General features: G+C 44.0%; 3 protein-coding genes across 5 annotated transcripts in view; 1 reads left to right on the top strand and 2 right to left on the bottom strand.

Moving 5' to 3' along the window:
• Nucleotides 1-21,605, bottom strand: part of zdhhc9 (zDHHC palmitoyltransferase 9) — a 74,172-nt gene extending 52,567 nt beyond the window's left edge. For both annotated transcript variants that reach the window (XM_084332472.1, XM_084332473.1), the window contains exons 1-2: nt 20,671-21,605; nt 4,439-4,599 (exon numbers count right to left, since the gene is read on the bottom strand). In XM_084332472.1, the coding sequence (XP_084188598.1) occupies nt 4,439-4,599; nt 20,671-20,837 (328 nt within the window). In that variant the 5' untranslated portion in view covers nt 20,838-21,605. The remainder of the gene's footprint in view (nt 1-4,438; nt 4,600-20,670) is intronic.
• Nucleotides 21,606-57,561: 35,956 nt separating this feature from the next.
• Nucleotides 57,562-93,030, top strand: sytl4 (synaptotagmin-like 4). Its single transcript, XM_084332465.1, has 17 exons — nt 57,562-57,869; nt 78,119-78,312; nt 79,208-79,267; nt 80,076-80,185; nt 81,359-81,473; nt 82,150-82,431; nt 82,550-82,664; nt 82,775-82,874; nt 83,575-83,672; nt 83,856-83,951; nt 85,984-86,162; nt 87,743-87,845; nt 89,895-90,056; nt 90,131-90,236; nt 90,355-90,463; nt 92,222-92,430; nt 92,756-93,030. The coding sequence occupies exons 2-17, from the start codon at nt 78,194-78,196 to the stop codon at nt 92,902-92,904; spliced, it is 2,112 nt and encodes a 703-aa protein (XP_084188591.1). The 5' UTR covers nt 57,562-57,869; nt 78,119-78,193; the 3' UTR covers nt 92,905-93,030.
• Nucleotides 93,031-93,575: 545 nt separating this feature from the next.
• Nucleotides 93,576-122,628, bottom strand: srpx2 (sushi-repeat containing protein X-linked 2). 2 transcript variants are annotated; one of them, XM_084332476.1, is made up of 10 exons: nt 122,339-122,628; nt 101,831-101,911; nt 100,663-100,854; nt 99,666-99,842; nt 98,837-98,960; nt 98,248-98,369; nt 97,496-97,675; nt 96,116-96,249; nt 95,901-96,022; nt 93,576-95,371 (listed from the first exon to the last, which is right to left on the bottom strand). In XM_084332476.1, exons 1-10 carry the CDS (start codon nt 122,382-122,384, stop codon nt 95,191-95,193), a joined length of 1,359 nt encoding a protein of 452 aa, XP_084188602.1. In that variant the 5' UTR covers nt 122,385-122,628; the 3' UTR covers nt 93,576-95,190. The 2 variants fall into 2 exon arrangements, with proteins under 2 accessions (XP_084188602.1, XP_084188601.1); XM_084332475.1 differs by having other exon boundaries at nt 122,312-122,627.
• Nucleotides 122,629-144,179: the final 21,551 nt, after the last annotated feature.

Below are 144,179 nucleotides of genomic sequence, written 5' to 3'. Positions count from 1 at the left end.
ATTAGGAAACCAAAAAAGGTACAAGTGCCACGCTCTGCCCCTCCTGCCCCTTCTCCCTGGCCATGAACTTTTCCCCCTCTCCCTGGTGTTTCTCCCTCTTGTGTCTCAACCTACTGTAGGTTCAGTTCTATGTATTATGTTTCACTGTCTAGGCTTTGTAGTTCTATGTTAGCTTGTTTCTCACCAGCTGTCTCTTGTTTGTAATCACCCAGGTGATTTTAGTTCATCATTTTCCCACACGTGTATTTATGTGTATCTATGTCCCTATGTGATTCTCCTGTGTGTATTGCTAGTTACTGTTTGTCTGCATTTGTCTAGGATTGTCAACTCGGCTGTCATCTACCTGCCTACATTAAATGCACCCAGTTTGGGTTTAACTATTCATCATCTGCGTCCTGCCTGTTTGTCCTGCATTTGGGTCCGACTACCTCACTGTTGCCTTACAACAAGAGTGGTTTTCAGTGCCGGGTCTCTCACCATATGGCTCAAGGTCATGGTACACAGGCACACCATGCAGTAGCTGTACAGTAGTAGCAACGAATAAGGCTCTGCGGAATTGTGTGCGATGATTTGTGGCTCAGAATATAGACAACGCTGAGACTAATGATTCAATTCCAATAAATGTCCTCGCGGGGGGCAATACATCCTCCTCCCGCCTCATCACAGCCTGAGCCTCGGGGGGCCGGTTTAGCCGCGAACCGTAAAAATGTTCCGAGGATATGAGTCACGGTGAGGGCGAGAGGAGCACTCGTGGCTTCCTGGCAGGCGGTCACTCTCGAAGAGGACCACCTGCATCAGCCTGACTTTAACAACCCGTCCCTCTGTCACACGGAGAGGACCTCTGACCAGCCCGCGGCCATGCCTCTCATGTGTAATGAGAGAGGATGGGGAATGGCTGCAGGGCCCTGTGAATCTTCAGCACAGACGAGGACTGAACGGTGAGCGGCCAGGCACAGGGAGAGGGAGGGTGGGGGGTGGGGGGGGGGGGGTGGAGGAGGAGGCAGGCAGGCAGAGTGGTAGGGATACTGCAGACAAGCTTATCCCCCCAGAGAGCAGAGGAGAGTCTAGGCAGCCTATGTGGGGAAGTGGCTGTAAAAGCAGTAAGCCGTTACAGATGAGGACAACAAAGCATGTTCTATTTCTATGGAATCTCACAGTTTTGTTGTTATTACTAATACATAGTATGTTGTTTATGTAATGAAACAACTGGATTATTTGCTAGTGGGCTAGCTTAATGTCGCCTGGCTGGATTGTATGTGTGTGTGTGGCGCTAGACTAAAGATGAGCTCAGCGTCCAGGGATGAGCAGAGCCCATGCATCTTTAGCAACATACAGCATAACAAACATGAATAAACCAACAGGACTGGTGCTCTCTCCTCGCTGCATAGTGGCTCCTTATACTGAAGTATTCATGCTTCCCAAACGCTTTCACATCACTGTATTCCGTCTTAATTTGATGGTGGGAGGCGAACATCCTCACGCCCTTGCATGACATTTAATCAAGGAAGGAAAAAGAGGTGCACCTGGCTGAAACAAGGGTGAAGCATGAGTATTTGTTCTTGTGACATAATGTGCGAGAAGATTAAGCTAAGGGATGACTAGGACAAATAGTGGTTGGTGGCTTTATCATCAATGAACCAAAAAGCCTTGGGTATACATATATTAGGGCTGACCTCGACTAGTCGAATAGTTGACTAATCGATCGAAAGGAGCCGTAGTCGACTGCCAATAAATTCTTTATTAAATTAAGCACCCCCCACAGTCCAAATGGAATGATCCTATCGTTGACTATCGGCACATTTTGGCCAATCAAAGTCGACTATACAAATCCTTAGTCGGGGACAGGCCTAATATATATTATATATCAGACTTTAAAAGGGGGTTGAAAGGATGGATCCTATAGTTTAAATGAGAATGTATCTACTTTATTCATGTTTGCTTCCATGTTTTCCATATTTTGTTCAATTCTGTTTCAGATGCACATTGTTACCCGATTTACCCGGGTAAACTCTATTGTTGATTTAAAGATTTGAATAATTTCTGGGCCGAGATTTATTTCACATCATAAATAGATCAATACAGTCCGTATTAAGTAATGTTGCTTTTCTTTTTCAAATGTAGCCAAGAGTAAAGACCCTGACTCTATCAAAACAGCAGTCAATGTGTATATTTTCAGCACTACGTTTGTTTACCAATGATTTTAAGTGTTATTAGCTAAATATGAGCTTATAAAAATGATGCCATCATGAAATTGTTGTAGTCCTAAGAAAGAGGAGACCCAGGGCTTTCGATGGATGTTGAAATTTCATGAAAGTACACTACCCAGCTCACACCAGCCGCTGTCAAAGCGATTTTCATGATTATATCTCATGGGTCGAACAAACCTGAATGTTATTGCCATAAAATACAACGTATATTGTTTCTTTATCTTTCTGTGAACGCCTAGAAAAAAACGCGTCGCAATCCGGTAAAAAGTGGCGGAGCTATGGACATTATACAAAAGTAACTGTACTTACAGTAGATTTCATTTGCGGTCTTTGCTGCCCTGTAACGGGCGCAGGTGGTACTAAATCCAGATTTAACTCTGCCATTGGAAAGAGGAGATTCATAGATGTATGACTTGGTCATAATAAGGTAGGGCTGGACGGTATGGTCTAAAATGTATATCACGGTATCATTTGAAGCATAGACGGTAACGGTATATATCACGGTATATTCATTTATCTTAAAATGTCTATATAAATGCTTCTGAAGGGGTAAAACACTGGCAGCTATTACTGTACTCTTGTATTACTAGGACATATGTCACATAGTACAGAGGTATTTAAGAACATTTATTGTGCAAAACTGCAATAGAAAAATGCAAAACCTTTTCTCAAGTTACTTCCATCTCTGAAAAACACTTTTCATGAAATACAATAAAATAAAGCGGCACAAAGTAAAAACTACTGCAGGACAGGAGGTTTCTTTCCCTCAAACAACTCAAACACAATAAAACTCCAACATAACTTCAATTTAGTGTACATGTTTGACAATGTAGAGAGAGAGCGAGAGAGCGTGATGTAATAGGTTTGAGGTTTGAGCGTCCAAAGTTGCCGTAGTTGATGATGTCACACCAGGATGTCATTGTCAACACAGAGTTGGAAACGAGAGCAGCCCGATGGATAAAGCGATATGAAGAAACGAATAGCCGATAAACGTGAAGTTATCTTTGAACCTCTGTTGTCAAGCCTCGTCAATATACTAATGAAACTGGTGCCGCGGAGTCACGTTAGCTTAGCGGCTAACATTAGCCCGTTGCTGCGCTAAAGCAAGTCTCCTCTCAGCCTCCTTAGCCAAATTGAAATGCCCAAACTATATGGCAAGGTCCGTGAGCAAGTGGAGACAAACTCAGTACAATTAAACACTATGCAACGGCCACTGCAAACGTAGAGTGAATTGCTACTGATGTGACTAGCTGCTCTTGTCTACCGGTCACAAGGTATGAAGGTATAGTCAAGCGTAGCGCAAATTCATACCGTTTATACCGTATACCGTTTATACCGTCCACCCCTATAATAAGTAAGGGATAATGTATGGCTACGAGGTCATTGTCGCAAAATAATTGACCGACACAGAGTTTAAAATACCGAGGCGCCGCGCGAGGTGTTTTAAACGTAGTGAAGGTCAATTATTTTGCGACAATGACCGAGTAGGCTATACATTATCCCGCTTATTACATGGCTAACTTACTAACAATATACCTAATTCATTTTACATCGACTCGCAACACTGGTTAACTTCTGGCTGCGTTCTGGCTCCGCTCGTCGCTCCGCCCCCTGTCATCGCCGGCAGCAGAACACAGAGTGTCTAATTGCACTGAAACAGTGTGTGTCAGTGGGCTTGATTGCGAACAGCTGCGCACTGCGGTCATTATTGAAAAAACAGCGGTCATTATTGAAAAATAATGACCGCTGTCGGGGGGCTATTGACCAATCACAAGCAAGCATTTCGGCGAATGTGAAAACGCCATGTAATAAGGTCATTTATTGGCCTGATATTCTATATTCTATATTCATATTTCAAATAGCATGTGTCCGGATGGCAAGATTCAATACTGTATCTACAAAAAAACCTGTAAATCATCTGCCCTTTGTTCATTTGCTTAGATTTTGTGTACACTTGATCTCACTTTTGGTCAATGTTAGCATGGATTCACCATCAAAGATGGAAAGAATTATTAATTAATTAAATAATCATTTATATTCTCCTTTGGTTCATTACAATTTACTCAAGCACAGTAACAGACACTGGGTATACATTCCCAGAGGTCCATAGATCTCCCTAGATACCAAGAACATGCAAACGGACCTTGTAGAAGTGGAGCAATCGTCCATTTACATGTACTTTTATTCAAATCTTCTGAAAATATGGCTAGGGCTTAAGAGGTTAAACTCACCGATCTCCATCTCAATGAAGGTGGCCTCCTCCGTCAGGGCACGTGGCAGCACGCCCGGGTCACTGAAGCTGGTCCTCAGCAGCATGGCGATGACGAAGAGGAAGAGCACAGCCGCGAAGACGGGGATGGTGGGGGACAGGTGGATAGCCAGGTACGGACATCTGTAGGGAAGACAAAAGGACCGCGAGTGAGACTGATGTTACCGTATTAAGAGGGTGGGGGGTTGTATCAGGGACGGGTGATGGATTCATTCACAGAATCCAAGAGGCGAGAAGAGGAGGAAATTGGTTTTTCGTTTATTGAGCTATAAACATCATCGCAATCGTTCATTAAACGCAGCAACGCCGCTTGACCTCGTCACATCCTGAAAATCACTGGCCTCATTTAGCGTCCCAAACTAATCCTCTCTATCTGATATAAAATACATTTTCACAAGGATTTTGCATAGAAAACGTGGCAAAGATTTATGAAGATTATATACTTTCACATTTGAAGCCTGTCAATTTCAAGAGGACATGATCAGAGCAGCATAACTGGACCACACACCACTTTAACATAACCTTTAACCTTTAGAGGTTAATGGATCTAGGAGTGAATGCTCCCAAGCACTGGAATACACAAACGTAATGTAGAATGCACACTTTTACTTTAGATACTTAAAGTACATTCACTAGCAAATACTGGTCTACTTTTCCTTAAGTCGAATTTGAAGGAGGACTTTTACCTCAGTAGGCTACTCATTTATCTGGGTATTTCTACTTTTACTTAAGTAAAGGAACTTTGTACTTCTTCCACCACTGGGTGTAAGGTCACAAGCTGGGTTTCTGTAAGCAGTGTTGTAGTACTCTAGTCCGAGTCATGGACTGATTTTCAGGACTCATGACTTGACTTGGACTTGAGCAATGATGACTCAGACTTGGACTTGGACTTGCATTCAGGCTCGGAAGGTGCAGAGGAGGACTCGGACTTGTTAATTGATTTTTTTTGGAATAGGCCCTAATCATTTGGCATAAGATATTGATGGCTAGTGCATTTGTTTGGCTATTGTGTCACAAAGGAAATAAACTCCCTTTGAAATGGCAACCGCTGTGTCATTTATGTTTAATGTAGACCTTTTTTTATTTGTATGTCAGCTCAGACTCAACCTTGATGACTTGGACTTGGACTCGGACTAGGGTAACGGGGACTCGACTCGGGCTCTTCTTTGGTGACTCAGACTTGGACTCGGACTCGAACACTGGGGACTCGAGACTCGACTACAACACTGTCTGTAAGGCCTAACAAAATTAATAGTTGGTTTCAGGTTGGTTGTCAGTTTGGCCATGGGTAGGTAGGGAATTTATTTTATTTTATTTTTTTATTTTATTCTTTCCCACGGCGACTATGGATAGGGAATTTCTTTATTTAATTAAAATGTTCACAACAACATGGATGCATGTACTCTGCCAGCATGTTTAATATCCATAATACTAAATGTTTGACTAAGATTTATATGAAACTTTATAAAAAAAAAAAAAAAAAAAAATGATTTTTTTTTTTTTATAATTTTTTCTAAAAACTCATAAAATATATTGGGTCGCACCTAAATCGGCAGGGTCGGTCGGCAACCTGAAACCAACTATTAATTTTGTTAGGCCTAAGACAGCTCGGCCCTCTGAGCGGTGCTTTCCCTGGGCCACGCTGGAGCCACGGTGGTAAGCACCGGCAGGAGCACACTCTCACCCTCTGGCAGAGAACAGCCATATTAGCATAAATCCAACCGCCAGGCCAACGAGGCTGCAGCCTCGAACGGCCGAGTCCAAAAAGGCCACGTCTTTGCAGTGTGTTGCAGAAGCGCTGCAGCACCAGGCTACAAGCTCCTGTGTGCAGTTATTAATAGATGAACCGCACGGCTTCAACCCCATCCCCTGCGTGGAGGGATGATACATTTCATAATGCGACGCTAATGTATTTACTACAGGATCTGATTGTGCCGCGCGATATCCCGTACAACACTAACCGCCGGGTGTTGCATATCAGATGTAACCCCGCCCCCACACACAGTGGACATCAGGGGCTGAATATGCTACTAAGCTGCATAAAATGGGATATGGAGATTTTGACCGCGATGGCGTTATGTGGAATGGAAGACATTACCATAGAGATAAACGCAATATCATATGCAAAAGCTAAAATCACCAGGCATCGTTGTGTTGTGCTCAAACAGTGTGATTAAGTGGTTATTAAGCCGATTCTTGTGGAAACAGAATGGGGGGAAAGGAGGAGCACTTATTCCACATTTGCATGGAATGTGTATGGAGCATCATGCAGCCACACACAACCACTTCACTGGATCATGGAACAGCAAAGATATTTCACTGACAGCCATGACAGCTTTATTACATAAACTAATAAAGCTGAGTGATCTGAACCATCAAGGCCTGCACAGAGGGGTACATAGTACTAATGCTTTGTCGTGACCAGTGATCTCATAGTAAACATGCCTTGTTGTGAAATAATCCCCAGAAAAAAATCAGAACTTTTAATATTCGTCAGTCATGTAAGGTTTTTGTGTAATTTAGGTCAATATAAAATACATCCCGTAGTGTCTTTTATTTTTTTGTTTACTGTCAGATGCTCTGTTTTTGTAAAAAAAAAAAAAAATCTTTGATATTATCTTAACCCTTTCACTACCACACTACAAAGGGTTAACGATCACCAAAGATTAGCTACTATTGGTTTGGATAGAAATGCATGTGGTTCCAAGTAGGGATGCACCAAATGGGAAATTCTTGGCCGAAACCGATACCGAAAATAGAAAACAGTTGGCCGAAAACCGAATGCCGAAAGGCCGAAAATTATTCATAGAATAGAATTTTTTGTACCAATGTTGTGGAACATTATGATTATGGAAAAATATATGATTATGGCAAAACTTAACTTAAATAATAAATAATCACTATTATGGGTCCATAAAACATTTATTCAGCACTTCTGAATGCATACAGCACATTAATTCCATCTTTTCTCTGGCTGCCGCGGCGGACATCTGTGCTCTACTGAGCGCACCTTTTATAGTCCCCAGTTGAATGTGCTCTCTTGACTCGGCACAGTAGACGCGTATGCTCGAGAAAGATTATATTATCAACGACAGACAGCGTCAATGTGAGAAACACTATCCCCCCCCCTCTCGCTCTGAATAATATGCATATTAGATCACTGAGTGATTAACCGCAACGGGCATATAGTAAATAAGGATGTTAAAGACGCATTTATTGGACGCGTTGCGCGCAGAGTTTACATAGAAACAGCGCGACTCCCGACAGCGCGACATCATCACAACAACACGCGTTAGGTTACAGATTGTTTCTGTTTCGGTATTATATTTTCGGTGAAAAAACTCTTTCGGCCAAAAGCCGAAAGGCCATTTTTTGCCATTTTCGGCCGAAAACTTTCGGTAGCCGAAATTTCGGTGCATCCCTAGTTCCAAGATTATATGTCAGGGAGGCATCAGTGTGTAAAGTCAGGCTATGCCAATCAAATTTTTTTATCAATAACTAAAGGTGTGCCACAAGGTTCAATTCTAGGTACTGTCCTCTTCACTATTTATATTAATGATATTGTGTCTTCGCTGAATGGTTGTGAAGCCCATCTGTATGCAGATGATACTGTTGTGTATTGTATTGGTGACTCTGTACAATTGGCCATTGAGAACATACAACTTTCCTTTATTACCCTCCAGGAAGCTCTTATTAAACTTAAATTGGTTCTTAATGCTAGTAAAACTAAATTGATGCGGTTTTCTAGAGCCAGAAACATTGAATATGATGGTTTACACATATCTACCGTAAGTGGTTCTAGCTGAATTCACTGAATATGAATATCTTGGTGTGTGGCTCGATGAGACATTTTTATTCCATGTGGACAACCTTGCCTCCAAGTTGCGACAGAAAATTGGCTTCCTATAAAGAAACAGAACCAGCTTTCCTTTGATTAGTAGAAAGAGAGTTGTCGAAGCCGTTTTCTTATCAGTCCTGGACTATGGTGATGTAATTTATAGGCATGCTGCGTCACTGTGTCACTCATCACTGCGTCCTTTATGAGAAGGTTGGTTGGTCCTCGCTGATGGAGAGACGCAGCAAACACTGGTTTGTAAACTTTTAAGGACCTTATTGGTAAGCTACCTCCTACCTATGGAACCCGTTCTAGTGACTTGTTGGTCCTTAACCCATTCTCTGCCACGCTTATATCCATCGCTGTTTGATCTCTGCCAGCACTGTAAGTCTATGGAGATGTTCACCTTCTTTGCAGGGCTATAACTTTTTTAATTGTATTGCTAAATTGACATTACTATGGCCCATTCAACATCGATTATCTATCGTTCAGGATGTAGGAACGTTTTACCTTTTCATTCACACATTCATATGAAAATACCGTCTAGAGTATAAATATGTTTTTATCGTTTTCTGCAGTATTTCCCAGAACGTGAGATATAGGCACAAATGCATATATTAGATCATCAAATGCAGTTTGATACCGATCAACGTTATATTAAAAATGTCAACTGTACATGGTCCTAAACGATATGACTGATCATGCGCGGGTGAACGGAGGGGGGGGGGGGGGGGTCGTTTATAATTCCGTGATAGTCGTTAGATGCTTCATGTAGTATGGGTGATATATTGATCAGAGCAGTTTGTATCGAAAATGATAAACAAAAACGCTGAAACTCACGTCAGTCTCCTCGTACCGTTGGGCGATGAGAGTGGAGCAAACAGATCCCAGTTATGTGGTGGGGATCAAGGCGATCCATTTCCGGTTTGTATATTACTAATACACGCCAAAATCATGTAGATTATTGAGTTATGGCAAAGATCCATATCCACGGTGTGTGTATTGAGTCCCGCGACGATAAACGCGTGGCCGGACGGAATAGGGAGACGCACCGGGATCACAAGAGATCCACTTCCGGTTGCAACTCGCCGATCAGCCACCAGGTGGCAGTATTGAAGCGTTGCAGAGTTGTGCTGGCTCACACAGCATCCGACAAGGCTCCGTGAGTGAAATATGAATACCAATGGCGAAAATATGAAATTATGATCAGAATCACGTCGTACGCCGTTATTGGCAGAATTCGCATGAACTTGAAACCCGTTGTATGACGTTATTGGCGGGGAAAGGGTTAAGGTTCCTTGAGTTTGCTCAGAACAGGGTAAATCCACATTTTGCTATAATGCCCCTAGCTCATGGAATGAACTCCAACAGTCCTTAAAGCTTGAGATTCTCCCCTGTCTGAGTTTAAAAATCTCCAACCATTGTCAGTCAACTTGTACATGTTTTAATTGATTGTTATCCTTACTTGTCTTATTGTTATGATTTTATATGTTGTGTGATTTTATATGCCTTTTTTTGCATAACTCATATGTACACTTGACGTGACTGTAAATGAGGGAAACCTCAGTTGCTTTGCGAGTTTAAATAAAGGTTTGACATAATGAAATGCTTTCACTACCACACTACAGAAGTTTTTTTTTTTTTTTTATCCACTTTTTCTCCCATTTTCTATATTTTCTCCCATCCCAATTTCGTATCATCCAATTCAACCCTCCCCTGTCACGGACGCTGTTTCTTGCCTCCCACAAGCCGGCTGCAATGTGGACTAAGTCATACATAGCACAAGTCCCCTCCGGTACTTGAGGTAACAGCAGTCGCATCTTTTCACCTGCGCAGCTCGATCTCTCAGTGGCGAGGAGTAATGCGTGGGAGGCTCACGCTGCCCCCGACACTTCCTGATTCTACTGCGCAGGCGCACCAACCGACCTGTAGGAGTCGCTGTCCACAACGCCCGATCCCCACCCATCAGTTTCCCACCCACTAATACGGCCAATGTGTATTAGTACGGACGACCAGCTAAACTGAAAGCAAATGTGGAGCGCTGGGCTCGAACTGACGAGCCCAGCGTCTCCAGCATTTCGTGGCGAGCGCCTTGCCCACTACGCCACGTAGCCGCCCTCACACTACAGAAGGTTAAACATTTCACTACCACACTACAGAAGGTTACCCCTTTCACTACCACACTACAAAGGGTTAACTCTTTCACTACCACACTACAGAAGGTTAACCCTTTCACTACCACACTACAGAAGATGAACCCTTTCACTACGACACTACAAAGGGTTAACTTTCACTACCACACTACAGAAGGTTAACCCTCTCACTACCACACTACAAAGGGTTAACCCTCTCACTACCACACTACAGGTTAACTCTTTCACTACCACACTACAAAGGGTTAATGCTTTCACTACCACACTTTTAAGATTTATTTTTTGGCGTTTTATCGCTTTATTCCTACTGGGCAGTCCAGTAGAGAGAGACAGAGGATGAATGGGAGACAGAGTGGGGGGAAGACATTCGGCAAATAACGACGGGTTCGGGAGTCGAACCCGGGTCGGCCGTGTCGCGGCTGAGCACGCTATGTGGTTCGCCACTGGGGCGCCCCTTTCACTACCACACTACAGAAGGTTAACCATTTCACTACCACACTACAGAAGATGAACCCTTTCACTACCACACTACAGAAGGTTAACTCTTTCACTACCACACTACAGAAGGTTAACCCTTTCACTACCACACTACAGAAGATGAACCCTTTCACTACGACACTACAAAGGGTTAACACTTTCACTACCACACTACAGAAGGTTAACCCTTTCACTACCACACTACAGAAGGTTAACCCTTTCACTACTAGACTACAAAGGGTTAACACTTTCACTACCACACTACAGAAGGTTAACCCTTTCACTATCACACTAAAAAGGGTTAACCCTTTCATACCACACAAGGGTCTGTAGTATGGTAGTAGTGAATGGGTTAACCTTCTGTAGTGTGGTAATGAAAGGGTCAATGTGTCAAACTGTATTTTTGAATGTTTCTCAATAAAAGAAAGACGGAAAAGAATAATAATAATCCCCAGACACTTGTTTGACTTGTTCAAAGAACAAACATGCTGTTCACGTGGTTGGGATGACGTGGCACTTGGATAACATCTAAATGTGACGCTGAGAATGAAATGTAAAAGGAAGGTAGTATAGGAGTATAGGAGGCGACACACCACAGGAGGGAACAAAGTCCACACGTCATGTACCAATATGTAGACGAGCCAGAAATACCTGAGCTCTGGCAAGACAATGGCACGACGACATGCCTGCCCGACAGGTCTGGTTACCCCCCCCCATGTGACTCGTGAAAAAATAGAGCAGAGATCCAATCAATAGCAATCTTCACTGAGTCCAAGCCAGAGAAGAATGTCTCTTCCATTTGTTACTGCGGAGACAGCAAAGGACAGCCGGCCGATTCCGGGGGAGAGCGGGCAGGAGGAGCGCCCACAGGCCAGCGGTCCGTCAGTGATGTGTAATTCCAATACTGATGACTGGTCGGCATTCAAGACACACTCCATCATCGCTTCCCATCAAGGCAGCGCATCCTTCCTGGACGTTAGCGTTTTCCCCGGCTGTACGACGGCAGGGCGGTGCGGACGTCGTGTGTTTATCAATCACTGCACGGGCGACAAAAACATCCCAAGTGCAAGGAGGCCCTTTCTCAGTCCGTTTCCAGCGGCAATGTTGTCAATCATATCCAGACGTCAGAGAAACATTCTTCTCTCGTTCTCTTTCCCCTGAATATTAATTCAGTATCACCCTGCCTCACAGAACATGTTGAGCACAGTCTTTCCGTGACCATAGTGAAGCATTACCATGACAATGCCATGAAAAATGTAATTTCCTTCAGATTTGCTGTTTTAATTCACAGACCCCTACTGGACTATATAATTGTATAATACAATCAAAACGATTCGTACTTGCTCATACTTCACTGTTCATACTTTTTGCACATTACCGCTCATTTGCACAGCCCTGCTAAATATTCCATCCCACTCAACTGTATTGATATTTTTATATTTGTATTCTAATTAGTGTATATACTTGACCACATTGTGCACAATTATACAGCCCTGCCCTCATTCATCAACGTGACGTAGAAAATGTTCTATTTCCATACTTAAGCACAGAATTTAGAATGTGTGCACGCACAAAAAAAACGGGATTCATCACACGTGCGTACACAGGTCCTACGCACACCTGTCATGATAAATATCACCTTGGTCCTACGCCGAGGCTCGTGCACACGTTCACGTATTTGCATACCAGAACCGCCCCGATTAACCATATACGGTAATGGAACACCCCCATGAAATGTGGAAAAGTGGACTAACCCAAGCGAACTCTGAGAGACTTCACTGAGAGCGAGATTGATCACAGAGGTCCGACCAACAACTTGAACGTATAATCTTCGGTGCGCCGGGAGCCAAGGATGTTGACTGACCCAGTCCGACATTAAGCACTGTAATGACTGAAATTAAATCAATTTCAGCACGCCAACTCTGCGCTCTACAATGCCTATTGTGTGCGCTGGTCATGAGCCCGTGGTTCTGATCAGAGTCATTATGGCTTCAGTGGATAACCCTGATCTGCATTGTGATGTTTTAGATACCCCAGTAATAACATTACAATTGAATTAAATACAATTAGGCCTGAATGAGACTCCGGCCACCGGCACATTATCAGCCAAAATGCGCGTTTATTGATGGAGCAAACTCTGAGAGATTGTTCACAGAGGCGCTGCCGAACCAAGATATAATATGATGTGTATAATATAATGTGTGTAGAGGCATATGATACAATCTATTTCGTTGTTGGTATTAGGTAGCCTATGAATTACATATAATAGCAGCCAGCCTGTTGCGTGTTTAAGTGTCCTGTTTAAGTGTCCTTGAGCAAGACACTTAACCCCTAACTGCTCCTGATGAGCAGGTTGGCACCTTGCATGGTTGCCTCCACCATTGGTGTGCGATTGTGTGAGTAAGAGGGTGAATGTGAGGATCAAATTGTAATGTACTTTGGATAAAAGCGTTATATAAATGCACCATTTACAATTTATGGGCGAAATGTGCTTACAAATACTATAATAATATAATATACAAAATATAGCAAACAATCAGGACCCAAGTCGATCAATGTGCATGAAATAAGATGTGAAAAATAAATACAAATAAATAAATACATTCCTGTCTGTATTCTGTAAAGGTAGCAATTCCCAGGCCTGGAATAATGCCTCTCAGAATCCCATGGTATTCCTGAAATTCCATGACAAGTGGGCGGCACCCTTTTCCCTCTAGCTTTGACTTTGTCATGCAAATCGTGTATTTAGCTAGTGGGCTATATTTAGCCCACAGTTAATGGGCTGCCACAGCAACCATCATAAAATCATTAGACAGTGGACTTCCATCACACCCCAATCACCAAACCCTCTCCTGAAAACATGCTTCAAGTACAGAGCAGATAACGTTAACCACCACTACTGTTGCTATAATGCAAAGCCATCACCATTAATCCAGAGTTAACTTCCGTCCAGCTATAAGTAGGTTACTGACGCAGGGTGTAAAGTTCACTGTAAACTTTCTAGCCTCCGAGGGAGATGAGAATTTGCATCAGGAATCTATAATCTCTACTTTGATCCGTGGGATTTTCCTCTCAGAGATGATGAGAGCTCGGAGATGAGAAAACGTCTAAACTATAGGATCATGCCGTATTATATCTCATCTCAACCAACCGCCGAGCAAAGACTGCATGCTGTTGAAGTTGCTCCTGACATTTTGCCTGAGCATTCCATACCCAGCCTGTATTAATACTTAACCCTTTCACTGCCGCACTACCAAAATGGTTAACCCTTTCACTGCGACAACACACAGAAGGTTAACCCTTTCACTGCCACACGACCGTCGGTTGTGTGCTAGTAAAGGGTTAACCTTCTGTCGTGTGGCAGTGAAAGGGGGAGAGCTTCGTGAATCACAACCTAAATGAATAATGAACTTGCTGTTCACTCTGCAGGCAGATCCACAGAGGGTCTATGTAACTTCCCTCTGTCGTAGGAACATCTGTGGACTCTGTCTCTCTCTTTCTAGGGCACTGCTAAGAGAACTGATAAGAGAAACCCAATGGAAAAACATGCACAACAGATCGCTGACGCTGTCGCGTCCTTGACGAAGATGGGCAGGAGCACTTGGATTGGTCCCCAAGCGCGGTACCTCGCCGACACCCTGTCTGCTCCCGGCTGCCCTTGGGGGGAAGGACGACGGGATGGGTTAAGCGCAGAGCTCAATCGCAAAAAGACAATGCATGTGTGTGTGTGTGTATTCCAGTGTGTGTGTGCCGCTCCCATTGCATGCCCCAGGTCGTTGCATGCCGAATAAGGACCTCTAAAGAGGTCCTGCATTAAATGCCGATGGCAGTGGCGTGGCCGATAATTATCAAAAACATTTAAAAAATAAAAAATGTATATCCTCAAACTAAATCCATTGGGAATGGGTCTGAGCTCGCAACGGGCAAATACCGCCGCCTACGCCTTCCTGCCGGTATTGCACATAATTGAAATCCCGCCCCCTTGGACTGTACCCTGATCTGAGAAGTCCGGGCGGGGTATTCCTACTCCGGCATGACTAACGTTATTACACAGAGTTTGGAGAGACTCGGAGCAGCATGGATTATGCCTTTTGGACATATAATGTTCGATCAAATCATCAATATTTGGAATGGCGATCAGGAATTGGATTCATCTTTTTGCCAAGGTAAGGACACTATATATCCAATCTTGCGTTGATCTGATATTTTTTTCTCCCGCGATCGAAGCTGTCTGTGTGTATGTGTATGTGCTGTTTACCGTTGGTGGCGGTGGTGGTGGGGGGGGGGGGGCGCCGGTCCGAGCCCCATTTCATTCTTGCATGAGAAAGGATAATAACGATAATCTAGCGTTGATTTCAAGAAGATTCGATAATTAGGCGAAAAATTACAACGTGATAACTGGATTTCACTAAAGGGCTATTAACGCGTCTTTTCCTGGGATTACTAAGAATCACCCAAACTATACTCATATTCAAAACGGTATAAAACGGAAATGTACAGTTGAAAAAACTCAGTTTTTTGCATTTTGACCAGAAGCAACTCACTGACAATCGACGGTGTTATTAGATCCATAGCTATAATATTTCATATATTTTAAGCACTCGCAAGTTTCGCATTGACTTACAGCGATGGCGTTCTACCCAGAAGGTAAACAGCGACCCCTGGTGCTGAATGAGTTAATGAATATAACTCATCAGTTTCGTCAACATAAATAATCCAATAAGGGCACGGTTGGTATGAAAGTGATGGTGACGTCTTGGCCGAGTGCCAAGCAGATGCAGATAGGCTACATCATTTATGATAAATGTTTTATTAAAATTTGTATGAGTCATATACTATAATATTAGTGTAGCCTAATCTTTATCTGCAACTGTGAAGAAAACCCCCATTGGTTTAAACAGAATGAATAGACACATACAAAAATATATATATAAAAAAATATATATATTTTAATGGATTTTTCTTTTGTGAATCACTACCCACCTTCAAAACATACGGGAGGCTGCAATTCTAAACTGGCCCCTGTAAACCTACGGCTACGAAGACGAGACTCCAAAGCTCCGGCCAGACACACCCTTTTAAACCCCTGGAAACCTTAATCCGCCATGTGGGCGCATTTGGGAGCGGGATGCATTAGAGAACTTCAAGGGTACAATCTGTTAGCTTCAAATCCCACATCTGTATTACGCAACGGTTAAATACCGTACGACTGAGGGACGAGCCACGAGATACGCGATACATTATAAACAAACAGCTGGGATTGAAAATGTTACATCAGAAGTGCTACATTAAAAACCCACAGCAATATTCCAAATGGAACGAAGAGTAACGATAAACCCGGGGATGGTGATTTGATTTCAGGCACGCGTAATACAATACTAGTGACCTCTGACAGCGAGAGGGGAGAGGCACATACACTTATGGAAAAATCAATACACGCCTAACAACCCGCCACTATAGCATAATGATTTGCAAATTGAGTAGGGGTTGAAACATTAGGCCCCAAATACACAGGAACAGTAGCTAGCTATGTGCACCTGAGGGCAGGAGGTTCGGGAATGTTGACATCATCTAAACAAGCTTCTCCTGGGAGACTGATGACATGTAAGCATCCATTACAGAGTAGATGGATGTTGTAGAGACAAAACATATTAAGTGTCTCTCCCTGTGTGACACGTGATACGAGTGTGCAGAATATAATTTCATCATCTGCAGGAAATAAAACAACAAACAAACAAAGGACGAACGGTACGCTACATCCTCTATTGGGGAGGCTTTCAGGGAGTAAACCTCTCAAGGTTTTTCGCAGCCTTCCGTGGGTTCTGAGTGCTTCATAACTTTAGGGCAAATTAAACCCATTTTAAACCCGTTGTAGAATTTTCAAATGGCACAAGCAAGCGTGGCGTAAAATGTTGTGGATGACTGTATTCCAGAATTAACAATACACAAGAAATACAAATAACAAAATAAAACAGGCTAATATACAATGGAACTGAATCAAAACGGACAGAAAAAATCAAGTAACTTCAAACTAAAGTGTATTATGACTAACAGGGAAGTACAGTATTGAGCCGTACTGTATTGTACCCATTCTGCAATCTGTTAAATAAAGTTTTCATTAATTCATTCATTCGGGGTTTAAACTGCGCGAGTCAATATTTGTATTGTTATTACCTGCATTGCTTTTATTCTGTCTATTTTATGCTCATTATATGTCAATGTGTACTGCTGTGAAGCACTTTGGGATGTGCTTCTTGTATGAAAGGTGCTATACAAATCAAGTATTATTATTATGAATGTGAAAATCTGCTTTGTTTTCCTACTGTAGATTCCTGAAAAGACGTCTTACTGAAGGCAGTCGATCATGGTTATTGTAAACGGAGCATGTTTCTTCAGGTGGGTATAAATCAGGGTATTGGCTACTGGTTAGCTGAGGCCAGGAGAGTCACTGTTTGATTGGCTGGCCAGGAGGAAAGGGTGGAGACAGATGCCTAGGGAGACCTTAGGGTGTGTTACTAGATGTGTTCTGGCTGCTCTGCAGGGTCAGCAGCATCGCCCCCCCCCCCCCCCCTCCCTCCCCTCATTACACACAGCCAATATTTGAGGGAGCTGACAGCAAGAGGGAGTGTTCCATCAGCCACACACACACACACACACACACACACACACACACACACACACACACACACACACACACACACACACACACACACACACACACACACACACACACACACACACACACACACACACACACACACACACACACACACACACACACACACACACACACACACACACACACACACACACACACACACACACACACACACACACACACACACACACACACACACACACACACACACACACACACACACACACACACACACACACACACACACACACACACACACACACACACACACACACACACACACACACACACACACACACACACACACACACACACACACACACACACACACACACACACACACACACACACACACACACACACACACACACACACACACACACACACACACACACACACACACACACACACACACACACACACACACACACACACACACACACACACACACACACACACACACACACACACACACACAGCATCTTTCCCAGTAGATGCATGCCCACATGCCTCCCCCAGCTCAGCCTCACTCTCCTGGGGGCTAAAATACAGATGACACACTGCCCTTGTGTGCCAGGCTCCTGCTCCTTCCCCCAAGCAAGCGCCACGGGTGGCTAGTGGCTACGTACACATAGAACACGATAGAGAACAACACAGACTGTGAGCAGGACCGAGGGGACATGTACTATATACAGTAGTATAAAACACAAGCCTGTTTATCATTTACTTGGATCCCCATTAGCTTCTGCCTGCGTGGTTGCTAGTCTTCCTAGGGTCCATGTCAAAAACCTAAGCTCCCATACAAAGCATATAATACTCACTCCAATAACCCCATTAAAAATGGGAAAGAGACACTGGATACGAGAGAGAGAGAGAGAGAGAGAGAGAGAGAGAGAGAGAGAGAGAGAGAGAGAGAGAGAGAGAGAGAGAGACAGGCTATGAACATGCAATCCTTGAATCCAATCTGCTGAGCAAGGGAAGAAGAAAAGATAGGCCGGCCCTCCCAATCACACAACGATTTGTTTAGTTATTTTTAATTGGCCTCGCTGATTGTATATTTGCTGCTCCTTTCCGCAATTTAGCACTAATTCTAGATGGGGGGGGCCTCCCTGCAAGGTCTACCGATGGCTAATGATAAGAATGAGATGTGCGCTCGGCTATTCTTGGCCACGCTCCAGCCTACACCCTCTCAATTGTACCAGCCATGCTCCGATGCTCAGAGCTCACTGTGAAAACGTAAACCCTTCGATTCAAACAATGGAACCATATGTGCGGTGGAGCTTCAGTGATGAAACCAGATTTCATGAGAGGGTGAGGCCAACAGTCACGGAAGATTGCTTCTTCGTCATCGTCTTCGCTTGTCTGAGGCAAATGGATCCGTGTGGCTCAAGTTGAAAGCTAGTAGCCAAACAGATGAGGGCTTCATGCCCCCCGTCAGTGATAAAGGATGTGATAATCACAATAATGGCACTTGTTATTAATGTCCACCATACCAGCATAGTCTGCCATCATTTCATCATGGGGTTCAATTTCCACTGGGGCCACGAAGAGATACATGCTGCACCCATTTAAGGTGCTTTGAACAAACCAAATGGCATAATGCTGTAATAAAACACCAACACATCTGCCCGGCTTTGGGATCAGACTGAATCATTTGGGCTGTGTTCTCTAAACTATATTCTACTGTATATTCAGCCATATATAATGCTTACTGGCTTAGTGCCACACTGCCATTGGACATAACGGTAAAATGCCAGTCCTTAAATGCATCAAAACCTCAGAGCCTCTCTGCAGCCTCTCTATTACTCTGTCAAGGCGTGCATCAGATGTGTCTCAGATTACCCCTCCCGCGTGCTCCGGCTCAATCTCCGTGTTAATATCCATCCCCTCAGAGAGATGATTATGGGCAACTGTAATATGAACGTAGCGCAATAACAGCCCTCCGGCCATTAGTCAATGCAGGGCCTCCTCCAGGCTCCAGCACTCAGGGCGAGCGGTATCAGTCTGTGTGTCTCTCTCTGTCCCCGAGACGGACAACAGACCCTTCTGTCCGGGCTCAGAAGGAGAGAGCAGGCTGCCATTACATTGGGAGGGAAGGGCTCGGCGCGGTAGAGCAGCGGATGCTAACCTCCTCTCTTCTGGTGGTTAGTTAGCTGTGTGTGCTATAGCCACTGGTCAGTGGGGATAGTTAAAGACATTGGTGCTATCCCATCAGAGAGAGAGAGAGAGAGAGAGAGAGAGAGAGAGAGAGAGAGAGAGAGAGAGAGAGAGAGAGAGAGAGAGAGAGAGAGAGAGAGAGAGAGAGAGAGAGAGAGAGAGAGAGAGAGAGAGAGAGAGAGAGAGAGAGAGAGAGAGAGAGAGAGAGAGAGAGAGAGAGAGAGAGAGGAGAGGAGAGAGAGAGATTGGGTCCGGCGGTGTGGGGGGGCTGTCACCGTGGTAAGAAATAGGAAATATAGCCTAAGGCAATTGATCATATTGATCTGTAATGTATCTATTCAGGACCATTCATGGACATGTCCTTTTATTAAAAGCATTTCAAAAGAGGGGGGGGGGGCACAGCAAGTCCTAATAGCCAGGTGTTAATAGTATAGGCCTACTATACCTACTGCATCTGATGAGCTTGTGGAGTGTGTTGTATCCAGGGGTCCATTGGGATGTGCTAGTGGGCTGGTACAGGAGAGATGCTGAGACAACAAAAGGAAGGTTTGCCTCCTGAGCAAGGGCCCTTTCACTGACCAGCTATTTACAATTAAATATTTAACACGTGTGTGTGGTCAATGGTAGGACAAAATCACAGCCCCTATAGGAGTTGATTTTTGAGATGAGAGACAGGGTGTTTATATATTTAAGGGCATATCCTATCTAAAGGAAATTTGTACTTAAGTGTTTATTAGGGATCAAGTGGGCTTTTTGGGGTAAACGTGAAATTTTTTAGCAATCTTCCAAGGGAGCTGTCAGGGGGGGGGGGCTCAGGGATCCTGTTGAGCCCAGTTATTTTGACAGAACTGCTTTACTGACCATAATCAACAATGAACAACAATGTAGATATCACGGTAGGCCTAAATACTTACTCAAATGCAAAGAATAGAGCGCAGGTGCCCACGATGAGGAACAGGGTTAGATAGAAGACGCCTTTCTGCCGAGCCATCATCACTCTTCCATCGCAGCAGAAAGTGTTTTTGCCAGGGAGTTTTTCCCATTTTCGCACCTTTCGTGTTATCATCATTACCGCAGACATGGTGACACTTTACAGTTCAGTTCCGTTGTATAGTTGATGGGCCTTCTTTGGTCAATTGCCGCACGCACGCTTTAGTGTGAAAATGATACGATGAAGTCCATTTTCGTAAGTAGTCTATTTGGAGTTCTGCTATACTGCAAGAGGATCGAACCCCAAAATGATTGAGCCTAATTTACGCAATACATTGAGGACGATCCTACAACCTTGAGTAGCCGAAAGGTAATTGCTGTATGAAGGTGCCACAAAATCCAACGATAGCACAGGAATAACTGATTCAACAATAATAATGGTTGCTCTGTAATGCGAGGACTGTCAAGTGTATTTTTCATTTCAGATGTCGCAGTCATATCTTCTTCTGTATCGTTAAATCCATATTTTCTCCTCCGAGCGCACCGCCTCATTCCAATACCAGGGCTCCCATTATACCCGAATTGGAAAAACAATCAGAATCCCTTTACAGTTCCCTCGAATATTATAACTTGTTTAAATGTTATCCAAATGCTTGCGATCATGGATCCTTTCGGCAAGGAGCAAAAAAAAATCCAGCGTTGGTTCTTGGACCTTGACCGGGTGACATTCATATCATCTCGATTAAATCATAAATGACCATGATACAGTACACGCGCACTGCTCACTGATCCTTTCAATTATGATATTATTATGTCAGTCCGCTTAAAATTATAAATAGACATCATTCCTAAAAACAAAAATCCTTCGACCGGAATAGGCAACAACAACAAATAATCGTAGCTCGTATGATCAGGTATATTTGCTGTAGTTCCCGCAGGATGCGAGTTTGCCTGGTTAGTCAATGGGCGCAGGAAACACGCCTAGATTGAAATGTCTCATCTTAAAGCGGCAGGACGAGTAAAACTATGATGGAACAAAGGAGCAGGAGATAAGGTACCATTTATACCGTATTCAGATGGAAAACAGCTGGTCTGTAAGCATCACCAAAAGACCTGTATAAAATAATTGTAAATGTAAAGGGATTGATTGAAACATTTATTAGCAGATTGCAGAATGGGTACAGTACAGTTCAATACATACAATTGTTAAGGGGATGCAGACCAGAGAAAGACTTTAGTCTTGTTTACATCAGGGTCCCCCATATTCAATTCATCATAACATATATGACACACACGACATACAGATAGACATCACTGCTACATCTATACATTTATTATGACATACCAGATTTGCAAATGATACAAAAAGAGTCCAGAAAAGAGAGTATATACATGACGTAGAAACTGTACATTGGAGGAGGTTGGGTAGGTGGGGTGGGGTTGGGTGGGTGGGGGGGGGGGGGGAACTGTACATTGGAGGTGGTTGGGTGGGTGGGGTGAGGGGGGGGGGTGTTGGGTAGGGGGTGGGTGGGGGACACTGTACATTGGAATATTGACAAAGCCATACATGGTCATTTACTGTACATTGGAGGGGGTTGGGTTAGGACATTTGCAGGGGCCAGTTTCGAATTGCAGTCTCCCGCATCGGCGTATTTAGACCACTTTCACTGGGGCGCGTGCCCCAGTGTTGATCAGCTGTGCCCCAGTGAGTGATAATTTTTTTTTTTTACTTCGCTTTGAAATATTAGTGAAATATTTTGCACTGTTGTTGCATTTATCTTGTTGAAATCCTCCAACAGGCTCTTTTTTGTAAGTTGACTGGTTTGCACACCCCTATGACAGCTAATACATGGTACATCCCATGGTGCTCAGCGTCAGCTGTCAGCTGGCCTCGAGCAGTTCACAGGTAATCATCACACAGTGCTGCGGTTGCATTCTGTCATGATGGCAACCCCGCTAAGAAAGTTAAAGCAAAGGAAATTCAGGCATTCCAGCCCTCGTGGACAGACTACTACGGGTTTGTGTGTCAGAAGGACCGTGCTGTGTGTACTTATGTTTAGAAAATATAGTTTGCCGAACGTCAGGTGTGAAACGCCATTTTGAGACAAAGCATCAAAAAAGTTTCAAAGATCAGGCGGATCAGACAGAATCTATTAAACGTGCCGTGGCCAGGTATGGGAAGCAAGCCAGCACCCTCAAAGTGTTCACGACTGCTAAAAACCATGCAACTGAAGCAAGCTATCGCATTGCTCATTGCATTGCGAAATGTGGAAAGCCATTCACTGAGTATATCAAGGAGGCTTTTCTCTGTAGCTCAGATGTTTTGTTTGAAGGCTTGCCAAACAAAGAGACAATCAAATCAAGGATAAAAGATATCCCCATGTCAGCTCGAAGTGTTGAGTGACGCATCAACGAAATGTCCGAAAATATCAGAGAACAGCAAACAGCTGGATTAAAAGTAAAGCAAAACAGGGCCAGGGATCTCACTGGCAGCGACAGGTAGGTAGGCAGCTGTTTATTTTCCTGCATGTTAACTTGAACGTCTTTCTCTCTCTCTCCCCCTCTCTCTCCCTCTCTCCCTCTCTCCCTCTCCTCTCCCCCTCTCCTCTCTCTCCTCTCTTTCTCTCTGGCCTTTCTCCGGTGGAGGGATTGGAGGAGGGTGTGCCATCATGTTAACGTTAGCCTCAGTTAAACCTTGCGACGACTGAGCTGTGTTCTGGGCATGTGACACTACACATTTAATTGAGACCCTTTATTATTTCAATTTAGCTGGAAATACATTGATACATCATTCAGTAAAACTTTCAGAGCCTTATAACAAAAACATTATTACGGTCACCATTGTGACAAGTGGGATTCTTTTTACTCAAAATGTGAGTATTACCAAGTCACCTTGTGTTCTTAAAACAATGACAATAAACATAGTTTTATTAGGTTGAAATAATGTGGTGGTTTACTTATTTTTTCTGTTAACTTATTATGGATTGAAAACTGAAAACCAAACAAAATGTGCTATATATAGCGTCTGCGTCGAATATGAAATAAAGGCATCTAAATGAGCTTGTTTTTTTTAAAGAAAAAATGTATCAATCAAAAGATTCTACATGATTCCAAAATAGTGAAGAAAATGACTTTAGGAAGAACAAAGGCAGAGGCTCGTCAAAGACATCCTTGCTCCAAAGGCAGTGGGTGATGTTCTCAAGGCCTTATCAGACAAACCCCTCCCATTCTCCATACAGATGAATGCATCCAACCTAACCCTAAAACCAAAATAAAGTTAAAAATTAAATAGTTACAAAATCTGCCCATTTTCGCCCAAAAAACGGGCAAAAAAAATTCACATCCCTAGGTGCCCCCCTGTGCCCCAGTACAGTGCTTGGTCTAGATACGCCCATCCCGTAGGTGTTCTTTGAGAGTGTTTTTGAAAGTGGGTAGTGAGTCACATTCCTTTACAGCTTAATTTACAGTCAAATTAGTAATTGTAAAATATGAATAATTGCTAAAGCTAGAATCAAATCCATAAATTCTGGGATTCTAGAGATATTCATGCTGAATAAAACGGCAGAAGATGGTCTGCTACAGGTGACTGTGTGAGCAGAGCAGTGGTGGCTGGCCACTAGGGGCGCTCGGGCGCCGACCCCCCTGCTTAAAAGAGAGAAGAACAAAAAATATTTTTGTTTTGTTTTATAGCCCTATAAATAATATAAACATGTTTAAAATGAATAATATTTACTCATTTTAAGTATGTTTGTGTTTCCAATGCACAATAGAAAGTTAATATATCAAAATATAAATAATCGTTTTCCTGAACAGGAAGTGACTCACTGTCTGTAGCCGCATTTCTCTCGTCTCGGGCTAGACGCAATAGCGCTCCGAGTGTGCGTGCACTGTTTCATCGCTGTATCCGTCACAGCCAATCAGTGCGTAACGCGCTGTGCGTTGAAATATGATGTTTATGATGGAAGCCGGGCGCGATTTGAAGCGGTCTAAGCCAGCAGCCTCTATAATTTCCGTAGCCGCATTTCGCGGAGACGCTCTCTGATTGGCCGACGACAGTTTCTGTTGTGTAACTTGTGTTGTTGTGAGATGCAGCTATTTGTCTTAGAGCGTGACGGCAAGTTCTTTCGACGGTTAAGCTTAGGCACTCTTTCAAAGTTGGTTAAGGTTAGAGTTTGTCTTAGAGCAGGGCGATAGAACGTCAGGTAGTTTGCGGGCTGTTTGACAAGGAAATGGGCAAAGACACAGCTCGTCACTCACACAGTACTTGTTGGCTAACTTGGCTAACAAGAAGCTATGGATTGCAGTGTGGACATGCATGGACATCAACACAGTCTAGACAGTGGAGTGGATATACTTTATCAAGCCCTTCTGCCTGCTGGACCACTGTGCGTTTCAACTTAACAACAACAAGGTAGAGTTGCGATATCTCTCTCTCGCTCGCTCTCTGATTGTGTAGGGCATATTGGCTGCATTTGACTGACTGTGATCATAATTGATTGATGGCAATGGTGACAGTTGTACCCAATTAAATATTCGCCAACGCGTGGTACATGTTTGCAAAATGTTTGGTATAGCGCCCCCCATGGAGAAGAATGTACGGGCCGCTACTGGAGCAGAGCACCATATAAACGCTTTTTCTTTTGTGAAATAGAATTTACACACCTTTATAAACTGTTATAATTATTTATGATTTAAATGAATAGGTTACAGGCTAGTAGTAAGTAGGGTAGTAGGCTATGTAACACACAAATCTGGTATTTTTAAGGGGGGGGGGGGGGTTTGAAAAAAATAAGGTAGTCATTGGCGCTGTTGTGACCATAGACTGGTTCACCCACCTTTTGTTTTTTTTACCACTGCATCACTGGTCTGGCAGCACCTAGGCGGTTAATCTAGGGACAGGGGTACATTTTCTCAGAATCTCATTTTGGTTTAAAAGCTGAAACATCATTCCCATTCGTTCTCCATGAAATAGCTCTTGAGTTGCTATATGACACCTGAATTTCCCCACGGATTAATAAAGGAACATTTCATTTGTATCATCTTATCGAATTCCTAAACTGAAAAACCAAAAGGTGTTACGATTAGACATGACGGTGGTGGACAGAATAAAACCCAAGCGCAGACCAACAGAGGATAGACAGGAGGCAGGTGTTGAATCTTGAAATATGAGCACTGCTCCTTTAATGTAGGTACGAGTGGCTCAAAAACAAAGAGAGAGGGCAAGTCTCCAAACATGCTAAATGCCCTACAAATCATAAACACAATAAATAATAATATCCTCTGTGACAAGGAGCGATAAAGACTTCCACAAAACAAGTTATACTACTTACAAAAGTGTTCAGCGAACAACACGAGCAAAACACAACTGGAACCAGGGAACACAGAGTAATGACGCGACAGGGAAGACAGGAAGTAACAGGCATATATACAGACACTGATTGACACAGGAGGGTAATTAGGTGATTAGACTCAGCTGGGGAAACAGAGTGACACATAACATTACCAAGTAGAAATATAAATACACACAAACACAACACTGACCAGATCACAAAACCAACACAGATAGGGAAGACATTTAGACCAGGGAGTGTAACATCACAGATAAGACAGACATCAAATGTACAGACAACAGATTGATAAGGACCACATGAAACACATTAATAAATAAACACAAGAGCTGCGCCACCTGAATTAGTCCACCGGCTGGCGCAGAAACCTGGGGGGCGTTACAAAAAGGATCTTTCCCACCTTGCTGACTGAGGTATTATAGCTTAGTCATGACCACTCTCCTGAGGGTGATTGAATTCATTGAAGAATTCAGATGACTGCATCTGAACACAAGTTAACGGTTTCCTAGCAAGCACATGCCTATACAAGACTTTCCAACTCTCCAAGCTTTAAAGTAACAATCTTGAACATTTTAAAATAAATAAACGTCTATTTTACCTCTCTCTATTGCCAATTAATATAACACAATATTGATTTTGACCTAAATCCCAGTTCATAAATGCTTTTACATTAGCTGTTCTTTGCATTCCCACCCTGGCTGACAGAAAATTATACCAGCAATAACAGTAGTTTGTTTGTAATGAATAGAAGATGAACTCAGTAGTTAGCATGCATTTCCAAGATGGAAAAAAAATTTACAGCAATGATTGCTTATCACCAATAGATGTTGCCAAAACAAACAAAAACGAGGATCACCACTTTAATACCAACTGGACTCCAAAACTGCTCAAACACTCGCCCTTAAACCAAGTCCAGCCTTCACCTAAAAATCATTCTCTAGACCCTCAATAATCAAAATGAGAAATTCATCCATTTAGACATTTCTATCCAAAATATTCAAGGCCTAAACAATTAGGCCTAAATGAATTCAGTGGCAGAAATGATTTATTTGAACATTTCTATCTGGTTTCCACTTATAACAAAGAATAGAGGGTGACACTGAAAATACATTGGTTTTCTTCCATCTGCACAAGCCTTCTGCAGTGTATCAATGGTCCTAATAATTAACCTTTTTTTCATTTGTTTTTTTCTCTCTCCAAGATGTTTAAAATCAGGCCAAAGTAGAACCCTGAGACTTGAACAAGGTTAAAGGAACACGCCAACTTTTTGGGAAATTAGCTTATTTGCCATCTATGATGCAGATACTGTACATACCATTTCTTCTATGTGCATGCATTAGGCTAGCACCATTAGCCTAGCTTAGCTGTTGTTTTTTGAAAAACTGGGCTTTTGAGGTGATGAAATCACTGCGCCCATGTGGTTCGGCAAAAAATAGTTCAGAGTATATATCTGCTTAGAAAACGAAAATATCTAATTATTTTTTCTTGTTTCTCCACGTGGTAAATACACAGGTTACAACATGTTTACAGGAAAGTTTTGGAGTTGTATTTGGAGTGTATTTTGTGACTGTTGGGAACTAGGGTACACTGGCACACCTGCTTCCACTGAATGACGCTAAGCTAGGCTAACGGTGCGGCTGTTCCCTAAGCCTAATGCATGCATAGAGAAGAAAAGGGTATGTATCTGCTTGTCTAACTCCAGGGTAGATGGCAAATAAGCAAATTTCCCAAAAAGTTGGCATGTTCCTTTAAAAAATGACATATGCTCAATAGGCTGTGCTGATTGCTCCTTTCATTGCAAATATGTTGCACATCCAGATATGTATACACAAGTTCAAAATACACAGTCATTTATACATTTGTGGTCTCCATAAATCAGACTGACTTATGGGAGTCCTCATTCTCCTATGCAGATAGTTGGATGACATTCCTTTCAATCTGACTTGCACCAGTATTTTGTCTGCATCTTCAAAATGCAGGAGCCAGGCTTTTAAACTGAATTAAAAAGCTTGTTTCACAATTCTTCCAAAACCCAAGTTAAAGCCAAAGGTCTTGCCCCCAAAAAAGAATGGCAGGATTCAATCAGACATGATGAGTAATAGTGACAATAGTATACATGGTCCAAACTCCCAGACCAGAGTCTGTGCAGTATTTATAATTAAGAGTCAGATAGTCATAACAGTTCTCAAGTTCACCAGCCGTGCCCACGGTTGTGGAGCCTCATGGCTACTGGCACGAAAGACTGGCCGAGGCAATTTGTGGTGATGTGTCTATGGCTGAACGTGCTCCTCATCTTGGCTAGCTCGCCATAGAAGGGGTGGGAGGGCTTACAGTACTTACAAGATGCAAGACAAGCTAATATTTTTTTTTTATTATCTTTTTCCTCCTTCTTTTTTTCCGTTTTTCTCCCATCCCAATGTTAGTCGTTATGCCAATTCCCAATCCCCTTCCTGGTCGTTGGGCACTTTACCCCATACCGTCGGTCCGGGAGGGCGGAGGCTATCACATGCTTCCTCCGACACATGTGTAGCCAGCCCACCGCTTCTTTTCACCTGGCAGCGCGGACTCTCACTGGGAGAGTGTAATGTGTGGAAGGTCACACTACCTCTCTTAGATCCTTCCCTTGCTGTGCAGGCGCCCCGACCGAACTGTAGGAGTCGCTGTTTACAATGACCAGGACCCACCCTCGCCGGGTTTCCCACCCTCTAACACTGCCAATTGTGTTAGTATGGACGGTCGGCCAACCCGGAAGCACCACAGCTGGATTCGATCCCACTGTCTCTGTGGTGGTGGGCAGACACTTAGTCCGCTGCGCCACCCGGCCGCCTAGACAAGCTAATTCTGTATCTTCTTTTGAGTCACAGTTGAAAACGATTTAATAAACTTGCAATTAACTGCATCAATTCTTATTGGTTTTTTTTTCGTGTCCAATTTTTTACTATGGTAGTCACTGGAGAAATCGGACGGAAAAAAGTCACAGACATTTTGCACCCATCTGTACTTTCTCCTATACTGACAGGAGGGTGATGATTCTGATGAATGATGTATATTTTCTTGGACCACTCATGGGACTAGACAACATAACACTTTAGTCAACTACATATCCAATACTGTCTTTGAGTATTCTGATGGAGAGTCCGTTGTACAGCTAAAATCTCATTAAGTCTCATTCAAATGTATTGAGGGTCATCTGTCTTGGCTTTGTTAGCAGGAAATACAAAGGAAATTCATGATTAAGGGTCAGACTTCAGGCATTCATTGATTGCAAATGATTTGTAACCTACTTTATTTGTTTATTTAACATTTGTGGTCATTCATCCAATTACTTCTGGTCCCCTAAAATGGGGGGACTATGTATAAAAAAGGGTGACAATTCCTATACGTAATGGCTGGGTAGTATCTAGTGTAGAGGTCTAAGCACTCGCCTACCACCACATAAACCCAGGTTATATTCCCGGCAGTGGTATCTCCGACTTGGTCAATCGTCCCTACGAACACAATTGGCAGAGTTCATGGGTGGGAGGCCGGGGGGTATCGGTCCTGGTCGTTGCATCAGCGACTCCTACTGTTCAGCAGGGAGAGTGAAGAGATTCGCTCTCCCAGTGAAACTCCTAGCTGTCAGGTTAAAAGAAGTGGCTGGCGACTCCACGTGTATCGGAGGAGGTATGTGGTAGTCTACACCCTTCCCAGACCCTCCCCAGACAGTAGGGTAGTGCGACGACCGGGAAGAGAATTGGGGAAAATGACTAAATTGGGAGATGGAAGCTAATGAGAAAGGCAAAAAAAAACATTTACCTCCAAATCACCCTTCATTTAGCCACAATATATCCTAGAAAACTAAGGTTGATCATTTCTTTGGCTTCTGCCATGAGACCCTCAAATGATAAAGTTTTGATATCACATGGTTCGTTCTACATCATTATCACATAAACATAGTATTTTTGTACAAGTAGGCTACAGTTTTGAGATACCAGTATATGGGTATTTAATTAAGATAATTGTTGCAGGTACTTTTTATTCCCCTACATTAACAAGTAACTACTAGTTACTTTGGATGAAATATATTTAGCACACAATGTGACCAATTAACAAAAAATATGACATATTCAAGTTGAAACCAGCCCCCAAGAGCAAGCAATCAGAGCAATGGCATGGTTAAGCAATGGGTTGGTACTTCAGAGCTGTTTCTAAGCATTGAATCAAACACAGGTGCATTGATAGAAAATTATGTACTTTTACATTTTAAATTTAGTTATATACTTTTATAGATATATAGATATAAAAGCCTACTTACTTTGTATGTTACTGTTACTTGACTTAATTATTTTACGTTTTATTTACGTAAAAATACAGACTTGAACCATACAAAATGTCCTATTTTGTGTTATTATCTAATAACGTATAATGATCATTATACAAGGACGACTACACTGTTACTGTTATTGTAAGGAGGCTATGTAAAAAGATCTGCCTGGATTATTTAGTGAGCTGAGTCTGTCTCCCCCTAGCGGCAGAATGTGGAAACTTTCAGAAAGGCTGATTCTGTGTTTACAATAAAGATTTGTGTTTCAAATGGGCCGTCATTCATAATAGTCCGACTGGGAAACTGTAGTAGGCGAGCCACCAGTGCCATTGTAAACAGTTAGTTCTATTACATTCCTCTTATTTAGCCATATATATATAGCTGTCTATCTGTATGTCATGTACGTCATATATGATTGATTGATTGATTGATTGAAAACTTTATTAACAGATTGCAGAATGGGTACAATACAGTACAGCTCAATACACACAATTGTTAAGGGGATGCAGACCAGAGAAAGACTTTCGTCTTGTTTACATCAGGGTCCCCCATTTTCAATTCATCAGGACATATATGACATACATGACATACAGATAGTCAGTAGGCTACTGCTACATCTATACATTTATGACATACCAGATTTGCAAATACAGTACTGTTTGTGATACAGAATGAGTCAAGAAAAGGGAGTATATACATTTGACGTAGAAACTGTACATTGGAGGAGGTTGGGTGGGGTTGTGTGGGGGGGGGGGGGTTGGGTACATTGGGATATTGACAACCATACTGGGTAATTTACATTGGAGGTGGTTGGGGGGGGGGGGGGAGAAACACTGTATAAACAAGCAAAACTGTACATTGAGGGGGGGGGGGGGGGACACTGTACAAACAAGCAAAATTGTACATTGGACTATGGACTATGTGTATATGTTATGATGAATTGAAAATGGGGGACCCTGATGTAAACAAGACGAAAGTCTTTCTCTGGTCTGCATCCCCTTAACAATTGTATGTATTGAGCTGTACTGTACCCATTCTGCAATCTGTTAATAAAGTTTTCAATCAATCAATCAATCAATCAATCAATCAATCAATCGTCACAATGTCAATGATTTATGAAATCAATTGATTGATTGATTGATTGATTGAAAACTCCCTCTGGTGTTGTGATTGTGGTATTCACTGACCTTTGGGAAGTATTTTGACATGTACATGGGTACCTTGGTCGTGTAGTGTATCTTGTAGACCAGGCCCATTGCAAGTTGCTGTACTCTGTCGTCTACTCTAAGCCATCCTAGGTTGTCAAAGTGGGCAGGGGTGAGGTGGGTTCTAGGAGTAAGGTCAAGCAGTAGTCTGACCAGTTTGTTTTGAGATGTTTGTAATTTTGTTTTTAGCGCCTTTGAGGTGCTTTGGTACCATGAGGTGCAAGCATAGTCGTAGTACCCTTGAATGAGTGCTCCTGCCAGAGTCTTCAGGGTATTCTTGTTTACCAGAGAGGAGATCCGGTACAAGAATCGAGTTTGTTGGTTGACTTTCTTTATTACATTGGATGCCATTTTGTCACAGGAAGGATTAGCCTCTAGGATGGAACCCAGGTAGGTAATTTCATCTTTCCTTGTGACAATATTGTCACCCACTGTAACTGAGAAGCCGTCGGTCTTGCTGAGTTTGTTATTTGAACCGAAGAGAATGGACTCTGTTTTGCCCATGTGTATAAAATGTAAATAACTATGTACAAATACCGATATGCCCTACTATGTTACTTGTTTATTGCACAATGTTGTTTTATTGGATTCTATTATATGTTGTTACTACTGTATTGCACATCGTTGCAGGCAAGACCACCCGCATTTCATTGTATACTTGTATGCCGTGACAAATAAAACTCTTGACTCTTGACTTTTGTAATGATAGTTTGTTATCAGCGAGCCATATGCAGATCCTGCCTAGTACCGAGCTGAGGGGTTTTTCAACCTGTAACTTGTTCTTGTCAGAGACCAGCAGGGCTGAGTCTTCCGCAACAGGAACAAGTTGCAGTCACAAGCTGACGACATGTAATTTGCATAAATTAGGAACAGTAGCGGTCCTAGTATGCTTCCTTGTGGAACACCACAGCTCACTGGGAGGGGGGGGGGGATAGGGTACCGTTTACCTCCACCATCTGTTCTCTCCCCTCCAGGTAGGATTGCATCCCGCTCACTGATAGACTATCAAAACCAATTGCTTTTAGCTTGTCAATCAGAATGGTGTGATTGACAGTGTCGAAGGCCTTTTGTAGGTCCAACATGACCATGCCGCAGTATTTGCCCGCGTCCACCTCTTGTTTGATGTGGTCGTTCAAATAGAGAACGCATGTGTCAGTGGAGTGGGATGTTCTGAAGCCAGATTGGAATTCGTAGATTAGATTTTTTTTCGCTAGGTACTTTTCGACCTGTTTGTATAAAAATGTTTCCATGACTTTCGGGATGGAGGTAAGGATAGAAACAGGGCGGTAGTTGCCTGGGTCTAATTTGCTGCCCTTTTTGTGCAGGGGTGTTACTCTCGCAATTTTGAAGTCCTTGGGGATGTGTCCCTGTTTTATGGAGAGGTTTATTATGTGTGTGATGACTGGGGTGCGTCAACACTTTAGGCAACCAACTTGCATTCAGCGTTTCTCTGATTGGCCACGACGCCCATGTGACTGCGGCAGCGCGAGAGAGCGGCAGTGCGGAAATAGGCTGCATTCTATTGCCATGCTCTGCGACAAACTCTAACCTTAACCAACTCCGAAATAATGCCTAAACTTAACCCTAACCTTAACCAACTCCGAAAGAATGCCTAAACTTAACCCTAACCTTAACCAACTCCGAAAGAATGCCTAAACTTAACCCTAACCTTAACCAACTCCGAAAGAATGCCTAAACTTAACCGGCGAAAGAAATATTGCCATGCTCTAAGACAAACTCTAACCTTAACCAACTCAGAAAGAATGCCTAAACTTAACCGGCGAAAGAATGCACGTTTATATAGAGGCGATAAATGAATTAAACGTAAAAAAAAATAAAAAAAATTGAAGTGATTCGAACTTGTCACCAACGCACCACAGGCTCCACAGCAAGGCAGCGAACAAGTTGAGCTAACCGTCGATGTGAAAACAGGGGGGATTACGGCTGCATAATGCCGCGGGGGCGTGGCTAGGCGCAAGTTGGTTGCCTAAAGTGTTGACGCGACTGGCGTGATGGCGGCTGCTGAGTCTCTGAGGAATTTGGAGGGGATGATGTTGTGGTAATATTGCCTTGGAATTTCATAATTAATATGTGTGAATAAATTAGAGAACCATAAATGTAAAGCCAGATGTACCTTTCAATAGCAGAGTGGACTCAGTGGCTACAGTCTCAACTGTCAGTTGAGACAGCTGCATCAGATAACAGCTGCAACAGTTACTTCAACCCCCACTCAAGCAATGACTAAATTAGAGAACTAACGACACCTTCTCGAACTGACTGTATGTAAATGCTGATCAGAGAAAGCTGGGTTGACCACAAGGCAGACCAGTTTAGACTTGTTGAGGCATGGACACTAACTCACAGACAAAGTAATCTATTAATCAACTGTTTAGTATCAAAAAAGTATCATATGATGTCTGGTATCAGTCTTAGAAAGCACTGACTGTACTTGGATGATATTAGACATCTATAGCCATATAGAAGGAATGTTAAAGTTATATATTATTCATTTAAGAGGAGATTTCTGTAGGGACAGACCCAATCAGGAAGACACTGACGGGGGCCACTAGCGTCCCCCTCTGGGTATTGAGTCAAGATCCACACGGGAGATCAAAGGGGGGGGGCAGCTAGCCTCCCCCCAGAGAAACCCAGAGGGAGGGGCTGCCAGCGCCCACCGGACACCCCCCACAAGAAGACGCTAGGATTGGACCAGCCATATGTATTATTGGCTAGAAATGATAGTATATAGGGCCCTACATAGGGTTATTCAGGAGCTCTCGGACCCAACCAGGGGTCTGGGGGCTCCCCCACCGCTGAACCACCCAGAAACCACCGTGAGCTGATGCATTCTACGTGAGTAAAATCATGGGAAACACCAAATGGTTGTTTATAGATTGGAGTAATGTTGTACAGATCCCTGATCTGTAAACCAGATTTACCCATGTATAATGTGTACAGTAAACCATGTATGTTCAAATTATGTTAACCAAGTGACTGTTTGATGTGCAGTATTTAGGTTTGGGATGCAAACCTGATTGTGATATTTCTGTACAACAGACAGCTGTTAAGGTTATCTGATCATCTTTTGTATGTAGAAGTCAACCTTCTATTCACCTTGGACTCCTGGCTCTGATCAAATAAATCAGCTGAGTTGAACTACAATTCTGGTTTGTCTGGCGTACACGTTTTATTCTTCATCTGCATTAAGCCAGATGTGGAGACCAACCATTCTATCAAGTATGAATCTTTCCTCCTCCTTCCAGATAATCAATCTCATTGTAATTGTGCTACAATAACCTCAAATTATTGTAGGAAGTCTGTGGGATTTTACTACAGAAATGGTGCCGTGTTGCCCTACCCTTCGTGTCTCCCCCTGAAAAGGTGCGGTAGGGTCTTGTTATATGTATCATATCTGGATCTTGCTGTGTGTTGGGGACACGGGGCGAAGAGCTGGGGTGTTGCTGCGTTTGAAGTGATTAACGATGGGCTTGTTGTCTGAATGGATGAGGGAGAGGAGAAGGATGGAGGTTGGTTGTGTACGCCACTGTTTGGGGCCCGCGGTGAATATGGCGTCTGCATGCAGGGTTGGGGGATGCGGTGGGAACAACTGGAGCGGTAAATGCAATATTATTAACAATAGAGCTTTGTTTTGTCAGCCAGGACAACAAAGACCAGCTTTATACTGAAAACAGACTATAACAACAACAACAATATCTTAGCTTGTGTGTCCGGAGGTATGACGATCGCGCTTGTTGTGCAGTGAACATGCAAACGTAGGCTTTTTGTGTTTGTGTGTTCATTCAGACACAGGAGGCCGGTCTCGGCCCAGCGGGCCACGGGGGTTAGTTAACTCGTATGGAATGTACGTTATGAACTATACGGGGGAGTTGCACCAGGAAGGGTGGTGGCGCACAGACTATCTGGTCATGTTGTGGGAGCTAGCGTCGCATGACGGCAGGTAAAAGGCTTTTCTTGCTAGGAAGCACGGTTATTCTGTTGTATACGACAGGGGCGCGTTCTGAGTATATAATTGCCCTAAAATTATTCTCAGGAAGAGGGCGCAGGTAAGACGAGGAGATTTGACTGTTCTGAAATGGAAGGGGAGCTGGGTCCAAGGTGCATTGTGTCCCTGCTTGTAGTCACAGATAGCGGGACGGGGACCGTGAGTGACGGGTCAGTATGGGCATAATTGCGTCGGGCTAAGGGTTCTGTTACTATTTCAGAACATACGAGTCAAGTATGGTGAAAGGTTGTTGACCCTGGCATGATCAGCGCAGGGGTCTGTGCGATTGCAGGATTAAAACGTAGTAGTTAATGGAGATGTAGGGTGCCGGCGTGTTCAGGGTGCGTAGTACGTTCTCTTGAGCGAAACCGGCCTGTTGATTAATTACGTTCGCTGTGATACAAAAACGATTCGGTCGAACTGACTGATAAGTACTTAATGGTTTTGTTATGATATTTTGATGACCAACGGACATATTATGTTTGAGGCGAGTCCTACTGTTGGCTGGGGCTAGCTAGCTTAGTTCTGTGGAAAAGTCCGCGGTGAAACTGGGGACGTTACAATGGCGTTATGAGAGGATTGATTAAACACTGTGGCGGCGATTACAAGTAAGAGGCGGATTGAGACGCAGGGTGGCGAAATTGTGGCCGTTTTGAGGGTTATTATTAATGCGGTAACGATTGTGTACGATATTAAGAAGTCGCTGCTTGATGACGTCATGGTGTTGCGTGGAGAGTGTGAAAGCGCCCATGGAGCCGGAAGAAGAGAAGGGTAGGAGAAAGGATTCGTGTTGACTATATGTGCGGCGTTGGTTGGTGAGAATGTTTTAAAAATTATTCTTCTTTTATAGGGGTTGGTTATTTTAGGCTTGTGTGAGTTGTTTATGCTTTGATTGGTACTGAGCGAATTGCGTGGATGAATGGATCTTGGAAAGCACGGCTTCCGTGAGGGCCTTGAACGTCGCATCAGAGCTGGCTAAGCTAGTTAGCTTGCGGGCTGTTGTTGTGTGGCGTTTGCGGGCGACATATGTTACGTTTCGAGTTTTGAGAATGATGTTTGGGGAGGGGTAGAGAACGTGGCAGGTTATGAATGTCGGGGCATGTTATGAATGTGTGGCAGAATTTGGTTGTCGTAGCAACGTTATGGGGACAGTCGCAACGTTGGCCACTGCGCATGCGCGGTACAGCGTGGATCCATGCATTCGTAATTCATAATTCGCTCGGAGCCAGGGATTGTGGGTAATTGTATATTGTACATTATAATGGACTCTGCATTATGTAAAATGGTTGTATTAAGTATATTGTACATTCTGTGGGTTGTAAACAATGTTCTGGGAGTGGGTTTGGTGGTGTTACTACAAATTATATAGGTGTAAGCATGTGGTGGGATGATTTAAAATACATGCCCTTAACTTACTTGTAATAAATGGGCAGTAAATATGTTACACAGGGGGAGTCTTATCCAAGGCATATCGCTTGCGTCATATTTTGATTAAAGCGTCTACATTATAGTCACATGTCATCTGTATACAGTGGTAGGCGTTCCCGGAATATCCTGTTTACAGTTATCAGACATAGCATGGTGGGAACTTAACTGATAAATAATGTGCTTTTTAGGATGTACAAGTGTGTTTTGATTATTTTAAGAGGTTTGTATGAGGGAAATCTTTAGTACACTGTTATTATGTGGACACAGGTCTCAGTTTTGGGGAGATTATAATTTGTTGGTGGGGCCTTGTTGTCTGTGTAAGAAAGCAGTTTTGTTAGTACATTGGCGATTTAATACAAGTGCACGGGCTAAGACACATAACATTGTTAGTGGTTGGTTTACGTACGCACATTTTGACACAGGAATATTTTTATCCAAGGGGGGAGGAGTAGTTGATTGATTAAAAATAGTCACGTTTGTATATAGGAACATTCCTAAACCTGTTTACAACAATTGAGGCTTGGTGCACATTTAGGACTAACCACTATAAATGTTATGCTGGGATGAAACATGCTTACATGTAAAATGTTCTATAGTTGAAAGCGTATTTCCAGTTTTTTAATTTGTGTAACGTGTACAATGGTAAGCTTGAGGATAATAATGTTGTGTTTTATGTAGCTTGATGTAAGATACTTGTTATAGCTTTAATAACGCTGGAGATTTAAATAGGAGAATGTTTATATTAGTTGCTAAATGTTTTATAGTGAAATTTGATGCAAGCCCGGTTGTGGAGCAGGATAATTTACTGATGCTTGTTTTAGATTGTTAAATCTTTAATACACTGTTGATATGGTTAGGACATGTGTTTATGCTTGTTTTAGATTGTTGAAGTCTTTGATATAGTGTTAAAGTGTTGACACAAGCCTTCGACTAGTAGGATAATTTATTGATGGAGGCTTGCTGAAGATGACAAATTTTGACATGAGTGTTTTATGAATCCTTAATAATTTTATATTAATTCAAAAACCTGGGGGCGCTTGCCTTTGGGAAGATGAGAAGTGTGATTAACCGTTTAATGATTTACAGATGAAGGGTTGTATTACCCAGGGGGGTAGGAATCCTTTTGAGGCGGGCCAATAGGCCCAAGGGGGGTCAGGATGTACAGCTGTTGTTTACAAATGGCTGTTTGTTCTTTTATGACAGGATGACGTGAGATTAGATGCAACAGGAGAGAGAGGTGAAGATGCAGGAGACAGTTGTAGAGTGAGAGAACAGTTGGCAGTTATTTTTATGACAGGGGAAATGTTGAGACAGGAAGCGTGCTAATACAGGACACAGCTGATGGAGGAGTGAGCACAGTAATTGAATTAGGATAGCCAGCTCAGATGAGGTTAATTACATTGGGGGGCTACCTGTTTGATTAGAAGGAATAGCGGTAGACTCTCAGGGTACTAGGACTGTTTTGAGGTTCTGTCGTTGAGGGAGAGTTCCTAGACTCTCTCTGGCAGTAGGTAGGAGTGTAGAAATTAAGTGTGAATTGTATTAGCCAGGGATTAGGGAGGGGATTAGGCACCCCGAACCTCTAGTCCTTAACAGGCGGCAGTGGGCTCGCAAGAGTCTGGGCGCACGTTAAACACATACTATAGTGCTGGGGAGTTACTGAAGGCCCTCGTGCGTAACGAGGTATGAAATAACATACCACTGTGGTACCGTCTAGTCGGCCCTGATGTCGCATGTAAGGTAAATGTTGGCACTGGGTGGTACGTGGGCGACAGTCCACACCTAGGAGCAGGGCGGTGCACCGGAGGGGGCACAGCTCCTGCCGTGAACAGGCTAGGCTGGCGAAAACGGTCAATATTTCCATGCCCAGAGCAAGCGGGGTGGGGACAAGACCGTCGGTTTCTAAACTGAGTGGCTGATAGGTACTACGGACAGTCAGCCGCTTGGGGTCCTGACTTGATGACGGACTATGAGGTCGCTATCGACTGGGTCGTCAGCCGGTTGGGAGAGCGTTATGGCAGAGACCATAAATGCACCTGGCTCAATGTACAGTCAGGCCACAGTAACCTTACTAGCCGATACAGGGTTAGTAGGCGAGTTGTGCTTCTGTGATCAGTGTTTTTGAAAAGAAAACGCTGGGAAGCAGAGGGATGAGGGGTGTCAATTCAGAGGAATCTGGATTGTCTCTCCTAAGATTGGAAAGGGGCCCAGCCTTAAACTGCACCTGAAGGTAAAATAAGGGGACTTCTTCCGTTCATGTGAGGAGACCTTACCGCCGGAAGTGGAGACCTGCATCTCTGTTGGGGGAGAGGGGCCGGCGTCGGACAAGCAGTCCTAAGAAAGGAGCTGGTTGTACCGTCGTAGCGGACTGCCTAAACCTTACGGGGAGAGGTGCATCTAAGTAGGGGAAGGAGTGCATCCGAACGGGAGGAGGGTACTCTTAACTGGAAGGAGGTTAAAAGGGTCAAAGCGGAGTGTAGCCGGATGAGAGAGTAGAAGAGATGGGCGCAGGGGAACTAACCCATTGTCGGTCTGTGGTTGATTAACGAGTGTATGAGAGAGATATATGTTTATAATATGAGTGATTACTGGAGCTCGTAATTTTGGTTGAGCTGGTACAGATGGTATTTTTTATTTAAATTTAATTTTTGTATGTATGTGTGAGATTGAGATGTCCTTTAGTGAATGATTGAGCGGGGGATGGGGGCAAAGAGGCTGTGTCTACCCATTCACACACAGGCACACACACACACACCCATTCACATTCACACACACACACACACACACACACAGACACGCACACACACACACACACACACAGACACACACACACACACACAGACACACACAGACACACATTCACACAATTTGGTCACACATGCATGCACACACGCCACTTAGCTTTCACTTAAGGTGAGACTAGTCTTAAAAATAACAAAATGTGTTTAGGTAAGGAGTGTATCGAACCACTTGGGTTATACCATTATCATTTGTTTCATATCATTTGTTTTACTGCATTTGATTTGATTTCTGTTGAATGTTTTGTAGGGATGAGCGATTGAATTTAAATTTTTGGATTTCTTTTCTATTTTTATCTGTGATTGTGTGGCCTGAATGGGTGTGAATGGAGCCTGTAGAGGGTGACTGTGCTGGCTTGAAAGGTTTTAAATTTCTTTTCTTTTCTTTTTTAATAACCATTGAGGTGGTCTACATGTGACATCTGTTGGAATGTTTTTTTTGATTGTTTGCGTTTTGTTTGTTGTTTCTCTATGATCTGGTGAGAGGACGGTTGAAGCGTGAGGATACATTGGATCAGATCGATGACAGTTAAGTGGTCCCATTACGTTTTGCATAATGATTAACCATTTGGCGTCTCTTGAAAAATATTTGACATATTGTATAAGGAAAATTTGTTCTGTGTTTTTGTTCCCTTGCAGTTCAGTCGGAGAGGGAGGATGGACCATCACAAGGGGGGGATCATGGGGAAAATGTGTAGGAATACATTTCATTAGATTATGACACGATGGTGTGACCCGTTCAGTCAGTTCCTGTGGGAGATTGTTGGATTATGAAGAGAGGTCGCTTGGGACTCTACCCCTCCTTCAATATAAGCCCCGAATACAAAGGCCGGAGGTTGAGACATACCTCCAGACTGACGGAGTCGTTCGTCTGTAGATCCATGGAAATACAGTCATGGGACAGAATGACGAGGTCCAGGCCTGAAAACAGTGGCTTCAGCTGAGGCTGGCCGGCATGGGGTGGGGGGGGGGGGGGCGAAAACGGTCGGAGACTGTGCAACCAAAGCGTTGAACAAGGGCCTCTGTGTGATTGATTGGTGTGTTGGACGGGAAGTGACTGAACGGTAACGACTGATATAGATTATGACACAACGCGAGAGTACTAAACTAAACACATACACATAGATAGAGTAAAAAGTAAGGTGTAGGTTATGGCCGATATGGTGAAATTTTTTTTCCCTTGCGTGATGCTCCTCCCTCCCTGTCCGTCTGTGCGCGGGGTTGGTAAGGTTTATGTCCATAGGGATGTTCATAAAAGGGGGGAGAGGTGAGAAGACCAACTGGGTTGATTATGCAAGATGTGATTGGGCTGACTTGGAAAAGGAATTAACAGGAGAGGAGAAGCAAAATGTATGAAAGAATGAAGAATAATCTCTGTGTCTCCACAGATCATGTCAACGGATACCATAATTTTAAAAAATTGTGTTTTACTTTAATGTGTAAATGTTTAGATTACATTGTTTTAATTGTTTTCAACAAATAAGCCTCTGGCTGTGAGCCCAGAGGAACAGAGCCTGATGATAGTAGGTGGTAAACACTGTTTCATCAAAGGCAGAATATGTTAATTGGGGAGCTGGATGAATGGGTCACCAGGATTCCCCGGGAGGGGGCCATAGTCAGGGGAATGTGGGGGAGAAAAGAAGAAGACAAGAAGAAACTAATTGATGATATGTACCAAAGAATAATGAAAAAGAAAAATATGAGAAAAAAGAAAAATTGAGAAATTCGAAGAAAAAATGATTTTTATTATTATATTGTATGGTTAGTATGTATAGAAAATCAAGTCAATATACAGTATATGACAATTGAATTGTCAAAGTGGGGAAATGTGGTAATATTGCCTTGGAATTTCATAATTAATATGTGTGAATAAATTAGAGAACCATAAATGTAAAGCCAGATGTACCTTTCAATAGCAGAGTGGACTCAGTGGCTACAGTCTCAACTGTCAGTTGAGACAGCTGCATCAGATAACAGCTGCAACAGTTACTTCAACCCCCACTCAAGCAATGACTAAATTAGAGAACTAACGACACCTTCTCGAACTGACTGTATGTAAATGCTGATCAGAGAAAGCTGGGTTGACCACAAGGCAGACCAGTTTAGACTTGTTGAGGCATGGACACTAACTCACAGACAAAGTAATCTATTAATCAACTGTTTAGTATCAAAAAAGTATCATATGATGTCTGGTATCAGTCTTAGAAAGCACTGACTGTACTTGGATGATATTAGACATCTATAGCCATATAGAAGGAATGTTAAAGTTATATATTATTCATTTAAGAGGAGATTTCTGTAGGGACAGACCCAATCAGGAAGACACTGACGGGGGCCACTAGCGTCCCCCTCTGGGTATTGAGTCAAGATCCACACGGGAGATCAAAGGGGGGGGGCAGCTAGCCTCCCCCCAGAGAAACCCAGAGGGAGGGGCTGCCAGCGCCCACCGGACACCCCCCACAAGAAGACGCTAGGATTGGACCAGCCATATGTATTATTGGCTAGAAATGATAGTATATAGGGCCCTACATAGGGTTATTCAGGAGCTCTCGGACCCAACCAGGGGTCTGGGGGCTCCCCCACCGCTGAACCACCCAGAAACCACCGTGAGCTGATGCATTCTACGTGAGTAAAATCATGGGAAACACCAAATGGTTGTTTATAGATTGGAGTAATGTTGTACAGATCCCTGATCTGTAAACCAGATTTACTCATGTATAATGTGTACAGTAAACCATGTATGTTCAAATTATGTTAACCAAGTGACTGTTTGATGTGCAGTATTTAGGTTTGGGATGCAAACCTGATTGTGATATTTCTGTACAACAGACAGCTGTTAAGGTTATCTGATCATCTTTTGTATGTAGAAGTCAACCTTCTATTCACCTTGGACTCCTGGCTCTGATCAAATAAATCAGCTGAGTTGAACTACAATTCTGGTTTGTCTGGCGTACACGTTTTATTCTTCATCTGCATTAAGCCAGATGAGGAGACCAACCATTCTATCAAGTATGAATCTTTCCTCCTCCGTCCAGATAATCAATCTCATTGTATTGTGCTACAATAACCTCAAATTATTGTAGAGTCTGTGGGATTTTACTACAATGTCATGGCCAGTGGCCTTGTTCGGTTGGAGAGCGCTAAATTTTTTTAGTACCTCATCTGTTGTTACTGTACCATTTCCAGTTTGAAGTTGTCTTTGTGGACCCCTAGGTTCTTGTAGTATGCTACTATGTGTTCTACCCCATAATGCCCTGAGTGGGAGGGTAGTTTGTTTACCAGTGTTGTGGCTATGTTTGTGAAGAAAGTGTTTAAGTAATTGGCTACATCCAGCTTGTCTGTGATGAGCGTGTTGTCCGTCTTTATGTTTATGTTTGAGAATCTGGTTTTAAGTTTTTTACTGTAGCCTAGTTGATTATTGAGTAATTTCCAAAGTTCACGTGGTTTGTTTTTGTTTTCCTCAGTTTTGTCATATATACTGTCCCGTGCATTCGGGTATCGCAGCGTCATGCACAGAAATTAAAGTAATCATCTTGAGGTAATAGTGCTAGCATGGGAACTACAAACATGTTGAAGATAGCTCATTCTGCAGGGAGGAATAAAACAAACAAAAAAAAAACAATTTCTAACATTACTATTTATTCATGTACTATTTATTATTTGAATTGCACAGGAAGTATTTGCAGTCCCAAGGTCTTCTGGACCCGAGGTTCTGCTTAGAGAAGGACTCTGCCGGGGTAGTTGCTCTGCCAGTCTTACAATCCTGCCTACCACAACTTGATCTACAAAGCCTACAAAACAAAGTGGCTACTAATGATGGAATCTGTGAAATGGTTTGGAGTCAGGTAAATATGGGAGCTGTTTTTTTGTCGTGTCTACTGTATAACAGGCTCCTCTGCAGTCAAAGAGGGAGAGGGGAAACTAGTGAAAACACTACAGGACCTACTGGAGTCTTATGGAGAGAGATGGTCTGAGTGAGCTGGATGCAATTCTACCTGGAGGGGAGAGAACAGATGGTGGAGGTAAACGGTACCCTATCCCCCCCCCCCCCCCCTCCCAGTGAGCTGTGGTGTTCCACAGGGAAGCATACTAGGTCAGCTACTGTTCCTAATTTATGCAAATGACATGTCCTCAGCTTGTGACTGCAACTTGTTCTTGTTCGCGGACGACTCAGCCCTGCTGGTCTCTGACAAGAACAAGTTACAGGTTGAAAAAAAACCTCAGCTCGGAACTAGGCAAAATCTGCACCTGGCTCGCTGATAACAAACTATCATTACGGAGAATCAGCATTGCCTTGGCTCGGGCTGATCGCTATACTAACTCGTTTGGCTGAGTTAGGGGGAGGGGAGCCGTGGGTGGGTCCTGGGCGTTGTGGACAGCGACCCCTACAGTTCGGTCGGGGCGCCTGCTCAGCGAAGGTAGGATCTAATGAGAGGTAGTGCGGCCTCCCACACGTTACACTCTCCAAGTGAGAATCTGCGCGGCCAGGCTGGCTGCTGGCTGCACATGCGTCGGAGGAAAGCATGCGACAGTCTCCGGCCTCTCGGACCAACAGTAGGGGAAAGTGCGCAACAACCAGGAAGGGGGTTGGGAATTGGCATAACAACTAACAGTGGGATGGGAGAAAAATCGGAAAAAGAAGGAGGGGGAAAAACATAATCAAATTTTTTTTTTTTAAACTATCATTACACCTGGGTAAAACAGAGTCCATTCTCTTCGGTTCAAATAACAAACTCGGCAAGACCGACCGCTTCTCAGTTACAGTGGGTGACAATATTGTCACAAGGAAAGATTAAATTACATACCTAGATTCCATCCTAGAGGCAAATCTTTCCTGTGACAAAATGGCATCCAATGTAATAAAAAAAGTCAACCAACGAACTAGATTCTTGGTAAACAAGAATACCCTGAAGACTCTGGCAGGAGCACTCATTCAAGGGTACTATGACTATGCTTGCACCTCATGGTACCAAAGCACCTCAAAGGCGCTAAAAACTAAATTACAAACATCACAAAACAAACTGGTCAGACTACTGCTTGACCTTACTCCTAGAACCCACCTCACCCCTGCCCACTTTGACAACCTAGGATGGCTTAGAGTAGACGACAGAGTACAGCAACATGCAATGGACCTGGTCTACAAGATACACTACACGACTAAGGTACCCATGTACATGTCAAATTACTTCCCAAAGGTCAGTGAATACCACGACCACAACACCAGAGGGAGCTCCACAAATCATGTGAAACCCAGATTCGGCTCAAACAAGGGACAAAACACGTTTCGCAATTATGCCACATCAATGTGGAACGCCCTACCCACAGCTGTAAAGGAATGTGAATATCACTACCCACTTTCAAAACCACTCTCAGAGAACACCTACGGGAGACTGCAATTCGAAACTGGCCCCTGTAAATGTCCTAACCCAACCCCCTCCAATGTACAGTAAATGTCCTAACCCAATAATACACAAGACCCTCTTCGCCTACCCCCCCCCCAACCACCTCCAATGTACAGTCCCCCCCCCACCCCACCTACCCAACCTCCTCAAATGTACAGTTTCTTCGTCAAATGTATATACTCTCTTTTTTAGACTTTTTGTATCACAAACAGTACTGTATTTGTAAATCTGGAATGTTTTAAATGTATAGATGTAGCAGTACTATCTATCTGTATGTCATGTATGTCATATATGTTATGATGAATTGAAAAAGGGGGACCCTGATGTAAACAAGACGAAAGTCTTTCTCTGGTCAAATGACCTTAGCAAATGATCTCAATACCTTCTATGCGAGGTTTGAGGCTGTGAATAACAACACCAGCCTACAAACCACTGCAATGGAGGGGGGGGGGTCTGCTGATGGAGACTCAGTGTTCAGAATAACAGAACATAAGGTGAGGAGGACCTTTAAGAAAGTGAATATCAGGAAGGCAGCAGGACCGGACGGCATCCCCGGCCGCGTCCTAAAAGTCTGTGCCGACCAACTGGCCCCGGTATTCACTGACATATTTAACCTGTCCTTAGAACAGGCTGTCATCCCCACCTGTCTGAAGAAGTCCACCATCATCCCTGTACCCAAAAAATCTACGCCCGCTTGCCTCAACGACTACCGCCCTGTAGCTCTCACCTCCATAGCCATGAAGTGCTTTGAGAAGCTAGTGAAGGGCTATATCTGTTCCTCCCTCCCCATCAACCTGGACCCCCTGCAATTTGCATATCGCCCCAACAGGTCCACGGAGGACGCCATAGCCCATGTGCTGCACACAGCAGCATCACACCTGGACAAGAGGCAGGGGAACTATGTGAGAATGCTGTTCATCGACTACAGCTCAGCATTCAATACCATAGTCCCCTCCAAACTCATAGCCAAGCTCAGGGACCTGGGCTTGAACTATGACCTCTGCCAGTGGGTCTTGGACTTCCTGACGGGTAGATCCCAGGTGGTAAGAGCAGGCAACTGCACCTCCTCATCCATCACGCTCAACATAGGGGCCCCCCAGGGCTGTGTTCTGAGTCCCCTCCTCTACTCCATGTACACACATGACTGTGAGGCACAGCGGAACAACAACACAATCATAAAATTTGCTGATGACACAGTAGTGGTGGGCCTGATCTCTGCCAAAGATGAGAGGGCCTACCTGGAAGAGGTAGAGAATCTGTTGCAGTGGTGTCAGGAGAACTGCCTCTCCCTGAACATCAGCAAAACAAAAGAGATGATTGTGGACTTCAGGAGGTCGGGTGTCAGGGACTACAGCCCCCTCAGCATCGACGGGGCACCGGTTGAGAGAGTGAACAGTTTCAAGTACCTCGGAGTCCACATATCCGAGGACTTGACATGGACCACACACATTGACAGTGTTGTGAAGAAGGCACGGCAACGCCTCTACTTCCTCAGGCACCTAAGGAAGTTCCAAGTCAGTCAGAAGATCCTTAAGAACTTCTACTCATGCACAATAGAGAGCATCCTGACTGGCAATATCACCTCCTGGTTTGGGAATAGCACCGCACAAGACCGTAGCAGACTACAGAGAGTGGCACGTTCAGCCGAACGCACAATTGGAGGGGGGCTTCCCACTCTCCAGAACATTTACAACAAGCGGTGCATGGGTAAGGCTAAGAGAATTATCAAAGACTCCAGCCACCCAAACAACTGCCTCTTTGAACTGCTGCGGTCAGGCAAGCGATACCGGAGTCTCATGGCAAGCACAGAAAGACTCAGAAGAAGCTTCTATCCCCAGGCCATCAGGATGCTCAACGAACAATAACACTATGTAACAACCATCAAATGCACTCACAGCACACACATCCACACGCACACACTCACTTTAAACAAACAACTCACTGCAGCACCCACTTTTTTTACACACTTTAGAGCACCTAAACACAATTTATATTTATTGGTAAAGAATTTGCACTACAACCCATACCTCATTACACCTTACTGTAAATTGTACCTCATCCCATTTCTGCTTTGCACTATATAGTATATTGTATATTAGTATATTGTATGGTAACTCAGTTACTTCTAACGTTTCGCTTCTCATGGGGACAGGGGCTGACACCCAGTTGCTAGCTAGGCCTGGGTCTGTCTGTGAGAATGCTGTGCTGTCAAGCGGCTCCCACGCCACACGTTCTGCGTCTGTGTTTGGTGAGCCTGGTGTTGTGTCTGTTGACGGAAAAGGCTGTCAGCGGGGGAACTCGAGGCCCAGGAGGTCGCAGCATGAGTTCCCCCAGCCACGCCCTCGCCAGGCCGGGTATCACGTTAGTGCCTCCCCCGACCGGAAGACCGGCGGTGGTCAGTCAGGCACGTGTGGTTTGGGTGGTAGTAATATCACTGCAGGGCTATGGTGTGTAGGAACCCACCCTATCGGGCAGTGTGGGGACCACACGCCTTGCATGTCCAGCTGCAGAGCAGGCTATCCCCAGCAGTCCATGCCGGGGAGATGTTCAGTGGGGGAGCTTATGTCACCAAGTGTGATGGCCGCTCTCCCCATATCAGACCGGCCCTTTCTGTCGGGGTCCCCCCTTGGGTGCGATTGCCTCATTGGTAGTGTCAGTGCGATATCTCGGCTCCGCGAGACACCCTGCTCGCGCGGTTGGAGAGTCCAGGGTTGGCAACGCACAGCGGGTGGGACCGGACCTCCTATCTACAGTTCCTGGCGGACCAGCGCCAGTTGGCGGCGGGTGCGCTTTGGGATTATCATCACGTATGGCTACAGCAGTGCTGTATGTCGAGGTGGATGGGGAGAACGCTGAGGCGGGGGCTTGTGTTGCACAACCCCACCCTCCGTTTTTTTGGGTTTGGTACAGACCCTTTTTGTCAGGGTCCGCAGCAGTGACAGCTCTGGCCGACGAGATCCAATCTCTGTTGGCGAAGCAGGCCGTCGTCGTGGTCCCATGAGAGGACGCGGTGAGCGGCGTTTCCTCCCGGTATTCTCTGGTGCCCAAGAAATCGGGGGGGGGGGGGTGTCAGACCCATACTGGACCTGTCCCATGGAAGATTCAGAATGTTGACCGTCTCCCACCTGTTAGGCGCTGTCAGGTGGGGGACTGGTTCACCTCCATAGACGTGTAGGATGCGTATTCGCATCCCGATCTTCCATCCTAGGGCATACCTACGGTTCCTTTGCAGGGCTTAGCGTACGGGTACCAGAGGCTGCCGTTCGGCTACTCTCTGGCTCCCCGCATCTTCACCAAGTGCGTGGAGACCGCGCTAGGGCCTCTGCGTCGTCGGGGGTTACGAATTTTATTCTACCCTGCACGACGTTCTAGCCCTCGGCAGGTCAGGGAAGGTCGCCAGGTCTCATACCAGGCAGGTGGTGGAATTCCTCACCAGCCTGGGTTTAGCTGTAGACTGGAAGTGGAGTACTCCTCTTCCCAGTCAACGGGTGGAGTACTTGGCTTATTTCTAAGCTCAAGGTCTATATGGGCATCCCTCTCGGAGCGGCGGCGAGTGGGTGGTTCTCGGCACGCTCGGGAGGTTCCGTCCTAGGACGGTTACGGCGCTGTCCGTGATGCGCCTGCTCGGTATGATGGCATCTGCTCACTCTGTGGTCCCTCTTGGCCTCCTCTTCATGAGGAGGATACAGAGGTGGTTATTTTCCAGTATGGAAATGGACCCGGTGTGAGACAAGTGGAAGCGGCTGAAGGTTCCCATGTCAGTACTGGGGGACCTCGTCCTCTGGGGAGGGCCTGGTGGCCTCACCAGCGGGGTCCCCGTGGGCAGCAGGCTGTCACACGTCACAGTCTTCACAGACGCCTCCCTCTTGGGATGGGGAGGGGGGTGTCTGGCCAACGCAGTAGGGGGCAGCTGGCAAGATCATGCTGCCCGGTCTGCGCTACATTCAATGTGTTGGAATTGAAGGCAGTCCTTTTGGTGCTCAAACGGCTCGGCCACCTTGTGGTGGGCAAGCATGTTTTGATCAGGATGGACAACACAACGTCAGCGTCGTATATTTGACAGACAGGGAGGAGTGTGCTCCCCCCGTCTGCACCGGGCGCGGGTCGGGCTCTGGCTATGGGCGTTCTCCATCTGCGCAGCCTTGAGGGCTCTCCACATCCCCGGCAGGGAGAATGTGGGTGCAGATGTGATGTCGCGAGGCGGTCCTCACCCTGACGAGTGGGGACTACATCCAGACATAGTCGGACAGGTCAGGGACCGTTGGGGAGGGTACGTCGGGAGCGTTGTTCAGCCACCCTCTCGTGAAACATTCCTGCTTGGCGCTCTGCGTTTCAAGCCTGTGGAACGTTCTCTGTCTCTGAGTGGGACCTCCAACTGGTCCTGGGCCGGTTGTTGGAGGCCCCGGTTGATAGCGGTGCGACTCTGAGGCCTAATCCAGTCTTTGTGCCAAAGACTATCCGGAGCTCTTTTCGCTCCAGGGATATTGTGGTTCAGGCGTTTTCATCCGCCTCCTCACGCTTTGCTACACGTTGGCTGGACAGGTCCCCCCTCGGGCTGCTGCCCTGTTGGGGGGAGCCTCTGTGGAGGACATCTGTGCTGCGGCCTCCTGGTCCTCCCCGGGTCATTTCGTTAAGTTTTACCTCATTCAAGTTTCTCAAGTTTCTTTAATAGTTGTCATACAGAAGTACAGAATACTTTTATACAAAATGCTTCTTACTGTTACGCTCCAGAGACTGTGCTAGACAAGATAAGTATGAAATAACATAGTATAGCATGTAAATTAGAAGTAAAAAATGAGGTCACAGTGTTCAGTATAGACATATGTACAATGTTCGATGGAATAGACGTTCGATGGAATAGACGTAACTGAGTTACCATATAATATACAATATACTATGCAGTGTACTAATATACAATACTATATAGTGCAAAGCAGAAATGGGATAAGGTACAATTTAGGTACAATTTACAGTAAGGTGTACGAGTTGTAGTGCAAATCCTTTATCAATCAATATAAAGTGTGTTTAGGTGATCTAAAGTGTGGAGAGTGGGTGCTGCATTGTGTTGTTTGTTTAAAGTGAGTGTGTGCATGTGGATGTGTGTGCTGTGTGCATTTGGTGGTTGTTGTATAGTGTTTATTGTTCGTTGAGCAGCCTGATGGCCTGGGGATAGAAGCTTCTTCTGAGTCTTTCTGTGCTCGCCTTGAGACTCCGGTATCGCTTGCCTGACCGCAGCAGTTCAAAGAGGCAGTTGTTCGGGTGGCTGGAGTCCTTAATGATTCTCTTAGCCTTACCCCTGCACCGCTTGTTGTAAATGTTCTGGAGGGTGGGGAGCCCCCCTCCAAGTGTGCGTTCGGCTGAACGTGTCACTCTTTGTAGTCTGCTTCGGTCTTGTGCAGTGCTATTCCCAAACCAGGAGGTGATGTTGCCAGTCAGGATGCTCTCTATTGTACATGAGTAGAAGTTCTTTTTTTTTTTAAACTTAAATTTTTATTGAACATTTAGAGCAGGGGTAGGCAACCCTAGGCACGTGTGCCTGCATAGGCACGCAGGGGCATTTTCATAGGCACAGGGGGCAGCATTAAAAAAATAAAAAAAGTATAATCTTTTTTATTATTATTCTTTTTTTTGCTTTGAAATATTATAGTGAAATATTTTGCACTGTTGTCGCATTTATCTTGTTGAAATCCCCCCATAGGTTCTTTTTACTACCACATATTTAATTGAGACCCTTTATTTGTTTATTGTTTCAATTTAGCTGGAAATACATTGCTACATCATTCAGTAACATTTGCAAAGCCTTATAACAAAAACATTATTACGGTCACCATTGTGACCAGTGGGATTAATCAACACATTTTATTATTTATTTTTCTATTTCATTGAACATTGCACATGTTAAAAGCCATTTTTTCTCAAAATGTGAGTATTACCAAGTCAACTTGTGTCCTTAAAACAATGACAATAAACATAGTTTTATTAGGTTGAAATAATGTGGTTGTGTACTTATTTTTCTGTTAACTTATTATGGATTGAAAACTGAAAACCTTAATGCACAGTAACTGAACTCAATATTTTTAAGTTCTGGTAACTTATTATTATTTATTTTTTTACGGTGTAGTCTTGCGATCAAAACTTATTTACACGATATACCTCACATTCACCCTCCATTCACATCCTGGTGTTCTCCATTAGGCCTGTAGGTGGAGCTATGACAGCACACGTACAGTACACACCGATGGTGTGTGATGTGTCCAAAAATGAATGGGCAAATGTGAGTGAAATGGTCGCACTGTATGCAGCTGTTTGTCTGCATTGCATCCCCCCCCCCCCAACTCAGATTTAGGGTTGATACAACCATCATAATAATATTGTTAATAATAACAATAACAATAATGATGTAATAATGTAAAAATTATCATTAAAAAGACCTGAATATGAGAATTTCTTTTTACGATGCATGGAATATTGTTGAGGCACACTAGTTACAACTATATTTCAAACAGGCACTCCATGTCAAAAAAGGTTGCTGACCCCTGATTTAGAGACATACAACACAACATATACAATAACATCAATAACACAACAGTACAATGATGTGGGCCCCTTGAACTCGGCTGCGCTCATCCTCCCAGACCCCCGCAAGAAGAACCCCCCCCCCCTCCCACCCTCCCCCCCTAGAAACCGGGCTCCCCCGCATCCCAGGTCTGTCCCACGCGGGGTCCAGCACTCAGCGACACGGGCATCTTGAATCTGATTGGGCCCGACCCAGTAGAGGGGTGAGGGGCAATACTCCCCCCCACGAGCCAAGCCCGCTACCTCCCATGCCACCAAGCCCCCCACCCCACGCACAACCAACCCACAACCCACGGGATCCCACTCTCCCGGGTCAAACCGCATAAACGCTGACCCCCCACCCCCGACTCCCCCCCCCCCCCCCCCCTGAGTTGAGCCCATTGGCGCCCCCAATATCTTAGGCTGCTGTGCCCGTAGCCGGGCCCCCATCGACACGGGTCCCTTGAATCAATTGGGCCAGGCCCAGTAGAGGAAAGGAAAGGGGACTCCCCCCCACTGAGCCAAGCCCGCTATTCCCCATGCCCCCGAGAGCCCCACCCCACGCCCATCGGCCCCCCAACACACAGGGCCCCGCCGGGCAAAGCCCAGCCTCTCTGATCCCCCTGTGAGAGACCCCTCCCTCCCGCCCTCCTCCCTGAGAGATAGAACACCCCCATATCCTGGTCCACCATGCACAGAGCCGAGCCCCCAGAGCCCCCACCCACCCCCGCCCGACCGCCAGGCCCCCGGCCCACTAGAGCCCCAAGCCCAGGTCCGCAGAAGGTCTAAGCACCACGCCTCAATGGCCCCCCGACCCCCCGCGACGCCAAGCCCGGTGCCCCCCCGGCCCCGACACCTGACCGCCCAGGCACGACGGCCGAGGACCCCAGGAAACCCACTGTACCTCCCATGTCACCGACATCACCGCACACGTTTATGAAAATAAAACTAACAATACAATAAGCGCACTCTTTCCCCAGTTGGCGGTTTGGAGGGGGATCAGCCCTCCTACTGGAGAAGCCCCCCCCCCCCCCCCCAGAGACAAAGATACCCCCCGCAGGAGGCTCTTCAAGCCTCTCTTCATGTCCAACATTTTGAATTTTTGTCCTTCATATTTGTCCATGTGCACATTTAAAACATATATACTTTACATAAATCGCTCCCAAGGTGTACGGGGGATCCATATGTCACCCCCTCTCCCCTGCTGGTAGGTGCAGAGTATTGGCTCTCTTGTTGGCGAGGGGTGCCTGATGTCTTGGCCCCCCTTCATCTCACTATAATTGTCCAACATTCGTGTTGTCTATTGTGCTAGAGCTCCTGGTCAAAGTTCTCTGTCTGCTTTTCCTCCTGTTCCGAGACCCCCACCTTCCAGTCCTCCCGTGATTCGAGTCCCATGTTCCATTGTCTCTCCTTCATCCCAGTCCAATGTGTGTAAATCTCTGTGTGTTTATAGTTCTCCATTATTCTATGTGTTGTATATTTACCCTCCTAATTATTTCCATCTGCAGTGATTATAGTGCGCGTTCGTGTATGTGTTTCATTGGGCATTATTGTCTATAGCTGGGGTGGTTAATCCGTTCTTTATGTACTCCTCTCGTTCGCCTCCCCGTGTCTCACCTCGTCTCTTCCTTCACGTCTCCTTATCATTTCCTTCACCTCGAATCTCAAAAAGTTAATAGTAATCGCTCTCGGGGGGCCTGCCAGCGGGCTGCTTCGACGCAGGCGCCCCGTGGGCTCTCTGAATCTCCATCACCACATACAGGGCCATAGACTCCCTTTCCACTCAGTCCTCCAATCCCCATAACCGGGTATTATTTCTCCGCGTCTCCCTTTCATGTCCGACAGCTTTTCCTTCATTTTTTCTCGTTGTAGAATTGCAATTGTCAGTACTTCGTGTATCTTCGTTTCCCATTCCTCCGCCTCTGCCGTTCTCCCTTCCAACGCCGCCACGCTCTCACCCTGTTCCACCATCTTTTCATTGACCGCTTCGAGTCCCGCATCCATTTCTCCCCCGATATCCTCCTGCTCCGTCTTCAATTCCTCCCCCAGCCTCCCGACATCGGTCCTTATCGTGTCCGTAATTGTCTGCATATCCGCCAATATTGCGTCCGTCATTGTTTTCATATATGCCAATATCTCGGCCTGCATGCAGACCGCCCATCCTGGCATTTCCCTGTCGAGCGCGGCCGGCCCACCTCCTCCTTCCACCTGGTCCCTCTCTCCCTCGCGACGGGGATTTTGTATCTTCAAATTCTCCCTTCTCAGAGATCCCTCATTTTCTCTCTTCTTCTCATTCCTTGTTTCCTCCTTGTTCCTTGATTGCATCTCCATTTTTTATTTCTTTTCGGGTCTTTATTCATCAGTTTTTTTACGTATTCGACCAGGAGCTCCAGCACACGCGTGCTACCCGTTTCCTCTCGTACCCCCGTGGCCTTGAGTAGAAGTTCTTAAGGATCTTCTGACTGACTTGGAACTTCCTTAGGCGCCTGAGGAAGTAGAGGCGTTGTCGTGCCTTCTTCACAACACTGTCAATGTGTGTGGTCCATGTCAAGACCTCGGATATGTGGGCTCCGAGGTACTTAAAGCTGTTCACTCTCTCAACCGGTGCCCCGTCGATGCTGAGGGGGCTGTAGTCCCTGACCCCCGACCTCCTGAAGTCCACAATCATCTCCTTTTTTTTGCTGACGTTCAGGGAGAGGCTGTTTTCCTGGCACCATCCCGCCAGGACCTTGACCTCTTCCAGGTAGGCCCTCTCGTCATTTGCAGAGATCAGGCCCACCACTACTGTGTCGTCAGCAAATTTGATGATTGTGTTGTTACTCCGCTGAGCCACACAGTCGTGTGTGTACAGGGAGTAGAGGAGGGGACTCAGAATACAGCCCTAGGGGCCCCTATGTTGAGGGTGATGGATGAGGAGGTGCAGTTGCCTGCTCTCACCACCTGGGGTCTGCCCGTCAGGAAGTCCAAGACCCACTGGCAGAGGTCATAGTTTAAGCCCAGGTCCCTGAGCTTGGCTATGAGTTTGGAGGCTTATGTTGGAGGATAATGTGGACATGACTGGGGGTTCTGTCTCCCAGGCGGTTCTGAGGTCTGGGACCTCTCCTGCGTCCCACCATTGGTGGGCTAGCAGGGGTGTGTGGGTGTGTGCCACGGGGTGCTGTGTCACACGTGGTCCCGCCTGTGCTGTGCGTTTTCAGGGGTGTCTGGTTCCCCCTTTTTTGCACTTTGGTCGAGTTGACTGCCTCCCCCCCTTCGTTAGGACAGGCGGGTGGACGGGACTCCCCTCCTCCCTGGCTGGGGCTTACGGGCCCTCAGGGGGTACACTTGTCGGGCCACACGTCCGCTCTGCCTCTTATCTCAGTAGGGCAGAGCGAGACGCGATTGCCAGTATGATAATATAACGAAAGGTTATCCTATAACCTAGTTATATGAATACTGGCTGAGAGTCTCGCTCTTAGCGCCCTGAGGTCCCTTCGATGGTTTTTCCGTGTTGGAAATCTTTCTGAGGAAGGTGGAGTGTGACCATGTCCGGCGTCATATAGGGGGACACAGGGGCGTGGCCTGGTCACGTGCATGTGAGTGCATTTGTTTGTTTCATGAGCACATAAAGTGCTAGGAGATAAGAGTTATCTCAATAGGGCAGAGTGTCATTTTACAAACATTTTGGAAGTGCTGTCAGTTGCTTTTGCAGACACCAATATCTTAATTTGACCTAATAATCACATTAATTATATGGTGACTAAAACTGCCCTTGCAATGATTAAACGAAAATGTTAATAAATAAATCAATACAAATAATATTTTTTACAATTTATTTAAAAGATTCAAAGTTCAACGAATTGTCTTGTCACTTTGATCATACATGGAATTGGAGCATATATTTTTTCATAAATTCAATCATTCACATTAACATTATTCATTAAATAGAACATTGACATTTTATTAATATCAAATATTAGTCACCCAAAATTACATCATTGGTGTTAATGCTACACAAAACACTTATTTTGAAATAATGCACCCACTCTCTGATCATCCTGGATCAAGAGGTCATTGAAGGAAGTGCAGTGAACAAAGGCATCGCAAATCATGTCCTATTCCCAAGCAAGTTTAGCTCAAAACAAAGACTTATTGTTGATAGTATTCTACAGTTGGAAATAAGTGAATAATAGTAGAATGTTTGTTAAAATAACTAGCTACGTCATTCTCATACATTTTCGCCAATATAGATTTATGTTAGGACCACTAGCTTTAGTAGAAGTTCAGCAATCTTACCTCTATAAAGTAATCTACAATTACTGTTGTCCACCATTCCTCCTATAGGTGTCAGGCTTATTCACTTCCATTCATCTTGAGGACCTAGTCTAAATATACTTCTGAAGTATAAACAAACTACTGCTGTGCAGATTTCAATAAACAATTCTCAAGTCAAAGGTGTGTCTTTTGTTTTGGTATTTCATGTGTCTTACTCTTTACAGATTTATTACATTTGAAAAGTAAAAGCAGAGTTGTAGGTTTGAGTGTGCTGTGTATCTTTACCCTGCATGGAATGTTTGGGGGAAATGGTTACCATGGTTACCTGCTGCCTTGCTGGAAGAAAGACTAAACATTCTGTGATAAGTAGACAGTTGGTGAAACTACACCTCAAGTGAGAGCAACATTAGTTCCAAAAACAGGTACCTAGTATAGTAGTAGTAGTAGTAGTAGTAGTAGTATTCAGTCATCATCACACACAATATGCACAATTATTCCAGACTGTCACCAAAACAAAAACAAAAAAGACAAAATAAATATTCACATTTTGTAACCCTCAAAAAAAAACTGCCATACAAACGTTTCTATAGAATAGAATAGTATCGGCAATGAACAATGTGTACGTATTACAAATAAGTATGCTAGGCCTATCAGCCTATACTCAGACATGAGTTTTAGAGACAATCTGGCACAGCTCTTTGACCCCGGATAGTCTCCTTAATTGGTGCACTGCACAACAACCTAAAACCAAATAGGCTGATTCATACTACAAAATATACGTATCGCTACAGAAGCAAGCCATTTACATTATTAGACGTAGTAGTGTCATTAGTCATTAGGCTACTTACCCATGCATTGTACTTTTTCTGATGAGAACGTGTTCTTTTGGGGCACCTACTACCAGAGTTGGCCATTATCGGTCTGTGAAACAATTACGCACCCCATAATTGAGTTCACTGTCATTAATACTGATACAATTATATTCTCCCCCCCCCCCCCCCCCCCCCACCTCCAATGTACAGCCCTCACCCACCCACCCAACCCCACCCCACCCACCCAACCTCCTCCAATGTACAGTTTCTACGCCAAATGTATATACACTCTTTTTCTGGACACTTTTGTATCACAAACAGTACTGTATTTGCAAATCTGATATGTCATAAATGTATAGATGTAGCAGTAGGCCTACTGTCTATCTGTATGTCAATGTCATATATGTTATGATGAATTGAAAATGGGGGACCCTGATGTAAACAAGACGAAAGTCTTTCTCTGGTCTGCATTCCCTTAACAATTGTATGTATTGAGCTGTACTGTACTGTACCCATTCTGCAATCTGTTAATAAACTTTTCAATCAATCAATCAAACTCAACATCAAATTATCATAATTGAGGCTACACAGCTTACACTGTGTTTGCAAAGCTTGCCCGTATTGGGAGGGGGGGGGTTAGGTTATCATATTTCACATTTTGCCTAGCTTTCCCTATCAGGCTAAATCAACTCCAACAGCTGTTCCGTGGTGAACAAAACACCGCAGCCCCCCAGGCGACTCCCTCCTTCCCAAACATCTCAAACAAAGACTTTGGGGACTGAAAGTGAAGTGTCTGTCTGTCTGTCTATCTAGCTGTTGCCGCATTTGAATAATGGGTCAGATTTTCCACTGACTGTGGTCAAGAGAGCAAAGGAAATGCACCTGTCACGGTGCATGTTAAGTAGCAGCGGTCCTCCCTCGCCTGTCGGACTGTCGCTGCTACAAACTTTCCTGATCTTCCGGGACGCGACTTGGAGGCTGAAAGTCAACCGCTCTCAGACCGAGGGACGTTAGACACAGAGCGGGGACAGAAAGGCACCTGTGCGCCAGAGCCGCGACAGTAGTCGAGGTGGTGGTAAGTTATTATTACTAATATATTTAGAATTAAGGCTACTTCATTATAAATCATGTTTCGCTGTACTTTTCCAGAAATCGTTTCTCTTCGTTAATCCGTCACCAGAAAAAGCCACATATTAGTCATTGCGGTTGCGGCGAAGTCAACTTTTAAAACGAGTGTCTTTTTAATGTTCTGCAAATTAGTTCTTTGGCCGCTTTGTTAAATTGTACTACTTTGCAAGTTATCTTGTCTGGGGATATTTCTGTTGACATGACACGACACACACTTGGATTGAATAATTAGTGGTGTTTTGTACGAAAATAGTTCAGTTCACAGATTAGATTAATTATAATTTGCATACCGATTACTATTTCTTGTCCACGTACATTTTAATGCATAGCCTCCTATACAATGCAAATGTACCCTGAATATGAAGAGAAGAGGGCAAAGTTGATAATACCCATGTACTAGCCTATTGCTTATGGAATGTTTAGGCATATGGGGTCATTTGCATTTCAGATAATAGCATTTTGATTGACACCATACACTTAAACAATACTTTTAGATTACTTTGACAACCCCCCCCCCCCCCCTAATCTCCTTCTCCACCCTCTGTCTGTTTTTTGTATTTTTTGCTAGTGGAGTAATTTCCTGTTGCTGACGCATGCGCGATTTCCTTGAAGAAGGTTATCTACTTAAACAAGTTGTTCTACAGGTATTGTTGAACTCAAGCGTGAGTCAGTTAGCCTAAACCCTAAAGTGTTCAAACAATGAGGAAACGTTTTTTTTAGTTCCTTTCTTATTCTTTTTTTAAAGAGAAAAGGACATCAAATCTCCCTCGCTCTGTTGAATAACATCTTCCACTGCTTCTTAACATTGCATATTTTTTTTTCTTCCGAGGCTCTGAACTCAAATGGAGCATGAAGTGTCAAATGGGAACATGGCTGACGATGACAAGCTTGATGTCAGGATTAAACAAATTAACTCCACCCGGTTCTGTGTCCTTAGAGGGTGGGAACCCTATGATACGCTGAGCTGCGTGTTGTTTTTGCTGTTCCTTTTCCCTCTCAAAACAACCTTTGACCCTGGGAGAGGCCCTAAGGGAGGCCCTAAGGGATTTTAAATTAGTCAAGCCCTACAGCAGTTAAACATCCTACAGTAGTTCCTATTGGTGATACATTTATAATTTTTTAAATGGCAGCTTTGGCCAAAATGAGTCCCAAGCTTCCCACGTTCTAATTCCATCGACCATATGGCATAGCATGTATTTCCATTAAGGAAATGTACCTCTTCAAATTATAAAAAAAAAGAAATCTACCATGGGAATCAAGTTGGCTGACCTTTCAGCATAGTTGTATCACACTATTGGTTACATTATTGTGCAGAGTTGCCTTAGAAGAATTTCCAAAATCTCTCCAGTGCAAAGTATTGTAGGCAGGTGTCTGCTATGGGATTTATGGTAATCTTGGTTAATGGGTGTTATCCTAGTTAGTGTGCCCCATCTCTGCTTGCTTGCTCATCTCCTTAATTGGCTGTCCCCGCCAGGCTGACGGAACAAGTCTCTCTGCCTGGAGACACTCAGAGGAGGGGAGAAAAGTCACTTCATCATCTACCAGTCCGTCTATGAGGACATAACCCATGTCTCCTTCCATAACTATATCCTCCTCAATGCAGGACCCCTTGTGACTAAGCACTCTTTACTTGTGTAGCAGGGTGGATTATCCCTGCTTCGTGGGAACGGGTGTGCACATGTAACGGGGAAGCCCGTGGGTATGTCCACAGTCACGGAAACAGGTGTGTTGACGAGTGACTGGCAGTGCGGGCTGGTAAATTAAACTCACTTCCCCATAACAGGGTTAACAGACTCATAGGTACGGTAGTTAGGAGTGAATTCACTTCTTAGTGCAGCGGCCTGTGTCGTCGCCCGCGGACACGGGAGCCCCCTGTTCGACCCCCCCTCGGGACATTAACATTTAACATCAAACACAACGCAGACCCAGTATGATCCGTCACAGTGGTGCCCAGTGACCCGGATGTCCTGAGGGGCGTGAGTTTAGGGAGGTGAGTGTAACGGGGAAGCCCGTGGGTATGTCCACAGTCACGGAAACAGGTGTGTTGACGAGTGACTGTGGCAGTGCGGGCTGGTAAATTAAACTCACTTCCCCATATCAGGGTTAACAGACGCATAGGTACGGTAGTTAGGAGTGAATTCACTTCTTAGTGCAGCGGCCTGTGTCGGCAGACGCGGGAGCCCCCTGTTCGACTCCCCCTCGGGACATTAACATTTAACATCAAACACAACGCAGACCCAGTATGATCCGTCACACACAGCCACTGGGTAGCGAGACACAGTAGAGCTCCGTCTGACTGCACCTTCGTCTTTGGGTCTGGAGCGTCAACTGGAGGCCGGCAGTGGGAGTGGATGGGGCCCGGGATTTACCAACCTGGTCTGGTACTCTGGTCTTCCTCTCCCCTCCAGGGCGGTCAGCAGTACTCCCCAACTCGCTCTCACTTCCCCCAATTACTCCTTTAACCCTCCCACACCTAGTGACTGAATTGTAAATAAATAACTTAGTTCCCCCCGCAAGCAGTACCCTCCCTCAGTGACATTAGAAACCTTACAGTAAAAAGGGAAGAGTTGAATAGGAAGGGGTTAATGGTATTAACGTTACCCACACCAAAACAGTTGTTTATAGGCTCAGGAAGGGACACGCACACAGAACCCCATCTAATTCTTTATATTAATTGTACTGTTCAGTTACAAAGATTTAATGGCAATGTTTAAATAGGATGGAATCTTACCATTACCCAAGTTGTAACTCAATACCTTCTAGACACATATATTATACACCAATGTGCTTGACTCATCACCCACGTCTGGGTTAGTACCAGGGATAATACCTCTCTCAGGCTTTAATTATATGGTAAGGATAGTACCTCTCTAAGGCTTTACTTATGGTACCACTGGTCAGTAACCTTCCCGCAGGGGAAGGGTTAATTAGATGGGAAATTATTATTAAAGAACAAACACGTTATCACACTCAAAGGAAATGAAAAAGGTGGGCCCACTTTACCAAAACAAAAGTCCTATACTAATGCCGGCATGTAATGTTTATGGGGTACCTGTAACTGAGGGGTACAATTCCCTGACTGTATTAATAAGTATGGTATCATTAAACCACTACTGTCTTATGTACATTACTACTGGCCATACAGTACACAGGTATATGATATGAACACCTCCACAATAACACGGTTCCACACAAATCTGGGTTATAATAATATTTATTAGCAGCAATGATAGTATAGTACAATACTTTACGTAGAGTCGCGCTTATAAGGCGAAAGAATGTGCGTGAGTAAATCAATAACGTAAGTCCATTATCATATTACGCAGGAGATAATGAATACCACCTGTATCTTAGGAATTATATCTATGGTACACTAGTAAGGCAGCGGGAGATACTGGTAGGGTCCCTCCGGTTGTAGGCCAGCAAGGGGGGAGGATTTGTCGGTAGCAAAGTCTGGATCAACGGGGACTCAATAAGCTCCTGCTACGGGAGACGGTACATTACTCCCTTGATCGGCAGACGAAAGCAGCAGCTATTCTCCGGTATGCAGCTCCGCATTGAAGAAAGCTAGCCAGCCTCGGGCGTCCTAGAGGCGGGCTCGACGATGCTCCTCACAGGGTAAATCCCACACAATTGTGGGTGTAGACGATTCTCCGCTCCATCAGTTACAGGACCAAAGCAAATATAATCCAGCCGAAAAGGGCTATGCAGTCGTCGGGTAGGTTATCCAGTGTACATGTCCACACGGTCCTCGTCTAGGGCTCCTCGGGTGAAGGCGCCAGGGTAAGCTGCCCAGCCTGGATAAGCACACTAGCTGGTACGAGGAAACGTTGGTGATGCTGGTCACTGTAGAACGGTAGCCGCACGATACACTATACATAAATAGACTATTACTGAATTAATAGAATAGGTCGAACTCGACGGTACAGCGTTAAACTCTGATACTTCAGTTATTAATTCGCACGCGGTCTCAATGCTCTATTTGGGGCCAAACAGGCCATACTTCACCGCACGTTGTATCGTGGGTGAGGCTTCACTTGGGTAACTCGAACTACTTCTGTATTCACCTGCGCCATATTTATACGTTAGGCGAACAAACTAGTACCAGCCTTATTCCTGTCTCGTATTCTTGCGCAGAGCCGTTCATGTGCAGGCATGTCTTTGGCGGTGACTTTGAACTAGGCCTTGGGGGTATGGCAGTGGCGCCTAGGGGACCGCTGTCCAATAGGAGAACGAAATATTATGGTCTGTACTAGGTTAAAGGGATATTCCGTGTATATGTACAAAGAATACACAAGGGATATCAGACGATATACAAATATTATGCAATATATATCAATCAATAAATATATATATTCGGTTTAATCTGATCCTTCGTAACAGTACCCCTATGAACCGTAGTTAACAACCTTAGCTTCACCCGTAGGCCGCATCACACTGTGTACTGTGCAATAAGATCCTGAGCACCGAAGCTCTAATGTACTCAACCAAGATGGCGGCCTCGCCGCATCACCACTGTCCGGGTGATAAGATGGCGTCGAACGCTCTCGTCACGGGCGCTAGCAAGCAGGGCTGGAGCAGAGGGAGCAGTAGCGGGCTGAGAGCGCGTGCTGGGTGATGGCGACCTCTGCTGTACGGGACGAACTCCCGTGCTGGGCTGAAGACAGCCGGTGCAGAGCAGATGCAAAACGCCGGTGAAGACCGGTTGTTGACGGCCGGTGCTGGGTCGACGGGCGACAATAATCTGGCCCTACCTTAACTGAAGCTACTCTGTGGGTCCCAAACAGCCCTCCTGCTAGCCGCAACATACAATGACGCAGGGTGCCTCTAAACACCGGTCCTCTTCAAGCCACGCTGGCTGGGCACCTCACTGGAGGGAATATCGTTAACATAAGCCAACACTTGGCTATACCGCGTTTCTTCTAGGATAACTCGTTGTATCACTAGGGTTATTCAGTGGGAACATGCAACACGCTACTACGCTTACATTTCTAGTATAACCCGTAATATACTCAAGTTCAATACGTTCACCCGCGTGATCCACAACGGGGGCTCTGTCTAGACACGACCGACCAGGTCCAAGTCCAATGTCGAAGAGGCTGGCGCGCCTCACTTCCGTTTCCATTGACTTGCTTCTCCTGCTGTGTCTCTCTCGTGCGCTCCGCCTGCCACCGCCGCCCCCTGCTGGTACCGCCAACTAGCCCCACAGGAAGCACTGGGTGGATAGAATATGATTCAGTTCACTGTTTATAATCCATATTCCAGCCGGTGAGAGAAGGAGAAACCTGCGTCATTGTTCGAGGGAATATCAATGGAAACTAGTTAATATGTCTTTGTGCACAAAGGGGAGATAAAAGGCAAGTCAGCACTTCTGAATAATAGCCACATATTCAGGGTGCTACACTTGTATAACACAACTCCTGTTCAGCTTACCACACATGAGGTCAGTGGTTGTCACAGTAGGCTTGCTAAGGGGTGCAGTCAGATGTGTCCTAGTCTCCATAGGCTTATTCTTGCTCTGTGAAATCGTTTGGAAATCTGTCACATTTCTCAAGTTCATTTTTTTAACAATCTAAAGGTGGATTAGTTACAGTATGTAGTTAATCATATGATCAGCCTATACCATCAAACAATTCTTGATAAAGACGAGGCAAGGCTGGACAATACACAGAACATGTAGAGTTATGATGAATCTCGTACAAAACCTAATTATGCCAATATCTGTATGTTAGGTAAATACATTCCTCCAGGACATAGGCTGCCTCTTTTAATGCAACTGCATGTACAACAACCAATCGCATGTAGAGAGTCAACATGATGGAGGGTGTGGTAATCGTCCAGAATTACTATTGAATTTGTTACTAGGGCTGCAACGATTAGTCGACATAATCGACGACGTCGATCATAAAAACTCGTCGACGCCGAATGTTTGCGTCGATGCGTCGTATTAAAAAAAAAAATGAATTTTTTTTTGCACTACCTATCTTTGTGAAAGTGGCTTCTCAGCTCTGGTCCAGCTGAAGACAAAGCAGAGGAACAGATTGGACATTGAGCATGACCTCAGAGTTGCTTTGTCTACCATCACCCCAGACTGAGACTCTTGTCAGGAGCAAACAACATCCCCAGTTATCCCATTAGTTCCCTGGGATGTTAAGCTAAGAAGTCTGCTAAGAAGGATATATTATTTATTATTATTATTATTATTATTATTATTATTATTATTATTATTATTATTATTATTATTATTATTATTATTATTATTATTATTATTATTATTATTTTATTTCATTGTGTTTTTAGTAGGGGTGCACCGATATGAAAATTGGCCACCGATACCGATACCGATTGTTCAACTAACACAATCGGCCGATACCGATACCGATACCGATAATTGTGGCAAAAAATAAGTATTTTTAATTTTTTAATATTTTTTTTAATATTTTTTTTAATTTTTTTAATGAAACTACTGTATATTTGTATGTGTAGGCCTCTTTACTTACTTAAAAAAGGAAACATCAAGAAATATGTTTATGGTATCACTGATCCCTCTCCCAGTATCGTCTGGCGGCCTGCAGAGGGATACTATTTTCTCAACCAGAGCTTTCAACCAATGCAATGGAACCATTCTGGCGGCCTGCAGCGGGATACTATTCTCTCAACCAGAGCTTTCAACCAATGCAATGGAACCATTTTGATTGACAGTCGATTCGGCCAATTACGCCACACCGCTAGCACCCACCTCCTGCTTACCACCAAGCGTTTATTCATTTTTCTACTTCGGGGCATGCCGCCATTGATCTGCTTGTGAGAATGCGAGTCAAACTCAGAACCACAACAAGCTAATAAGTTAGCTGCCCGGCAGTGCCCGCCGACCAGCGCGCTCCACAGGATGGCCAAACGAGACACAATGATTTTACTGCAACAAATGTTATAATAAAACAAAGCCTTTCTATACATTTGTCTGGTTGAAAACTTTATTAACAGATTGCAGAATGTGTAGTTGGGTACGGAATGAGCAACGGAATGTAACCGAGCTATGCACGGCTTGCTTGCTATCTTCGGGTAAATACTATGCTGATGTAATTGAACGTGTAACTAACTATAATAACGTTAATGCCACAAAACGAATGTTTGTGTCATTTTAACAGCAGATACTTTCTTAAATGCCATCCTCCCGACAGAGCGGTGTTGATGGGGAGCTCTGATGGATTCGCTTGGTTGTGTTATTACATTAGCATTGAACAGCTAACCGAAAGCTAGGGTTAACTAATGTTAAAGGTTTAGCCATAACGTTACGTTGGCTAAAGTTGGGGCTATTCTTAATCCAGTAATAATGGCTGCAGACCTGCAAGCAAAGTACAGCAAGTTGGCAAAGGAGTATTCCAACGTAAATCACATTTTCACCAGTAACGTTAGTAATAATCCCCACCACCAAAATTAATATCTACCCAAACCAAAAGCCCTGGGTAGACAAATCCGTCCGTGAGGCTCTGAAAGTGCGCACATCAGCATACAACACCGGGCTGGTGACAGGCAACATGGAAGAACACAAGATGGCAAGATACAACGTCAGGAGAGCAGTAATAGAGGCAAAACGGCGTTACAAGGATAAAGTTGAACTTCAGTTTGAACAGGCTGACTCTAGAGGCATGTGGCAGGGCCGCGTGTACCGGTTCCGCAACAGTAAGTGACTTCCGGGTAGGCCTGATTGGCCCCGACAGGCACGTGACGCGGCAAACTCAGGACGCGCAACGAGGCTGCTGAGAGCTGTCGCGCGGAAATAGGCTGTCTATTGCCATTCTCTAACACAAACTCTAACCTTAACCAGCTCCTTAACAGCGCCTAAACTTAACCGTTCTAACCTTAACCAACTCCGAAACAATGCCTAACCTTAACCTTAACCATGCCTAACCTTAACCATAGAAAGAATATTGCCATTCTCTAACACAAACTCTAACCTTAACCAGCTCCTTAACAGCGCCTAAACTTAACCGTTCTAACCTTAACCAACTCCGAAACAATGCCTAACCTTAACCATAACCATGCCTAACCTTAACCGGCGAAAGAATACACGTTAAAAAAAAAATCACGTTAAAAAAAAAAGATTTGATGGGATTCGAACTCACCAACAACGGACCGCAGGATCGCAGGACCGGTGCTCTGCGAGGTGAGCTATAGCGCCGAATGAGAGACATGGCGTATTTGGACGGTTACGTAATTCCGTAAGGGCTCCGCGGAGCGTGCCGCGCGGCAGAGAAAGTTGCGCGTCACGTGCCTGTCGGGGCCAATCAGGCCTACCCCGGAAGTCACTTACTGTTGCGAAACAGCTACACGCGGCAGGGCCTCAGAACAATGACAGACTACAAAGGAACCCCCCTCAAACTGAACAGTGACATCTCCTTAGCAAATGATCTCAACTCCTTCTATGCGAGGTTTGAGGCTGTGAATAACAACACCAGCCTACAAACCACGGCAATGGGGGGGGGGGGGTCTGCTGATGGAGACTCAGTGTTCAGGGTAACAGAGCATGAGGTGAGACGGATCTTTAAAAAAGTGGATATCAGGAAGGCAGCAGGACCGGACGGCATCCCCGGCCGCGTCCTAAAAGTCTGTGCCGACCAACTGGCCCCGGTATTCACTGACATCTTCAACCTGTCCTTGGAACAGGCCGTCATCCCCACCTGTCTGAAGAAGTCCACCATCATCCCTGTACCCAAAAAATCTACGCCCGCTTGCCTCAACGACTACCGCCCTGTAGCCCTCACCTCCATAGCCATGAAGTGCTTTGAGAAGCTAGTGAAGGGCTACATCTGTTCCTCCCTCCCAATCAACCTGGACCCTCTGCAATTTGCATATCGCCCCAACAGGTCCACGGAGGACGCCATAGCCCATGTGCTGCACACAGCAGCATCACATCTGGACAAGAGGAAGGGGAACTATGTGAGAATGCTGTTCATCGACTACAGCTCAGCATTCAATACCATAGTCCCCTCCAAACTCATAGCCAAGCTCAGGGACCTGGGCTTGAACTATGACCTGTGCCAGTGGGTCCTGGACTTCCTGACGGGCAGACCCCAGGTGGTAAGAGCCGGCAACTGCACCTCCTCATCCATCACGCTCAACATAGGGGCCCCCCAGGGCTGTGTTCTGAGCCCCCTCCTCTACTCCCTGTACACACATGACTGCGTAGCACAGCGGAACAACAACACCATCATCAAATTTGCTGATGACACAGTAGTGGTGGGCCTGATCTCTGCCAACGACGAAAGGGCCTACCTGGAAGAGGTAGAGAACCTGTCACAGTGGTGTCAGGAGAACTGCCTCTCCCTGAACGTCAGCAAAACAAAAGAGATGATTGTGGACTTCAGGAGGTCGGGGGTCAAGGACTACAGCCCCCTCAGCATCGACGGGGCACCAGTTGAGAGAGTGAACAGTTTCAAGTACCTCGGAGCCCACATATCCGAGGACTTGACATGGACCACACACATTGACAGTGTTGTGAAGAAGGCACGACAACGCCTCTACTTCCTCAGGCGCCTAAGGAAGTTCCAAGTCAGTCAGAAGATCCTTAGGAACTTCTACTCATGTACAATAGAGAGCATCCTGACCGGCAACATCACCTCCTGGTTTGGGAATAGCACTGCACAAGACCGTAGCAGACTACAAAGAGTGACACGTTCAGCCGAACGCACAATTAGAGGGGGGCTTCCCACCCTCCAGAACATTTACAACAAGCGGTGCAAGGGGAAGGCTAAGAGAATTATTAAGGACTCGAGCCACCCGAACAACTGCCTCTTTGAACTGCTGCCGTCAGGCAAGCGATACCGGAGTCTTATGGCGAGCACAGAAAGACTCAGAAGGAGCTTCTATCCCCAGGCCATCAGGCTGCTAAACGAACAATAATCGCTAAACGAACAATAATCACTATGCAACAACCATCAAATGCACACAGCACACACACCCACACGCACACACACACTCACTCAAACAAACAACACACTGCAGCACCCACTCTCCACACTTTAGATCACACAAACACACTTACACTTTATATTTATTGATAAAGGATTTGCACTACAACTCGTACACCTACTGTGAATTGTACCTAAACTGCACCTCGTCCATTTATGCCTTGCACTATATAGTATTGTATATTAGTACACTGCACAGTATTGTATATTGTATGGTAACTACGTCTACGAACATTGTACATATGTCTAAACTGAACACTGTGACCTCTTTTTTTTCTTCTAATTTTTACTATGTTTTTATTTCATACTTATCTTGTCATGCACAGTCTCTGGAGCGCAACAGTAAGAAGCATTTTGTACAAAAGTATTCTGTACTTCTGTATGACAACTATTAAAGAAACTTGAAACTTGAAACTTGTCTGCCTCCCGGCTATGAACGGACTCGGAGTAATGCCTTGCTGCTATGGGTAATAATAATATGCTGATGTTATTGTCCGTGTAACACTAACTATATAACGTTAATGCCACAAAACGAATGCCTTGTTAATCATAAATAGTAACTTTGATGCAGTAGCTTGTGTGTGTGTGGGGCGGACGGCGGGCGTTGTGCAGGTAGGTCGCGAGTGAACTTTTTTTTTTTTTGCCTTTTGACGCTACACAAATGGATGGTTAGTTATCGGCGACTGCTATCGGCACATTTGAGCTTATCGGCCGATAGGCCGATAGCAGTCAACAAGGCACTTATCGGCCGATACCGATACCCGACCGATATATCGGTGCACCCCTAGTTTTTAGCCCTAGTTGCACTTTTGTTGCAACCCCAGTTATCCCATTTGTTACAAAGGGTCAGATTAAACCGAATATATATATTTATTGCCTGAGATCCCATGTATAATATTTGTATATCGTTTGATATCCCTTGTATATTCTTTGTACATATACACGGAATATTCCTTTACCTGGTACAGGACAGACCATAATATTCGTTCTCCTATTGGAAGCGACCCCCTAGGCGCCAGTGACTTACCCCCTAGAGCTGACTTGAAAGCTACCGACATGACTTGTCTTAACATGCCCGCTTCTGCCCATGAATACGGCTACCGAAAGCAGAGCGGCACTACTTGTCCACCGTACGTATAAATATGACCAGCGAATACAGAACTTCCCTTTCAGTTCCCTTTCAGTTCGAGTTGGAGTTCAGTCTCGTTCAGTTCAGCTACCAAGTAAAGCCTCACCCACTACGCAACGTGTGGTGCAGAGTAGGGCTCGTATTGCCCCAAGATAGAGTCTCGTGTTATCCTACTACGTTTGTTTAACGTATCGTTCGCTATTTAATAGTAAGCCTTCATTACGAGTCAAAGACCACGTGAAGTGGGTAATTGTGTGTCTACATAGAGCACTTATTGCCGCGTGCTAATAAGGATAGTAACGTCAAGTTCAACTGTGAACCACGGACCAACCGGAGGATTTACCCCGGTGATTGCAGAGCCACTTTCCGGCAAGGATTATTATTCTTCATTGCTTTGACCAAGCTGCTGGAGCAGAGAACCGTCTACACCCCCTGCTGTGGGATCTACATATGCCGTGATGACATCACTCGAGCCCGTCTCTGTCGGAGCAGAGACTCCACGGCTTCATCTGCGGCGCGCACCCTAGGATTACAGCTGCTGCTTTCCCCGCTGACACAGGGGTGATATCGCCTCCGTGGACCCTTGACTTTCATAGAGCATTGCCTCCCCCTGCTGGCTTACAACCGGTAGTACACCCCTTCCCAGAGTACAATAGAGAATTCCTAATATTCAGTATTGACTTGCCTACGCACATTCTTTGCCTTACAAGTGCATTCAAATGATAAATGTAATAATACCTTTTGATGTAATAAATATTCTAAACGAGTATTTGTGTGGAAACCGTGTTATTGTGGAGAAGTTCTCATCATATACCTGTGTACGGTATTGGCCAGTAATGTACATAAGACGGTAGTAGTTTAATGATACTAATACTTGATTAATACAGTCAGGGAATTGTACCCCTCAGTTACACCATTAGTTCCCCCAAACTTACTGTCGGTCTGTTATGTTAAGCTAAGAAGTCTGCTAAGAGCCCGGAAAAGGAGCCGCGCCCACAGGAAGCAGAGATGGAGGGTGTGACAGAAATAATCGTTAGATTAGTCGACTAATCGAAAAAATAATCGACAGATTAGTTGACTACCAAAATAATCGTTAGTTGCAGCCCTAGTTGTTACCAAGTTAAATGTGATAATATACCGTGATAAGGATTTCAGGTCAGCCCTAATATAGATGGTCACCTACCTCCATCCCAACCTCTACCTGGCCTATTGACTTTAGTCTAGTTGTAGGGCCCACATCACTCCCATATTGCATTGGCTACCGGTCAGGTTTAGGATTTATTTGAAAGTTGTTTTGATTATTACTGGCAAGGCATTGGGTTTAGGGTTGATTCATTTTTATTTTTTTTAAGTTGTTTTGATTATTACTTGCATTGATTACCATGTTTAGTACTGAGCTGCTGAGCCCTGTAGTCCTGCAAGGTCTCTCTGTCATAGGCCGTTAGTTGATCTTAACCTGTTGTAACGGCCAAAATGGACTTAATGTGCAGTGGATTTTTGTGACCAGGGGGTGGCGCTTCTTTTATTTAAGCGTCAGGTACACCTGTAGGAGGGGGAGTTTTGACCCGGAAAAGGGCAATGGTTTTTGACCGCACGCACGACGCAGGTCTCAGGTCGAAATGTTTGTATCTAATTAGTTATTGTGTTCATTATTATTTATCAGTTTATGAAGACATCCTGTTTGACGGTGAGGGAAAATAAACGCCATTTTCCCAGTAAAGCTGCCTGCACGTATCATTGGGACAAAGGACTGTTTTGGTATGAGACCAGGAGTATAACGGCGCGTCAGCCAGTCTAACTACGGGATCAAAATTGCTCAGTAGCTCCGTATAAGACGGGAGCTCCTTTAATATTAGTCAAAAACCACGCAACAGTTGGACTCTCGTTTTGAGACTGGGGAAGATTCGCTGTGTTTGGGACGTGGGAGAATCGCCACCACCAGAGAAAGACGAGGAGCTGCTGTTGTTGTCGTTTGTGGAGGAAAAGGATTCTAATGTTTACTGCTGCATCGGGGGTTCCGCCTGCAGCCGTTCGTGGACGAGGAAGACACCGGTGCTGACCCGAAGTTTGGCTGAGGAACAGTACTGGACCGCGAGTACTGATCCGTGAGCGACAGCATGGTACCCAACGCAAGGAGGTAGGATTATAGCGCTATATAAATACATGGCCATGTAAAAATTGTGTGCACACATAACTTGGGGTTGAGCATAAATCCATGGTTGCTGGAAGTGGAATAACACTTGACTACGCGGACTTTTTTGTATTGACTTTGTTGCGCGACTGGACGTCACCAGCCATCTCGTTTTAATTCAGACTATCTAATAACATGGAGACGCGCAAACCGGCGTCAAACGTTTCCATGGAGACCCCAGGGCCCTCCGCTGCTAGCGGTGACGTCACTGGGAAACGCATCGTTAAAATGACTGCCAAGGCTGTTGCAGAACATTGTGGCAAATTGGAAGCCAGCAGAAAACGTAAATTTAACATGGCAGCCAAGATAAAAGATGCAATTCTTTGTTTCATGTTAAATAATGAGAGGGAAAAAGTAGAGAATGCTCTAACAGATTTGAGTCAGGTGTGTTATGAGGCGAAATGCATACATGACAATCTGTTGGGTTATACGTTACATGATGAAAAAGAAGAACAAGACACCTGGTTTAAAGCAAAAATGTTGTCAAACAATGAGTGTATTTCAAATGCAAAACTGTGGGTTTCAAATATTGAAGGTATAACGAATGTACATGATGAAAATGATGGTAAAACAACTGAAGGTGATTTGCATTTAATATTTAATTTAATTTTATTTTATTGCTCCAAATGACAGTCTGTCAAACATTGTGAGCAAATATTCAAAAACAAGTAGCAGGTAATCTGCCAGGATTTTAGCTGAAGCTGATAGAGCTGCACTTCTCGCTCGTGCTGAATCTCTAAAAGAAAAACATGCTTTGGAGGAGCAGGAACTACAGTTGAAGAGAAAAAAGGAACAACTGGAGGTGGACACTGAATTGGCTGCAACCACTGCAAGGTTGGCCGTGTTGCACTCCTCTGAAAGTAAACATTCATCTCGTGCACCTTCAAATGCAATGAATTCCTATTTTGAAAAGGAACACCACAAGGTCTTAAATCCTGTTGCAAGAGAATACCAACCTGGGACATTAACACAATGAAGTAAATTGACACAATTGTCAATACCACCAAACAAGCCTGTGGATGTGAGACCAAAGGAACGTGGTCAATGGCATAGCACTGCTACTAACCGCCAATATAACCACAACCACAAGGAACAGGAAAGCAGAATGGGAACAACTGATAATGTTCAAATCAATTCAAACCAACCTGCAAACATGATTACCATCATGGAGAGGCTAAATGAGAACTGCTGCTCTGGTGCAGCAACAGCATTCCAGGTCTCTGCCACCACGAGATATCCCAACCTTTGAAGGTGACCCTCTCCAATATAGGGCATTTATCAAAGCATTTGAACAAGGAGTGGAGGAAAAGGCAACAGAAGCTGATGCTTTGTATTATCTGGAGCAGTTCACAAGAGGACAGCCACAAGAATTGGTGCGTAGCTGCCAGCATATGGCTCCTGAGCGTGGTTACACAGTGGCAAAGGGTCTTCTTAAAGAACACTTTGGAAACCAGTACAAAATAGGAAATGCCTACATGCAAAAGGCCTTGGCATGGCAAACAATCAAATCTGAGGATGTCAAGGCACTTCAAGCCTACTCCTTATTCTTGCGTGGCTGATGCAATGCAATGGAGGAGCTTCAGTACATGCAGGAGTTGGACATGCCTGTCAACATGAGGGCCATAATATCAAAATTGCCATTCAAGATGAGGGAGCAATGGAGGAGTACGGCTCATGGCATAATGGGAAATACACAGGAAAGAGCTCACTTCGATGATATGATCAAGTTTGTGGAGCGACGCGCCAGTATTCTTTCTGACCCTCTGTTTGGTGACATACAGGATCCAAATTCTGGTGTGGTTGGCACAAAATCTCTCACCAGGTTTAAATCATATCCACCCAACGGAGTAAAAGGAAATATTGTCGCCACCACAGTAACAACCATGGACATATCTGAGAGAGCCAAGGAGCTGACATCACCAACACCAAGTACAATGAATGCTAGGAGAGCTGAATGCCTTTTCTGTGCTCGCAGTCACTCATTGGAGGAGTGCAAACAACTTCAGGAAAAGCGGCACAAGGAGAAAATACACTTTCTGAGGGAAAAGGGAGTTTGCTTTGCATGCTTATGTGTTGGTCACATGAGCAGAGATTGCGAAAGGCGCTTGGTATGCAAAGTCTGTGGTCAAACTCACCCCACCCTGCTTCACATTAAAAGGCAACCATCTTCTCCAGAACAGTTAAAGCAACCAACTTCACTGCAAACATGTGGACATACAGGGGCCGGTAAGGACCGGTGTGTGTTATCCATTCTCCCTGTACGTGTGAAAGCAGCAAAAGGAAATGCCATCATACAAACCTACGCCTTCTTAGACCCTGGTAGCTCAGCCACATTCTGCTCTGAACGCCTAATGCAGAGGCTGAATATCACAGGCAGAAGAACCAACTTCCTGTTGAGCACCATGGGGCAAGAGACAGTTGTTCCAGCTTACTCCTTGACTGGGTTGGGGATAGCTGGTTTGGACAGCGATGACTTTTATGTTCTTCCGGAAGTTCTCACACGGAAGAAAATGCCAGTCACGGCTGAGAACATGGTGACACCTGAAGAACTGTCGGAATGGCCATATTTGTCCAACGTACACATCCCACGCCTAAAAGCAAATGTCGACCTGTTGATTGGAACCAACGCTCCCAAGATATTGGAACCTTGGGAGGTCTTCAACAGTCACGGGAATGGCCCGTATGCTATAAGGACGGTGCTGGGATGGGTCGTTAATGGTCCACTGAATGGAAACAGTGGTGTTGTGGAGACAGAGTTTCCCTCTGCTATGGTCAACAGGATCTCAGTGTGCAGACTAGAAGAAATGCTGGCCAATCAGTACAATCACGACTTCAATGAAGTAGCTGTGAAGGAGAAGGAAATGTCCAGAGAAGACTTAAGGTTTCTGGAAATTGTGGAAAGTTCAGCAGTGCTTCAGGAAGGGAGGTACTGTTTGAAATTGCCTTTTAGGAAGAAGGAGGTCTGTCTGCCCAACAATGTGGGAGTCGCTAGGCAAAGGATCCAAGGTTTGAGGAAACGGTTCCTAAATAACAAAAGCTTGCACCAGGAGTATGCAGCATACATGAACAAGCTTATTGGGAAGAACTATGCAGAGAAAGTACTGCAGCAACAACTGCATGGTGAGAAAGGAAAAGTGTGGTACATCCCACACCATGGTGTCTACCATCCGAGGAAAGGAAACCACTGTGTGGTGTTTGACTGTGGAGCCACATTCCAAGGAGCATCCCTGAACAGTGAACTTCTGCAGGGTCCTAACCTTACCAGTTTACTGCTTGGAGTGCTAACTCGCTTCAGAGAGGAACCAGTGGCATTCATGGGTGACATTCAAGCCATGTTCCACCAGGTGAAGGTCGCTGAGGAGGACAGGGATTTTCTGCGCTTCCTCTGGTGGCCAGAGGGAGATGTCACTAGGGACCTTGAGGAGTACAGGATGACTGTGCACCTGTTTGGTGCTGCATCATCCCCTAGTTGCGCAAGCTATGCCCTAAGGAAAACTGCTGATGATAATCAGGCTGAGTTCTCAGCTGAAGTCACCCAATCTGTCAAGCAGAATTTCTATGTGGATGACTGTTTGAAGAGCTCAGCGACTGAAGAAGAAGCTATCCAGATGATAACGGATCTTATTGTTCTGTGTCGCAAAGGGGGCTTCATCTTGGAGAAGTGGATCAGCAACAGTCGTGGTGTTTTACAGTCCATCGTAGCAGAGCAAAGGGCCAAGGATCTAAAGGAGTTGGATCTGGACAGAGACAAACTTCCAATGGAAAGGGCTCTTGGCCTACTATGGTGTGTGGAGACGGACTCTTTCAGGTTCAAGATCGAGTTGAAACAACAGTCTCTCACCAGACGTGGTATGCTGTCCATTGCCAGCTCAGTATACGATCCTCTAGGTTTCCTGGCACCAGTCACTTTGCGTGCAAAAATAATGCAGCAGGAACTCTGCAGAAGAGGATGTGGGTGGGATGATGACTTGCCACGGGACATCATACACCAATGGAAAAGGTGGTTGGAGGAATTGGAGCAGCTGGCTGCATTCCATGCGAATGGGTGCATTAAGCCAGTGGCTTTTGGGAAGGTCAGACATGCCTAACTACACCACTTTGCCGATGCCAGTGAAGGTGGATATGGAACTGTATCGTATGTCCGGATGTTGAGTCAGGAAAACCACATCCAGGTTACCTTTCTGCTTGGCAAAGCCAGAGTAACACCACTGAAAGCTGTGACTATTCCTCGACTGGAGTTGACGGCTGCTGTCCTTGCTGTCAGAGTGGACTCACTGTTGAAGGCAGAGCTGAAGTTCCAGTTGGAGGAGTCGGTATTTTGGACTGACAGCACTTCAGTGTTGAAGTATATTAACAATGAGGACAGGCGTTTCCACACATTTGTAGGGGTCTCGACCATCAGAGAAAGGTCTGAACCCTCACAGTGGAGACATGTCTGTTCCAAAGACAATCCAGCTGACGATGCGTCAAGAGGAATGAGGGTCTTGGACTTCCTGAATGGCAGCAGGTGGCTTGAAAGTCCTGCATTTCTTTGGAAGCCAGAAGAGGATTGGCCCAAAACTGTGTTGGACGTCTCAGTGGATTCAAATGACCAGGAGGTCAAAAAGGAGGCAACCGTAAACGCCATCAGTGTGGGTGACATGGCCAGTCCTACTTACCAGCTAATTTCCTACTTCTCAGACTGGAAGAGGCTGAAGACTGCAGTTGCCTGGTTCCTCAGGTTGAGGGTCATGTTGTTGGAACAGAGCCGTCTGAGAAAGCAGGCTGCAAGTCAAAAGCTCACAGCAACATCTATGAGCGGCACTTTGACGCTGGAGGATCTGCAGAGAGCAGAGGTTGCCATCGTTGGCTACTGTCAGCGACTGAGATTCAGTGAAGAGATTGCTGCTTTAACATCTGGGAAGGCAGCAGTGAGTCGACAGAGTCCCATATATAAGCTGGATCCAGTGTTTGAAGATGGACTCTTGAGAGTTGGAGGAAGACTGAGCAGAGGATCAATGCCAGAGGAAGCTAAACATCCGCTCATTCTCTCCAAGGACCAGCATGTTTCAATGCTCATTCTCAAGCATGTACACCAGAATCTGGGACATGGTGGAAGGACTCACACACTGTCCAAAGTGAGGAAGAGATTTTGGATCACCAACGCCCATGCAGCTGTTAGGAAGATCATCGCTGAATGCAGCTTTTGCAAACGCTACAATGGCAGAGCAGTGGAGCAAAAGATGGCAGATCTTCCATCAGACAGAATCCTTCCTGACCTACCACCTTTTACCAACACAGGGGTAGATTACTTTGGACCAGTCGAAGTGAAGAAGGGAAGATCAACCTGTAAGAGGTACGGAGTCATATTTACCTGTATGGCAAGCAGGGCCATCCATCTGGAGGTTGTGGTGTCATTGGACACAGACGCATGCATCAATGCTCTGAGGCGTTTTATCAGCAGGAGAGGACAAGTGGCGCACTTACGGTCCGATAATGGTACCAATTTCGTTGGGTCAGAACGAGAACTGAAGGAGGCTCTGGCCGTTTTGAATCAAGACAAGATTCATGGAGTTCTGGCACAAGTTGGAATCCGTTGGAGCTTTAATCCACCGGCAGGTTCACATCACGGTGGCGTCTGGGAACGGATGATCCGCCTGGTGAGAAGGGTTCTCAGTTCTGTCCTACGTCAGCAGAGGTTGTATGATGATGGGCTTCATACAGTGTTCTGTGAAGTGGAGGCCATTTTGAATGACCGTCCAATAACCAAGCTCTCGGATGATCCCTACGACCTGGAGCCACTTACACCGAACCATCTTCTTCTCTTGAAGGGTAAACCAGCTTTGCCACCTGGAGTGTTCGATCCACATGACCAGTATGTAAGAAGACGATGGCGGCAAGTCCAGTATCTTTCAGATCTTTTTTGGAAAAGATGGGTACGGGAGTACTTGCCCTTGCTTCAAGAGAGGCAAAAGTGGAACCAGAGGAAAAGGAGTTTGGCAGCTGGTGATATTGTGGTCATCATGGACTCTTCAGCTCCTCGTGGGTCCTGGCCACTTGGCAGAGTTCTGGAGGTATTTCCAGACAAACAAAGTTCTGTGAAATTGCAGACTAAAAGTAGCACCATTGTAAGGCCGGTGACGAAACTGTGTTTGGTTCATGAAATGTAGATCTATGCACTTAATCCATGTCATGTTTTGGCTCTTATTTGTTTTGTTTATTTATTTGTTTTGAATTGTTATGTCTGCCTGCCTTAACAATTAGGGGCCGGTGTGTAACGGCCAAAATGGACTTAATGTGCAGTGGATTTATGTGACCAGGGGGTGGCGCTTCTTTTATTTAAGCGTCAGGTACACCTGTAGGAGGAGGAGTTTTGACCCGGAAAAGGGCAATGGTTTTTGACCGCACGCACGACGCAGGTCTCAGGTCGAAATGTTTGTATCTAATTAGTTATTGTGTTCATTATTATTTATCAGTTCATGAAGACATCCTGTTTGACGGTGAGGGAAAATAAACGCCATTTTCCGAGTAAAGCTGCCTGCACGTATCATTGGGACAAAGGACTGTTTTGGTATGAGACCAGGAGTATAACGGCGCGTCAGCCAGTCTAACTACGGGATCAAAATTGCTCAGTAGCTCCGTATAAGACGGGAGCTCCTTTAATACCTGTTATAGGCTGTTAGTTGTTCTTAACCTGTTATAGGCTGTTAGGTTATCTTAACCTGTCATAGGCTGTTAGTTGTTCTTAACCTGTATAGGCTGTTAGGTGTTCTTAACATGTTATAGGCTGTTTTGTGAAGTCTATTTGTTGTTGTGCAATTGCTCTTTCATTTATTTTTATCTTAGAATTTGTGAAACGCTTTGTTGCTAAATTGCATTAAAAGGTGTTCCATAAATTAAGATGCACTTCACTTACTGTGTTGTAGGAAACCATCTGAAGGAGAGGGCCCCAGGGAGAGGGGCTGGCTGACCCGATCAGAGAGCCTTTAAAGAGAGGCGCAATGCCTCAGGCAGCAGACATGATCAACCTGGGCTTCCTGACTGACTCGGAGCGGGAGCTGATCCTGGAAGTACTGCGTAGAGATGAGGAGCTGAGGCAGGCCGAGGAACAGCGCATACGGTCAGTAGAGTTCACCTCATTAATCCCCACCCCCCCCACCCCACTTGGGCAGCGTTTCCTAAACTATAGACCAAGACCCATAATGGCTTGTAGGCCTGTTTCTGGTGGGTCCCCACATGACAAGAATATGAGAAGGTTTTTAATGGGCCTGAGTCTCAGGACAATACCAAATTACTCAAGGTGGGTCTCGGGCTAAAGACGTTTAAGAGCCTTTGCCTTACCCTGCCACTTTCCCGTCTTATCACTTTCATTAACACAGGCTAGACTGGTGACGGCGTAGCTCGTCAAAGGACAGCGACTGACTATTTTTTTTATCTACTTTTTCTCCCATCCCAATTTTCGTATTATCCAATTCTACCCTCCCCTGTCTCGAACGTTGTTAGACCATGCCTCCCACTGGTCGGCTGCAATGTGGACCAAGCCTTGCATCACGTGTCCCCTCCGGTACACGAGGAGGCAGGTGTCGCATATTTTCACCTGTACAGCGCGATCTCTCAATGGCGAGGAGTAACGCGTGGGAGGCTCACGCTGCCCCCGTTGCTTCCTGATTCTGCTGTACAGGCGCACCAACCGACCTGTAGGAGTCGCTGTCCACAACGTCCGATCCCCACCCACCGGCTTTCCCACCCCCTAATACTGCCAATTGTATTAGTATGAACGACCAGCCAAGCCGGAAGCAACGCCGAGAGCTGGGCTCGAACCCAGCATCTCCTGCGTTAGTGATGAGCGCCTTGCCCACTGCGCCACTTAGCCGCCCAGCGACTGACTCTTGAACCCTTGACTTATTCAGCCGCTTCTTGAACCCTCGGAATCATTGGCCCTTTGAACCCTCTTGACATTTGAACCCTTGACTCATTCAATGAATTGAACCTCTGAAGCCTTTTCTTGTTTTTAGGAAGCTGAAGACGGAGCTGGTGGACATCAGGCGGAAGGGGGCCAAGCGCAGCAGCGGAAGGTACAGTCAACGCAGCTGCGGCCGCTGCCTGGAGCCTCTGAGTCTGCTGGCTGTCGGCTCCAGCCAGTGTAGGGCTTGTAAACACCAGGTGTGCCCTACCTGCCGAACAGTTCGCCCCATTGGATCCTGGCTGTGCAGTGTGTGTGACAAAGAGGCGTAAGAGACTCATTTTTGTGTGCATTGCCACTCCCTTAAATTGGCACGATCACTGCCACAACAAAAATGTATCTATTAAAAACTATCTCTATTGAGCCTTGTATGTATGTATGTAAATACAAAGCTCTGTAACAAACCGCTGCGTATTCTGAGGGTAAGTCAATAACACGTCCTAATAAATTATTGCAAGTTCGCATTGTGTTTTCGAAGGGATCAACGGAAAGGCTGGTGGGGTGAAAACACAAGCCGCTGCTGAAATACAGTATAAAATGACCCTTTTCTCTCCCAAATCTCCTTTCAAATCCTCCAGCCAAGCTGTTAATTTCCTGTAATGGCGTCTTCTTCTGTGGTCTTCTGGGCAAGTCATTAATGCACCATTGCCGGAAATTACTTGACTTAACCCTCAGTTCGTTATTGAGCTTGGTACTGTACATGCATACAAAGCTCAATAGAGCTATATAAAACCTTACTAAGTAGTATAAGAGTTGTTGAGCTGACATGGTGCCAACAGTGTTTTTTTTGTACCACACTTTGGGGAAAACCATCCCTCATTCCGTCTGTCTCTGTCGCCACATCTTCACATCTTTTAAGTTTGATTTATCTTAAAAGGACATAACGATGACGTAGAGTATCGTTTTGTTTTGGTTCCCAGAGACCTAAAGAAAAGCACGGGGGACTGGTTCTATGATCTGAGGGTCAACCGTTTCTCTGCCAGCACTGGACGTGACCTAGTGCGAGCCTCCATCAGGAAGCGGCCGCCGTGTAAGTGCAGGAAGAGGATGTGGGCAACGCGCTGTTCCACGCGGAATGTAAACTGAGCTCCGCTGCGGCAGAACGGAACGTCGGCGTCATTGGAATGTTTTTCTCAAATCAATGAAAAAAATATATATAATTAAATAAGACACACAGTGTCACAGATGCAAAGCATTTGAGCATAGATTAAACTGTTTATTTTACAGTGTCATGTCTGTGAGCCGCCACTAGGGACAGAGTGGCTGCATGAATGAGTTAATAAGTTAAAAGAACATGCCAACATTTTGGGAAATTAGCTTATAGTCTTCTCCAGAGAGAGACAAGATGATGGATACCAGTTTCCTCTCTGTGTGTTCAGTAGAAAGCTATCGGGCTGCATGTTAGCCTAGCTTAGCACAATGAATGGAAGCAGACATGGCCGGTTACGGTTAGCCTTTGGGAGAGGTGTTAGTTGGACAATGCCTCGGCTAACCGGTCATGTCTGTTTCCATTCATTGTGCTAAGCTAGGCTAACATGCAGCCAGATGGCTTTTTTTTTTTTTTTTTTTTTTTTTTTTTTTTTTTGCGTTTATCGCTTTCCTGGTCAAGCATGACCGACAGTTGCAGGGTGAAACAGGAGAGAGAGCAGGGGGAGACATTCGGCAAATGACGGCGGGTCCGGGAATCGAACTCGGAGTCAACCAGATCCGTGACGCAGAACGGAGTCCCGCGCGAGCGCGGTAACATGGTGTGCTACTGGAGCACCCCCCAGATGGCTTTCTACTGAACGCACAGAGAGGAAACTGGTATCTATCTAAATAGTAGCTCTACATTCTGATAGCCATCACTGATATAGAGTGTTTGGTCAGTAACCTGGGTCTCCCAGTCCCTCCGCTCTGCAGTAAACACAAAATATGTGTTCTGGTATCCCGTTCTTCCAATCGGGAGAGAGAACTCTACATTGCAAAAATGGTCTGACAAAAATTAGAAATAAAAACATATATGCTTGAAACAAGTTATATAATCTACCAGCAAATAATATAGGGTTCTCTCTCCTGATTGGATAAAGTGAGAACGGGATACCATAAAATGTATCCCGTTCTCACTTTACTAATGCAGAGTGGAGGGACTGGAAGACCCATGTTACCCCAGAGTAAGTTGGTATATATATATATATGTTTACATTTTTGCTCTGCGTTCCAGTGAGGAAGCGGGAGTCCGTGGGAGAAGCGCTGCTGAAGAGTGCTGAGATGAAGCCAAGCGACCCCGCCCCTGTGGCCCGGCCCAGAGCCAAAGACCGGGTGGCCAACAGGAAGGGGTGAGGCGTCGTCTGTCGTCCTATCTCACTGATGACTATGGGTGTAAAAACAATCGTCAGTGCATCGATATGAATGTCGATGCACTGCATGATTGATCTGAAAAATGTATCATTGATTTCAATCGAAGATATATTTGCACGTCATCTATTAAACGCACATAATTGTGTACGGTTTCATTTCCATATGCAGTCTTTTCTGATTTGAATCCGCCCAATCGCAGTTGGATACCAGTCACTTTCTTTTACTTTTATTTATTTATCTATATCTTTTATTTGATATGTACCGTATGTGGGGACGGGTAGGTATGGATATTAGATGTATACTATGGATGGATGGATGGGTATACTAGTCCAGGATCAGTAACATCTATACTGGTACTCACTCTTTTATTTATGTATGCACTTATGTTTTTGTTTTTGTATGGGTGATGGGTAAAAGAAAAATGCTAAAATGTTTTTATGATTCACTGAATCTTTGCCTAAGAAATCGGAATTGTTGTTGGATTTGAACCGTTACATGGTTATCATGGCTGGAGAGATGGTTACTGAACCCGGGTTCAGAGATGATGCCTGGGGGGATGGTTACTGAACTCGGGTTCAGAGATGGTGGCTGGAGGGATGGTTACTGAACTTGGGTTCAGAGATGGTTTCAAGGCGTGCTTTTTCTTTTCTGCAGCCCACCAAGCGAGACTTCAGGATCTGCTGGGTCAAGAGAGTCGGTGGAAATGAAGACGCATGTTGAATCAAGAGGCCAGCCGGCGCGCAGCGACACGGAGTCTACAAGAGTCCAGCCAGCGCGCAGCGACACAGAGTCTACAAGAGGCCAGCCGGCGCGCAGCGACACAGAGTATACAAAAGGCCAGCCGGCGCGCAGCGACACGGAGTCTACAGAAAAAGCCAGTCTGTGTAGCACTCGGACCGAGACGGAGTCCGATCGCGGAACTCCAGACTCCGGCAGGTAAATCCGTGTATTCATAATAAAATACCATAGAGGTTGTTTACATTCAGACAATGTATCGTGTTCGCAAGACATGCATATGGTTCATCTGAAGGCTACAATTGGTATTGTACTCCAGGAAAGAGAAGACCAAGGTTCAGTCCAGTCCGACAGGATCCAGTGTATCCATTCCAGCCGTCGCCTCCAAAGCAGACGGTATCAGCGTTCACAGCCCTGTCTCCAGTACAAACACTGTAAGCTGCTTTCTTCAGACACGGTCATTGACAAAGGGATTCCGCAGCTATAATTCTTGCCTGGAGTTATTACCTACTGTTGTGATTATTTACATTCTCTCTCATCCTAGGCCCCAGAGGTCAATCGGCCCAGTGCAGGCCCACAGTCAAACTGCCTGGAAGTTGATGGAATTTTCAAGAAGAGTGTGAGACGTGGTCCAAAGCCTCCAGGTGAGCCTCACCTTATTTTGTCTGTGCAGTGCGATTGTATCTAGATTAGATTAGATTCAAATGTATTGTCATCATATAGCACAAGTACAGTACAATGAAAATAAGTTTGGCATCCAACCAGAGTGCAAATGTGCACTTGTCCTAATATACTAACCTACACTGTAGCATGCATCACTTTGATGAACATTGTTACTCAGCTGATAGAGTTGTGCCCTTCCTGATGACTTGTCGTACAGAACTTGTAAGTCGCTTTGGATAAAAGCGTCAGCTAAATGACTAAATGTAACAGTAAAGTGCAATAGTAATATACAATGTACAGGTGATTAAACTGGGTATAAAATATATAAATTAGTACTACAGAGTGTAGTGCTAATCGGATGTATGTACAGAGTTGGTAATATTAATATGTACAGTGATGCAGGTATAAAGACAATATGGTAGTAAGTCATACTCTCCAGCAGCGTAAAAGTAGGTAAGGGATATGTATAGATATAGTATCTACAGATATGTAAAAGGATTATGTTCAGGTATGTACAGACCGATGTGGATAGATATATGGTATATACAGCATTATTGTACATGCTATCATACAGAGTTATATGGGTTATCTGGGGTAGGTATATAGGAGGATTATATGCAGGTATATTCAGACAGATATGGACATATATGTATATATATATATATATGTGTATTTTAACAGAATTTACATCAGCCCTGGACCTCCGTGAGGAAGAAGGCGCTGTCTCGCAGGCCTCCATGGGCAACAGGAGCAAGTCTGTGCCTGGCCTTGATGCGCAAGTAAGCATCTTACCCATTTCATCCTACCTATGGAATCATTCCAGCCGTGTGTAGAAATAACAATGCTGATATTATGATTCTTATTGATATAATTATATCAATATGTATTATATATTATAATAATAATAATTATGATTGAAAAAAAAAAACATCCTCACTGATCGAAATAATTTGTCATTACAGGTACATGAGGAGGAGGACGAGGATATTGATAATTTAGTTAACATCCACAAAAAGACAGTGGACTCGAGTTCCTCTAGTCTGCGGCGCAGCTCCAAGGTAAAGTTACTGCATTAACTACCCTGCTTATTGCTTTACAGACGCCACAAGAGTTTATGTTGGATATCTTTAAGGCACATCTACCACTTCAGGACATCCTGCTTCATGTCAGGAGGTCTGCTCAGTGTGCGAAGCCTAGTTATTTGGTTTCTACCACCAGTGGGGGGAGGGGATTGTCTTTAAGGGAGTGCAATTCGGACAACAGCTTGACTTCATGTGTATAGAAAACATGGTGAATAAACTTAAACTAGCTCTCACAATATGATTTATTTGTCCGCTCTTCTTTACCCTCAATTATTCACTATTCTTCAAGCTCATTTTGCACATTTTGTTACTTATTTCCTTAGAGCAGCTGTAAGCAAACATCTAATATTTGAATTACATCCAAACTAAGCCGGCCGTCTTTTAGCCCTCGTGTCGTGTCTGTCCAAATATTGTGTGCACGTCAAAAGTTGGCTATAGTGGACAGAGTTTGGTTAGTGGACAAAACAACCTGTTAAGCCGTAAGGTCCCCCAATTGGGGGACCCTGCTTTTCTTTATCATAAATTGATCAATAGAGACCGTATTAGATCCCCAATTATCATATCATGGGGTATCATTGGAAAGCCACACTCATTGGCTACAACCCTGTCCAAAGATTTTCGAGATCGCCAAATGATTGACAGAGCTAGAGCCCCGGGAGTCGGGGGTGGTAATGTGTACTTTTGCGTACTTTGGCGCACGCCTCACATATCGGCATGTAACTCGAGAACCGCTGAATGGATTTTGTCACCTGAAAGGGCAATTGACAGGCAACAAATAGGGCTATAATTCTATCTATATATTGTATTAAAGGAAATGCACAACCAAGCCGCTAGCGGTTGGAAAAGTGGCATCGCGAATCGTCTTCATGAGGGCCCACATGTGGGCCCTTGGATTTTAAGAGGTTTAATGTTTTTTTTGCCAAGAGTAAAGACCATAACCCTATCGAAACGGTAGTCAAAGTGTATATTTTCATTTTTACCGATGTTTCATACGATTTACCGAAAATAAGAATTTATCGAAAAAATTCTAATTATATCTCTTATCGTAAAACAGCAAGGAAATGACTAAATCCAGATTTAACCCTGCCATTGGAAAGAGGAGCTTTTTCCCTATCCATAGATGTATGGATACTTCTTCAACCATTATCTAAAAAAAATAAAAAAATATCTAACCCTAACTAACCTTACTGTCATGCACTTATCCTAATAAACTAACCTACACTGTAACACGCAACACTTTGATGAACATTGTTACTCAGCTGATAGAGTTGTGCCCTTCCTGATGACTTGTCGTACAGAACTTGTAAGTCGCTTTGGATAAAAGCGTCAGCTAAATGACTAAATGTAAATGTATGATTTGGCCATAATAAGGTCAAGTTCAAGGTCAAATATGAATTTCTAATTAAAATCGATTATCATTTATTACTGTATCTACAAATCCTTCTGTTTAATCATCTTCCCTGTATTAATTTGCTTAGATTTTTTTACACTTGATCTCAAGAAGGTGCTGAATGAGCTCAGTGAGCGAGCTCGGTTTGCTCACAATTGTAACATGGTGTTATTCACCGGCACAGATGCAAAAATAAATCATAATTTATATTCTCCCTTATTCTTTTTACAATTTACTCAAGCCTAGTAACAGACACAATATTTCTGACACTGGAAATACATACCCCCAGGTCCCTAGATGTTCCTAGATACCAAGAACATGCAAATTGGCCTTGTAGAAGTTGAGCAATCTTCCATTTACTTAGGCATGTACCTTTTAGGCGATATTTCTGAAAATATTAGTTGATTTCATCGACAAATCTGTAAAAATATCGTTCCCTACATGCAATTGTGCAGAAGAGCCTTTTTTATGCTTACCAGACATGTGCTTAGCATTGTTCATGAAATAAACCATTCAGCGTAAAAAAGAATAATAAAGAAGCAAAACCGATTAATCTACTAAGAGGCCAGGTGAATATTGTGTTGTAATGTAAGTGTCTGTCTGTCTCTGCGTGTCCAGAGCACGCTGGGCAGCATGATGAGTATCTACAGTGAGGCCGGCGACTATGACACCGTAGAGGTCAGCGGGGACGTGGTCTTCAGTCTCCGCTATGATGAACACACCCAGAGCCTCGACGTCTTCATCAAGCAGTGCCACGGCCTGGCCCACGGGGATGCCTCCCGCCACCGCTCCAACCCGTGAGTAGTGGCTACGTGAACTAGGGCTGGTGTTAGGGAGGCACCGATACCAATAGTACACAGGCTTTGAGTACCGGCCCATACCGAGTTACTGATCCGATCAATTATTTTAATGAACAGTATTGACTTCGGCTGTCATTTTGGGGTCATTGGACAAAAGATATTCATATATAATAAATGTCTTTCCATTGGAGAGAGTTAATGTGTCAAAAGTGCAGCAAGTCAATTTGCTTTGATTTCTGGCATGTTCGACATTTTAGCATCGGGGAAATTCTCTGATACCCATATCGCTCCTATCGTATGACATGTCATGATATTCAGAACGACTTCTTTTGATATCCCTATATTTCAGGATATCTTGCTTAGAGTGTAAAGTAACATTGGATAATCCATTTGACATTCATCATATTGGACTGTATGGTAATAGAATAGCAAGTGTTTCACAGTATCAAACTGAATATTTGCACAAATAATTTTTGAATTAATTTAAACACCCAAATAGTTTTTTCATGATTTAAAGATTAAAAAAAAAAATAAAAAAAAAATCCATGATACAATAAATACTGATAGAATGCACAGCACCAACTTGAACTTTACTGACCAGCAGAAATAGAGCTGTGCATCACTTTGCAAGCCCATGCACACACAACACAGGTTTTCCACAGACTCCCAGAGGCACCAGCAGCTTGAAGTGAATAAACAAGAAGGCAATCCCGGGAACACCACTTGGCAGAAAACATCTGATTGGTTATTGATGCAGAGAGCCGTTGTCCGATGAGGCCAATCAGAAATGTTTTGGCCTGCAAAGTGGTGTTCCCGGGGGTTGCATCAGACCACCATCACATTCCTTGTCAAAAAGTACACTATGTGCAAAACCAACTGCCGATCAGCGGCTGAGAAATCTTTTATTTGTTTCAATAATCTTTGGAGCATTTTTATTTTGTTTTACCTGCTGGGCAGGTAAACCCAGTCTAATGCTAATGTCTCCGAAGTTGCCTACTGCAGCTTTAAATTGAAATTGCCACTTGAAGCATATAGCGCACAACCTCAGCGCTGAACCTTCTTATCCTTCTGGACCTTATCCAACCCTCTTCAGTGTTGGTCTTACAACATGAGATATGATGGACACTGATGTTACCACAGTATTGACATCATTTCCATGTCATATATTCAAACTTTCAGCCTTACACACTGAAAGTATCCAAGTAGCAGTGTTGGACGCATGACTCTCAGGATCGCACTGTTCCATAATACCCTTCTTTTGTATTGACGCAACTTCCATCCATTCCAGACTACTTCCCAGAGGCGATTACTAGAGTCTGACAGGAAATTGAAAGTCTGCAGACATCTAGACATGTTGTTATTGTTATTGCACTTTTCTGTTACTTTGCACTCTGGTTAGATGCCAACTTATTTCCGTTGTACTGTACTTGTTCTGTACGATGACGATACATTTTTATTCAATCTTTAATTTGATTTCGTTAAAAAATAAAGGCACTCTGGGGGAATTGATAGTTGAACGGTATCCTGCAACAGATAGAAAACGGTTGTTTGACACGTTGCTCTTCTTGTTTCTTTAGGTATGTCAAATGTTACCTTCTTCCAGACAAGGCTCGCCAGAGCAAAAAGAAAACCAGCACCAAGAGAAACACAGTCAACCCCGTCTACAACGAGAAGTTAAAGGTGCACTATGCAGTTTGGGGGAGGAGGATTTGTTCACATTTCTAGAGTCTGCAAATAGTTTACATAACATATTTTTGTACTATACATGAATTATTACAATTAATCTATCTTATTTAATCACAAAACAAAATCATTTGAGGTACTGTGAGCCATACATAAGGTGTGTGTGTGTGTGTGTGTGTGTGTGTGTGTGTGTGTGTGTGTGTGTGTGTGTGTGTGTGTGTGTGTGTGTGTGTGTGTGTGTGTGTGTGTGTGTGTGTGTGTGTGTGTGTGTGTGTGTGTGTGTGTGTGTGTGTGTGTGTGTGTGTGTGTGTGTGTGTGTGTGTGTGTGTGTGTGTGTGTGTGTGTGTGTGTGTGTGTGTGCAAAATTGTGCAACAGTAACTGTTCATGTAGCTTTCTAGCTTCATTGTTCCAGGGACAAAATTTCCCCTGAGAACAGTTAGTTTATTCATACAGTTACCTCTTAGAATATGTTCATGTATCTGACTCTCCCAAAAGTACATAGCACAACTTTATAGGTGATGGTTTATCAGTGGCCACTATAGAACTAGATGGAAACGTTGATGTGGACTTAATGACACATCTGTGATTACCAGTCCAGCTCTGTGATCACTAGTACAGTTCAACACCTAATGACGCCCAGACCTTTAATATTGACATTGAAAATAAGAATAGCTGTTGACATTATAGATTTATTATTGTATTATTATTATTATTAATAATAATACTTATTATTATTATTATTATTATTGATTTTGTCAGTCATTGTTTTTTCTTTTTTAATCATCTGGAAGTGTTGACCAAACAAAGCTACAGAATTGGAAACTAGTTGACTACTATAACATAACTTTTCCTTTTGCACTCTATCGCAAGCAATTTAGATTATAGTATGAGCCATTTATATTACAAATTAGAGGGAATAATCAAATTTCAAATAAAGCTACTGCTCATTTGAGTTCTTAACGAGTGCTTTGATTAGTTTAGAATGCTTCTGCAACCCGCGCATCTAAATGAAGAGCTCCTCTTAGCTCCTTTTTAGATAATTTTAACACTGTGCAATAGGGCTCATTTACCTTAATGTATTGATCTATTTGACTGCTGCTACCTTTTTTTTATATTTTAAACTTTTTAACTTAAGTACTGATTTTATTGTTTGTCCACCACATTGTTTTACTCATTTGACTCTCTTATTGTGTGTCCATTTATGTCTCTATTTTAACGTTTGTCAACTGTAATTTCAAGTTCAAGTTTGTTTATTAAATATCACAATAAAATACGCATACTTTACGGTGAAATGCTTGGTTCTGTATGAGCCCCTGAGAGTGTGCACAGTAAAAAAAAAAAAAAAAAAAGTAAGTAAAGTAACTATATATATATTTTTTTTTAAGTAAGTAAAGAGGAATATACATATAGTACAACCTAGGTACAGTCTAAGTACACTGAGTAAAAAAAATGTAAACAGTTAAACAGGTAAAGTGCAATTGCAAATGAGGTATGAATGTAGTGCAAATCTCTTTAATAATAGATAAATATAATGTAGTGTCTAAAGTGAGTGTAAGGTGAGTGTTTGTTTAAAAGTGAGTGTGTGGACATGTGTGTGCAATGAGTGTAGATGATGGGTTGTTACATGGAGTCATTGAGCATCCTGATGGCCTGGGGATAGAAGCTCCTTCTGAGTCTCTCTGTACTGGCCATGAGACTCCGGTAGCACTTGCCTGACCGCAGCAGTTGTTGACTGATGAGAGCTACAGTATTGGATACCTGCATTTCCCCAAGGGGATCAATAAAGTATCTATCTATCAATCTATCGTACGCTTGTCTCAGGATATACTGTAGTCGACATGTTTCAACAAATGTACATACATGCCTGTTTGAATTTATGTGTACCATTATTACTGTCAAAATGTAATGATTGTGAAATATTTGTTTAATGAGGCTATGGGCTGTATGTGTATGTCACTGAATTTCCCCAAGGGGATTAATGAAGTGTATCCTTATCTATCTATACGCACGCTCCCCCTCACATAACTCCTCTTTTCTTCATCCAGTACTCCATCAGTCGTTCCCAGCTGCTGACCCGCTCCCTGTTGCTATCCGTCTGGCACCACGGCCGCATCAGCCGCAACGCTTTCCTGGGAGAAGTAGAGGTTTCTCTGGACTGCCGAGACCTGGACTCCCCCGAGGAAATGGAGCTGGCACTCATGGGGAAGGTACGTCAGGGAAAGATGTATGCTTGTATTTATCTTTGTTTGATCTAGCTGTGACCACGTCTCCCTCTACACAGGCAGCCTCCTCTGTGCAGGCCTCCGCCTTTGCACAATACAAGGGGGAGTTGGTCATCTCCTTGAAGTATATCGCGGCCAAAATGCCTCCGGCGGACGGAACCAAAGGTAGGTCAGTTTGTCAAGAAGTGGGGAATAGACACGCCCTGTCGGCTCTACCTGTGTGTTCTACTTCCCCTGAGGTGTCTCTGTCTGATTGTCAGGATGTGATTGTCTCTCCCTCCAGGCAAGAAGGTAAAGATTGAAGAAGGGGGAGAGCTGCATGTCTTGATCAAAGAGGCGAGGAGTCTCACTGCGATGAAAGCCGGGGGCACGTCAGACTCCTTTGTGAAAGGGTTAGTGACACTTTAAAAGAAGAAATGGATGCATGCTTAACTATGATATGAGATAGTTTGCGTACTAAACTATGATATGAACATTTACTGGCAGATTACCACATTTTGAGCTAATGCTCTTTTGACATAGGGTATACGAGTAGAGACACACCTGCTGTTTACCCAGGCTTTAGATTTTAAACTGAGCTTTTTAGTCTGGATAGTCTGGATCTCACACCTACCTTGTTTTATGTTGTGTATTTTATTTAAATTTTTTAAATCATATTTTGTCATATTTGTATTGCTGTTGTTTTACTGTGTTTTATTATAGTGCCATTTATATGTACAGCACTGTGGTGCAACTACAGTACAATAAATGTGCTTTAGAAATAAAACATCAAGATTCAAGAGGTTTATTTATCACATGCATACCAGGGCATACAGTGAAAAACGTACTTACTTACTAATTCACCTACAAGACCTGGTGATATGGGTATCTGCATTCTCACTATGTCCAAAGAAAAGCATTAGCTCGAAACGGTAATCTGCCAATATATTTTTGGGAGCGTAGTCGTTTGATTGTTGCTTGTTTGCAAGCTCTTTAAACGTTTTTTTTTATTATTATTTTTTATATATATATTTTGTTCAGCAAGTATTATGTTTGTTGGATGTGCTTGCTTTTGTACACTTTTTTATTGACACTTTAAAGGGTAAGAACCCTAGCCCTATTTCCTACTTAACAATGATGTTGTCGATCGGTAGAGTCAGCGCAGTCCATGCAGTTATTTTTACTGGATACCTGAAGCTCTGGCTACACAGCTGCAAAACTAATGCATAGTCAATGGGGCTACTCCCTGTACAAGCCATTTAGTAAATGCTGAAACCTACTTTGGGTGCACTGTGGACTGTGGAGTAGGTTTCAGCATTTATAGAGTGTGGCTCTATTGACATAACATTAGTTTTGTGGCTAATAACTAGCCCCAGCTGTGGGTGTCCAGTCCACTGTATGAAGAACAGCATGGATTGTGCTGAGGAAGGATTCTACCAATCGGCAACATTTTATTTGTTTCACACACATAAAAACAAAACACATGAAGGAAATATAAAATGATGTGTGAGGGTGTGGTAGAAATCTGTAAAGGCCACACGCAAAATACATACAAAAGATCAAATACAAACATTAGAAATCCTCAATACATGCAAATACAATTGCACATATAAGAATAAGTGTAGAATTATAGTTAAAAAGAAATGCAGAGAAGCAAGAGTATTGCCTTATTTACTGTATGAAGAGTTTCTAAGAGTGATCGTTATTGATCTTGAATCAGGTTTTTGACAGCAGGGCATTTCTAAGATAACTCCACAATATTTGATTGAAAACTGACCACGGTATGTTTTATACAAAGTAAGATGAAGATTCTTAGCTTTGTCTAGTTGGGTAATTATGAAATTGTGAATTATTAACAAAACATCTAAATCTGTGAGGTAAATCTGCATTCTTATGTCACTTTAACCCTTTCACTACCACTATAGAAGGTTAACCGTCTGTAGTGAAAGGTTAACCTTCTATAGTGTGGTAGTGAAAGGGTTAAAGACAAATGTACAGATTTGATGGTTAATGTCAAAGATAGTAAACAAGACATTTAAAGAAAAGAGGTTCACTTGGTTCAAAGATTCCCTAATTCTGAACATACCCTTTGACACCTCGAAGTCATCATACCCAATAATAAGCCAAGTCAAACGTCACTCTAACCAACTACTTTGTTTGTGGCACCACAGGTACTTGCTACCAGCTAAGGCCAAGTCCACGAAAAGGAAGACTCCGGTGGTGAAGAAGAATCTGAACCCTCACTACGACCACACGTTCATATACAAGGATCAGAGCCTGGAGCAGCTGAGCGAGATGTGTCTGGAGTTGACCGTGTGGGACAGAGAGGCCATGTCTAGCAATGACTTCCTGGGAGGGGTTCGCCTCAGCACTGGTGCAGGTAAATTAAGAGGATTAATCAAAACATGGGCAGCAATTGCACAAAGATGGTGTCTTTCTGCACAGCTTTTATGGTTATATGAAGCGTCCTAGAGAACTATCCCCTAGCAGGGAGTGCATGTTTAAACAGTTATCCTTGTGCAGGTGCTATTCTTTTGTCAGAGGAGCCAGCTTAAGATGGAACATGATGCCTCAGAAATGGGAAGGCTTCCCTCTATGTGAACGGGGCTTATTGTGTGAACGTAGTCTAGTGTAATGCAATGCCTTCATCCGTCCAGAGATAATGTACTAATTTTACATTCACTGTACAATCTCTACCGTTCCAGGCTTCCTGAATATCGGGAAAGAGGACATAGAGCTGGACTCTGTTGGAGAGGAAGTGAGTCTGTGGCAGAAGATGATGCAGTACCCCGACTCATGGGCAGAGGGCACTCTTCCACTGCGCTCCTCTATGGGAAAGAGCAAGGGCAAGTAGGACGGCACTGGAGCTCTGCAGCTAGGGAGGAAAAGCTGTGGACACTGAGATAAGGAGAGGCTGGGGGTCTGAGATGAGGAGAGGCTGGGGGTCTGAGATGAGGAGAGGCTGGGGGTCTGAGATGAGGAGAGGCTGGGGGTCTGAGATGAGGAGAGGCTGGGGGTCTGAGATGAGGAGAGGCTGGGGGTCTGAGATGAGGAGAGGCTGGGGGTCTGAGATGAGGAGAGGCTGGGGGTCTGAGATGAGGAGAGGCTGGGGGTCTGAGATGAGGAGAGGCTGGGGGTCTGAGATGAGGAGAGGCTGGGGGTCTGAGATGAGGAGAGGCTGGGGGTCTGAGATGAGGAGAAGAAAGAATGTTTACTCAATTTTCGCTTTTGCAGTCCAATCCAAACTGGGCAGGCCAGTAGCACATTGGCTTTAACCGAGCGCATCTGCAGCTTATTTGGCTGCAAGTAACCAGAAACGCAGTGATTTGGCTGAACACTACAAGTCTGCAACATACGCCTTTCTATATGACATACTGTGAAAATGTCAAGGCTTCAAATATCATACCCCACCCTTTCAACCACCTCAAAGTATCAATCTCTTTGATGGGGTCTCATTACTGCCATACCCGTAGCTCACTGTGAACGGGTTTGTGCCTGAAGCCACAAGCATCACAACAATATGCATTGCCTTTTAATAAAATATAATTTTTATTTGTTTCTTTTGTTTTTACACTTGGGTAACACTGTCATTTCATGGTCTAGAAATATACGTTGGATGTATTTTTGCCATTTTAAAATTACAAGCGGCACATATCTAGTTGCATCACACTGTTTTCCAGTGTCTCATTATATTGTCATACACAGCAAGACATTCATTATGAATGTGGTGTTTTAAAGGGTGATGTTTCAGTTGTACAGTCGTATCTCTTGCATTTAACAAATTCTGCTTGGTTTTATTCATACTGACCGGGGATCCATGGTAGTTGATGTTGCATATGATGTCAAGCTTGTAGTCGAATTAGTATTCATATACTGTAATAGTTGCACAAAGATATATATTTTAAAGTATTTTATTCTGTATTTGTAGACCTGAAGGTAAATGTAAATATCTGACTATAGAGTGCAGTCAGGAAAATTTTTACCTAAAGGTTGTATCCAATATTCACCTAATAAAAAACAAAATGACTAAACTTGCTATGATCAACATTTATTTGTGGTGATTGCGGGTAACTGGTTTTGATTACATTTTGGTTAAAATGCAGGTTAAAGTAGGTTTTGAGGAGAAAGGTCTTTGGGGTCAGGCAAACACTAAACGGTTGCTATTTTAATACAAAAAAAAAACACTGAATTCTAAACATGGACATCACATCTGAGCAAAGTAGTGATGTGATGTTCGCGAACGATGGGATTCTTTTGAATGGCTTTTTGGTACGAACAAAGGGAACCGTGTCATATTTGGTGGGAGCCGTTATTTAAATGTTAGGTGTCAATGAATATTTATATATATTGTGCCAATAAAAAAGTTTTCTAAGTGTTTGCAGGAATTGCATTCAAGGCCAGTGTATATGTAAAAGTGTATTTACATAACGCATTTCATACAGAGGGTGGAATTCCAAAAACTGTAAACATTGCATCATTGACTTCACTCACTCTCAATTCAAGCGCAAAATACAGAGTTTCTCTTCATCCGACATTGCAACCATTGCAACAAGCATGATTCATTTACAATCTCATTTCCCCTTCTGCCTTCTATAACGCAATTTCTCTTTTACTGTAAGAAGGAATCTGTGACGTTTTCGGAGACGGGATATGGTCGAGGACAGATGACATAATTCTGGAAATGTCTGAAAACAGGGGATGTCTCGTCACCTTAATACAGGCCTATATATCTTCATTCAAACTTTGGTGGATGCTTAATATCACACTAGTGTTGGATATCATATTGTACATACATTTTAACGATTTGAGGCTTTGTTTCCAGGGGCTTTGAGTATCTAAGTTTGAAGATTTTGATTTAAGACTGATAAACCAAGTAACAATCGCCCAAAAAAAATAATAAAAAAGAACGATGAGCTGTTCTTTAGAAAGGAACGGAGCCAAAAGATCTGGCTCCCTTCAAAGAGCCCTAATCCCCATCACTAGAGCAAAGGAAACCGCTTTCTTCTGTTATGTTTTTATCATGAGCTGCATGGTGGTTGGTTGTTATGTCTTACATATCTCCACCCTCATGAGATGCTCAACACTGATACATTTGTCCTCCTCCCCTTCCAGGCGACTATTAGTTAGACTTATTAGACTATTAGTCACAATAGTCTCTGTACATTTCCAGCTTCTCCCGCTCCTCCTCGTCCAGCAGGAAGTCATCGATGTATGCAAAGAGCTCGTCGGAGGTCACAGCGTGGATGAACCGCTCTCGGTCCGAGCCGTGCTCATCCAGCAGCAACACGCTGAAGTGGGATCTGGAGATTCTGAAGACTTGCCTATGCCACAAAAATAAAAAATAACTTAAAAGATGCAACACTGATTTATTTTGTGCATCATTTCACACATATCCCAAGGCTCTAAACTGTTTTGCACACATTCATTTAGTGATTGAGAGTTAATGAGTTTGAATATCTCCTCCCTGTGATGTCATCAGAGGACACTGAATTCTCTATCTTTTATAAACAAACAAAAAAAGGATTGCAATTTTTCATCGACATAATTTCATTGAGCTGTAATTAACGCAACACAAGGATTCAGTGTCCTGATGACATCAATGCCATATTCAAACTCATTAACTCTCAATAACTGTCAAACTAAATGAATGAGTGCAAAACGGTTTAGAGCCTTGGGATATGTGAGATTACCAGTATGTGCAAAATAAATCTTGTGTTGTATTTCGGTGAAGTGCCCCTTTAATCGGCTCATTTAACTCCGCTCAATTCGGTGAACTAAATTACTTTAGAGAATGAACTGGGATGGCAATGATTTAGTTTGCCAGGTAACTGGGCGGGGGCTTCATGTTACCTCAAACCCTCAACGACTTGAGAGTCTAGTTGTTTTTCCTTGATGCGGCCCTGCTCCCGAGGAGGAGACCCCAGGAGCTCTATCACGCTCACGTGTCGCAGGTCCAAACCACACTCCGCTTTCTACAGGGAACAAACAAGCTGTAAGATAACATCGATCTCCTTTGTGATTTTCAAATCATAATGCCCTAAAGCGGCAACGTATCCCTTCCTTACCTGTATCATGAGATTCTGTAATTTGTACTCCTGTTCAGTTATGTCCGGTGCAGACACAATCAACAGCCTCCTCTTGTCGTAGAACTGATCCAGGAGTGCAGACGCTGTGTTGACATCCGTTTTAAACTCCATTGCTATGTGTGTGCACAGAGGGAAATGAGGCTTAACGAAGCACAGAGTTAAAGGAACATGCCAACATTTTGGGAAATTAGCTTACCGTCTTCTCCAGAGAGACAAGAAGATTGATACCAATTCCCTCTCTGTGCGTTCAGTAGAAAGCTATCTGGCTGCATGTTAGCCTAGCTTAGCACAATGAATGGAAGCGGACAGTGACGGGTAGCCTTCGGGAGAGGTGTTAGTTGGACAATGCCTAGGCTACCCGTCAGCGTGAATACTTTCGGCAGCCAACATGCCCTTCCGTGTTGCTCTGATTGGCCGAGCGCGCGCATGAGCCGCGACAAGCTCCTCAGCCAGGCAGGAATACTAAACTCTGCTTAACGCAATTTATACAAATGGAAGTATTGATTACGCCGTAACGAATCATTAAAAAAATATACCGTTAACTGCAATATGTTGTTTCTTTACACATATGTTGGATTATGTAATTGGTTTGTCATGAAAAACCAATAAAAAATCGCGAATTAACCGGTGGCTACAACAACACACAGTAACTACATGCATCATTGTTTACAATGAACGGTGGGGCTAATCGAAAGGACTGGACACGGACGCGTTAAACAGCAATCAATTAATTTAATATAACAGTCCGGTTCTGTGTTTGTTTGTGTCTGTAGATTGTTGATGAACAACTAACTTTAGGTTAGTCCTTTCGATTAGCCCCACCGTTCATTGTAAACAATGATGCATGTAGTTACTGTGTGTTGTTGTAGCCACCGGTTAATTCGCGACTTTTTATTGGTTTGTCATGACAAACCAATTACATAATACAACATATGTGTAAAGAAACATATTCCAGTTAACGCTATATTTTTTTAATGATTCGTTACGGCGTAATCAATACTTCCATTTGTATAAATTGCGTTAAGCGGAGTTTAGTATTCCTGCCTGGCTGAGGAGCGCGTCGCGGCTCATGCGCGCGCTCGGCCAATCAGAGCAACGCGGAAGGGCATGTTGGCTGCCGAAAGTATTCACGCTACCCGTCACTGTCCGCTTCCATTAATTGTGCTAAGCTAGGCTAACGTGCAGCCAGATGGCTTTCTACTGAACGCACAGAGAGGAAACTGGTATCTATCTTCTTGTCTCTCTGTAGAAGATGATGAGCTAATTTCCCAAAATGTTAGTGTGTTCCTTTAACAATGAAATCGTCTGAGTACACTGCACCATTATAAGTGTGATATTCATACAAGCCCCACTACTCACGAACACAGTGGATGGGGTCTCCTCCCCAGCTGCGGTTGGACTGGCACACGCGACTCGACGTCCCCCTCCTCTCGAATCCTGCGTCACAGTGGTGCTCACACATGGCACCGTAGTTGTTGCCATCGGAGGAGCACGTGAGGTAGCCATGCAGAGGTTCCTTTAGAGCTGGACATCTTCTCACTGGAAGAACAACAAGACGACCAATTTGGTCAAGACTTCTCAGAAAGCTGCACTGGATTCCCATCGCCGCACAAATCCGCTTCAAGGTCCTTGACCTGGCATAGCGTGCAGCGAGGGGGAACGGCTCCCTCCTACCTCCGGTCAATGGTCTCTAACTGCACACCCTCAAGACCCCTACGCTCTGCATATTCTGGCCGCCTCTGACCTACTCCTATCCGGTCATCTAAACGAAGCGGGCTATTCTCTGTCCTTGCTCCACAATGGCGGAACGAACTCCCCACCACAGTCAGGACAGCTGAAACCCGGCCAATTTTTCAAACAATATCTCTTTTTACTTTTATGTGCCCTAATACTATGCTACTATTCTTATACTAATATGTCTATACTACTATGCACTCAAGCTCGATACTATTTGACGAACAATGCCACTGACCCAGAGCTGCCAGAGATGTACCCCTCCTGGTGACTTGTTGTTCACCATCTGTAAGTCGCTTTGGATAAAAGCGTCAGCTGAATGACTAAATTGTAAGTCATTCCTTTCTTCTTTGGCGTCGACCGTTGTGGTGCCTTACCCTCAACACGGACGATGAACTTGCACGCGGCACGGTTCCTGGCTTGGTCATACACTTTGTACTGGACGATGTTCATCCCCTCTTTGAAGCTGCTGTTGGGCCCCTGGCCAATCAGTATCATGCTGCAAAGAGACAAAGAATAGAATAGAATAGAAATACTTTATTCATCCAGAGGGAAATGTGGCACTATATACAGATCGCTCACAGCAAACAGTAAACATGTAGGTAGTCAAATAAATAGAATAGAAATAAGACTAAGAATAAAATACGGTCCGGGATATACATTTTCTATGTTATGTATATACATTCTAATATAAAATATACAGTAAAAATATACAGAAATGTACAGTAAAACAGTGTGGAATTGTACAGTGTCGATTTAAGAGTAAAGTATAGTACTGTCACCCTGTGCTCAGTGATGCAGTGAGGCACAGTGATGGAGTCTGACGGCTGTCGGAATGAAGGACCTCCTGTGCCGTTCAGTGTTACATCTCGGGAGTCTTATTAGTCTAACACTGAAGGGAGAGAGAAATGTTTCCTTCCAAATGTTTTCACACCGAAAAGGAAAAGCGGGGAAAGGGTGACATACTCAAGCGTTCTATCCGCGGTATCCGTAGCAACGGGAGGATCCCAGGACACCGTGACGGTCAGTTGTCCCGGCTCGGCCACCTTGAACCTGGACGGAGGGCATTTAATCTTCGGAGGCTCGTAGTCTGAAAGAACCGGCGGATAAACAACTTCACCACAATGTTGTGTTTGGACGGAACACAGAGAAGAACATGTTGAATGTTGTTATTATGGGCCTGGGTTAATTGTGTCGATTTCCCTTTGCGGACGGGGGAATAACAAGACTTGAAGATAATGCCCAATTGTGTTGGATCTAAGCCCAGGGCAGGAAGCATGGTGCTGTGACGAGTTATAAAATGAGAATGTTTATTTATTTGTGTGTGTGTGTGTGTGTGTGTGTGTGTGTGTGTGTGTGTGTGTGTGTGTGTGTGTGTGTGTGTGTGTGTGTGTGTGTGTGTGTGTGTGTGTGTGTGTGTGTGTGTGTGTGTGTGTGTGTGTGTGTGTGTGTGTGTGTGTGTGTGTGTGTGTGTGTGTGTGTGTGTGTGTGTGTGTGTGTGTGTGTGTGTGTGTGTGGGAGTCGGAGACAGGATGCTTGTGGGAGCTAGACTTGTGAAAGAACACCAGTTACCTCTACAGATGGATTGAATTAAGTCCATTGTATATAGCGGGGATGGTACAAGTAAATCTGTCTTATTTCACAACACATTTTTACAAGCGATGAAAAGCACGTCGAGGCTCTACATTTCTTTTACTTTTAATTGGATCTGCAGATTCTGCACACAAAGTACTTGTGTAATTTATTTGACGTCATTGTCAAATCAATTCTGATAGCTTAAAATAAAGACATGTACCTAAACATATAGGTTCAGCCCCGCTCCATTTCCCCCCATCCTGACAGGTGCGGGAGTGTTCCCCCTCGATCCGGTAACCACGGTTACAGATGAAGTCACACCTGGAGTCCATCACAAAGCCATGGGTGCAGGTGTACCTGCCGTGTGGGATCAGGGGCAGCACATGGCAACGCACCTCTGTCAAAACAGCACAGCAGACTTAATGTTTTGTATGAACGGGGTCAAACCAATATTGGGCATTTCATTATTGTCTATCATAAATGTGCAATGAAAACCATGACTGCCTGTCCATAGTCAATTATTTCACTACTAACTCGTTGGGGTCTTAGTTTACCCAGAAATGTTTAGTTGATGCATATTTTTTCCCCCTCGTTAGAAGAATTTAGAAGGGAGAACAATTTAGCTACTCTGAATGGATGAATAACGCGCTTTATCGGAAAATTCGTTTTTTAAATGTACTAATAAAGAAAGGTTACATTTTTTAGAACATCCATTGGTCTCCCATGAGTAGCTGTTTTTTTCTCCCTATAATCACTATATTCAGACAAACTTATACATGAAAGGGTTAATAATCACTATATTCAGACAAACTTATACCTGAAAGGGTTAATAATCACTATATTCAGACAACCATATACCTGAAAGGGTTAATAATCATTATATTCAGACAAACTTATACCTGAAAGGGTTAATAATCACTATATTCAGACAACCATATACCTGAACGGGTTAATAATCATTATTATTCAGACAAACCTATACCTGAAAGGGTTAATAATCACTATATTCACAGGAACTGACACATGAAAGGGTTAATAATCACTATATTAAAAGTGGTCAATTTGCCTGGACAATTTTGTGGGAAAAGCTATTTTAAAAACGTGTTGATTAACTATTCTAAATAGACTATTCCATTATCTGACAAAAAAAAACTAAAAACGTTAGTTTAAAAAGCCATGGATATTCTATATTCTGTGTGCGTCTGATGTCCACCTACGGCGGCAGTGAGCTGTGCCAGACCAGCGTCGGTTGGCCAGGCAATGAATGGAGGGCCTCCCCAGCAGTCTGTATCCGCGGTCACAGGTCATCTCACAGCGGGTGCCCAATGTACTGCGGTAGTTCCCTCCACGAGGGGAGTAGCAGGTCAGCTCCCCGTTGGGAAGGCTGGGAGTGTGACACCAGTGTGGGTCTAGAGAAAACACAGAGGACACTACCAAAACACAGCACCAAAGACAACGTGCTAGAACACAGGCCTAATAAAGTGTAGGCTCGTGAATACTGTCTATAGATAGTCAGTGGGTGAGGACTAGGGTGTTCATTCATCATTAGACAAATATGACTAGTCTACATTATTTTGATTGAGGGGTGGCCAACCCGTGGCTCGCGAGCCGCATGTGGCTCTTTGCCCGTCAATGTGAGGCTCATCAATCCATTTATTTATTAAAAGAATATATATATATATTTTTTGTCATTCAGTCCATAAGAACGTAGAATGTTCGTGGACAGCGACTCCTACAGGTATGTTGGTGCGCCTGCGCAGTAGAATCAGGAAGTGTCGGGGGCAGCGTGAGCCTCCCACGCGTTACTCCTCGCCACTGAGAGATCGAGCTGCGCAGGTGAAAAGATGCGACTGCTGTTACCTCAAGTACCGGAGGGGACTTGTGCTATGTATGACTTAGTCCACATTGCAGCCGGCTTGTGGGAGGCAAGAAACAGCGTTCGTGACAGGGGAGGGTTGAATTGGATCATACGAAATTGGGATGGGAGAAAAATATAGAAAAATGGGAGAAAAAGTGGATAAAAAAAAAAGAACGTAGAATGTTCTTGGTATCTGATTCTAGGGACATCTATGGATCTCAGGGAATGTATTCCCAGTGTCAGAAATGTTGTGTCTGTTACTAGGTTACTTATCTTTGACTGTGAATAACACAAGATAATTAAACAGAAGGTTTTGTAGATACAGTACTGAATTATGCCATCCGGACGCATGCAATTTAAAAAAATTACTTTATTATGGCCAAGTCGCAGTGTGTGTGTGTGTGTGTGTGTGTGTGTGTGTGTGTGTGTGTGTGTGTGTGCGTGCGTGCGTGCGTGCGTGCGTGCATGCGTGTGTGTGTGTGTGTGCGTGCGTGTGTGTGTGCGTGTGTGTGTATATCCATACGTACTGTTGTAATCCAGTTGGGGAGTGTAGACTTCCTCTTCTGCAACCTCATTGTAGCTGTACTGCAGTGTGGTGTCAGAGTTCTCTGAAGCAATAACAGGTTAATATTAGCTATAAGCACTCATTTAAAATCACCAAACCTGATTAAACACGTGTGTGTTTATGAGTGAGTGAGTGAGTGAGTGAGTGAGTGAGTGAGTGAGTGAGCGAGCGAGCATCAGGCGAGCATCAGGCGGCTGAAGACATTCAGCATGGGGCCCCAGATCCTACAAGCTTCTACAGAGACACAGCCGAGAGCATCCAGGCCGGATGCATCATATATCCAGGATATATAGAACAGACGGTATGTCAGCAAAGCCTGCAGGCTGAGTGATCAGGACGTGTGTGGAGCAGCTGGCTGGTGTGTTTACTGATATATTCAACCTCTCCCTCTCTGAGCGTATATAGTCACTTCAAGTCATCCACCATTGTTCTGGACTCGGAGCAAGGGAACATGTCTGAATGACTGGCACCTAGGGATGTCCAATGCCAATATCGAACATCCCTACTGTTGCCCTCACTCCCATAGTGAGCAAATGCTTTGAGAAGCGTGTTAGAGATGCTGTAAGTGGTATTTTTATTATTTTTCTAAATAAGTGTTAAATAGCTCTACATTCTGACAGCCATCATTGATATAGAGTGTTTGGTCAGTAACATGGGTCTCCCAGTCCCTCCCCTCTGCAGTAAACACAAAATAAATTTTCTGGTATCCCTTCCCACTTTATCCAATCGGGAGAGAGAACCCTAGATATTTGTACTTATTTCAAGAGATTATTGTAGTTGTTTCAAGGCAGCACATATTTGCTTAAAACTAAGTTGTATTTCTTATTTTGGTCAGACCATTTTTGCAGTGTGAAGTTCTCTCTCCTGATTGTATAAAGTGGGAATGCAGAGCAGGGGGGACTGGGAGACCCATGTTACTGACCAAACAGTGATGGCTGTCGGAATGTAGAGCTATTATTTTAACTACCTATTTAGACTACCGACCATTACCGAGACCAAGACCCCCATCTATTGGCCTACCGCAAAACAGATCCACCAAAGTCGCAATAGCCACAACAATCCACGGTGCCCTCAGCCACCTGGAGAAGAATAATTCCTGTGAGGATGCTGTTCGTGGACTATAGTATCAGCATTCAACACCATAGCCAGAACATCAATGGATGTGAGCTCCCCTCCATCCAGGATATATACAACGGACGGTGTGTCAGTAAGGCCCACAGGACTATGAAGGACCCCAGCCACAACAACTACGGACTGTTTCAGCTGCTGCCATCTGGCAGGCAGTAGCGCAGCCTCAGGGCCCAGACCAGCAGGCTCCAGGACAGCTTTTTCCACCAGGCAACCAGGCATATGAACAATGGACACTAACGGCCTGTTGACCCATTACACATCCACACATCCACACACACACACACACACACACTCACATAGACAGAACTGTGCATACACAAACATGCAAACAACCACATGCACATACTGTATACACATTTATAAAGGTAGGGCCTAAACGCACACAGCACTTTGTACATTATCCATGTTAGTGTTAGTGTATTGTATTGCATTTTTATTACATTGCATTTGACTATTTCTAGATTTTCTACTGTTTCTTTTTCGCTGTATTTTTACTGGTATTCCTGTTGTTATTTTTACTTCTATTGTTGCTGCAAAGTCGAAGAGCCAAAACCCAAGAATTTTACTCTTTTGTACTGATGTAATAATAAACAAATCTGTGGACCCCAACCACAATTTTTTTTTGGCTGATGCCATCTGGCAAACAGTACCACAGCCGAACCAGCAGACTCCGGGACAGTTTTTCCCCCCAGGCAGTCAGACTCGCGAACAATAACCCAACGATCTGCCCACCACTCTCTCTCTCACACACACACACACAAACACACACACACACACACACACACACACACACACACACACACACACACACAAAGACATGAGAACAATCAAACACATGCACATTATGCACATCTACTGCACGTACATACTGCACTTTACACACCCACTATCCACATCATTACCGCTGCTCTATGTATATTTTGTATATTATATAGTGTGCCATATCCTTAACACTTTCTGTGCCATACATACCCAACATTTCTCGGGTTATCTCGCCAAGCAGTTGAACGCCATACCCGAGATTTCTCTGGTTTTCATAGTTTTTAATTTATTTTAATTTTTATATTATATACACTCTCACGGACCTCGTGTTATCATTATCATCTCATTCTGAGACCTTGAGAGTGCAATGCCGGCCGAATCCTGGTAGGTGGCAGTATCGCCTACCCTTTGAAACCTTATTTCACACTGTGTGTCACATTTTATATGGTCCGGGCGGAGAATTTGGACCCTGGCAAGTGAAACGCTTCATTCGAGCGCCCAGCACACTTTAAAAAAAAAAAAAAATTAAGATTTTATTTATAGCATTTTCAGCTTTTTTGGTCAACGCAGGACCTTTTGGCCACGCAGGACCGACAGAGGAGAGAGGGTGAAACGGGAGGAGAAGAGGGGAAGACATGCGACATATGGCCACCGGGTCGGGGAATCGAACCCGGGGCGACCGTTTCGCGACTCAGTGCGCTATGTGGTGTGCTACTGGAGCGCCCCAGAGCGTTCAGCACACTTGATGCATATTTTGTGCCATTTCATGTCAGGGACCCGATCGACATCAATACTGGAAATCGCGATCAGACAATTGGAATAACTCCTAGCAAAGGTAAGGACTATATGACATTGTTATGGGAGATTAATAATATAATAATGAGCAATAACTTGTTCTGAGTCCAAAAGTTGAAATAAGGAAATAGAAAATAGATTTAATTCCTCACATAGATCAATTGTTAAGGAATGCACAGTTGAAGATTAGACCATGTAAACAAATGTCCGATCACCAAGTGAGGACGATCTCTCGTTCGGCAAGACCGTTAATACAAAATTAATATATACATATGATGTGGAAGGAACTGGAACATCACCCTGAGGATTGGCTGAAATGACTATTATGGCTGCTTTACAAGGAAAACAGAGCGGATCCCATAACAATGTCACTTATGGCCTTATAGCAAGGATCAACATAGATCATAACCATATTGTTTTGACTGGCTAATGTGTGCTTCTCTTAAAGAGAAACGCACACACTACGTTGATATCTGATGACAGCGCCCTCTCATACAATACCACAATGGTATGATAATATATTTCCACGACAACATCAATCCTACTTTGATCCTACAATGATTTCACATCGATCGCAACGTATTCAAAACATATGCCGTTGCTGACTATCAGAGCATCACAAAACGACCCCCCCCCCTTTGATGCCTTCATGATGAAACATAATACCTATTATATACCTTTGATTTGAAAATAATATCGTGTCCAGGCGAGCAACGCGAACGACTTTCGCAAAATGCACATAGCGCTCCATAACTCAGCTTACAGGAATTAGACCGGATCACTCTGAAACTATACAAAATTCACCACGGGGATATGAAAAGAATTAACTCTTTTTTACATGTTGGACGAGAGATAGTGACTGTCAAATGAGCCATAGTATTGTCTCCATAGCTATAATATAGAATATAGATATAGCTCTGCAAACATCATGACGCACAGTGAAATGCCTATCTTCATCAAGCCGTTCTTAACGTCAAAATCTGTGCTTACCCAGGTGTCTTGCATGATGAATCCCACTCATTCTTAAACTGAAATACGCGTTCGCGCTCAATTCATTTGCATAGACATGCCCGCCATCTCCTTATAAGGCGAATGAGGCATGTGAAAAACATTTGCGACTGATCTCAAAATTACACACACACACACGTCTCACGACTCAGTGCATGTGTGTGTGTGTTTCTGTGGGTCGCTCATCGCATGTGTGTGTTAATCTGATGACAAATAAAGACTTATATTTGTACGTATACGTACTCCCCATCCCAATTTTCATATCGTCCAATTCAACCCTCCCCTGTCTTCGAACGTTGTTTCTTGCCTCCCACAAGCCGGCTGCAATGTGGACTAAGTCATACATAGCACGAGTCCCCTCCGATACTCGAGGTAACAGCCGTCGCATCTTTTCACCTGCGCGGCTCGATCTTTCAGCGTCGGGGGTCTGGGCTTTGGAGGGGCCCCGCCCCCGTCGCTTCTTGATTCTACTGCGCAGGCGCACCAACCGACCTGTAGGAGTCGCTGTCCACAACGCCCGATCCCCACCCTTCAGTTTCCCTCCCCGTAATACGGCCAATGTGTATTACTGTGGACGACCAGCTAAACTGAAAGCAATGTGGAGAGCGGGGCTCGAACAGGAGGCATCCTGTTCGAGCCCAGTCACCAGCATTCGTTGCGAGCGCCTTGCCCACTGCGCCACGTAGCCGCCCAACGCACGCAATAAGTTATAATAATAATAATAATAATAATTACTGAAAAGTTCTGGGTTTATAAAGTCGTATTTGGTTTGCTTTCAACCCATGAACTCCTTCCTCTCTCACCTTTTTATATATATATTTTTATTTTATCTACTAAAACTGTATTGTATTATATTGTTTGTTTTGTAAAGTGTCTTTGAGCATTAGGAAAAGCGCTATATAAATCTGATGTATTATTATTATTATGAATGGTAGGCTTTTTAAAATGTTTCTCATCTGGGTAAGAGTTTCCTATACTGGGTAAGAGTGCTCTCGACCACTCTTAGAATTTGGTCTTGCCTGAGAGAAAAGCAACAATAAGAAAACATTGCTGAATCCCATGGTAAGAACAAAATAAGAGGAAATGCTAGTTAAGAGCGAAATCTGTTCTTATATCGCTTCATGAATGAGGCCCATTGTGTTTACAAACAACCTGTCTATGGCATAAGATTATTGTTCTGATTTCTCTAAATCTAAATCTTAAGTGAGGTATTACAAAATTACTATGAGCTACAACATAAAGACTGATCACAACAGATAAAGGAAGGCAGGAGAACTAACCTTCCACAAAGTCTTATTCCCGTAAGCACATCCCTGGTTCCTACAACATTCCAATCCAAAAGACACCTGGATATTCAATCAGTGATGTTGACACCGGCTCCACAGAAACTCCCTCTGGCTTTGAATTGTGAAGTGGAGTCAAAACCATGTGCATGACTAACAAAGGCCAGGAATTGCTTACAGCATATCATGACATGGGAAGGATCACTGATAGATTTAAAATAACAAAGCCAGACAAAGCATGTTTAATAAGGAAAGTTAATATAGCTGTTTTTTCCATTGTTCCTGCTCTTGACAAACTTCCTTTACTATATTTCCTTGTAGTCCTCTCATCACTACTGTGAAAATATGATACAAGGACAATGTGTTGAAATTATATAGATTTGGATAGATAAATTATTATTTCACTAGAGATGATGACCCAACAGCATGTCTTCATCATACTGCCCCTTATATCCTATAATGTTTTCCAGATATCTTGTCCCCATTACTAATCCTCATCCCTGCTGAAGGCAATATATCACTATATATCTACACAAGTGGAAATTAACTAAGTACTTTTACTAGTTACATTTTGAGGTATAGGCTACTTTACATACTTGATTATTTAATGCAGTCAATTCATTAAAATTTTCATTTTTTTTACCAGCCCTTGTAGCTTAATCTATGGAGCTTAAATTAGATTTGCACTAAATTCTCTTTTACCTCCTATATATATTTCAATCATACATCATTTTTTTAGCCACTGTTTATACTGTATATAATCCTGTATAGTGTATGCACATTGTGTCCCATATTACTTATGTTTATAGTGTCCTATATGTTACTTTATGTTTATATTAGATATTTTTTTATATATACACCTGACCGTGGGAAGGGGGAAATGCAATTTAATTTCTCTGTATGTCTTGACATTATGAGAAGCGACAATAAAGCTGACTTTCACTTTGATAGTTCCGATTTTTGGAACCCTGTTCCTCATACTAGCTCCGAATAGTAGACTGAAATGTACTCCACAGTGCACACAAAGCAGTTTTCAGTGAGCTTCAGTTTGCTTGTACAGACAGGAGCTTGTCCCCATTGACTTTCCTTTGGTTTGTGGCCAACTATCTGGAGCCAGTATGAGGAAAAGCATGGATTGTGCTGAGAAAGGACCATTAGTAAGAAATAGGGTTAAAAATGCATCAAAGATGGAATGCCAACATTTTAGGACATGATGTTGAGCGAGCACTTTTACTTTTGATATTTGAGTACAAACATACTTCAATACTTTTACCAGAGTATAATTTTGAATGGAGGACTTTCACCAGGATAGCTTCCCATCAAGAGATGGATTTTTCCATCGAACACCACTACCCACCCCAAATAATTACCCATGTAACTTGGCCTTCACAAATCTGAATTGAACTTTCCATACAGTTAAGTGCAGAGGGGATTTTTTTGGTTCCCCTGACTAACGACGGGGGAAGACAGACGCCGTCTTCAAGGCAGTTTCCCTCACAGTCATCATTCTATCTCAGCATTTGTGGTTTATTCCCATTCCATGCACACGATCCTCTTAGATCTCAGAAATTACTCCATGTTTAAAGACGAGTTGCCAGTTTCACTTTCCAGTCCTTTAAAATGCCCCCCCCCCTCTCTCTTGTACCCTAGAGGCTAGATGATGCATCAGTAAGTGTTTATTCATTAAAACACATGATGGCCAAATAAACGTCGACTAGGTTTCTAATGGTGGTATTTCCTCTACATTTAACAGGAAACTACACTCCCTATGGATTCTGTTTCTCGGTTACCTTTTTTTTCGTTTTTCTTCTAGAGCTCGGTGTTCCACACAGAAACCCTTCTTCTAACTAATATTTCCCAGGTTGTTTGATCAAATTAGTCACAGATGAAATAAAAAAAAAACTGATTTTTTTTTGCTGACATCTGTGAATGTTTACCAAAAAAATAAGTGCTGATGAACTGAGAAAGCATGAAACTATTCTAAGACTTTGCTTGTTGTTGTTAATGAGGCTAAAATAACCCTGGACTGTATCTGAACACAAGATTTTTTCCACAATCTCACAGTCACAACCCATGATCCATTACAATCAGAGGTGGTGAGGTAAATACCTAGAGTCTGACATACTCCATGCATCAGTCAAACCAGGCACGGTTCCCACTTTACCAGGAGGGCATGCACAGGGATTTTGTGTGTGTGTGTGTGTGTGTGTGTGGTGTGTGGTGTGTGGTGTGTGGTGTGTGGTGTGTGGTGTGTGGTGTGTGGTGTGTGTGTGTGTGTGTGTGTGTGTGTGTGTGTGTGTGTGTGTGTGTGTGTGTGTGTATGTGTGTGTGTGTGTGTGTGTGTGCATGCGTGCGTGTGTGTGTGCGTGTGTGCGTGTGTGTGTGTGTGCTGGGGGAGGGGGTGGCTAGAATGTCTCTTGTCTTCTAAAAGTTGTTTCCAGGTGGTTTCACAATAAAACAAGGACTAGTTTACTTTTCTTTTTTTTTTATTCACAAGTTTTCACAATGAGATAATGTATAAGAGTGACTGTGTTGATCAAAGGTTACACTGTCTACTCTGTTATCTCCTCGCCTAGGGGGGGGGGGGGGGGGGGGTCACTTACATTACATTTTCTTGTTTTAGTTATTATGGAGTAGGTTTTCAAATGTCATTATTGATGACAATCAAACCTGTTAGAGTGAGGGTTCCGACACTTGTCACATGTCACATGTCAACGACCCCCACATATACACATTAGTACAGGGACCCCCACATATACACATTAGTACAGGGACCCCCACATATACACATTAGTACAGGGACCCCCACATATACACATTAGTACAGGGACCCTCACATATACACATTAGTACAGGGACCCCCACATATACACATTAGTACAGGGACCCTCACATATACACATTAATACAGGGACCCCCACATATACACATTAGTACAGGGACCCCCACATATATACATTAATACAGGGACCCCCACATATACACATTAGTACAGGGACCCTCACATACACACATTAATACAGGGACCCCCACATATATACATTAGTACAGGGACCCTCACATATACACATTAGTACAGGGACCCTCACATATACACATTAGTACAGGGACCCTCACATATACACATTAATACAGGGACCCTCACATATACACATTAGTACAGGGACCCTCACATACACACATTAATACAGGGACCCTCACATACACACATTAGTACAGGGACCCTCACATATACACATTAATACAGGGACCCTCACATACACACATTAGTACAGGGACCCCCACATATATACATTAGTACAGGGACCCCCACATATACACATTAGTACAGGGACCCTCATATACACATTAGTACAGGGACTGGGACCCTCATATACACATTAATACAGGGACCCTCACATATATACATTATTACAGGGACCCTCATATACACATTATTACAGGGACCCTCACATATACACATTAGTACAGGGACCCCCACATATACACATTAGTACAGGGACCCTCACATATACACATTAATACAGGGACCCCCTCATATATACATTATTACAGGGACCCTCATATACACATTAGTACAGGGACCCTCACATATATACATTATTACAGGGACCCTCATATACACATTAATACAGGGACCCTCACATATATACATTATTACAGGGACCCTCATATACACATTAGTACAGGGACCCTCACATATATACATTAATACAGGGACCCTCACATATATACATTATTACAGGGACCTTCACATATACACATTAATACAGGGACCCTCACATATATACATTATTACAGGGACCCTCATATACACATTAGTACAGGGACCCTCACATATATACATTAGTACAGGGACCCCCACATATACATTAGTACAAGGACCCTAACATATGTAACGGAGGTACTGCGAGTATATCCACAGTCACGATGGACTTCAAGTGTTGTGAAGTGACTGTGGCACGTAGCGGTACTGCAAGTAAACTCACTCCCCCTTAAAGGCCCACTTGCATGTTGTATTTTTGTTCCATAAACAATGTGGACTAGGCCAACGGTGACTTTCAAGAAGAGGGAAAAAAATTTAAATTAAAAATAAATCAAAATTTACCCAGTTTTAGCATTTTTATCAAACATTTTGTCCGCCCAACCACAACCACCACGCACATGGATATTTTAATCCATGGTTCATAACGTGCGTGTGTCATCTTAACACATTAACTGCCACGCTTATATCCATCAATGTATGATCACTGCCACCAGTCTAAGCCTATGGAGATGTTTACCTTCTTTGCATGGCTATAACTTTTTAAATTGTATTGCTAAATTGACATTACTATGGCCCATTCAACATCGATTATCTATCGTTCAGGATGTGGGAACGTTATACTTTTTCATTCATAGATTCATACGAAAATACCGTCTAGAATATAAATGTTTTTAATTTTTATCGTTTTCTGCAGTAATTCCTAGAACGTGATTTATAGGCATAAACGCATATATAGATTATCAACTGCCGTTTGTTGGCGATACACGCTATATTTAAAATTTAAACTGTACATGATCCTAAACGTTATGACTTATGAACGGATGAACGGGTGGGGGGGGGGGACGTTTATAATTCCGTGATCGTCAGTAAATGCTTTATGTAGTATGGGTGATATATTGATCAGAGCAGTTTGCATGAATAATAATAAACAAACGCGCTGAAAATGATGTCAGCGTCCTCTTACCGTTCGCCGATGAGACTGGAGGAGAAAGATCCCACTTATTTGACGGCGATCGACTCTATCCATTTACGGTTTGTATAATAATAATAAATGCCCAAATCATCTCGATTATTGAGTTATGGCAGCGATCCATATACACGATGTGTGTCTAGAGTCCCGTAACAATATGTGAGTGCCGGACACATTTCCCCGGTGCACCGAGATCACAAGAGATACATTTCCAGTTGTAACTCGCCGATCATCCACCAGGCGGCAGTATTTAAGCGTTGCAGAGTTGTGCAGGCTCCCACTGCATCAGACCAGGCTCCGTGAGGGAATTATGAATAACATGGCGAAAAAATTAAATATGATCTCAATAACGTCGTACGCCGTGGAATGGCAGAATTAGCATGAACTTGAATCACGTTGTACAACGTTTTTGGCGCAGGATGTGTTAATGATGACGTCACACAAGGTACAGGGCAGCAGGGGGCCTGAGAATCACATGCAGATAGTGGCGGAAGCAAAGAGCCTTCTTGTTACTATAGGCTAGCCGAGGATCTAGTATCTGTTTCACCTAACACTGTTGCTCCGTGATCATAGCCATTTATCTCTAAAGCTAACCACTATTTGTAAAAGCCACAACCACGTTACCATATTTGTAAATACTAATGTAAATCATTGTGTCGTTGTACATATTGTGTATATAACGTTAGTAGCTAAGTTAGCTAGCTTGCTAGTCTGCATTCTCGAAACTCCTAACTCATGTATACCTTTGTCCTCACAAACAAAGTATTCTGCCAGGGAACTTATGGACACGACAGTAGTAGTAGTTATTATAAGGTGTTTGAGCTTGTAACGGTAACGTTAGTTAGCTATTGTGGTAGCCCGTTTCGTGACTGTGATGCACCGAGTGCATCACGAAAGGGCCTACTATTGTACTATCAACATGCCGTGACGTGTAGCTAGCTAGCTAGCTTGCTAGCCGGCATGATGCGTGCAGTGCTTTGCCCCACAGGTCTGAGAAGAGGACCTGCACATTTTACTCATTCCCGAAACTCCTCTACATGCCCTGATTTAAAATGGTTCACGACAGTAGACATAATGCTAACGTTAGCGGGGTAACGTTAACGTTAGCCAGAGCCATATGGTACTATGCTTGGTACTATGCAGCTTGGTACTATGACCCGTGACGGGAATAAGGCAACAGCCAATAGCGCTGCGTACTGACAACAGGCTGCCTAGTGGTACATGTAGTTCTTTTTTTTACGACATTAAAAACGTTATAACTACCTTTGTTTCAACCAAAAATGCAGTAGTAGAGGTCCATCAAAGTCTCTCCGACGATTAAACCCATTTGCGTCTTGTAAGGCATCCATTTGGATCAAGGAAATAGCTTTCTGCACTCGTCAAAACTCCATTGTAGTGGATGAGAGGTAGGGGAAAGTTACCTTCAGTGACGTCACGGCACTGATAGCGTCTGATAAGCTTTTTGATTGGCTCCATACATGTTATTCGTGCGTGGACATTTTTAACCCTTTCTGAGTGGAATTTCCGGCGTCAAATGAAAAAAAATATATAATGAAAATAGATACCAATGATGTAAACTACACATAATTGAAGACTAGGGTTTAACCTGCAAGTGGGCCTTTAAAAGGCATCCAGACACATTACCAAGAAGTGAATTCACCTCTTGGTATAGTGGTCTGCGATGTCGCCCACGGCGCGGGAGACCGGGGTTCGACTCCCACTCAGGGCATGTCAAATAAGACCGGTTTCAGTGGTGCCGTGACCCGGATGCCTTGGGTGGTGTGAGTTTAGGGGGGTGAGTGTAACGGAGGTACTGCGAGTATATCCACAGTCACAAGGATATGTGAATCAACTCAGACTACCATTGACCTCATACTGACCTCTGACAAGTCCAAGATCTCCAATAAAGGGGTTATAGCATGTGGGTTAAGTGATCATTATATGATATTCTGTACCCGCAAAAAGCTAAAACTAAAGGCTGGCTGTCACAAAACAGTCACATCTAGAGACCTCAAAAACTACTCTAGCGAGGCCTTTAACCTTGAACTGGAGAGTCTGGACTGGTCAGATGAACTCAATGGTACACTGGTTGAAGAAACTTGGCTTGGCTTCAAAACCAAATTTGCATCAATACTAAACAACATGGCCCCCCTAAGAACCACCAGGGTAAAAAATCGCGCTGAGCCATGGATGCACACGGAAATACTGACCGCTATGAAAGCCAGAGACAAAAAATGCTCTGAGTTTCGTAAAAGCCAGTCAAAGCTTACCAAAAGCACGAGCAGTGAACTCCAAGACCACGTGACTGAACTCAAACTAGAAAGAAACAGACTAAGAAATGACGTAAACTCCATGATCAAAACTGCTAAAAAAAATGTCATCAATGACAAAACCGAGGAAAACAAAAATAAACCACGTGAACTTTGGAAATTACTCAACAATCAACTAGGCTGCAGTAAAAAACTTAAAACCAGGTTCTCAAACATAAACATAAAGACGGACAACATGCTCATCACAGACAAGCTGGATGTAGCCAATTACTTAAACACTTTCTTCACAAACATAGCCACAACACTGGTAAACAAACTACCCTCCCACTCAGGGCAGTATGGGGTAGAACACATAGTAGCATACTACAAGAACCTAGGCGTCCATAAAGACGACTTCAAACTGGAAATGGTAACTACAGATGAGGTACTCAAAAAACTGAGCGCCCTCCAACCAAACAAGGCCACTGGCCATGACAACATCCCCTCCAAATTCCTCAGAGACTCAGCAGCAGCCATCACCCCAGTCATCACACACATAATAAACCTCTCCATAAAACAGGGACACGTCCCCAAGGACTTCAAAATTGCGAGAGTAACACCCCTGCACAAAAAGGGCAGCAAATTAGACCCGGGTAACTACCGCCCTGTTTCTATCCTTACATCCATCTCGAAAGTCATGGAAAAAATAGTATACGAACAGATCGAAAAGTACCTCGCGAAAAAAAATCTAATCTACAAATTCCAATCTGGCTTCAGAACATCCCACTCCACTGACACATGCCTTCTCTACTTGAACGACCACATCAAACAAGAGGTGGACGCGGGCAAATACTGCGGCATGGTCATGCTGGACCTACAAAAGGCCTTCGACACTGTCAATCACACCATTCTGATTGACAAGCTAAAAGCAATTGGTTTTGATAGTTTATCAGTGAGCTGGATACAATCCTACCTGGAGGGGAGGGAACAGATGGTGGAAGTAAACGGTACCCTATCCCCCCCCCTCACAGTGAGCTGTGGTGTTCCACAAGGAAGCATACTAGGACCGCTACTATTCCTAATTTATGCAAATGACATGTCGTCAGCTTGTGACTGCAACTTGTTCCTGTTTGCGGACGACTCAGCCCTGCTGGTCTCTGACAAGAACAAGTTACAGGTTGAAAAAGCCCTCAGCTCGGAACTAGGCAAAATCTGCATATGGCTCGCCGACAACAAACTATCATTACACATGGGCAAAACAGAGTCCATTCTCTTCGGTTCAAATAACAAACTCAGCAAGACCGACGGCTTCTCGGTTACAGTGGGTGACAATATTATCACAAGGAAAGATGAAATTACCTACCTGGGTTCCATCCTAGAGGCTAATCTTTCCTGTGACAAAATGGCATCCAATGTAATAAAAAAAGTCAACCAACGAACGCGTTTCTTGTACCGGATCTCCTCTCTGGTAAACAAGAATACCCTGAAGACTCTAGCAGGAGCACTCATTCAAGGGTACTACGACTATGCTTGCACCTCATGGTACCAAAGCACCTCAAAGGCACTAAAAAACAAATTACAAACATCTCAAAACAAGCTAGTCAGACTACTACTTGACCTGACTCCTAGAACCCACCTCACCCCTGCCCACTTTGACAACCTAGGATGGCTTAGAGTAGACGACAGAGTACAGCAACTTGCAATGGGCCTGGTCTACAAGATACACTACGCGACCAAGGTACCCATACATGTCAAAATACTTCCCAAAGGTCAGTGAATACCACGATCACAACACCAGAGGGAGCTCCACAAATCATGTAAAACCCAGATTCGGCTCAAACAAGGGACTAAACACGTTTCACAACTATGAATGAATGAATGAATGAAAACTTTATTTAACAGATTGCAGAATGGGTACAATACAGTACGGCTCAATACATACAATTGTTAAGGGGATGCAGACCTGAGAAAGACGTTTGTCTTGTTTCCATCAGGGTCCCCCATTTTCAATTCATATAGACATATATGACATACATGACATACAGATAGTCAGTACTGCTACATCTATACATTTATGACATACCAGATTTGCAAATACAGTACTGTTTGTGATACAGAAGGAGTCAAGAAAAGGGAGTATATACATTTGACGTAGAAACTGTACATTGGAGGAGGTTGGGTGGGGGGGGTTGGGTACATTGGGATATTGACAACCATACTGGGTAATTTACATTGGAGGTGGTTGGGGGGGGGGGGGGCCGGGGGGCACACTGTATAAACAAGTAACACTGTACATTGAGGGGGGGGGGGGGGGAGGAGACACTGTACAAACAAACACAATTGTACATTGAACTATTGACAAAACCATACTAGGTAAATGACTGTACATTGGAGGGGGTTGGGTTAGGATATTTACAGGGGCCAGTGTTGAATTGCAGTCTCCCGTAGGTGTCCCTTGAGAGAGGTTTTGAAAGTGGGTAGTGATCCACATTCCTTTACAGCTTTGGGTAGGGCGTTCCACATTGATGTGGCATAATTGCGAAACGTGTTTAGTCCCTTATTTGAGCCGAATCTGGGTTTAACATGATTTGTGGAGCTCCCTCTGGTGTTGTGATCGTGGTATTCACTGACCTTTGGGAAGTATTTTGACATGTACATGGGTACCTTGGTCGTGTAGTGTATCTTGTAGACCAGGCCCATTGCAAGTTGTTGTACTCTGTCGTCTACTCTAAGCCATCCTAGGTTGTCAAAGTGGGCAGGGGTGAGGTGGGTTCTAGGAGTAAGGTCAAGCAGTAGTCTGACCAGTTTGTTTTGAGATGTTTGTAATTTTGTTTTTAGCGCCTTTGAGGTGCTTTGGTACCATGAGGTGCAAGCATAGTCGTAGTACCCCTGAATGAGTGCTCCTGCCAGAGTCTTCAGGGTGTTCTTGTTTACCAGAGAGGAGATCCGGTACAAGAATCGAGTTCGTTGGTTGACTTTTTTTATTACATTGGATGCCATTTTGTCACAGGAGAGATTAGCCTCTAGGATGGAACCCAGGTAGGTAATTTCATCTTTCCTTGTGACAATATTGTCACCCACTGTAACTGAGAAGCCGTCGGTCTTGCTGAGTTTGTTATTTGAACCGAAGAGAATGGACTCTGTTTTGCCCATGTGTAATGATAGTTTGTTATCAGCGAGCCATATGCAGATTCTGCCTAGTTCCGAGCTGAGGGTGGAACGCCCTACCTAAAGCTGTAAAGGAATGTGAATCACTACCCACTTTCAAAAACACTCTCAAAAAACACCTACGTGAGACTGCAATTCGAAACTGGCCCCTACAAATGTCCTAACCTAGTTGTACAGTAAATGACCAAGTAAGGCTTTGTCAGTATTCCAATGTACAGTGTAAAATGTGTGTGTGTCCCCTACCCAACCCCCCCCCCCCACCTCCAATGTACAGCCCTCACCCAACCCACCCAACCCCACCCCACCCATCCAACCTCCTCCAATGTACAGTTTCTACGCCAAATGTATATACACTCCTTTTCTGGACACTTTTGTATCACAAACAGTACTGTATTTGCAAATCTGATATGTCATAAATGTATAGATGTAGCAGTACTGTCTATCTGTATGTCATGTATGTCATATATGTTATGATGAATTGAAAATGGGGGACCCTGATGTAAACAAGACGAAAGTCTTTCTCTGGTCTGCATCCCCTTAACAATTGTATGTATAGAGCTGTACTGTACTGTACCCATTCTGCAATCTGTTAATAAACTTTTCAATCAATCAAACAATGGACTTCAAGTGTTGTGAAGTGACTGTGGCACGTAGCGGTACTGCAAGTAAACTCACTCCCTCTTAAAATGCATCCAGACACATTACCTCTACATACTTTCGTTTGTGCGCTATTCCACACTAAACATCGCCCCGTTTAATAATAATTCAGTCTCGTTTTCTAGATAGTGAGATATGACGTGTTATATGCATATGCGCAACTCGTTCGGGTTGCTCGCCTGAAACCTATATTATTTCCAAATCAAAGGTATATACCATATTAGATGTTTCTTCACAAAATCATCAAGGGGAGGGGGGTCGTTTTACGAGGCTGCAATCGTTACCAAAAGCATGTTTTAGGTTTGGTAAAATACAACGCTGTGATCAATACAAAAGCATGTTTTGTGTGCTGATTCACTTTGAGGGGGAGGGATTCCTGCAGCCGGAGGTGCCAAGGCAACTGAGAGACCCAGTTCAAAAGGTAGGCGATACTGCCCCATGTCAGGATTCGATCGTCATTGCAATTATAACGTAGGCAGTGGTGCCAGGGAGACACAGGCAGGTCAGCGCGAGTGTTTAGAATGGGAAAATCAAAAAAAAGAAAAAAGGATCTAAAAACGAGATTTCTCGTTTTTGGCGCTCAACGGTTGGATTTTAAACATGAGAATTCTCGTGTTTGGCGCTGAATGAGTTAATACAGGGACCCCACATATATACATTAGTACAGGGACCCTCACATATACACATTAATACAGGGACCCCCACATATACACATTAATACAGGGACCCTCACATATACACATTAATACAGGGACCCCCACATATACACATTAGTACAGGGACCCCCACATATACACATTAGTACAGGGACCCCCACATATACACATTAATACAGGGACCCTCACATATACACATTAATACAGGGACCCTCACATACACAAATTAGTACGCGTGTGGCTTTTTCCCAATCCAACAGTGCAAAAATGCGGAAGCATTCGTCACCGCACGCCACTACGGTAAAGCGCCTTTCTTTTCAGGCCCGCTTTGGGAGCTGTCGCGCGGAAATAGGCTGTCTATTGCCATTCTCTTTGACAAACTCTAACCATAACCAGCTCCTTAACAGCGCCTAAACTTAACCGTTCTAACCTTAACCAACTCCGAAACAATGCCTAACCTTAACCTTAACCTTAACCATGCCTAACCTTAACCATAGAAAGAATATTGCCATTCTCTTTGACAAACTCTAACCTTAACCAGCTCCTTAACAGCGCCTAAACTTAACCGTTCTAACCTTAACCAACTCCGAAACAATGCCTAACCTTAACCTTAACCTTAACCATGCCTAACCTTAACCGGCGAAAGAATACACGTTAAAAAAAAATCACGTTAAAAAAAATATATTTGACGGGATTCGAACTCACCAGCAACTAGCTGTAGGATCCACAAGCTTGCCAATTGAGCTATTTCTGGATACTGAATTTGGGGCGGTGACTTATATATATTGTTAAGGCGGGATCTCATGCGCGAGCACCTCGCGAGCACCTCGCGAGCACGCCGGCGCACGCACGCACCTGAGCGAGCACGCCGCCGCTGGGCGCTGCGTGAAGGAAAATGAAAGGCGCATTACTACGCCACTACGGTACCTCCGATGACGAATGCGGAAGCATTTTTGCACTGTTGGATTTGGAAAAAGCAAAAGGCAATTAGTACAGGGACCCCCACATATACACATTAATACAGGGACCCTCACATATACACATTAATACAGGGACCCCCACATATACACATTAATACAGGGACCCTCACATATACACATTAATACAGGGACCCCCACATATACACATTAATACAGGGACCCCCACATATACACATTAATACAGGGACCCCCACATATACACATTAATACAGGGACCCTCACATATACACATTAATACAGGGACCCTCACATATACACATTAATACAGGGACCCCCACATATACACATTAATACAGGGACCCTCACATATACACATTAATACAGGGACCCCCACATATACACATTAATACAGGGACCCTCACATATACACATTAATACAGGGACCCCCACATATACACATTAATACAGGGACCCTCACATATACACATTAATACAGGGACCCTCACATATACACATTAATACAGGGACCCTCACATATACACATTAATACAGGGACCCCCACATATACACATTAATACAGGGACCCTCACATATACACATTAATACAGGGACCCCCACATATACACATTAATACAGGGACCCTCACATATACACATTAATACAGGGACCCTCACATATACACATTAATACAGGGACCCTCACATATACACATTAATACAGGGACCCCCACATATACACATTAATACAGGGACCCTCACATATACACATTAATACAGGGACCCCCACATATACACATTAATACAGGGACCCTCACATATACACATTAATACAGGGACCCCCACATATACACATTAATACAGGGACCCTCACATATACACATTAATACAGGGACCCTCACATATACACATTAATACAGGGACCACCACATACACATTAGTACAGGGACCCCAGCCATTATACACATTAGTACAGGGACCCTAACATATATACACATTAGTACAGGGACCCTCACATATACACATTAGTACAGGGACCCTCACATATACACATTAATACAGGGACCACCACATACACATTAGTACAGGGACCCCAGCCATTATACACATTAGTACAGGGACCCCAGCCATTATACACATTAGTACAGGGACCCCAGCCATTATACACATTAGTACAGGGACCCCAGCCATTATACACATTAGTACAGGGACCCCAGCCATTATACACATTAGTACAGGGACCCCATTATTAGGGATGGGTACCGAATTCGGTACTTTTGAGGTACCGAACCGAAACACATCGGTACTACCGAGTATCGAATCAAGTGAGAAACAGATTTTTTTTTTTTTTTAAATAAAAAATATTTTTTATTAATATTTCTTTTTTACTTTTTTTTTTTTTTTTTACTTTTTTCTTTTCATGTCAACGTTCACACGCACAATATATGCTTACCTAGGATTTGACTTGATTCAACAACAAAGCAGTCGGAGCAATGACAAGCAGGATTTGACTTGATTCAACAACAAAGCAGTCGGAGCAATGACAAGCCGAAAACTGTCGAAATTGTAGTTATTTGAAGTTTGGATTTTATTTTTTTTACGACTGAGGTAGGTAAATTAAATTTCTTCAGACTAAAGTACCGAAAAAAGGTACCGTTGGGTACCGGTATCGATTCACAGGTACCGGTACCGGTTCAAATGTGAAAGGTACCCATCCCTACCCATTATACCAGTGGGGCCCAACCAGTCGATCGCGATCGACAGGTAGATCGCGGGCTGATTTCAAGTAGATCTTGATTAATAAAATTCCATTATTAAAAAAAAAAGAAGAAAAAAACAAAAAAAAAAAAAAAAATTGCTAAATCAACTCTTCCTCTCCTTGTTAACTACAACAAGCAATGCTGTTTGTTATTTAAGATGAGGTCAGACTCGGCACTGACAGATTTGTGTTCATTATGCTGCTTTTATAAAGCCTCAAATGACGGCTTACAATATACAATTTTGGCTGGTAGCTCTCGGGCTAGGTGGTAAATAAAAAAGTAGATCTTGGTTCAAAAAAGGTTGGACACCCCTGCATTATACACATTAGTACAGGGACCCCAGCCATTATATACATTAGTACAGGGACCCCCACATATACACATTAGTTTGACACAATATTAGATATGATTTAGCTGACTACTTTAGGTGGGGAGATGACAGAGTAGACACTAGACACTGTGTAACCTTTGATCAAACACCTTTTAGAGGACAACAGACATCACATAATTATGGAGGGGGGGCTAGTAATCCTCAACTTATTATCTGGACGCTTGTATGAGTTTGGGTGCATCTGAGGTCTGGACAACCCCTCACTATCTTGTGGGATGATGGCTTTGGCACAGCTGGACGATGGACGCTCAGTCATTAGCTAGTGATTGGAGTGGTGCTGTAATTACACAAACATCTGAAGGAGGGGACTGACACACACAGCAGGAGGCAATTAACCTGCGGTTGCCTTAAATCGAGAAAGAGGCAAGCAACAATTTAAAAGCACTTTTTATTTTATTTTATTTTATTTTATTAAATTATGTGAATTTATAGCTATAATTTGTAGGAGTCATGGAAAATAGTACTGAGTTCTTTGCTCCTTGAGTGCTTGGGAGGGATGAGTGCTGTACTGTGTTCCCCCAGGCTCTTCGAAAGAATCCAGCACATCTGCATCCAATACAACTCATATTGCTGCGGTGATGAATTTCTCCACTGTGTGCAATACTCGTGGGAATGCAGGAGACAGAAGTTCTGCAATGATGAATTATATCTTTCTGTACAAGACTAGACTTTTACAGGTTACAAAAGTAGAGTGACATTTTCTGCTGTAGGCCTGCAACCCTGCTTATTGTTATGGTTTGATTGATTGATTGATTGATTGAAAACTTTATTAACAGATTGCAGAATGGGTACAATACAGTGCGGCTCAATACACACAATTGTTAAGGAGATGCAGACCAGAGAAAGACTTTCGTCTTGTTTACATCAGGGTCCCCCATTTTCAATTCATCAGGAGTGCAATGTCAAGAAATGCCTTTACGGGGTGTCTTACCTTCGTTGTTCTGGCTTAGCAATTCACCTGTTAAGTGAGAAATTAATATTGCAACCATAAAATAGTGTGACATGGTCAAACTTGTCGTCAGGCGCAACACACTTTGCTGGTCTTGCAGTTAAATAAATGTCTATAGACAGCAGACTCCAATAAAATAAAACAAGCGAATCCAGAGGTATTTCGGAAATGATATGTTCCAACTGCTTTTTGCTCAGATTTTCTTCTGTGGCCGTAGAGGAATAGATGAAAAGCAGCCCCTATGCAGCGGTTTCAGCCGGAGTCTCGAGCTATTCCGTCTCTGAAATAGTGTTCCAGTGGGCGGGGCTCAGGCAGGGTGTCGGTCTGTGTCGCGTGCGCACTTCTTTCCGTTCCCGCGCGGGGACTCCCTGAAAGCAGTGTTTGACTACGGGTGGGCGTGGTTTTGCAGGACGTAGCAGTCCTGAGTTCTGAGTCCACTGTGCTCTTGAGTTCATGAGTGAGTCAAGTAACTTTTGCACCACTACAACTAGTATGCTAATATTGGAATGCCCTCTCCTGTCTTGTAGCCCAAGGATATGAATCTTATCTGATCCTCTCCAAAAAGTGAAATCAATGTCAGGTACACACACTGTCTGTCACACAAATATGGGGGGTATTGGGTTGGGGGTATCAGACAAACTACACTGAATAATACACACATTCAATTAGATAGTTTTATTTTTGTTTTGTTTTGTATATTGTATATTTTGTATAGTGTTTTACTTTTTTTTCTTTTTTTTTTTACTTTACTGTATGAAGCACAATCTGGGAGGCTCATATGAACCAAGCATTTCACTATAATGTACATGTAATACATTACAATAAAACAAAACTTCAAACTTCATATATCAACAGTTATTTGTGTATGTCATATTTAGTATTCCTTTAATTTGTATATTTGGTCTTGCATCGGTGTACATAGAAATAACTATTGTGTGTGCATGCCTTGTAAGCTCATTATGGGCTGAGCATCTTGAGGTATGATAGAGCCCTCACTTACTTTTAATGACCTGTTTTGACAAACACTGATATATCCAAATGATGAAACCAGAGGAGCAACATACTGAAATGTAGTTTGGTGAAGAGTTCCAAAACGTTTCCATGCTGAGGAGACCTACAAATAGATAGAACATAAACCTTTTGATGTGGAACCCTGAGAAGATGTATCCTATGCCCCTGCAATAGAAATGAGGAAGGTATAGTGTATTTTGTTCTGTGAGTTTGAGGAAAATGAGAAGAGGTTTCCTTATACAGTATAGTTGGTCTCACACATATGTACATGGAAATTGGTTATAGTCTGCCTTGTAAGCCTGTTTGGGCTGGGCGTCTATTGATGCAAGAAGATACATTGATATCAGAATACAGACCCCCCCCCCCCAAGTAACATTTGTTGTTGGACACATACTTTAGTCCAAACGTTAAATTGTAATGGGGACGGGGACTCAGATCCTTTCGTTGCCTCAGTCGTCCAAGGTAAGAGAACACAATATTAACCCCTACAGGACGGGCATACTCACCCCCGCTACATTAAACATGTTTCGCAATTATGCCACAACAATGTGGAACTCCCCACCCACCCACCCAACCCCCTCCAATGTACAGTTTCTTCCCCTTCTAATGTATATATATTTTTATGAGCTCTTTCTTGTAAACAGTACTGTATTTGTATGTCTTGCATGTCATAAATGTCTTGATGAAACAGTACTGTATATCTGTATGTCATGTCATAAATGTCTTGATGAATTGAAACTGATGTAAGCAAGACGAAAGTATTTTTCTGGTCTGCATCCCCTTGTTTGTATTGAGCGGTACTGTATTGTACCCATTCTGCAATCTGTTAATAAAGTTTTCAATCAATCAATCAATCAATCAATCAAATGTCAATATATTTGGGCACACATTTTGCTGTACATACTTTCCAATATAACGTTATGATGGTCGATTTTAGTCAGGTAAAAGTAATTGTATCTGCAGGATAGTTGTGGCCGTGCAAGCAGTACAAGAAGAAGGAGCAACAATCAAGTGTATCGTCATAAAACACCCCCAGGACTCCTGTAGGTTTAACCTTGAAGGTAAGGCAAAGATTACGTTAATAAACAACTCTTTAGGTTACAGTTTTGCTAGCTTATCCAAAAAGAGATGACCCAATGCAGGGAAATACCCAGAGGTAGCTATTCAGTGCAAACAATGGAGGTCATCATGAGGAGTGAGTTCCTGGTCACTACGGTCTCAGCTTTGAGCAGTCCTGTTCAGCGTTTCGAAAGACAAATATCTGCTCAGTGCTGCAAGGAGTGATGAAAGAAGTAGCTACATGAGGAGAAAAGTAACAAGCTGTTGATTTTATTTGGAGAATCTCCCATTTTCACAGAAAAACTAAAACGAACAAAGTAAAACAAAATAAAACAAACTGCCAGCTCACAGCGAAAGTGTGCATGTCAACCCAGGTACGGCAGTCTCAAATTAGGCCCTACGCACCAGCAAACTGGGGAACAGCCATACGACTGCTAAGTAAATAACACACACACACACACACACACACACACACACACACAGTCACACACGCAGTCACACACAGTAGCACACACACAACCCCCCCCCCCCAAACACACAAAGTGCAATCCAACCCCTGTGCAATATTAATTCCCTTGAATGCATATATTTGTCTTAAATTTATATATTTTAATATAATTTTGCTATTATATTTTATGTCTATTATATATTTATTATTTACTCCATTTTGAATCTTGAATGTACACAAGTGGATTGAGAGTCAGAGATTAAGAAAACGTTGATGAACCAATGACTGAGTTTGTTGAAGAGCTTGAGGGAAGGAGGAATGTTTGGCAGTTTAAAGTTTCAAACATTAAATACGAATCTGAACCAGGAGTTTGAGATTATAGTTTGATTTTCCGTGTAAAGGAGGACATCTAGTGGCCAAGACCTATAACGCACTCCACAAGGGAATACGACTATAAATGTTCATAATTTTGTGTGGACTTGCTAGTTTCAAACCTGTTCCATGGACCCAATTTTCCTCTGAGGTTAGTTTGATTATTGTTAATTATGAATATATATTTGACTTCCACAACTGCATAGAGCACCTTAGACTTAATGGGTAGCTTCAGAATTCTGGACTCTACTTTAGTAAAGCACTTCAAAATGTTTTAAGTTATGGTTTACTACCACTGGGGGGGGGCGTCCTTTATTTTTCTGCATGAAAGGTCACAACCCCGAGGACAGCATCCGAGGTAAAAACAAAAGCCACAATGAAGGGTGTTATTTGTGCTCTGTTGGGATGCTGAGAAGTATTTGTTTAACAAGGGTAGTGATGTTTGTAGAGTGAAACATCTGACATGGTACACTAATGGACAGATGGAGTTGCGCTGTTGCTCAGGCCCCGTTTAGACGAGCGTTTTGTGAACAGAAACCGCAAAAGTCATCTTGCGGTTTCACTTTTAATTTTACGTTTAGACGAGCGTTTTGGAGTGGAATTCTCCGTGCAGACGACGCTGTAACGACGGAGACCCGCTGTCACACGATTGGCGCATATGTCACATGACGTGCTGTGAAGACCCGCCCTACTCTGCCTCTGATTCGCAGACTGTGGATGGGGAATGTGATTGCACCAAAGCAGAGTCACTCACAGACAGAGGGTCCAGTCACGCCGCGGGACAGATTCTTGTGTATTTAACCGTTTCACTGCCACACGACAGCCGGTTGTGTGATAGTAAGGGTTAACCTTCTGTCGTGTGGCAGTGAAAGGGTTAAAAGTACTGCCAATGTAGCCTTCAGTCAGACTACTACTTGACCTGAACCCCAGAACCCACCTCACCCCTGCCCACTTTGCCAACCTAGGATGGCTTAGAGTAGACGACAGAGTACAGCAACTTGCAATGGGCCTGGTCTACAAGATACACTATACGACCGGGGTGCCCATGTACATGTCAAAATACTTCCCAAAGGTCAGTGAATACCACAACCACTACACCAGAGGAAGCTCAACAAATCATGTTAAACCCAGATTCGGCTCAAACAAGGGACTAAACACGTTTCGCAATTATGCCACAACAATGTGGAACGCCCTACCCAAAGCTGTAAAGGAATGTGAATCCCTGCCCACATTCAAAACCGCCCTTAAAGGGCACCTACGGGAGGCTGCAATTCGAAACTGGCCACCGTAAATGCCCAAAACCCCCACCACCTCCTAATAGACAGTCTCCTCCCCACCGCATGTATATATTCCCTCCCCGCCGTATGTATATTTCCCTACCACCCACCCACCCCCTCCTAATGTACAGTCCCCTCCCCATCATATGTATATACTCTGTCAGGATCTAGGGGTAACAGTACTGTATATTTGAATACCGCCTATGTCACAAATGTATCAGTACTAAATACCTATATGTCCCTATGCCATAAATGTCATGTATGTTGTGTATGTCATAAATGTCTATATGAATTGAAAATGGGGGACCCTGATGGAAACAAGACAAACGTCTTTCTCAGGTCTGCATCCCCTTAACAATTGTATGTATTGAGCCGTACTGTATTGTACCCATTCTGCAATCTGTTAAATAAAGTTTTCATTCATTCATTCATTCATCTCCGTTGATATAAGTCAGACATACTTGCTTTGTTTACGTCTCGGCTACTGGCGCATACCTGCTACCTGTGACGTAAGCAGTACGCGCGACCAGAGCCGTGACAACCCTTTCGTCATCGTTTTAACAGATTTATACGTTTTGATAGTTTAGACGAGATCGCAAAGCTTTTGCGTTTCTAGGAATTCCACCCTGGAAGGTAGTCTCACTTTTTTGCGGTTTCACCCCGTAAAAACGCCGTTTCCGTATAAACGAAAGGCACATCAGCAAAAATATTTTTGCGGATTCACCTGCTAGCGTTTCTGTCTAAACGGGGCCTGATGAGTTTTGAACAGTGGTTATTTGGTGGCGAAATTTCCACTAGGGACAGGGGAAACAGTGATCTCCAAGCCCACGTGGTTGAACTCAAACTACAAAGAAACAGACTGAAGGCCCCGTTTAGACGGAAACGCTAGCAGGTGAATCCGCAAAAATATTTTTGCTGATGTGCCTTTCGTTTATACGGAAACGGCGTTTTTACGGGGTGAAACCGCAAAAAAGTGAGACTACCTTCCAGGGTGGAATTCCTAGAAACGCAAAAGCTTTGCGATCTCGTCTAAACTATCAAAACGTATAAATCTGTTAAAACGATGACAAAAGGGTTGTCACGGCTCTGGTCGCGCGTACTGCTTACGTCACAGGTAGCAGGTATGCGCCAGTAGCCGAGACGTAAACAAAGCAAGTATGTCTGACTTATATCAACGGAGATCACCTGAAGGCTACATTGGCAGTACTTTTAACCCTTTCACTGCCACACGACAGAAGGTTACCCCTTTACTATCACACAACCGGCTGTCGTGTGGCAGTGAAAGGGTTAAATACACAAGAATCTGTCCCGCGGCGTGAGACCCGTGAGTGGACCCACTGTCTGTGAGTGACTCTGCTTTGGTGCAATCACATTCCCCATCCACAGTCTGCGAATCAGAGGCAGAGTAGGGCGGGTCTTCACAGCACGTCATGTGGCATATGCGCCAATCGTGTGACAGCGGGTCTCCGTCGTTACAGCGTCGTCTGCACGGAGAATTCCACTCCAAAACGCTCGTCTAAACGTAAAATTAAAGGTGAAACCGCAAGATGACTTTTGCGGTTTCTGTTCACAAAACGCTCGTCTAAACGGGGCCTAAGAAACGATGTAAACACCATGATCAAATCTGCAAAAAAGAAATTTCATCAATGACAAAACGGAGGAAAACAAAAACAAACCCTGTGAACTTTGGAAATTACTCAACAATCAACTAGGCTGCAGCAAAAAACTAAAAACCAGATTTACAAACATAAACATAAAGACAGAAAACACTCATCACAGACAAGCTGGATGTGGCCAAATACTTAAACATTTTCTTTACAACATAGCCACAACAACACTGGTTAATAAACTACCCTCCCACTCAGGGCATTTTGGGGTAGAACACATCTTAGCCTACTACAAAAACCTAGGGATTCGCAAAGACGACTTCAAACTTGAAATGGTAACAACAGTTGAGGTACTCAAAAAACTGAGCGCCCTCCAATCTAACAAGGCCACTGGCCATGACAATATCCCCTCCAAATTCCTCAGAGACTCAGCAGCCGCCATCACCCCAGTCATCACACACATAATAAACCTCTCCATAAAACAGGGACACGTCCCCAAAGACTTCAAAATTGCGGGAGTGACCCCCCCCTGCACAAAAAGGCAGCAAATTAGACCCAGGCAACTATACCACCCTGTTTAATATTCTTACCTCCATCTCGAAAGTCATGGAAATGTTTTTCGGCAAACAGCTCGAAAAGTACCTTGCGGGAAAAAATCGAATCTACGAATTCCAATCTGGCTTCAGAACATCCCACTCCACTGACACATGCCTTCTCTATTTGAACGACCACATCAAACAAGAGGTGGACGCGGGCAAATACTGCGGCATGGTCATGCTGGACCTCCAAATGGCTTTCGACACTGTCAATCACTCCATTCTGATTGACAAGCTAAAAGCAATTGGTTTTGAACTTTTGATAGTTCATCAGTGAGCTGGATGCAATCCTACCTGGAGGGGAGAGAACAGATGGTAGAGGTAAACGGTACACTACCCCCCCCCCCCCCCCCCCCCCTCACAGTGAGCTGTGGTGTTCCACAAGGAAGCATACTAGGACCGTTACTGTTCCTAATTTATGCAAATGCATGTCATCAGTTTGTGACTGCACTGCATGACAACTAATAAAGAAACTTGAAACCAACGGCTTCTCTGTTACAGTGGGTGACAATATTAATAATAATAATAATAATAATAATAATAATAATAATAATAATAATAATAATAATAATAATAATAATAATAATAATAATAATAATAATAACTTTATTTGTATAGCACTTTTCATACAGAGGTTGCAGTTCAAAGTGCTTCACAACAGTAAAAAATACAGGCATAAGCGAGCATAAAAGAATAAAAAATGTAAATACAAAGAGATAGAGAGGTAGCAAGGTAAGGCTAATCACAGTTCTTCAGTAATACAAATAATAAAATAGAATAGATTAGATAGAGTAAAAAAAGTGCGGTTTGATTCAGTTTAAAATAGGCAAAAAATAATAAAATAGAACGGACAGTAAAAAAGTGTGATAAGATTGTTGAATAAAAAAAAATATATAACAACAGAGCAGTGTATTGCTCTTAGTACTTTGAGTTTCTTTACAAAGTTCTAACATACAACAGAGCATCGCTCTAACATACAACAGAGCAGTCCGTCGCTCTAACATACAACAGAGCAGTCCGTCGCTCTAACATACAACAGAGCAGTCCGTCGCTCTAACATACAACACAGCAGTCCGTCGCTCTAACATGGTACTTACTTACTTACTCTTACACTCTTACACGATAAACCACTGTGCCTCGGTTACCAATGGCTTATTACTCTTACACGACAAATCATACAACAGGGCAGTCCGTCGCTCTAACATACAACAGAGCAGTCCATCGCTCTTAACACTTACAAAGTACAGTTCTAAATTACCTTTTAGAACAACAGAGCAGTGCGTCGCTCACAACAACAGAGCATCGCTCTTAACTTTGAGTTTCTTTACAAAGTTCAGTTTTGAATTACAACAGAGCAGTGCTCTTAAATGACAGTGCATAGGAAGTAGTGAGATATAATTTGCATAGAACCGACATATGAATTTGATTGGAAGCGTATGAAAGTAGGTAGGGTAAGAATAGTGCAGGTAAGGTACAATTTGTCAGAATATCCCTGATGTTTCATTGAAATGCCTGAGCAAAGAGATAGGTTTTAAGCTGTCTTTTGAAGATGTCTAGCGAGTTGGCTTCCCTGATGTTTTGTGGTAGTTTGTTCCACAGTTTTGGGGCATAGTTGATAAAGGCTGCATTACCGATCCTCTTTTGACCGTTTCTGGGAGTCTCTAGTAGTCCAGTAGCTGATGATCGCAGTATTCTTGCTGGCCTGTAATTTGTTGGCGATGTAGCTAGGTCCCTGTCCATTTAGAGCTTTGTATGTAAGGAGAAGGACCTTAAAGTAAATTCTAAATGTTACAGGAAGCCAGTGTAAAGCAGCTAAGACTGCAGTGTGCTCTCTCCTTTTGGTTCTAGTTAGCAGTCGGGCTGCAGAGTTTTGGATTAGCTGAAGCCTCTCTGTGGTTTTCTTAGGGAGACCTGTGAAAAGTGCATTACAGTAGGCTAACCGGCTAGATATGAATGCATGAATTAGCTTCTCAGCATCGTTTTGATTAATAAATGGTCATACTTTTGCTATATTTCTGAGATGGAAGAACGATGTTTTCGTCACTTTGTTAAAATGAGAATATTAATGAATTAATATTAATATAATATATTAATATTAATGAATTAATATTCTCATTTGAACAAAGTGACGAAAATATAGCAGCTTATTATTGTCACAAGGAAAGATGAAATTACATACCTGGGTTCCATCCTAGAGGCAAATCTTTCCTGTGACAAAATGGCAACCAATGTAATCAAAAAAGTCAACCAACGAACAAGATTCTTGTACCAGATCTCCTCTCTGGTAAACAAGAATACCCTGAAGATTCTAACAGGAGCACTCATTCAAGGGTACAACGACTATGCTTGCACCTCATGGTACCAAAGCACCTCAAAGGCACTAAAAACAAAATGACAAAACAAACTGGTCAGACTACTGCTTGACCTTACTCCTAAAACCCACCTCACCCCTGCCCATTTTGACAACCTAGGATGGCTTAGAGTAGAAGACAGAGTACAGCAACTTGCAATGGGCCTGGTCTACAAGATACACTACACCACTAAGGTACCCATGTACAGTACAAGGTCAGTGAATACCACGACCACAACACCAGAGGGAGTTCCACAATCATGTTCAACCCAGATTAGACTCAAACAAGGGACTAAACACTTTTTGCAATTATGCCACATCAATGTGGAACGCCCTACCCACAGCCGTAAAATAATGTGAATCCGGGCGGCTACGTGGCATAGTGGGCAAGGCGCTCGCCACGAATGCGGAGACGCTGGGCTCGCCTGTTCGAGCCCAGCGCTCTACATTGCTTTCAGTTTAGCTGGTCGTTCATACTAATACACATTGGCCGTATTAGGGGGTGGGAAACTGATGGGTGGGGATCGGGCGTTGTGGACAGCGACTCCTACAGGTCGGTTGGTGCGCCTGCGCAGTAGAATCAGGAAGTGTCTGGGGCAGCGTGAGCCTCCCACGCGTTACTCCTCGCCACTGAGAGATCGAGCTGCGCAGGTGAAAAGATGCGACTGCTGTTACCTCAAGTACCGGAGGGGACTTGTGCTATGTATGACTTAGTCCACATTGCAGCCGGCTTGTGGGAGGCAAGAAACAGTGTTCGTGACAGGGGAGGGTTGAATTGGATGATACGAAAATTGGGATGGGAGAAAATATATAGAAAATGGGAGAAAAAGTGGATAAAAAAAAATAATGTGAATCCCTACCCACCTTCAAAGCACCTACGGGAGGCTGCAATTCGAAACTGGCCCCTGTAAATGTCCAACCCCCACCCCCCCCCCCCCCCCTCCAATGTACAGTTTCTTCCCCCTCAAATGTATATACTCTCTTTTAGAAACTCTGTCTCTTAAACAGTACTGTATATTTGTATATCTTGTATGTCATAACTGTCTGGATGTAACAGTACTGTTTATCTGTATGTGGTGTATGTCATAAATGTTATGATGAATTGAAAATGGGGGACCCTGATGTAAACAAAATGAACGTCTTTCTCTGGTCTGCATCCCCTTAACAATTGTGTGTATTGAACCGTACTGTATTGTACCCATTATGCAATATGTTAATAAAGTTTTCAATCAATCAATCAATCAGTCAAAGCATCTTGCTTCTGTACTGGACTACGTTCGCACCATGAGCGCTCACTGAAAGAATCACCATGAATATGCATGTGTGTTTCACATGCGTTTGTGCAAGTATTTCATGTATGTGTATGAGTATGAGTATGAGTAGTCAGTATACACTAGTATGTGCAAGTGATTTATAAGTCTATGTGCAAGTATTTCAGATGTATGTATACAAATATTTGTCTATACATGTATGTGTGAATGTTTCACATGTGCAAGTAAAGTATGAAATACAGCCTTCTACTTTTGAGGTTTACCCTGTAAATTCAAGCAGAGAACACAATTTCCACTGCTACAATGGCTTTAAAATTTAAAATGTAGCAACAAAACACAATTTCCCTCATTTCAGTGTTCAGTGTACTCTTTTAATCCTCTGTCCCGCTGTGCTCCATTGTCAATTCTCCTTGTCAATATTTCATGACGTATTTCAGAGCAATTTACATCAGTAATGTCCGCACTATTCATCTGGACTCAGGGAACAAAAGCTTTTCGGTTTACCAGCCAAGGTGGCAGGTAGATACAAAAATAATAATAATAATAATAATAATAATAATACTAGCCAGACCGATTTTTTACTTGCCAAAAAATATATGTAGCTTTTTAGTATATATCTATATGTGTTATTATGTGTGTTATCTCTCCACCCCACACAATGTTAGTGCTGGTGCCAGCACAGGAGATAAGATTATTAAAAAATATCATATATATACACATGTAAATCAACATCTTCCTTTTGAATAAAATAATCTTAGGAATTAGGATTGTTAAAGCTAATTAGCCTAATCCATGTCAAAATGAGTATAGCAAATTTACACACACACAATTTACACACACACACACACACACACACACACACACACACACACACACACACACACACACACACACACACACACACACACACACACACACACACACACACACACACACACACACACACACACACACACACACACACACACACACACACACACACACACACACACACACGGACACACACACACACACGCACACACACACACTTAACCCCTAACTGCTCCCGATGAGCAGGTTGGCACCTTACATGGTTGCCTCTGCCGTCTGTGTGTGAATGAATGGGTAAAAACTATTTAAGGAACACACACACGCGCACACACCACACACACACGAGAGAGGAAGAATGGCTTATAGCAGATTTATTGATTTTTTTTTATCCACTTTTTCTCCTCTTTTTCAATTTTTCTCCCATCCCAATTTCGCTGTGCCAATTCTCCCCTCCCCTGTCTTGAACGTTGCTCGCATATGCCCCCCACTGGCCGGTTGTAGGGAGGATAGAAGCCTTGCATCACGTGTCCCCTCCGATACACGAGGAGGCAGCCTGTCACATCTTTTCACCTGCCAGCGCGGACTCTCATTGGCGAGGTGTAACGCGTGGGAGGCTCACACTACCCCCGCCATTTCCTGTCTCTGCTGTGCAGGTGTCCCCCAACCGACCTGTAGGAGTCGCTGTCCACAACATCCAGATTACCACCCATCGACTTCCACCCGCTAACTCTGCCAATTGAGTTAGTATGGCGGCCGGCCCAAGCCGGAGGCAACCCTGACAGCCGGATTCGAACCTGGTGTCTCTTGCGTTGGTGACGAGCGCAATGTCCGCTGCGCCACCCAGCCGCCCAGACTTATTGATTTTATAATATTTCAGCTAATGAAGTGAAATATCTATTATCATCAACTATCCAGTATGTTTTTATAGTTTAATGTTTGACTACTTAAAATCATTGAACGTACAGAGACACACACAGAGAGAGAGAGAGAAAGCCTCTCCTATTCCTCACGCTGGAGCGTAAAAACTAAACTAACTTTCCAGAAGATTGCTCTGCTGTGATCGGCTCCAGGATTAGTTGAACCCTTTCACTACCACACTACCAAATTGTTAATCCTTTCACTGCGATAATACAGAAGGTTAACCCTTTCACTGCGACAATACAGATGGTTAACACTTTCACAGCAACACTACAGAAGGTTAACCCTTTGTAGTGTGGTAGTGAAAAGGTGAACTGTTTTGGGACCAGCTTGGTTGACATTAGCAGCTAATTTAGTTAGTTTGGGTCATCAAACTGTCAGTTTGTGGGATATACTGTAATCTTTACTCACACATGTGCTCCTAAATAATCTATTTGAGTCACAAATGCAAGTGAACAATCACGAACAGACAACAGAAGTTATTTCTTGTATGAAAATGTGGACATTTCTGAAAATGTACTCCAGATTTTTGTACACGCCAGTGTGGCTGAGACCAAAGAGGGAATCGACATGCCGTTGGCGCTTGGTGGGTGTTTCTTCTTCCCTGTCTGGACTTGTGTGAGTTTCCATTGTATTGTGTGATTGTGTGAACAGAGAGGTCCGTCCACTGCTAAAGGCATGTGACACCGCTTTTAGATCTGGCGATGCACACATCTACTGCATAGCCAGGGCTAAAACAGGGAATCAAGCAGGCCAAGCTGCAGCCACAACCTAAGGGTTGAAAAGCACTTCAACAACTCTGACCCCCAACACATGTGGCAGGGCATTACAATTTACAAACCCACCAACAACTCTCCCCCAACCACTGACCCCTCCCTCCCTGATGAGCTTGATACCTTTTATGTCTGCTTTGACAGGGACAACCAGGCGCCCACCAAGGCTGCTCTCCCTGCCAACCTCCAACCCCTCACTCTCTCTCCCACCGACATGCATGTAAGGCAGCTGGCCCTAATGGCCCCCGGTCGTGTGCTCAGGCACTGCGCTGAGCAGCTGACCGAGGTCTTAACATCATCTTCAACCTGTCACTAGCCCAGACAGTTGTCCCAGCATGCTTTAAAACCACCTCCATTGTGCTCAGTGCAAAACACTCCTCTGCAGCGAGCCTCAATGACTTCAACTTCAACTTCAACTTCAAATTACTTTATTTTCCTTTCAGAACTTCATTTGTGCAGTGGTTAAAATACAAACATACAGTCACAATACATAGATACTCACCACTATAAAAAAAAACACCAGCTTCGTTAAAACTACAGTAAAAAGACCACTATATAAAAAAACACCAACTACATTAAAACTACAGTACTTAAAGCATGATATATTAAAATCCATGTGGAGCAGTTCTATGTATATATAAATAATAAATAATAGTAGTACAGGTGATATATGTCCATCAGGTGGAAGGGGGAGTCTATTTTAAGTAGTCCAAAGTCCTTGGGGGGGGGGGCAGTCCGGCCTCCACCAGACCTAGGTGTTCATTAGTCTGATGGAGGTTGGCACGAAGCTACCTAAGCCCCTTTGGTTTAATGATGAAGCTCTGTATCGACAGCCTGAGGGCATTCGTTTGTAATGGGTGTGAAGGGTGTGTGTGTTGTCCTCAACTATTTGGGAGGCCTTTTTAACTGTCCGTTTCTTGTGGATGCTGCTGAGTGGCTCCTGGTCCTTCCCAATGATCTTGTCGCTGATCTTAACGACCCTGTCGAGAGGTTTCTGGTTGATGGCACGCATCACTCCAAACCATGATGTAATGTTAAAGGACATTATCGATTCCACAAAGGAGTTGTAGAAAGCCTGCAGGATTGATGGTCGGACCTGAAGCTTCCTCATCTTCCTGAGGAAGAACAGTCGCTGTTGGCACTTGGAGTGGATGTTATCTGTGTTGGTCTTGAAGGTGAGCTTATGGTCGATGGTGGTGCCAAGATATTTGTACTCCTCAACGTGCTCTATTTTCTGACCATTTATCTCCAGAGCCGGGGGAGTTGTGGGGTCACGCCTGAAGTCCACCAGCAGTTCCTCAGACGCCAACAGACGCCTCAACGACGCTACCACGCCAGACATCCTCGTTGCCAGCTCCTCGCCCGAAGAGCACCTGGTGCACCTCCGGTGCCTCTTTACGAGGCTTGGCCAACACGGCCTAATCATCAACCCGGGTTGAACTCCATACAGTTCCTCGGACATCTCATCGACAGGAGGGGGGCCGTTTCCACTTTCCCACGACCCCCGACGGCCCGAGCACTCAGAGAATATATATTTTATCACCGGTTCATCCCCCGGGCAGCCCACACCATGCGGCCGCTTTACGAGGCTCTGAAGGACAAGTCCCCCAACCAGCCTGTCGACTGGACGGCCGAGAGGACGACAGCCTTCGCGGCCACCAAGACGGCCCTGGCGGATGCCACTATGTTGGCTCACCCGTCACCGGGGGCCCCGGTCGCCATTACCACGACGCGTCAGACTACGCGGTGGGCGCGGTTCATGAACAGTACGTTGACGGCGCCTGGCAACCGCTGGCGTTTTTCAGCCGTCAGCTGACCCCCAGCAAACCCCTCACGTTCTCCATGTCCAAGGTGGCTGAACCGTGGTTAGACTGGCTATCCAGGGTCGTCATCGGCGCTGTGCAACTGGGCCTCGACTACGTTGCCATGGGCTCGGAACAGGCCTCCGACCACGACATCCAGGCCCTCAGGACAGCGGATACCAGTCTGCGCCTCAGGGACGTCGCGATTGGCGGCTCGGGCGTGTCCCTGCTCTGTGACCTCTCCACCGGGCACCCCCGGCCGCTGGTCCCTATAGGCTGGCGCAGGCGGGCTTTCGAGGCGGTGCACGACCTGTCTCACCCCGGTAGGAAGCCTTCGAGCAGGTTGGTGTCACAGAAATTTGTGTGGCGAGGGCTGAAGAAAGACGTGATGACCTGGGTCGACGCGTGTGTGTCCTGCCAACGGGCTAAAGTGCACCGACATACCAAGGCCCCGCTTGTGACATTCGTAGTTCCCGAGAGGAGATTCGACCATGTCAACGTTGACCTCGTGGGCCCGCTTCCTTCCTCTCACGGGTTTACCTACCTGTTCACTATGGTGGACAGGACCACCCGATGGCCGGAAGCCGTTCCCCTCGCCTCGACATCTTCTTCCGACATGGCCCGCACCTTTATCAGCACGTGGGTTGCACGTTTCGGCACCCCGTCCGACCTCTCCTCCGACCGGGGCTCGCAGTTCACCTCGGAGCTCTGGAACGCGGTCGCCAGCGGCCTGGGGGTTAAGCTGCACCGTACCACCGCGTACCACCCTCAGGCCAACGGGCTATGCGAACGTTTCCACCGGTCCATGAAGGCAGCGCTGCGCGCAGGGCTGACGGACGGCAACTGGGTGGATAAGCTGCCGTGGGTCATGCTCGGGCTTAGGAGTGCCCCCAAAGAAGACCTGCAGTCCTCGTCCGCGGAGCTGTTATACGGCCAGACATTTGCGCGTCCCGGGGGATTTTATTACGGACGCGACAACCCCTTGGTCCGCGGCCAGCCAACGTTCCACCCTGCGGGAAGCTGCTCAGACCTTCGCCCCGATTCCCACGTCGCAGCATGGTACCCCCGTTTCCCGGGTGCCGCACAGCCTGCACACGGCGGAGTACGTTTTTGTTCGCCACGACGCGCACCGTGGGCCCCTACGCCCCCCTTACGATGGCTCGTTTAGGGTCCTACGACACGGTGATAAGGACCTCATGGTCGACATGGGCGGTAGGACGGAGACCATGTCAATAGACAGGATCAAGCCCGCTCACGTGGACGTTTCCCAACCTTTGGAGTTGGCCCTTCCCCCCCGCAGGGGTCGTCCGCCGTTGCCCCGGGATCCGCCTCCCGCGGAGCCACCGGCAGCCTCACCGATGCCAGTGCCCCCGGGTGTCGGAGAGGGTACGGGCGCTTGCGACACTTCCCCCTCTCCGCCCCCGGTTTTCCGCGCTCGCCGAGGCCGCTTCGTGCCCCCGGGTGTCGTGGAGGGCGCAAGCACTTACGCCGCTCCGCCCTCCCTGCCCCCGGTTTTCCGCACGCGCCGAGGCCGGGCAATTGTTCCCCCACGCCGGGGGGATTTTGACTATGGGTGAATTCTGGGGGGGCTTGTGTAGTGACTGTACATAATTCACACAGAACTGTTGTTGGGAATAGTAGTTCCCCCCGGACGATATTGTGTGTGGCACTTCCTGCCACGGTCATTCATTCTATCTATCGATTCGACTACGTTGACATGTTGTTATGTTGCTGATGAATAAAGGAATTAGGTTCAATTTCGATACACCGCCTCCGACTCCTTTATCTCAGCGCTACAATATACTGTATATATATTTGTATTTACCATATATATATTTATCCACACCTGTCTGATTATACCAGCATTATACTACTGTTTACATACCTGTATATACTGTATATACTAGATGTAATGTATATCTGTAATATGTCCCTTACCTACTCTTACAGTACCTACTCTACTAGTTATTCCACTGGCCAGTATGGCTTACTACCATAGTGTATTTATTATCACTGTACATAATAATACTATAACACTGTACATATGTAAGATTAGCATTATTACTGAAGTGATTCAGTTTAATCACTTGTACAATGTATATTGTTATTGCACTTCACTTAGGTTAGGTTAGGTTTGCACTCCGGTTAGATGCCAATTTATTTTCGTTATACTGTACTTGTGCTGTATGATGACAACAAATTAGAATCTAATCTAATATGTTGCACCTTCCTGTCCAATATAGGGCAGAAGAGTATGTAATGGCCCCATCTATAGGCCAATTCCCTTCGGAATGCATCTAAAGTAAGGGGAAAGATTTTCAGAAAGTCCCATTCTGTGTCACACTGAGCCAAGTTGCTCCAAATCTGACCACAAGGGAGGGGTGATGTGTTGCTCTGGTGGCCCCCCTGGATTGACATCATTCAGTCCTCCTGGCCTTTCCCACAGTGCACTGCACAGCCAGGGTCAGTTCCTTCACTTCCTCCCCATCCAACAAGTGGACGGTCTGATATTTGGAGGCACTGTGGAACAGTAGTGACGTTAAACCAGGAGGCCACCATGGTGATGCATCTGGCCCAGAACTTGAGGTTCCTGTTGAATTCATAAGTTTGATGTCATACCAGGGCACATTATAACTCTTTGAGGAAGAATCATATGTCGCAAGAATAATGTGCCTTCTGTCTCGCTTACCTTGTTTTGTTCTCATATTTTACACAGCAAAGTTCTGTGTTTCAAGATGGTTCCTTGGCAAAGATGTGTCAACATTTACCCCTGGGCTTGGTGTGTATGAATGACCTGTTTCAACCTGTAAGGAACATTTTGCATATGTATTGGCATATAGGTGAACAACAGAATGACGCTTCGACTGAAGCTTCAAATAACTGTTTGTCTTCAAGAAACATGTTATGTTTCAGCCTTGATCAGCTTATTATGTAGAGAGATTATTTGGAACCCAAATAAAGGGGCAAGGGTAGTACATCATACTGTAGTTGTTCTGAAGGGCCAGATTAACACTGAGAATCTACGTTTTATTGTTTTATATAACTTGTATATTATTTATATATATAAGCTATATCCCTTTAAGCCTCCGTTTGAATCATAGCATTATTCGCTTTCCTCATTGGATAACGCCCTTGACACTGGCGGCGCCAAGAATCGCGCCCCTCAGACAAGTTCAAAGACGAGTCTGGACAAGTTGAGACATGCCCTTGGCCAGCGCATTGATTCCGGACAAGAGATTCGGTTGCGCCCTAGAAAGCACTCTAAGTATATATTGTGGAAGGCGCAAACAGCAGCAGTTCGTCTTTTAGTGTGAATCTAACGTTAACGCAGTTCGACCTAACCTAACGTGAAGTAAAGAGTTCGTCATTACAGCAGTTCGTTCGGTGTGCAGCATTAACAAGCAGTTTGTTCGTTTAGTAACTAGTGTGAACCTTAGCAAGTGTGTGTGGACTTAACGTAATTAGTATCAGAACACGAGGTGAACCTAGCAGCAGAACTATTGGACATGTGAGCATTGGAACCTACCGCGGCGTATCGTTACGGATAACTAGTAGCTCTTTAGATACTACCTTGATATTGTAGAACCATTATTGGTGGATTATAGTGACTTGTGGAAACGTAGTACCGTGGAGAAGAGCATCGTTAATACCATTGTCGTTTGGATTTAACTACCCTGAAGATCTACATCGGGCTAGCTTCGAGGACGAAGCTGGCTGGCTATCATCATTGCTATCGGGCATTGGATTACAGCTATTACCCTGCTACCGAGCACTTGGATTACAAGGACCGGATCCGTATGAGAACCCCCTTTCTTCAAGTGACCAGCCGGAGTATCCGTCTATTCTTCATTCCTCTGGAGCTTACTACTCTGTGGGAGGAAATCACCAGTCTCCAGCTATACCCTCGTTTGCCCCCCTATATCGCCATCTCACGCCATGCAGCGTCCCGGTCTAGGATACTTAGCCTAGGAATTATTCCTTCCCACTGACTTTGATACTCTGACATTCTAATATCATTCGCCATAAAAGAGCGACCCAGTAATTATCAGTTGTATATCTGCTTAATAATAAAATACTGTAAATGATATCTCTTTATCACCGTGCCGTCTATTGAGTGTCTGCCATAATAACTGTACTGTCTGGCAAGTAATAATAATAATATGTAATAGTGGTTTAATCTATCACAATCTTTAATACAGTCAGGGTTTTGTAACCCCTCAGTTACAGTAGTGAAACATCATATATGTGTGTCGGACAGACTGGTCAGCAACACCGGGGCCCCACAGGGGACAGTCCTCTCTCCCTTCCTCTTCACCAGGCCCGGACTGGCCATCGGGAGCACCGGGAGTTTTCCCGGTGGCCTGGCCTGCACAGATAAAAAAAAAAAAAAAAAAAAAAAATTATTATAATTTTTTTTATTTTTTTTTGCTAGGCGATTGTTTCTAGTTGTGGCGGCGGCGCGGCGCGATAGTTAGATAACCTAGGTGGGTGGGGAACAACCAGGATTTCACTGTCTGCCACAGAGTTGGAGAACTATCTGACTCTCTCTCCCTCACACGGATCACACACACACACAATGGAGCCGTGCTGCCGCTTGTGATTGGTGGAGGCGGAACCAGGCGATACAACTGATTGACAGCGGAGGCGGCAAATGGAATGGCAGACGGCACTCAGATGCAGAATAACAGCCAGGCAATGAGCCAGGTAGTGTGGGACTCGGGAGAGATACAGTAGAGTAGAGCGAAAGTCAATTAACATTGATGTCAAGATGGACAGTGGAAGAAAGAGAAAGGGTGGAGGAGAGAGGGATAAAACAGACAAGAAAAAGAAAGGCCCTTACAGGAGAGAGTGGTTAACTGTATTATAATAGTAAATTGAAAAATATGTTGTGCTCTTGCTTTTTTCTTTTTGAAGGTGGAGAGAGTAGCATTGCTAGTGCCACAACAGTTTTATTTGAGGTCCATAACAGTACATTGTACTAAGCAATTGTTGGCTCATTAGTTTGTGATTCACATGCACTCAAATTCACCAGAATGCAGGAAATTAAGTCTTTGTAACAAAAATTTTCCTGGTGGGGGACCCCCAGACCCCCCGCTTAAAAAGTGGCCTGATTGGGGCTATATTTCGCGCTATATCTCCCGGTATGAATTATTTCCCCAGTCCGGCCCTGCTCTTCACCGTCTACAGTATGACATTTTTTTATTATTCAACTCCTGCTATGAATGAGGCAAGACACTTCACTGGAATTAACCTCCGCTCCTGTCATACATGTCCTTCAACTTTGGAATCGCTGTCTTAACAGCGTGACACACTCACCACTCACTCGCCTAACCACTGGGACGTCTCTGTTTATGAACCGGGCTCCACACCTGATAATTTGCCACATCCAATTCTACTTCTACAGCTGTGATTAGTCTCTTAAATCATCACAAGTATTTGTATTTCCCTTTTAAAGCAAGTAAAAAAAGAAAAAAAGAAGAAAAAAAAGTAACTATCTCCCGGGTTGGAATTTCTCCTTCCCTGGAGACTGTCAGACTGACAGTGGGCCTGTAGAATGTACTCATTTGGTAGCGAACATTGTAAATATTTCACATATAAGCGCAACACTGCTTAGCTAACACAATTTTGTTGTAACTAAGAGATTAGTTGTAACTAAGAGTTTTTGTGCAAAGATCACTAGATGTATTCACTTATAATATGTGCATTACATGCTGGCATTTCCTGGTTTATAACAAGATGACAGGGGCCAAATTGGCAATAGTGACCATTAAATACTTAACCTGCAAACATACAGACTGTTTTAACAGCACAATAATGATGTAACTATAGAGATTTGCTGGGGGAAAAGGATTTGAATGCACAACTACAATATGAGGTTCACTCGGTCATGTCCATAAACTGCTGCCAGAGAGTTGATTACCTGGAAGAGTTGGCAACCTTAGGTGAGGCTTCATTATTCCTTGATATATTTCAGAATCCTGTGCACAGTTTCATCCTAATTGGATCAGAACTGTAGGAGTTATGGCTGAGGCAGACACATACACATACACACACACACACACACACACACACACACAGGTGACCACAATACCTCCTTCGCAACACTCTGTATCCGTGGGTGTAAAACTGCCATGTGTCACTTGTTTCCAGAGAAGTTTGGTCATTGTGATATAAAACAGTATCTGAGGAACAATTCCTTTTTTTAGACACTATATGTATCAAATGGTAAATCGACTGTATTTACGTATATGGGAGTATTTACGTATATACTTTGAGAACATTGTTTTAGACAATGTTACGACTTTTAGCGTTTCAGCCCTTCTGGGGAAACCGGCCTGATTTTCTTCTGATCCTTTTAGACGAGCTCTCTGGTTTTGACCGGCTCTGCCTGGTCCGCCAAGTATGTATCACATGGTGTTTTTGTACGTTAATCTAATAAAGGGCTGAGTCGTATCACCCCCCCCCCCCCCCCCCCCAACAGCCACTTCATTCTGTCTCAAGTGTATATTTGTAAACACTTTCAAAATACACTGGCAGCAGTGCTTTTAGTGTAGCATTGAACGCAACAACGGTTATTTGTCACTTGGATCTGTCACAGTGCTGAGGGTGTTTTTATGCCCATTAGACTTCTACTGTATTGTGTTATGTCCTATTAGTCCTCTCTCCCACTGGAACTGCCTGGGTCCACAATAAGTGACTATGTATCTCACTATCCTATTCATTGGTGGCTGATTAACTCCAGTATTTGTGGCAAGTTTAGGATGGAGCTGTGACTATGTGTTTTTACCAATGTTAAGGGGGTTGTGCTCAGCTCACTTTAAGTTCAATAAATTCAGGAAGTGGGTTTTCTTTCAAATTTAGATTTTTTAAAATATTTAGTAAAGAGAAGATTGTCCCATGTCCCATTATTGTCATGGTTTTTGCCTTATTTCGTCTTCCTGTCAATCACTGGTCTCTGTGGTTAATTGCCTCATGGGTCGGCAGGTGTGTGGGCTTGATTGCACCTGATTCAGTGCAGCTGTGCCTGTGCCTGGAAAGGCTGAGTCTATTTAAGTTTGAATCTCGCTGTGTCAACTGCTTTTTCATTTCCTAGTGTTGGCTATCCTTCTGGTCTCGCTTGTCATATTGAAGTGTAGTGCTGATCTCTGCCCTACTCAGAATTTAGCCTTTATTTGTAGCCATTCTTGTTTTGGGCTACTGGCTTTATTCTACACTTTGTTTTATAGAGGCTGAGCCTTTTATGGTTGTGTTTCTTTTGGAACTTTCTTTGCCCACTACGGCACATAAACTCCCTTAGTGGAGGTTTATTGTTTCACGTTTTCCACATGTGGGCCCTTTTGAGGACGATTTGCCCACCGGCACTTTGGCCACCTCTAGTGGCTCGGGTGTGCATATTTTGTAATACAATATATATCGAATTGAAGGCTTATTTGTTGCCTGTCGATGGTGACAAAATCCAACAAAATTCGTTCAGCGGTTGTGAATTCATTTATTGGTAATGGGTCTGGATGCCTCTGGGGAGTGAGTTTACTTGCAGTACCGCTTAACGTCCACAG

The sequence above is a fragment of the Notolepis coatsorum genome, assembly GCF_963971535.1.
Source record: "Notolepis coatsorum genome assembly, chromosome: 16".
In the NCBI taxonomy this organism is placed as follows: domain Eukaryota; kingdom Metazoa; phylum Chordata; class Actinopteri; order Aulopiformes; family Paralepididae; genus Notolepis; species Notolepis coatsorum.
Note: the sequence above shows the minus strand (reverse complement) of the source record. Positions and strands in the feature narration are given on the sequence as shown.

Bases quoted from the DNA above. Each gene is read 5' to 3' on its own strand.
- sytl4 (XM_084332465.1), top strand. From the start codon at position 78,194: ATGCCTCAGGCAGCAGACATGATCAACCTGGGCTTCCTGACTGACTCG. The intron at 79,268-80,075 runs GTACAGTCAACG...TTTGGTTCCCAG, and splicing joins GCCAAGCGCAGCAGCGGAAG to AGACCTAAAGAAAAGCACGG. The intron at 82,875-83,574 runs GTGAGCCTCACC...GTATTTTAACAG, and splicing joins ACGTGGTCCAAAGCCTCCAG to AATTTACATCAGCCCTGGAC.
- srpx2 (XM_084332475.1), bottom strand. From the start codon at position 122,384: ATGTCACACTATTTTATGGTTGCAATATTAATTTCTCACTTAACAGGT. The intron at 100,855-101,830 runs GTACGTATGGAT...TGTTTTCTCTAG, and splicing joins TCCCCAACTGGATTACAACA to ACCCACACTGGTGTCACACT. The intron at 96,023-96,115 runs GTAAGGAAGGGA...TGTTCCCTGTAG, and splicing joins TACAGAATCTCATGATACAG to AAAGCGGAGTGTGGTTTGGA.